Source organism: Dipodomys merriami, unplaced genomic scaffold, assembly GCF_024711535.1.
Source record: "Dipodomys merriami isolate MVZ:Mamm:240054 unplaced genomic scaffold, mDipMer1.0.p SCAF_70, whole genome shotgun sequence".
NCBI classification, from domain to species: domain Eukaryota; kingdom Metazoa; phylum Chordata; class Mammalia; order Rodentia; family Heteromyidae; genus Dipodomys; species Dipodomys merriami.
This window is the reverse complement of record NW_027206291.1, coordinates 4,781,169-4,919,972: the sequence shown is the minus strand read 5'-3', so window position 1 is coordinate 4,919,972 and position 138,804 is coordinate 4,781,169. Positions and strand designations below refer to the sequence as shown.

Genomic DNA, 138,804 nt, shown 5'->3' with positions numbered 1-138,804 from the left:
TCAGATTTCAGCCTCTTGAGTAGCTAGGATTACAGGTATGAGCCACTGGCCCTAGAGCTAGTGGTTAGGATGAGACCATTCTTGGATTCCAAGCCCAAAAAGGCAGTTTGGTTGTAAATGGGGTTTGGGCTAATTCAGGTCACTTTGGAGAAGCATGTCCCTGGAGGAGGGGATACAAATTTGGGCCCCAGGGGCCCTCAGTACACCTCTGAAAAGCTATATTATTATTTGCTTTTTTTGCTGTACCATAGAACAGGGTGTTATTATGAACCCTTTACAGTGGCATGGGGAACCCCGTATAAGGGAAATAGGTACCTAGCTCTCCCTGACAGACTGAAAAAAATTGTGCATCCCAGAAGCCTAGACTGTGCACCCCACCCCCATATTCTCAGGGGAGAAGGAAGTAAGCCTTGTCCACCCCCAAGACTCCACAGCCCTGGGCCTTGAGTTACCACCAGGCAGGCTAAAGGGTGGGGTGGGGGGCGCCATTCTTTTCAAGACCTAGGCTATTAGAGGGCCCTGCGCAGTTTCTGGAGACCAGAAAACCGGGGAGGGTAAGTCTCGCAGTCCTACAGGGGGGGTGGGAGGGGAGAGGGGCGGGGGCGGCTGTGCGCAAACCAGGGCCCCCCCCCAGCGCAGGCTCCGCCCCCCGCTCCCGCCCCCGCCGGAAGGGAAGGGGAGGCGGTGGCCAGAGCGCAGCCAGCCAGACGCGGCGGCGAGAGCGGCGGGGGCGGCTGGCTGAGGACCGGGAGGCACCGGGCTCACCGAGCGGGCCGGAGCGGGCTCGCCGCCAACGCGGTCACGTGCGCGTCCCCTCCTCTAGCGCTGGCTTCCCCCGCGCGCCGCGCTCTCCATTCATAAATTCTCCGTCTGCTCCGCGGCCACCGGGCGTCGGAGCCAGCCCGGAGCGCCGCGCCGCCGCCCTCCCGCCGCCCATGGGCCGCACGCTCCAGCGCTGAGGTAGGCGCGGCTGGCCCGGGCGCAGGGCCGGGTGGAGGCGGGCATGCGGGCGGGCCGCGAGCGGCCGGGGATGGCGGCGGGTTCCGGGGCCCGCCCTGGCCCCGCTGGACCAGCGGTCCTGCTGCTCTGCGCGCGGTTGCGCGTGCCCGCTGGGGAGGGCGCGGAGGAACCAGGCGGGCCTGGTGGGGGGGGAGGGAGGGAGGGAGGGAAGGCCTGCGCAGCTTTGCATCTTGTTCACGCTGTGGCAACCTCCGGATCCCCCCCTCCTGCCCCCCCCCACGTCGTTCCCTAGCCTCAGTTTACCCCGGTGAGAAGGGGCAAGGGCGATGGCGCGTCCATCGTCTTAGGGTTTGGATGAACCTGGTATTGGGATCTGGTTTTTCTCCCTATCTCCGGGCCAACTAGGGGGTCGTGATGGGCACCTAGGCTGGGAGCAGGTGTGTCTGCCCCACCCCCAGCAGCCCACCTGCCGCGTCCTGCATTTCCATCCTTCTTCGCAGTCTCCTCCCGTCACCATCCCTACGCCTCTGCCCCACTCCCTTCCTCCTGAACTCATTTCCCGACCTACATATGCGCCCCCCTCCCAGCCTCTCACCGCAATGCTGAGGTTATCGTCTCTCGAGACACACCTTCCCTTTCCGTAGGCCTTAATCCCCACCCCACCCCCTTGCTGTCCAGCCCCAAACCTTTGGGGCTAATGATGCTGAAGCCTGCGCGCTCCTCGGCGTTCAGGAAGGGGTTCTCGGGAGCGCGCACACGCATTGCCAATTCGAGGATGTAGGCTATAGCGCCCTAGCCTCAGCCCCTCTGAGACTCCAGGGTCCAAAATAGCCCCAGGATAGATCAGGTACAGCTTTCAGCAGCTCCCTTCCCTGAGTGCTTCTTCCCTCACCTTCCCTCAGTCCCTGCCTCAGTTTCCCCCCTACTTGGAGGCTGTCCGTCTGGGTCTGGCTGAGCACTAGCGGACAGGCGCAGCAGCCATCTTGCTGTCGTCTTGGGGCGCCCCTGCAGGCAGCCTCCCCCGCGCCCTCTCCTCCCCCACCTTGCTCTGCCTGGCAACCCGCCCCCCAACGCGGCCTGCGCACTGTTGCCATGGGAACCAGATTCTTCAGGGCAGGAACAGATGCGCCTCTTTTGTCCTTTCCACTCCCACCAGCGTGGGCAGAGGGAGACCTTTACCTCCTGAGTCGTGACTTGGGGCCTACTGGCACAGCCCCTCCCACTCGTTTGGCTATGCACTTCCTCTGTCTTAATAGGACAAGCCTTTTCTCTCCCTAATGGGTGAAAAAGAGGCATTTGGGGTACCTGGCTATCTCTTGATTGGCTACAAGTGGCCTCTCTGTTTCTCCAAGGGTTGCTTTCCCTTTCTTGGGCAGGGCTCCTGGCCCATGTTACCTTGCTAGGCCGGCCACACCGGCCGGGGAGGTGGTGGTGGTTATAACACTCATGCACACACACACATACACGCACAGGCACCTCCCTAGTGGTAAAGATGGCAAAATGGAAATCCCAGGAGAGAAGCTCTTCACCCCCTCCCCCCCATACTAGGTGCTCATGCTGCAGAGCAGGGTCCCACCTGTCCATGAGTCACCGCTGGTGTGGGCTGCAGTGCTTGACAGGGAAACTGGGGGGCTCATTTTTCAGAGGCTCCTGTGAGGGAGAGGACAGCCGGTGGCAGAGCAGAGCAGGCCCTGTCCTCTTCAGTGTCAAAATGCAGCCCACCGCCACCATGGCCACAGCCTCCACTACCACTGCCACCATTGCCCTGACGACGTGGGACAACGTAACCATTCGCCCAACGGTGGGTGATCTCTAGGATATGATGTGCCAGAGGGTGGGGTGAAAAGTTAGCAAGGTTAAGGATTTCCTGATGGCCCCCCATGTCTCCCCACAGGCTGAACCAGACCCCATCCTGGATAACTATGTGCTCCTGGTGGTGGTGATGTCACTGTTCATTGGGGGCACTCTGGTTGTTCTGTCTGGTGTCCTGCTGCTGTGTAAACGCTGTTGGGAGGTCCACCAGCGCTTCAACAGGTACCAGGGGTCCCAGGGACAGGGCTTCTTGAGCATGGGGTCAGAGATATTCTTAGGCTCCAGACATCTCTCTCAACTGCTGTCCTTGCTCAGGGCCATGGATGAAGCAGAGAAGACCACTACCACCTACCTGGACAATGGTACCCACACTACCCAAGGTGAGGAGCCCACCCAAGCCCCACCACCCCATATGTCCATTTGTCCGACCGCCCGCCCACCCCTTGGCCACCTGCCCGCCCCCTGGGGCCGCCTGACCGTCTGTGTCTGTCTGTCTCCCCCACCAGACTGGGCGCTGCTCGATTCCGACTCATCTCTGTTTCCTTAACGCCCAGGCGTAGGTGCGCACAGGCGCGTGCTGAGCGAGTGAGTGTGTGAGCAGATGAGCGAGTGCCCACCGCCCCTCCCCCCCGGCCCGCCCAGTCCTGCGGTCACTCGGCCCCGCGCCCCTCCCCTCTCCCTCCCTGCCCAGCGGCCTTCCCTGGATGAAGCGCGGCCCACCCGGGGCCCACCCTCTCTTGGCTCTCCTCGCAGACCCCGACTTCAGGGGGGAGGACCCCGAGGGCCAGGACGCAGAGACCGAGCGCTTCCTGTCCACCAGTTCCACCGGCCGTCGGGTCTCCTTCAACGAGGCCGCCCTCTTTGAACAGAGCCGGAAGGCGCAGGACAAGGGCCGCCGGTGAGGGGGTGGGGCATTGGGCTACAGTCCAGCAGAAGTTATGGCTACTCAGTGGCGGAGGCTGGGGTGACAGCAATGTCCCAAACAAGGACCTTGGCTCCTGCATCCAACGAGGTGGACAGCAGAGAGCAGGGTCAGAGCAGGAAGTTACACCAGTGGGCTGATGAGTGGGTATTCCCTTGTAGGTATACGCTGACAGAGGGGGACTTCCACCATCTCAAGAACGCCCGCCTCACCCACCTCCATCTGCCACCCTTGAAGATTGTCACCATCCACGAGTGTGATTCTGGTGAGGCCAGCTCAGCTGCTACGCCCCACCCGGCCATTACCCCTAAGGACAGCTTGGCCATTTTCCAGGTAAGGTCCAGGGGCTACCAGCCAGCCTTGGTATTTGGTGGCTTGGGATTGGTTGGGCTGGATCCATCTTGAGGACAGGTGAGAGTCCTGGCTGGGGGTGGCTGGGGGGGCCAAGCCCAGCATGCCCCCTCCCCCCATCACCCACCCATGCTCTTTGACCTGTCACTGCTTCCTCCCCCATCGGCTCTGTCCCACAGCCCCCGGGGAAGGCCCTCACCGGCCGCTCCGTGGGCCCTAGCTCCGCCCTGCCAGGTGACCCCTACAACTCGGCCGCAGGCTCTGCTGACTTCTCAGAGATCAGCCCCTCGGCATCCAGCGACTCTGGGGAAGGCACCTCGGTGAGGCCTCCCCTGAGTTTCCCAGGGTGTACAGAGAATGTGGGGGGCTCCTTCCTTTCCTTCCCCGTGATCCAAGAGGGAGGTCAGCTTTTGGCTTCTGCTTGCCCTCGCCCTCCTTTGACCTTTGGGTCCTTGAATATGGGATGTAGGATGGGCTTGAATCGTCGAAGGACACCCTGGGCTTCAGTGGGTATTCAGGCTCCTGCCCACCACTCCCAGCCCAGGGAAGACAGCTCCCTTAGCACTAGTTCTTAGACCCTTTTATCTAGGGTCCTTCCCAAGGCAGAGACAGGGCTAGGGAGACCAGAGTTAGCTTGAGGGGGGCAGAATGAGATATCAGTGAAAAGACACCAGCCCTAGAGATTAGCATAGCCCAGGGCCCACCAAGAGCCCCTGCTCCCCCTGTTCTCTCTGAGCAGCTCCTTCAGCTTTGGCCCAGTGGTGGGTCAAGGTGTTGTTGTGACTGTGACACCCTGGTTGGGGCTGGCTCACAGGGCCAAGGGAGGGGACTCTGCCTGAGACCCATCCCTGTTTCCTCCCAGTTGGATGTGGTTGCCAGGGGCACCAAGGCTGGCGGGCCTGGGGCTGCAGTGGCATCTGGGGAGGCGGGCGCAGGTTCCGGGGCTGGCACCGTACTGCAGTTCCTCACTCGACTGCGCCGCCATGCCAGCCTGGATGGGGCCAGCCCCTACTTCAAGGTCAAGAAATGGAAGCTGGAGCCCAGCCAGCGGGCATCCAGTCTGGACACAAGAGGTAAGTCCACAGCTCCTGATTGGGGGGGGGGGGATAGTGAGGCCCAAGGAGGTTTGGTGGGAGCCACCAGATGCTGCCCTGGGCAGTCATAGTCACAGGTGGGAGGCTGTGAACCAGACAGGGTCTGTGTTCCCTGGACCACAGCCTGCTTGAAGCAGCAGCAATGTTGGCCAGAGGCCTTGCAGCTGGTCAGGAAAACCCAGAGCCTTTCTCTAGATGAGCTGTCTAGGACCCCTATCCCGTGCATTCTGGTTGCATTTAAGCTATCTGGTCACTGGACTTCCTGGCTAGGACCCCACCTATTACCCCCAAGGGCTGTGTGCACAGGCAGTGGTTCTCATTCTCAGCCACAGCAGGGGCCTTCCTTTTCTCCCTGGATGACCTTGGCTAAAACCTTTAGTCTGTGTAAGCTTTGATTTCTCTGGTGGGAAGGAAGAAGGGGGACTGGACTAGGCCAGGGTAACTTCTTGGGACTGGGGGCAGGGGAGAGGGAGGTGTCTTGAACCTGGGGCTTTACTCTCTCCCTTAGCTTTTCCATTCAAGGCTGCTACTCTCTCACTTGGTCCACCTCTACTTCCAGCTTTTTGCTAGTTAGCTGGAGATAAGAAATCAGATTTTTCTGCCTTGGCTGACTTCGAACTGGGATAATCAGATCTCAGTCTCCCAAGTAGCTAATATTAAAAGCATGAACCATTGGCACCTTGCTTAGAACATTTTTTTGTTCTTATTTTGGCATTGGAGCTTGAACTCAGGGCCTGGGCACTGTCCCTGAGCTTTTCTAGCACTCTACCAATTTAGAACCATAGTGCCACTTTTGGTGGAGATAAGTCTCACAGACTTTTCTGTCTGGGCTGGCTTTGAACCATGATCCTCAGATCTCAGCCTCCCGAGTAGCTAGGATTACAGGTGTGAGCCACCTGTGCCCAGCTTTCCTTTAGCCTTTTCATTGAAGGGTGGCATTCTACTATTTGAACCACAGCTCCACTCCTGTTGTTTTTGTGTGTGCTGGTCCTGGGGCTTGAACTCAGGGCCTGGGCACTCTCCCTGACCTTCTTTTGCTCAAGGCTAGAACTCTAGCACTTGAGCCACAGCTCCACATCCAGCTTTTTTCCTGCCCAGGCTGCCTTTGAATTGTGATCTCCCAGTCTCAGTTTCCTGAGTAGTTAGGATTACAGGCATGAGCCATTGGTACAGGTGAACTGGGGCTTGAACTCAGGGCCTGGGCACTGTCCTTGGGATACTCTTGCTCAAAGCTAGCGCTCTACCACTTGAGCCACAATGTCACTTTTGGCTTTTTGTGTGTATGTGGTACTGAAGAATTGAACTCAGGGCTTCATGTATGCTAGGCAAACACTCTTACCACATTCCCAGCCCTGAACTTTTTTTTTTTTTTTAAGTAAGTTTCTAGATAGTAGTATTTTTGGTTTTTGTAATCAGTCATTAACTCAAACTGCTATTTTAAGTAGGAAGCACCTGTTCATATAGGTAAATAATGTGTAGCTTTATTTACAAAGACAGGATCCACTTGGCTTGTGAGTAGCACCCTTCTGACCCTTCAGGACAGGGCTTCCTTATCTCCAGCCCGAAGCAGGACCCTGTGGGGGTGAGGGAGAAGAAAAGGACCCCATCTATACGCAGGCAGCAATCATCATTCCTGCTTAGGGAACCTCACTCACCTGGCAGGCCTGGGTGTCTACTGCCCTATGAAAGGTGGTTGTGGTGGCAGGTCACATTAGGAAAGGCCTCCAGACTTGACCTAGGGAATGGGTAATAGGTGTCAGAGAATGACTAGCTGGTGACAGTTTTAAGTGCCCAATGAAGAGAAGGCAGGAAAACACTTGCTCTAGTCACTAGTGGCTCCTAGCTGGGTTTTGTTTTTTTTTGTTTTTGTTTTTTGTTTTTTTGGGGGGGTCCAGTCATGGGGCCTGAACTCTGGGCCTGGGCGCTGTCCCTCAGCTCTTCAGCTCAAGGCTAGCGCTCTACCACTTGAGCCACAGCGCCACTTCCGGCTTTTTTCTTTTTGCTTATGTGGTGCTGAGGAATGGAACCCAGGGCCTCAGGCATGCAAGGCAAGCACTCTACCACTGAGCCACCTTCCCAGCCCTCCTAGCTGGGTTTTGAAAGGAAGCCCACTGCTGCCCTGTTCAATCTGGGAGACAGGTTCTGAGACAGCCTTGATCCTGGCTGTAATAATAGTCACAGCAGCTACACAGGTCCAGAACCTGTTTGCTCTGAAGCCTACCTACACTGATGGCGTGGGGCCATGGGCAAGGGAAGGGCAGTCCCTTCCTCTGCGCATGCTCTTCCCCCCCTTCCCCCCCCCCCCCAGGCCAGGGTGCAGCCTGAACTAGGTACCTCCTTTCCCTACTAGTGTCCACCAGCCCTAGCTCTACTCTTCCACACTTGCCATCAGGTGTCTGTCTGGCCAGAACTACTCTAGGCACTACTTCACCTGGGGTCCCTCTGTGCCTTACTGTGCTCATCTGTACTTCAGCTTCCACGCTCCCCCAGTTCAAGTAGCAAGTCCAAGGCTTGGACTTGGATGTGTTAGAGAAGCACAGCAGGCTAATGACCTTCCCCTGCACAGGTTCCCCCAAGCGCCACCACTTCCAGCGGCAGCGGGCAGCCAGCGAAAGCATGGAGCAAGAGGGGGATGCCCCCCATGCCGACTTCATCCAGTACATTGCTGGAGCCGGAGATGCCATGGCCTTTCCACACCCCCGCCCCTTTCTGGCCAGCCCCACCAGCCCGCCCCCCGCTCTCGGCAGGTATTTTTCAGTAGATAGAGGTGCTAGGGGTGGGCCTGTGGGCCCCTTCCCTACTCCATTCCCCCTAGGTGGCCCAGGGAGCACCCTCCAGGCCCTGTGGACACGCCTCCCCCTGGCGGCCTGGGGGCCACCTCTCCAGCAAGGACCGGAGGAGGGAAGCAGGGAGACACTGGGTAAGGGTAGATGGGCAGGTGTGGTCCCAGACAAAGGCCCTAGGGCCCCTAGAATGAGACACCTGCCCAGGCCAGGCCACCATGGGCTAGCGCCCACCCTAGTGCTGCCACTTCAGCATAGATTCCACAGCCTTAAGGGCTCTTTGGTGGCCCCAGGCCCCCTCTCACCTGCCCACACTCCTGAAAGATGGGCAGTTCCTTCTCAGAAACTGCTATGACCCAAAGGCACTATCCTAAAGTCCCAAGCCTAAGCCGGTGGGATGAAGGCCTGGGAGGGGGAGAATAGCAAGGCGCCATTCAAGCTTGGGCAGCTCCAGCCTTATACATCCTTCAGTCTTGTCAGCCCGTAACAGATGGGTAGGGGGCAGCCAGGCTAGAGTCAAAGTATCCCAGTCCATCCATCCCCTGTGGGCATCCATGTCCAGGAAGCTAGAAAGAGGGGATGCTGTGGGTACAGCCAGCCATGACAGCCCCAGCACATACTGGGGACTTGCACCAGCTTGGCAGACCAGTATAATCCTGAGGGTCAGTGATCCAAAGGTGGGTGGCCAGTGGGGAGGGGACGAGGCCGGCAAGCTCTGACAGCCACGGGGTGGCTTACAGGCTAGAGGCGGCCCAGGCGGCGGGAGGATTGAGCCCCGAGTCCCCCCCAGAGCGCAGCATCGGTTCGGGGCCTGAGCAGCAGCAGCAACAGCAAGAGTCGGACACCGAGCAGACCCAGGCTAGCTATCGCGACCTATGGAGCCTGCGTGCCTCTCTTGAATTGCATGCAGCCACCGCCTCGGACCATAGCAGCAGTGGCAACGACCGTGACTCTGTGCGCAGCGGGGATAGCTCAGGCTCTGGAGGTGCGGCGCCCACCTTCCCACCGCCCTCGCCACCCACGTCACGGCCCAAAGAGGGTGAAGGGCGTCGCCTATTGCAGATGGACAGTGGCTACGCCAGCATCGAGGGCCGAGGCGTGGGAGATGATGTGGTTGAGCCGCCCACTTTCCCTGTCCCACCACGCAGTCCACCCCGCAGCCCACGAGCTTGGCCACGTCGGCCCCGCCGCGACTACAGCATTGATGAGAAGACAGATGCGCTTTTCCATGAGTTTCTGCGCCATGACCCGCACTTTGACGACACCCCAGCCGCTATGCGACACCGCGCACGCGCACACCCGCATGCGCGCAAGCAGTGGCAACGTGGTCGGCAGCACAGTGACCCTGGGGGTGCACGTGCAGCTCCGCCCACTGGAGCCCCAGTTCCATCTTCTGGCGTGCCTCGGCCAGCACGTGCACCCCTGCGCCGTGGTGACAGTGTCGACTGCCCACCAGATGGCCGAGCGCTGACCAGCACAGGGGACGACCCTGCCATCCCGGTCATCGAGGAGGAGCCGGGTGGGGGCTGCCCTGGAGCAGGCCTGTGTGTGGAGCCCTCAGGGGCACTGCTGGACAAGCTAGCAGCTGGTCTCGAGGAACGACTCTTTCCCACACACCTGGCAGCAGAGTCTGTGGCGGCAGCCCAGGCACTGGTCGTGGCTGCAGCCCCCACCTCCCCCGACCACAGTCCAGCCTAAGCCCTGTGCCCCCAACCCACCTCTCAGCAGCTTCTTCGGCCCCAGTGGAGCCGTGGCAGTGGCAGGGCAGGGCGGACCGGACCTCGGGGCGAGCCGGTGCACACGGGAGAACTGCAAGGACCCTTCACCAGGCGCATGCACACAGCCCAGGCGCTTGGGTGGCCTCGGGTGCAAGGGCACAGTCCTGTGCCAGCCTCTGCGGCCCAAGTGAGTCCGCATACAGCCTTCCTGCTGACCTTGCACCCTCCTGGTGAGCACATACACCACCAGGTCCTCTGGGTGCTTAGTGGGTCTCAGTGGCATCCTGAGGTGCGAAGCTCAAGACTCTGGCTTTGCTGGAGGGGGATTGATAAGTTATCAGGCTTCCAAGGACAGCATTTGATTGCCCTTGGTTCTAGGCAGCAAATGGCTGCCACACACACACACACGCACGCACACACGCACGCACACACACACCACAAAATCTCAGGCTGTTGAGGACCAGGAGTCCTGAGGCATACACACATATCCCTTTGGGGGGGGCTACTGAGCCTCAAAGAGGGGCACCAGTTGCCTGCTTGGTGCATGCATGGGCTTGCCAAGGCAGGGAACCCAAGAGGGAGGTTGACGCCAACCACTGAAAGCTGTTTACCTCACTAATCCACGGTGTGTGTTCATGGCAGCCTGAGCCCCCTCCCACTCCGAGCAATAACCGTGTCTGCCACCGCCAATGCTGCTGCTGCTGCTGCTGCCACTACGGCCCCTATCTGGCCCTACAAGGAACCTCTGGGCCCTGGACACGGCTCCTCCCTGTGTGTATCTTGTGCCCACCCAATGCATGTGGACAGTGCCCTGTCCTTGACTTATCCCATCCCTTCTGTGAAGCCGCTGGGGCTAAGTGTTTCAAAGTGGATAAAACACAGCCCAGGCGGCAAGGCTTCAAGTTTCCCAAACTTTATTTATTGCCAAAAGATGGGGCAGCCCTTGCCCATAGCCAAGTGCCCATCCTGCCCCTTGAAGCTTTCTGCCTAATATGTAACCATCCAGTGATGGAATTTGTTGTGTATTTGTTTTCTTGTTGATTATAAGTATTTACTGCATATTTGCTGGTCTGGTTTTTCTTGTGATCGAAGACCACAAGTGGCCTCGGAGGGACGAAAGGGTCAGGGTGGGCCACTGGGCCTCTAGGCCAGGTAAAGGTCGGGGTTCAACAAGGAGCTAGAGGCCCAGCTGAGCAGAGCAAGGAAGAATATCCATCTATAGAGGCACTGCATTTGGGGATCACTGATTCATTCACCCACCCACCTGACTCCCAAACAGTTTCCAAACACCCTCACAGCCATAGCTCAAATCCACCTGTTTTATTAAAAAAAAAAGGAAAAAAAAAAAAAAGGAACCAACCAAACAAAAACAAGGCAGCCAAGGCTCCCTCGAGCAGTTCTGCATGCAAGGCGGTTGACAGGAGGTCTGGTCTCCTCCAGCTGTCTGGCTGAGCATTCCCCACTTGTCAGCAGGTGTGAAGGCCCTAACACAGCAATGAAAACCACCATGGAGGTGGTGGAGAGCCAGTAGTCTAAACATAAAGTGCATCTCGGAGGCCAGGCTTCCCCCTCCCCTGCGTAGGAAGGCTCCTCACAGGACTGCAGGGTCAAGTCCTGTCCACTGTGGGGTGGTGCTGTGCGCCGGCAGCTGAGGGTTGGGCTGGGCCTGGGTCTCTGTTGCGCCCCTGCCTGACCCTTGTGCTCCTGAAGTCCTGAGCAGTCAGCACAGAGGCATGGTGGCCACCTTCGAAGGTGGGCGGTGGGCCAAGAGCCTGCAGGAAGACTGAGGAGGGCCTGGGTGGTGGCACCTGGTGGGGAGTCCTGGCGATAGGCTGCAGGTATGAGGACAGAGACAGGTCACTCTGGGACTCAACCTCTGTCCTGGAGGAGCTAAGACCTGGGTAATAGGAGCTGTCAAGCTCCTGGACCCCATTGGATGGGACATCAGGGAGGCCAGAGTCAAGTGACTGGCAGCCGCTGCCTGCCAGCCCGGCTCTTGATACAGGTGACCACCATAGGCCTGTGTGTGGGACAAGGATGTGGGCCCCACAACCAGGAAAAAGGATTTGGTTGGGCATGGTTTCAAACTACTTCCTGCGCTCTGGAGGGACAGGCACATAGGAAGGGCTAACAGGACAGGGATCCAGCATGACTCAGCCCCACCAGACCCCAGCGGACAGGCAGCTCTCCAAGAATAGCCAGGAAGAGCTGCTGCCATCTGCCACCCACACAACTCTCTCCTGGGGCATATGAGGCACTGGTGTGGCTGGATGAGGTAGATCCCATCAGCCACAATTGGGCTGTTAATGAAGGGCAAACCACAGCAGAGCCCTGCTATGGGTTTTGTATAGATTTAAATGACTATGGTCACTCCCTCTCAGGCCTGGGCTCAGGGCTGTGAGCTGGTGAGTCTAGGTGAGGTCAGGGTAGACAATACCTCTGCAAAAGGGATGCTCACCAACAACACAGGCCTGGAATCTGCGTGTGTACCCCAGGAGGCACTAGGGCCCAGTGTTGTTTTCCCCCCACCAGGCCCATGCCCACCTGCAGGCGGCACCCTCACTGTTGCTTGCAGGCTGACAGCCGTCGGATCTTGCTGCTGGCACAGGCCTTACGGGCAGAGTAGGTGGCACCAGTCCGGCACTCGGCCTTCGACTTGCTGCTCAGTTGTGTAGACTCTGTGCCATTCATGCACACAGCCTTGGGCAGACTGTGGCTCTGTCCATTCTGACTGGCCTCCTCCTCCAGGACCTGTCCTAGGAGGAAGAGGGCAAGGACAACCTGAGCCCAAGGAACAGTGCCACTCAGAGCCCCTGGCCTGGTTCTGCCCCCCTCCGGACCCCACTCCCGCCAAGCCCAAATATCCCAGATCCTCTCCATCCTCAGGTGCTGTCTCTTAGCAGCTCCAGGATGACCCTCTATCCAGCCAGGCCAGGTTCTTCCCACAACAGCCTGAGGAAACCCCTCTGCAGACCATGTGCAGCACCCGCCTGGGCCCCCAGGTGGTACTGTATGGGTCTTGTCTTCAGGCACTGCAATGCAGTAGAGGGAAAGCTGCAGGCACCACTGGCCTGTTCTGGTATGTGCCATGAGTATCTATGTCTGTGGTGGGCCTGGGCCACCTGCATGCCCTCCAACCTGGTACACAGGACACGGAATCTCACCTTAGATAGGGTACAGGAGAAGCTGGGCTCCACATGCCCAGCACAGGTCCCCTGGGGATGAAGTACTTGCTTGACCTGTGTATCAACAGGGCCTTCTACCCAGCCTCCACAGCCACCAACCCTGCCTAATATCCTGGGTCCCTGGCTCACCCTGCTTGGCTGGACCCTGTCTTCACATTGGTTGTAAGGAAATGGCAGGATATTCTCTAGGAAGTCTATCAGGCAGGGGGTGAGGGGTGGCTGGGAATGTGGCTCAGTGGTAAAATATTTGCCTCAAATGCATGAGGCCCTGGTTCAATTCCTCTGTACCACATAAACAGAAAAAGCTGGAAGTGGTGGTATGGCTCAAGTTGTATAGCACTAGCCTTGAGCTGAAGAGCTCAGGGACAGCACCCAGGCCCAGAGTTCAAGACCCACAACTGACAAAAAGAGAAAGAAAAAAGGAAAGAAAGAGGGGGGAGGAAGGGAAGGAAAGAAAAGAAAAGAAAGAGGAAAAGAAAAGAAAGTAAGTCTATCAGGCAGGAGACACGGTTGTGACATCCCATAACCCACTCTACCTCCAGCTCTTGGGCCCAATACACAGCCACGCCTGGGAGGGATCAATGCCTCCTAACTCAGCAGCTTCCAGAACTTGCCATGCACCCACCTTGTGCACAGACCATGTCTGTGTAGAAAGACAGCTTTGTAATGAGGCATCACCTCATCTTCGATTTGGGCTGAGCTAGTGTGCATGAAAGTCAAACACCAGGATAGGATAAACCCCACAGCTGGTCTCTTCAGGCCTGAGCCCTGTGGCCTGGGTGGAGTCCCTTGTCCTGCCTGAAAACCTTGACCCCACCTTATGGTTTGTCCTTGAGGACATAAGAAGCCAAAATGAACCTATCCCCAGTGAGGCAGTTGAGCTACCCCATATGAGCACCACCATAGCTATGAGGAGCACCTAAGAGGACCAACTGACCCAGTCAATAAGGCACCTGGTAGCTTCAATGTCTCTAGAGCCAATCAGGGTATCTGGCACCCCTGCAACCAAGTGGGGAGGAAGATTTCCATTTGCATAAGAGACCAGACCTGACCATCCCTGCATGGCTCACCTTCTTCAAGTTAAAGCAGGCTGGAGGAACCTGGGGACTGAAGGGTCCTAGGCAGAAACAGTGTCCTTGCAAACAAACGTCTATCAAGCCAGAGGCTTGTTGCTAGGTACCCTGTACCAGCTCCCATCTCAAGGGGCCTAGCTTACAAGAAATGAAGGGAAAGTGGGAGATACCTCAGAGGTATCATGTGTCTAACCTAGCACAGAATACCCAGGCCCCTGACAGGTATCCTCATGATCTGAGAGGCAGCCCTTCCCTCCCACTTTATGAAAAGACAGGTGTGGATCTCAGACCTAAGGCCTGCCTGTAACCAGGGCCTGTGCTACATGCCAGAGCAGACCTGTTCTAGCATAGCCCTATCATGCATGCCTGCCCCCATGACCCCAAGGAAATGGCTGGCAACCATCTGACAGGAGCCCAGGAAGGGCCTGGAATGTCCTCATAGTCTCAGGGGCCTGCCTCTGCCTGCTTTAGGGCTCAGTTCTGCCCTACACTGGGGCGCCTACCCAACTTGCCCTCCTAAGAAATGGTAGCTATCGGGCTGGGAAGGTGGCTCAGTGGTAAGAGTGCTTGCCTTGCATGCATGAGGCCCTGGGTTCGATTCCTCAGCACCACATAAGCAGAAAAAGCTGGAAGTGGCGTTGTGGTTCAAGTGGCAGAGTGCTAGCCTTGAGTTGAAAAGCTGAGGGACAGCACCCAGGCCCAGAGTTCAAGCCCCACGACCAACCAAAAAAAAAAAAAAAAAAAAAGAGATGGTAGCTATCAAGAGCACTACCACTCAAGGAGACTGAGGGGCCCAGACGCTGCTGAGCTGCCAAGCTGGCTTGAAGGACACAGAACACGGATCCCCAGGGCCTAGGATATTCTGGCACCCTTCTCTAGCCAATGACCACCTCCCACACCTTGGCTCACAGCTCCCACCCTTCCTGTTCAGCTCGCCTTCGCAGGCTCTTTCAGTCCTGCTCTGGGTAACAGCCCCATGTAGGACTTTGGGGAAGGTCCCAGGCTGTAGCAAACATCCACCTGGAGACACACAGCAGGGCAAAGCTTTATAGCAGAAGGAAAGCAGGAACACTGCGGGGAGGGGGAGAATGTGTGTGTGCCAATGGGTGGTGGCCCGATTACACTATACTAAGGCCTCGAACTCCTCCTCAGGCACCACTGCAGTGCCTGCCGCCTCAGCTTCCTCTCCAGAAAGGTCTGCACCCTGGCTCTTCTGCGCGAATCTCTCCTCGCTAAGCCCTGCCTCAGATGTCTCCTCGCCACCTGGGGAAGTAAGGGCAACACATGGTCAGGGCAAAGGGGCAGGATGGAGGGCCTCTGGACCCTCTCACATGTCTGGCTGAGGGGGCCCTGCACCTGTCACTATCCAGCAGGAGTGAGAAAGAAGCTGGATTCTGGGCAGTACCTGGAGCTGGATGCCTGGGAAGCCCTCCCAGCCAGACCAGCCCCTGATGGGCTGGAGCCTGCAAGGACAATCTACCACGAGGTTGGGGCCTGCTCCAAGGATATCGGGGCCCATGACTGCAGCTTCTGCTGGCTCACCAGGCACAGTGAAGTCCTGGGTATATATGATGCCATCCTCGATGTCAAAGAGGTCGTCGTCCTCATCCTCGGCACGGCCATGCAGGTCCTCTAGGTAAGGTACCACTGTCATGCTGCGCCACCGGTCCTTGGTGTCTGGGCTCGGTGGGATGGGCACAAGTGCCTCTGCCAGAGGGTGTTTCTTCCGGAACCAACTACAAAAGCCCAGATGTAGTGATGCATATCAGAAAGGCTCCTGGGTGACCGTTGTGGCCCACTGCTCATGTAGGAGCCAGGAACCATGCTACACACCAGGGTGGCTATGACTCGAATACTGGACCCCGTTTGGCTGCTGGTATCCTTCAGCCACACTCAAGTTCTATCTCTACTGCATTGGGGGTCTGGACAGACAAGACTGTCTCTGGCCTGGAAAACCCAAGGCTGGGCAGGGTGAGGGCCATCTTCAGGATCTGGACACCTAGGCTGTGAGCATGTGGCCTCTAACTCCTCACATCTATATAAATGCTAGAAACCTTAATTGTAACTACTTATATAAGCCAGAGCTCAACTCTTGCTGGCAGGTGCCAGGGTGAATGATCTGCTGGAAGCCCTTCCCTCAGGAGGGCGGGGGGCAGACTCCACCCAGGAAAAAGGCATGCCCTGGGCCTGAGTATGTACATCTTGAACCTGGCCCCCAAAGTGCCCAAGGGCTGTCTACAGGCACTGAAAACCTGCAAGCAGCTCCTGCACTACAACACACCAATTCCATCAGTTCAAAGCCCTGACCTCTTAGGGCACAGGGCTCCTGCCAGCTGAGGTTGGGAGTGTCAATGAAGGATGGGTACAACAGTGCTTACCCCAGCATTATCTGAGGAAGCTTGGGGAGTCCCACACACCTAACCCTCAATGAATGACTGTCCACTTACTTGGATTTTCCATTGGGAGCCATTCAGCTGTGCCCTAATGTTCACTCATAGCCCTCGGAGCTACAGCAAGGCCCTTGACCTGTACATAGTCATCCCAAATTCCCAAACACAGCCCTGCCCAGCTTTCCAGACCCCAAGATGCACACTGGTGCCATTCTTTTGTTGTTGGTGGTGTTGGTGGTGGTTGTGGGGCTTGAACTCTGGGCCTGGGTGCTTTCCCTGAGCTCTTCAGTTCAAGGCAAGTGCTCTACCACTTGAGCCACAGTGCCATTTTGGTTTTCTGGTGGTTAATTGGAGATGAGTCTCATGGACTTTCCTGCCCAGGCTGGCTTTGACCCACAATCCTCAGAGCTCAACCTCCTGAATAGCTAGGATTACAAATGTGAGCCACCGCATCTGGCATGCTGGTGCCATTCTTGCCTCTGGATTTGGGGTACATGAGCCCAGGATTGGGGAGGCAGCACCAGCAGGATCCTTTCATCCCTGCCTGCTCTCTACTCTTCCCACTTTGGGCCTGGATGTCCAGACATATGGCTGGCACTGTTAGAAGACATAGGGGGGAAGAAAGGAAGGCACACACTCTGCATGCACCCACCAAAATCCTAAGATATTTGGGGCTTACACAGGCAAGCAATGGACACTGCCTATATCCCCCACACAGGCACTATGGATCTGAACAAGATGTGGCCAGAGACCCACCTTCCATTAGTCCCCCTTAGTCAATGCTACCCAGCTGGACCATTGTTCCTGCAAACTGAGAGCTGAGGGCGAGGACACAGACCTGTGTTGCCTGATCTGCTGTATGGAGAACCTCTTGGCCGGCTCATACTCCAGCATCCCTGTGGAGAGCAGCAGGACTGGGTCAGCACCACATTCAGGCCCCCAGCTCCCATCCCTTTAGTGGTTATCCCACCTCTGTTCATGCTCTTCAACATGCCACCCTTCAAAAGGACAACCCTGCCCACAGGACTGGACAGCTAGGGACAGCAAACCATCTGTCCATATCCCATATTCCTAAAGCACCAGTACACTTCCAGCCTGGCCTCTATTGGAGCAGGGTGGCTGGTGCAGAAGAGGCCAAGGAATGCAGCAATGAGAAGCCCTTCAGACCCTGCAGGAACACCAAGGAAACTGAGTGTGAAAGACCTAACGTAGCAGGCAGAGCAGCCAATGCCTCCAGAGGCTCTGCCCTGAGATCGAGGCCTCAGAGTAGGCAGCAGAGCTGGAACAACCAGCTACTGTCCATGCCCAACTGGGAGCCAAGACCGTCACTCTGCAGCAAGGCCACAGGGGATGCTGTATGACAGCAGAGCGGCAAAAAGGGCAATGGTGGGAAACATCAGGATCCTAGCCACTTGCTGGGATTATCGCGAGGCCTTTGCTTCTAACTGCTGTCACCAGCAGCACACCATACTCCTGATGCATACAACTGAGACCCATGCTGGGCCATAGGCCAGGAAGAATCTTACCTTTGAGTAGGTCGGAGAGTGGGGGGCCACAGTCGCCCGGGATTGTGAAGTCCCCTTTCCCAATGTTTTCAAATAGCTTGTAGATGTTATCTCCCTCGAAGGGGTACAGGCCCGTTGTGATGTTGTAACTTCATGCCCAAGGGGAAAGAGGAGGGGGTCAGAAGTTAGCAGCACGCTTGAGTTCCCTAGTGTAGCTGTCAGCGGGGTCCTTGTGGACTCTGAGACAGGCCAGTTTCCCAGAAGCAGGAAATCGCTCAGGAGGAAAGTGTCCCCTAGATCCACTGGAACAATACCCTAAAGCCACCCTCCCTGGATGACTCTTTTTTTTTTTTTGGGGGGGGGGGGAGATAGTAGGAATTGGTAGGATGTGGTGTTACATGTCCTTGAATATAGCAAATCACGTGGGGCCACACACCCACAAGTGGCATGGCTCAGCAAAATGACTGGACACCCACCCCGTGGCTTTAGGCTCTGAACTCCTGGCCATACCAGAGAAACATGGTACTCCCTTGGGCCACATTCACTGCATGTTGGGACCGGGGTCCAGGGCACTTACAGCGTGACCCCGGCTGACCAGATGTCCACCTTGAACCCAGAGAAGGTGTCCAGACCATTGGCGATCTCAGGAGGCTGGAACGCCGGGGAGCCTTGGCTTGTCCGGCAGGTGTCATCAGCGGCAAATGGGTGCAGGGCCTGCGGCAGTGCCATGCGGCCCTCAGGGAGCGCCCAGGAGGGCCCACACCCTGAGACCCCCGAGGGACAGGCGCCTACCTCGGCAACGCCCAGGTCGGAGATCTTGAGCGTGCCGCTGGTGGTGAGCAGCAGGTTACCAGGCTTGATGTCCTTGTGCACTATACCTTGGCTATGCAGGTATTCCAGGCCATCAATGAGCTGACAGAAGTACCTACAAGTGAGGCACACCTGTGTCCGGGCCCTGCTCTGACTTCCCAGCCTCCCAGGGCCCCTCTGTGCAAAAGCTGCTCAAGACAAGTTCTTCTAAATGAGCCTCACAAGCAGCCATGGGGGGGCAGTCATTTGAGGTCCAGACAAACAGGTCAAGGCTGGGCCCCACTTGGGAACCACAAAGGGTCACTGGCCAAGGTGGAGCCCCTACTTATGGCCAAGACTGAGATCACTGTTGCCAAACAGGAGCCCCTATAACCTCACTTCTCCCTTAAATGGACCACATGAACCTTATAGTCTCCCCTAGAACAGTGAGCCCATTCCCATCTCCCAGACAGTCAACCCCAGGTCCCAATTGCTGCACTTAAGAAGGCTGCTCAGGGCACTGCCAAGGAATTCCCAACAACCAGCAGGTCATAACAAACCACAGCAGCTTCTCTCAAGGCAGTACGCACACAGGGCCTGACAGGTGGGAAGGGCTCTGCATGGTTGAACTATGAGTACTATACACAGAGTACTGCTTTCAATTTGCTTTAAAGCCAGGTGCCAGTGGCTCACACATATAATCCAATTACTCAGGAGTCTGAGATCTGGAGGATCAAGGTTCAAGTCAGCCCAAGCTGAAAAATCTCCAGGACTCCATTTCCAAATAACCAGCAAAATATCAAGCTGGAGATAAGGCTCAAGTGGTAAAGAATGCCAGCCATGAATAAGAAAGCTGAGTGGGAGTGCAAGGCCCTGAGTTCAAGTCCAAGAACCAGCACACACACAAAAATTTTAAAAAAACACCTGGGCTTTACATAGATGACCATCAAAAACCAGTGTGAACGTGGGCTGGCTTACCCAAGGCCTGGTGGCCCTTGTGGGTAGCTTGGCCCTCGGGTCCAGCCCCACTCACCCGTGGGCCTGGCACACGGGGAACCGCTTCTCAGGCACGCTGTCCAGCATCTCCTGCATACCACACACACAGTACTCCATCACCATATACGTGGGGTGCTAAGGAAATATGGCTCCACGCACGGGCAATGCCACCCTGCTCCACAGACCAAATCCTGGGAGCTGTGGCAGTGCCACACAGGACAGACAGCCTGCCACCTGTGTCCTAGAGAGGCCTGGAGCAAGCCAGCATGCCTGGAGCAGAGCATAAAGCTCTGAGAGACCAAGGCCCCACACCCTACCTACTCAGAAGGGCCATCTCTGGGCAACGCTGAGCCTACACATGGACCACAACTGGACTTGCTAGTTCAGTCTTGCTTTGGCAAAAAAAACAAAAAAAAAAAACAAAAAAAAAACCCCAGTCCTGCAGGGAGGCTTCAGCAACTCCTACAAAGGAGAAAGTCTCCATTCCCTGGGACTCAAGGTCAGACTATGACACGCTTTGCTTGATACCCCACAAATAATCTCAACTTCACGGCCCAGGATACACCCAACAAATGGGTTCAGGGTTCCACAATTGCAACCAGGACAGGTCCCATGAGCCTAGAGTACCAGAGCGCCCCTTCCACAACTAGGGCCAGATGTGAAGACCATGAGGTGGGATTCTCCTTTGCAGGCCAGGCTCTGGTAACATGTGGTAGCCCCTCCCTGAGCTGTGAGATTCCACTAGGAATCCCTACATTGAGGGATTACATATATAGGGATAGCTAGAAACAATGTTAACAATGTGCCAGGCTTTGACTACAACCCAAAAGAGTGGACACCCAGGCTAAGGTTGCCACTCAGTGTCCTGGCCCTGCGTGGATGAGAAGATGGCCCACAGAGGAGGCCCCAATAGCTCATTGGCCCAAGACAGCTGAGGGATCTGACAAGGGCTGCACTCAAGATGCCTATAGGGCTGTATGGTGACTGACCGGGAAGGCGAGGCCTTCATCTGCTCTCTACTCCCTGGAGCCCACCTGCCGCCACCCACCCTGGGAAAGGATATATCTTTTGCTTCTCCTCATTGTACAGCACATCCACCAGCTGGATGACATTCCTGTGTCTCAGCCGCCTCAAGAGTTGGATCTCCCTAGAACAGAGAAGACAAGGTATCAGTAGACCCCAGTGCAGGTGCACCAAGTAGCACCAGGGGAACCCACTCTGCAAATGAATGAGAGCCCTACACCATAGGCACAGGAGGGGCTGCAGATGGCATGAATGGGAAGGAGGCTAAATGCCCTGCTCCTTTCCAAAGGAAAGATGGTTTCAAGTCGTATCCTGGTGGTCCTGGCCAGCTGAGGTGCCAGCAGCAGCCTAGGGGCCTAGGCAGTGGGGCTGGGTGTCACCACTGGGGACCACACACCACAACAGTGGCCCTGAGGCAGCCAGCAGTGCAGACAGATTAAGGAGGATCACAGCACCGCCTGTGCACGTAGACGAAGCACACTACAGTGCACAGAGCTGTGGCTACATTCTATGCAAGGCCAGGCTCTCCGATGTCTCCCCTAAAGACTGGCCTCCTACCTCACTATTTTTCCCAGTATTCTGTAAAACCTGGACATCCCAGGTGAACCCTACTGGGGCTGTGTCCAAAGACACAGTGTTGGGGAAAAGGAGCCACATGAGATATAGATACCATGATAGGCACTGACCACCCACAAAGGTCACTCACTGTAGGCCAGATGGACGCCGGCAGTCTAGTCAGGGAGGCTTCATTTCAAAGTCTGAACAGCAAGGAGTCCTCATACCCACACATTAGAATACAGTACCTGTGACCCAGAAATTCTACTCCCGGGGGAGGGGGGGGAGGTATGAGATGGGAAGGGATGGGAAGGGGAAACAAAGGAGGAGGCAACAATGCTTAAGAAATGTACTCATTACCTTGCTCATGTAACCCCTCTGTACAGTATTTTCACAATAAAAATTTTAAAAAAAGAAATTCTACTCCCAAGTACTTGCCCAAGAAACCCAACAAAACATCTATTCTTGAAGACAGGTGGGACAGATATGCTCCCAGAACCAGAGGTAGAAACAGCCCAAAGTCTATAAATGAACAAATGGACACACATAGCACAGTCTACCCACACTGGACTATCATACACAACCATGAAGAGGAGCAAGGCTCTGACCAATGCTACAACATGGAGGGACCTTGAAAACCTCATTCTCAGTGACAGAATCAGACACAAGGTCACAGTGTGTGGCTCCATTGGTAGTAAGAAAAGTCCAGAAAAGGAGAATCCAGAGACAGGGTGTCTGGAGTTAGGGAAGAGAGAGGGTAACTACTCATGGTAGTGAAGCTTCCTTTTTTTTTTTTTTTTTTTGGGGGGGGGAGGTTTGCCAGAATGTTTTGGAACCAGATTATGAATATAAAACTGCTTGTGCTGAATGTCATTAATCTATACAATGTAAATGGGAGAGATGTACAATGTGCATTTCATCTCAGTATTTTTTTTTAAATCCTTACCAGGAAGCCCAAGCTTGACACAAAATCAGAGTGTCTCCCTCTCAGCACTAAGTACTGCCTTGAGCCTGGCAGTCCTTTGTTATGGTCCCTGCAGGGCCTACCAAACTTGGGTAACCTCATGGCTTTGGACATGGTCCTGCCAAGTCCCAGGGTCCAAAAAGGGACAGGCAGCAGCTGTCAGTTTGGAGACAGGGCTGCACATGGTGCTGGCCTGCTTGCGGGAAGCCTGCACTTCAATCCCCTCTGAGCTGTGAGTACATCAGCAGTGCCAATTCCCGGCAGGGCATAGCAAGGCTATTTATAGAGCTGGCCGGACCTGCGCTCCCAGCCTGGCGGACACCCAGAGCTTAAAGGGGAACACTGGGACCAGGCTGGACACAGCAATGATCCTTTCTCAGGAGAACATAGGGTGGGCCCAAGAGGCCTTAAGGCCCAGCCTCAGTCTGCCCTCTCTCAGGGCCTAGTGTGTCCCTGAGTTTCCCCACCAACCAACACAGTCAAGAGACCCAAGAGGCAGCAGGTGCCTCTGCCTCACTGATGTGGAGACAAAGTGGCATGGGCAGGATGCATGTCCAAAAAGGATGACCTGGGGCTACCTCACGCCAAGGGTAAACACTGAACCAAGGGCAGCGGGAAGCTTGGGAAATAGTTGCCTGGTCTCAGGGATACCTAGGCCAGAAGGTGGCACCAGAGAGAGTGGTCACTGAGCTGCAGAGGCCAGGCATTCAGAACCATGCGGCTGAGTGGGTCCAACTGCACGATGCTGATTGTGCGTCCGGCTCTTGGTCACAAGGCTGGTGCCAAGCAGAGAGGGTGACCCAGCACCTCATCCTGCCCACCCTACTGCTAGCACATTTCTACCTTCCCACATTGGCACCTCCTGGGTAAGGTCCAGATAGCCAGGGATACTCCCAGCAACCCTCTGTCTGACTTCCCAGGGGCCGTCCCCTGGGAAAAGGACAGGCTGTCACACAAATCCCAGCCACAAGGAGGGAACAGCAAAACCAACCCATAGGTGTCACCCACAGCATCTGTGGAACCTACTGGGAGAGGAGCTGAAGCAGAGGTCTGTCCTCAACACTGTCTATCAAAAGTGGCCTAAAAATGAGGGCTCAGACAGGAGGGACTTCAGTCCTGAGCATTCCTGCACTAGCTACATATTCTTAGGGCTCAGCAGGTGCCACTTGTCAATGCCTCAAGCCCTCACTATAGGGATGGAGCCAGCAAAGCCCAAGTAACTGCTCAGACAGAGCATGTGAGGCAGAGGAGCCAACCCCTCACAGAGCAGGCCCCACCTCGCCTGTAACACCAGAAACTAAGCCCATCTTCAAACACACACTTAGCAAGATGCCAGTACCCCCAGGCACCATAGGTATCCCTCCCCCACAGTGTGCCAGGGATTCCAGGACCAATGGCTCAAATAGCCTCAGAAGGCAGCCTGGGAAGCAGTGTTTCAAAGTACCTGTTCCCCAGAGAATAAGTCAAGGACTCATAAAACATAATGTCTGCCTGCATGTGTCTCACACACCTACCAAAGATAGATGGTGCAGCCAATGCCCCAGTTCCATATATTGCTTGGTGCAGCCACACTGTGCATGGGGGAGAAGCTGGGGTCCCTTGGTTCACCCCAGTGTCTGGTGTGGACAAAACCTGAACTCAAACTTTTCCTACCTAATTACTAAGAAATCTCACTCTTAGCACAGTGGTCACTGCAAGGTACTGAGTAGCATCCCTGGCCCCTACTCCACCATGCCAGGAGCAAGGAGTGCTCAGATGTTAGTAATGTAGGTCTTCAGAAATCATCCGTCACTATCTGTGGGCAGAATTATAGATAAACCCTTACGCTCCTCCCTGGCGTGTCTTCCAGGGATGGTTCCTCCATATCTCAGCTATATCTCACTCACAAGATAGTGTTTTCAGTCACCCCTGTGGGCCACAACCTGACTCCCTGGCCTCTGTTCTGCCCATCAACTAGCCCTAAGACACGGAATCCCCCCAACAGACTAGCTTCCCCTGCAGCAGCCCCTTTCTCCACTCTTGCCCTCATCTACCTAGACTATCTCCTAGCAACCCTAACTCTGGGCTGTCACACACTGGCACTTGCTCTCAATCTTTTTTTTTTTTTTTTTTTGGGGGGGGGGTTGGTCCTGGGGGCCTGAACTCTGGGCCTAGGCGCTGTCCCTCAGCTCTTCAGCTCAAGGCTAGCACTCTACCACTTGAGCCACAGCGCCACTTCCTGCTTTTTCTGCTTATGTGGTGCTGAGGAATCGAACCCAGGGCTCATGCACGCAAGGCAAGCACTCTACCACTGAGTCACCTTCCCAGTCCTGCTCTGAATCTTGTCCCACAAATTCTTTTTTTCTTTTGATTGGTTGTGGGGCTTGAACTCTGGGCCTGGGTGCTGTCCCTCAGCTCTTCAGCTCAAGGCAAATGCTCTACCACTTGAGTATCACTTCCAGTTTTCTGGTGATTAATTGGAGATGAGTCTCACGGACTTTGCTACCTGGGCTGGCTTTAAATTGCAATCCCTCAGATCTCAGCCTCCTGAGTAGCTAGGATTACAGGCGTTAGGCACCCAGCTCCCATAAGGTTCTTTTTAGGAGCATTCCCACTTCTGGCCATGAGACCACAACCATTTGGATAGTCTAAGCACTGACTGCTTCACTCTTCACATAGACCAGGCACTGGCATTGGCACTGTTTGGCCAGTCAGGTTGGCTGCATCAGCAAGTGTCATCCTGTGCACCAGAAACACTAGAGAGCTGAAGGTTCTGATGACATCTGCCCACTAAGAGCCTGCTCAGCCTTTACTTAGGGACCCAAGATGGCAATTCCACATCCCCCTCTCCTAGCTCTAGAGCAGGTTTCACAGGTGTCCCAGAAACTTATGTCCCAGCAGTCAGCTCTTCCCAGGTGGTACAGCACAGTGCAAAGCTGGCTTTCCTCCCAGAGCATTCTCATGGAGCTACTCATGGAGCCAAACCAATACTTACCTCCTGCCTGAGTTTCCCAGGGTCCAGAGCTAATCAAGGACTCACACAGTGAGTGGCATCTGCACTGGAGGAGTGTGCTATCCATACCATGAGTGCTCTGTCAGGGAGCTGCCCTGAAAGTGGCCTCTATGAAGTGTCTAGCACAACAGCACATCAGGCAGAACCCAGCCCCAGCACTTGTGTCCTGGGCCATCAGAATAGATCACAGTACCTGCTGGAGCATATCCCAGGGCTGGAGACTAAAGTGGCAGAGCCCACTCCACGCAGGCCCCCATGACCATCAGTGAGACCACACAGCAGCTTCAAAACCAAGAGCACAGAAAGACACCTTCCACCCACTACCCTCAGCACTATGAGTCAGAAAGCCCTGAAAGCTCACTTCACAATTCCAACAGACCACAGCCCTGCACTGCTGAGACCTGAGAAAACACAGGGCCAATTCCATCCCAGAACCACCCTCTTCTGCCCTCAGGGAAATTATCTCCAAATGCTCTTCCTCCACCAGAAAAAATGGCCCAATGAGGAGCCCTAAGCGAACAGATCACAGTGCCCCCTCCTCTACATAAAAAGCTTCAGCCTCCTACTCTGACAGTGTTTTCCTTAAAGAGACACCGAAAAGGTACAGAGATACATTCTTGACATATCCCATGTTGCCACTGACATACCACTAAGAGACCCGTTTGCCCCAAGCAAACGTATTTGACCCATAGCCATCAAGCTATGCAAAACTATCACATCTTTTCTTTTTCTTTTCTTTCCTTTTTTCTGTTTTTGGCTAGTCCTGGGGCTTGAAGTCTGGGCCTGGGCACTGTCCCTGAGCTTCTTTTGCTCATGGCTAGCATTCTACCACTTGAGCAACAGTGCCACTTCTGGTTTTTTCTGTTTAGGTGGTACCCTATCACATCTTTTCAAGCAGGAAAACTACGGTGAACACTTGGTACTTGCAGTTCCATCCTCAGTACCAAAAGAAAAGAAAAGAAAAGAAAAAGAAAAGAAAAGGGAAAAGAAAAGAAGGAAGGAAGGAAGGGAGGGAGGGAGGGAGGGAGGGAGGGAGGGAGGGAGGGAGGGAGGGAGGGAGGGAGGGAGGAGAGGGAAGAGATGATGACAACAGGAAGCTGTTCAGATTCTTCAAACTTCTTAGGTTAATTCTCCCATGAAGGCATCTAGATAAAGGAAAAAGTAGCACAGAGGACTTTTCTAAAGATAAAGCCAGTATTTTTGAAGGAGATAAGGAAACTATCTCACAGAAGTCCAAATGGGCATACATTTCCCTCAGGAAACACAGGAAACTAAATCATGGGTCATCAAGATGAAGAGGGGCTGGGAAGGTGGCTCAGTGGTACAGTGTTTGCCTTGCATGCATGAGACCCTAGGTTCGATTCCTCAGCACCACATAGCAGAAAAAGCCGGAAGTGGCTCAAGTGGTAGAGCGCTAGCCTTGAGCTGAAGAGCTGAGGGACAGCGCCCAGGCCCAGAGTTCAGGTCCCAAGACCAACCAAAAAAAAAAATTAAATTAAAAAAGAAAGATGAAGACCTAGTTATTAGGAACATATAGACAGGATGATGCCAAGGAGAGTTCAGACACATTGTTCTGACAAAGCACAGGGAGACCAAAACATCACCAAGCACCGGAAATATTTAAGTAAGTTGACAACTGTACCAAAATATGCAAATACTCAAGGACATTAAGTCTCAAAGCTGAACACTGAGTTTGTCTAGAGCCTGAGTGTAGCTCAGGGATAAGAGTGATTGTCAAATGTACCAAGCCCTGGGTTAATCCTCAATAATAAAATGTATTAAATAAATCTAAACTTGTGTGTATGGGTTTTTATTTTATTTCGTTTTGTTTTATAGTCCTGGGGCTTGAGCTCAGGGCCTGGGCACTGTCCCTGAGGTTTTTTTTTTTTTTTTTTTTTTTCTTTTTTGGTTGGTCGTAGGGCTTGAACTCTGGGTCTAGGCACTGTCCCTCAGCTCTTCAGCTCAAGGCTATTACTCTACCACGTGAGCCACAGTGCCACTCCAGTTTTTTAGTGGTTAATTGGAGATAAGAATCTCATGGACTAGGAAGTGGCGCTGTAGCTCAAGTGGTAGAGCGCTTGCCTTGAGTTGAAGAGCTGAGGGACAACGCCCAGGCCCAGAGTTCAAGCCTCACAACCGACCAAAAAAAAAAAAAAAAAAAGAATCTCATGGACTGGACGGAGTTCACTGCCCTGGCTGGCTTTGAACCATGATCCTCAGGTCTCAGCCTCCTGAGTAGCTAGGATTACAGACATGAACCTGTGTCCAGCCTAAACACATTATTTATACCAAGAACTTAACACCAGAAAATTAATGCAAAGTCAAAACTCTAAAAGAAGTAAAAACTTACCAGGCATCAGTGGCTTATTTACTGTAATCCTAAGCTACTCAGGAGGCTAAGATTGGGAGAATGGAGGCTCAAAGGCAGCTGTGCAGAAAACTCAACAAGACTTTCTCCAAGTTAACCAGCCAAAAGCCAGAGGAGAGGCTCAAATGGTAGTGTGCCAGTGTAGCAAGCAAAGAGCGTTGAGTTCAAACCCTAGTCATGTCAAACAAAAACAAAACAGAGAAGTCCAACATGCCTGAGAATATGTCCAAGTGCACAAGAAAGGACAACTAGAAATGTAGGTTCTTGAGGGCTCAGGACCATATCAGCTGTGTAAGGGAGCCCACAGAAGGCAGAAAGCCCAACATGTGGTTACAGTGTCTGCTGTCAGTGCTGGGACTGCCATCAATGTTTCTTTTTCTTTTTCTTTTCTTTTCTTTTTTTTTTTTTTTTTGGGGGGGGGGGTCCAGTCGTGGGGCCTGAACTCTGGGCCTGGGCGCTGTCCCTCAGCTCTTCAACTCAAGGCTAGCGCTCTACCACTTGAGCCACAGTGCCACTTCCGGCTTTTTTCTTTTTGCTTATGTGGTGCTGAGGAATCGAACCCAGGGCCTCAGGCATGCAAGGCAAGCGCTCTACCACTGAGCCACCTTCCCAGCCCCGCATCAATGTTTCCTATAGGTACTACCCTGGCCAGCAATGTAAAAACAAAACAGAAAATAAAATGAAAAGGGAGGGCTCGGAAGGTGGCTCAGTGGTAGAGTGCTTGCCTTGCATGCATGAAGCCCTGGGTTCGATTCCTCAGCTCCACATAAGAAAAAGCCAGAAGTGGCGCTGTGGATCAAGTTTGATAGAGTGCTAGCCTTGAGCTGAAGAGCTGAGGGACAGCGCCCAGGCCCAGAGTTCAGGCCCCATGACCGGACCCCCCCCCCCAAAAAAAAAAAAAGTAAAGGGAAACAATAAAGGCAAGCCCTGGTGGGGCAGGCATATAGGAAGTGCTAGGAGCAGAGCTGAGCTCAGCAAGGGAGGAAACCTGCCTTCCGGCCTGGCCAGCCCCCTTTGAAGTCCAACCTGCTTTTCTCAAGAGCCTGCCTGCCCTGCTGCTGCCCAGGCAGAGCAGATGGCTCAGTTAACTTGCTGACTAACCAGGAGAGAAGCAGGAAGGAGGGTCATAAATGGCATCCAGGAAGAAGCTGCCTGAAGTCAGGCTATAAACAAAACACACAGGAAAAGATAACCAGGTGCACAGCTAAGGGAACAGCAAGTCCCAAACACCCACTCAGGCTCAAAAGGTAAAAGGCAGTTCCCTGGGGTCAGCAGTGGTACTTCCAAGGGACACTGAGGCAGGAACACTGACCTTGATGGCTTTTCATCATCTTTGTTAATGTCTCAAAAGTAAAGGCTTTCTTGCCAGGCACCACTGGCTCACCCCTATAATACTCACTACTCAGGAGGATGAGACCTGAGGATTGTGGTTTGAAGCCAACCCAGGCAAGGAAGTCTGTGAAACTCTTACCTCCAACTAAATACCAAGTAAGCCAGAAATGGAGCTGTGGCTCAAGTGGTAGAGTACTAGCTTGAGCAAAAAGGCTCAAGGACAGCACCCAGGCCCTGAAGTCAAGCCCCAGGACAGGCACACACACAAAAAATGTACAGGCTTTCAGAGCTGGGGTACAGCTTGCCGGTAGAGCACTCATCCCACATACGTGAGGCCCTGTGTGGGTCACCAGCACTGCAGAAAATGGATAAAAGCTCTCAGAGGTGTTTGAGGGCCACAGAGGAAGGTGGCTAACAAGGCAGTTCCACATGAACCACATACACAGGTACTCAGAAGCAGCAAGGTTCACCATAAGCACAAGGGTGAGAGACAGCCCAATTGTCCATCTGTACTAACAGACTAAATACAATTCCTACACTGGAGCATCACACAGCCATGAACAGGACAAGGTTCTGACACATACTGTTGTGAAGGAACCCTGAGGACATGGGCTCAGTGAGAGAACCAGACACAAAAGGCCTCACACTGTGTGGCTCCATTGATAGGAAACGTCCAGAATAAGAGAATTCATAGACAGGAAGTGGATTTGTGGGCACAAGGGGCTGGGGAATAAATAGGGTGACTGAACATGGAGACCAGTTTCCTTCTGGAAAGAAAGAATATTCTGGAATTCAACAGATGGGGTGATTTCCCAACTGAACTCTGTTACTGTACTAAATGCCATTGGCTGTGCACTTTTTTGTTATTGCTATTTTTGTTTGGTCATGGGGTTTGAACTCAGGGCCTGGGCATTGTCCCTGAGCTCTTTCCCTCAAGGCTAGCGCTCTGCCATTCTGAGCCAAAGCACCACTTCCAGTTTTCTGATGGTTCATTGGAGATAAGTCTCATGGACTTTCCTGCCTAGGCTGGCTTTGAACCATGGCCCTCTGATTCTCAGCCTCCTGAGTAGTTAGGATTACAAGTGTGAACCATTGGCACACAGCTGAGTTGTACCATTTAGAAAGATGAAATTAGCTGGGCACAGTGGCTCACACTTGTAATCCTACCTACTCAGGAGGCTGAGATCTGAGAATTGCAGTTCAAAGCCAGCCCGGGCAGGACAGTCCATGAGACTCTTATATCCAATTAACCACCAGAAAACCGCAAGTAGCATTGTGTCTTGAGCCCCTCGACCAAAAAAAAAAAAAAAAGATAAAATCTATGGTATGTGAATTATAGGCAAATAAAGTAATTAAAAATGTAAGTACAGGGGCTGGGAAGGTGGCTCAGTGGTACAGTGTTTGCCTTGCGTGCATGAGCCCTGGGTTCGATTCCTCAGCACCACATAAACAGAAAAGGCTGGAAGTGGCACTGTGGCTCAAGTGGTAGAGCGCTAGCCTTGAGCAGAAGAGCTGAGGGACAGCACCCAGGCCCAGGGTTCATGCCCCACAACTGACTGGGGGGTGGGGGTGGGGGCGCAGCTGCGTAAATACAGGTAGGCACTGTTGGCTCATACCTGAAATCCTACCTGCTCAGGAGGGTAAGATCTGAGAATCATGGTTCAAAGCCAGTCTGGGCAGGAAGGTCCATGAGACTTATATCCAATGAGCCCCCAGAAAACCTTATCTCCAATTAACCACCAAAAAGCTCAAAGTGGGGCTTTGGCTCAAGTGGTAGAATGCTAACCTTGAGCAAAAAAGCTCAGGGGCAGCACCCAGAGTTCAAGCCTCCAAACCAGCACACACATATACTATACATATAAACACACACATACATGTCAGGAGACATAGTAGGTATGGTATATTCAGCAGCTTGTCATCACCAGACATAGGAAGAAAGAAATCTAGGTGTTCTATACCTCAGCCTGTACAGGTGACCACTTGTGCCCATGGTACAATGGACTGCCTGACCCAGCCTGGAGCTCTCACCTCACTCAGAGATACTGCCAAGAAGGTGTCCAAATCCATCCAGGAGTCTGAGGGCACGTTAGGATGTACAGGCCTCTTGATGGCTCAGCCTGGACCTCACTATGACACCCTTCCCAATAGGGAGCAGAGGGAGAAAACTCTAGCAAATGCCAGAACCTTGTAAAGGCTTCTAGGGACATTCTGTTTGCCTGTTTGCTGAGGGAACGAAAGCCGACAAAGTCCAGGGCTCTGAATCCCAGCTCGCTAAAATCCTAACTATTTACCATCCTCATCCAAGTATCTGCCAGTCACCCCCAGGGTGGCATGGCCTCCCCCTCCACACATTTCCAGCCCCTCTCAGGGCCCCAGTGGCAATGACAGGTGGAGGAGGATCCACTACAGAGCAAGGCATTCTTGCCAGTCACTCACCACTCAAGGTTCTGGGGAAACCCAGACAGCTGAGCACAGAGCCTCCCGTCCCCTCCCTAAGCAGGCCAACATGATTCCAGCAGAAATAGTCAAAATGCTTCTGCTGAGTATTCTGTGGCCTAGAACCCTATTGTGCTAGTGTGGCCTTCAGCCCCCCTCAGTGGCCATGTCATGTGGGCAAACTGTAACTCACAGAAAGAACAAACACTGGAACAGCCAGGGACAGGACAAGTGCAGCTGTTATTAGCATCAAGAGTCAGCAGAAGCCCCCTCCTCACTATAGACACCTCAGGCTGAAGAAGTATAGCCCAAACCTGGACCATAGCCACCAGCAGCTATTTATATATCTAAGTTCGGCCAGGCTGGTGGCACACATTTGTAATCCCATCACTCAGAAGGATGAGGAGTGCTTGGGCCCAAGAGTATGAGACCAGTCTGGGTTTCAAAAACAGAACAGAGCCGGGAGCCGGTGGTTCACACCTGTAATCCTAGCTACTCAGGAGGCTGAGATTTGAGGATCGTGGTTCAAAGCCAGCCCAAGCAGGAAAGTCCATGAGACTCTTATCTACAGTTAACCATTAGAAAAGCGGTGAAGTGGCGCTGTGGCTCAAGTGGTAGAGCGCTTACCTTGAGCTGAAGAGCTCAGGGTCAGCGCCCAGGCCCAGAGTTCAAATCCTAGGACCACCACCACCAACAAAGTCAGAATAGAGGGGAAGCACGTAAGATCCCCTTTTATGAAGGTGAACATCACGCAAGTTGGGAATATCAGTGTCCCTCAGGGACATGTTATAGGTAGGGGCCACACTATCCCCTCCCCCCATAGTCTCTGGCTGCCCCAACTATCAGCAGGATTCAGAAGTTGTATTCACTCACAAAGCCGAATGTGCTTCATGCCCACCAGCCCGGATAAGAGCATTCTCACTAGCATACAGTCTGCTTGCTGTCTCTAATACCTACAAACTACACTAGCAAGATAGGCCTGGAGGCTCCCAGAGAACAGTACACAGGATGTCCTGTCTGGGGCCCTGTTCCCAGCTATGTTCCATTTGTGGGAATCCATTGGGCACTCCAAACCCAGGGACCACAGCTGAACTCACCAATGTGTACTTGGATAAGTCAGAAGAGATAACAGAATCAGCCAAGTAAAGACAGCCAGGTGTCACAGTAGTCAGGAGAAAAAAAGGAAGGGGTAGCAGGGAAGAGACAGAGAGAGACAGAGACTGAGAAACAGAAAGAATATGTCTTGGGGCTTAAATTAAGGGCCTGGAGTTCTTGCTTGGCTTTTTCACTCCAGGCTGGTGCTCTACTTCCTGCCCCCCCCCCACTCCCCTCAGTCTTAAGAGGTTGAACTCTTGGCCTGGGCACTATCCCTGAGCTCCTTTTGCTCAGGCTAGGACTCTACCACTTGAGCCACAGCTCAACTTCTGGCTCTTTCTGTGATTAATTGGAGATTAGTTTCATGGACTTTCCTGCCTGGGCAGGCTTTGAACCACGATCCTCAGATCTCAGAATCCTGAGTAGCTAGGATTACAGACATGAGCCACTGGCACCCAGCTCACTTCCTGCTTTTTTGCTGGTTAACTGGAGATAAAGGTTTTGAGGACTTGTCTGCCCAGGTTTGCTCCAAATCCCAATCCTCAGATCTCATCCTCCTAACTACCTAATATTACAGGTGTGAGCCATGAGCACCTGGCAAGCACATTTTTTTTCTTTTGGTCGGTTGTGGAGCTTGAACTCTGGGCCTGGGCACTGTCCCTCAGCTCTTCAGCTCAAGGCAAGTGCTCTACCACTTGAGCCACAGCACCACTTCCGGTTTTCAGGTGGTTTATTGGAGGTGAAGAGTCTCACAGGGGCTGGGAGGGTAGCTCAGTGGTAGAGTGCTTGCCTTGCATGCACGAGTCTCTGGGTTCAATTCCTCAGCACCACATAAATAGAAAATTATGGAAGTGGCATGGTGGCTCAAGTGGTAGAGCGCCAGCCTTGAGCTGAAGATCTGAGAGACAGTACTCAGACCCAGAGTTCAGGCCCCACAACCGACAAAAAAAAAAAAAAGAGTCTTATGGACTTTCCTGCCCAGGCTGGCTTTGAACCACGATCTTCAGATCTCAGCCTCCTCAGCAGTTAGGATTACAGGCGTGAGCCACCGGTGCCCAGCAATTTTTTTTTTTAAACTTTCTGATGCCTTATGAGCCTTTTCAATGTAGATGTAACACATTTCCCACAGTAAGAGGTGCAGGTCCCAAGGCAATCTTCCTGAGAAGGCAGGAAGGAAGGACAATGCCCAGCAGGCTTGACCTGTCTGTACACCCACCACCTTGGCAAAGGGCCACAACATTGCACTCTAAGAAAAAAAGCTTTCAATACACACTGGAAGACAGGGCTCCACAGGCTTGACTGGAAGGTTCTGAACACTTCACCACAAGAGAGTCAAGTTTATTAAGCTTTTTGCAAACAAAGAGGCCTTTCTCTTTTCAGCTAGCTGGCACTGAGGCTGTCCACAGAGCCCAGATCCTGGAGCTCGGCAGGAATACGCTTTTGCCTTGGCACATAGGAGGCCCTTCTCACATCACCGTGGCCTGTGAGACATCAGCCCAGAATGAGGCAGGCCACTCACTGCACAATGGGGGCTACAGAGAGGGGACACGGTGACTTCCATCTCATAGCTGCAACCGTGGACAGAACACTAGGCACACACACACCCCATCCTGGATCTTAGCCTGGGTGCTATCCCTAAGCTTGTTCTCATTTTCTCAAGGCCAGCACACTCTACCACTTGAGCCACAGCTCCACTTCTGGTTTTGTAGTGATTAATTGGAGATAAGAACCTGATGGTACCAGGTGCCAGTGACTCACATGTTATCCTAGCCATTCAGGAGGCTGAGATCTCAGGATCTCTGTCAAGGTTCAAACCAGCACGGGCAGGAAAGTCTGTGACACTCTTCTCTTCAATTAACCACCAGAAAACTGGAAGTGGCACTGTGATTCAAAGTGGTAAAGTGCTAGCTTTGAGGGAAAGCGCTCAGGGACAGTGCCCAGGCTCTGAGTTCAAGCACCAGGACAGACAAGGAAGGAAGGAAGGAAGGAAGGAGGGAGGGAGGGAGGGAGGGAAGGAAGGAAGGAAGGAAGGAAGGAAGGAAGAAAGGAAGGAAGGAAGGAAGGGGAGGAGAAGAAATCTCACTGACTTCCCTGCCTGGACTGGCTTTGAACTGTGATTCTCAGATCACAACCTCTTGAGTAGCTAGGATCACAGGTGTGAGCCAATGGCTCCTTTCTGACAGGCCCTCCCAAAGGTAAAGCCTCTGCATCCAGGCTGATGAGATGTGCACCACATGGTGCCTGCAAATATGAGGACATAGCACTGAGTTTGATGCCAGCTGGTCACAAGCCATGAATGGTAGACATGGGTACCAAGTCCCAATCCAGGTTCCACCATTGCTCTTATGTACTATTCTTCCAAGTAACAGCATAAGCCTGGGCTTCTTCGCAGTATTCCAACCCGTCTCCACAGATACGGGACTCAGTGCTGTACCTCTGGCCTCCACACAAGCTCAGTACAGGAAACCAGGAGTTTGAATGCTCACTTTCCCAATGTCCACACGTATGGCCACACTTCCTCTACCTCCTTTATATGACCTAGGGTACATATCACACAAAACTCAAATTGCATTATAGACAGGTATTCTGATCATGCCAGTGTCATTCCTGGGTCTGTTACAAGCCAAGCTTCCCTGCTAATGTTGTGGGCCTCCTTCAGTTGTATTGCTGAAAGGCCTATAAACAGTTGGAGCCCACTCAACTCTACTGATAGGAGCTTACCCTGTTTAGTTTGACCTGTAGAACCTGAAGATGGGTAGGTACTTCTCTCCCAGACACAGGCAGCAGGAAGGGTGACTGGGGCAGTCTTGGCCAGATGGGGAGATGGCCACAAACTCCTCCTGCCTCAAGAGTACTGCTCTGGAGAACCACACATGAGGCGGCAGGGGGAAGAGTTGGGGTCAAAGGTGCTGAGCAGGGCCCATTACAGGAGCCTGGTGGGAACAGAGGCAAGGGACAATTCCTAGTAAGTGTTTAGGGATGGGACTGAGACCCTGAATCAAAAGGGGATAAAGACCTGGGGGAGTGAAGAGGGACAATACTGTCACGAGTAGGGCATCTGGAATACAACAGCTCTTTCCATAGCCAGCCTTCCACAGCAAAAGCCAACCAACTCCATCCACAGAGGACACAGACTGGTTGCCTGTAGGCTATATCCACCTCCTGATCTTCAGGCTTAATGAAAAAGGGACTTAAAAGTGAGCAGTTAAAGTCTGGGAAGGTGGCTCAGTGGCAGAGTGCTTGCCTTGCATGCATGAGTCCCTGGGTTCGATTCCTCAGCACCATGTAAACAGAAAAAGCCAGAAGTGGCACTGTGGCTCAAGTGGTAGAGCGCTAGCCTTGAGCTGAAGGGCTAAGAGACAATGCCTAGACCCAGAGTTCAGGAACTATGACTGACAAAAAAATAAAATAGTGAGCAATTAAGCTCAAATCTGGCACCTAAAGGAGGAGGCACCCCAAGCCCCAGAGAAGCCTACCTACTGCGTCCCTGATGGGTTCTCCTCCAGGCCTGCTTCACTCTAGAGGATCCACAGAACCAGTCTTTGACCAATCAGCCTAATTTCCATCTCACAGATAAGTCACCAGGCAGGGACCTGACCCCCTGGTCCAAGAACACCCATCACTAATTTCTTTTTATTTTTTTGTTGGTTGTGGGGCTTGAACTCTGGGCCTGGACACTGTCCCTGCGCTCTTCAGCTCAAGGCTAGCACTCTACCACTTGAAGCACAGCGCCCCTTCTGGTTTTCTAGTGGTTTATTGGAGATAAGAGTCTCATAGACTTTCCTGCCCGGGCTGGCTTTGAACCTGATCCTCAGATCTCAGCCTCCTGATTAGCCAGGATTTCTGAATGTCCATATGCTGCACAATAAACACTTCACGGAAAACATCTCTCTTCCTGTTGGTTTTACTTCAACCTGAAGCTAGCCCATGTCACTTTGGCTCCAGCCAGATCAACATCACAGGGCTATGTCAGATCCCTGGTGCCAGTGAGGTGCCAGCTGGTCACTGTCAGCTAGGGATGAGACTGACAGAAGGAGAAAGGTGCAGCTGGCCCTTCCGGGAACCACTGTCCAAGGTCACCAGCCATCCAATCTGCAGTATAGCCCCACCAGTCCTGCAAGCCCAGCAGATAAGGTCCCTTCTTAGAAACCAGTCAGATGAAGTTCTAGAAGTTAAGAGGACAGGCAGGTGTCTGGTGGTGATATCAAGGCCCTGGTTGCCCTGCCCTCAGGAATAATAGCTTCTCCACCAGAAAGAAGGCCCCCTACAAACATACAGCCAGCCAGTAGGGCCTTAAGGTAGCAGGATGCTCAGAAATAAAATCTTCTTAAAAAGTAAGACTGCCCTGAGGCCTGCACAGAAAGCCAGTCGAAGCTCAGGGAGGCTTGCCAGTGTTCAAAGCCAGGGATGTTTCTAGCTTCACATCCCAGGCAAGTGACAAAGGGATCCGTTTCCCTCCTGCTGCCTGATAAGCTGGTGCAAACAATTATTTTTGGCAACCACAGGATTCCCTTCCAACAGGATAAACAAATCACATTTCGCCTGGCCCTGGTAACAGCCACACACTGCGCAGAAAACCTGCTGGCCACTACATACAAACTTGTCCGGTCCAAATAAACACAAGCTAGTTGGGGGGGGGGAGGGTGACCATGGGGACAGGGAGTGGACTGCACCCCCTTCCCAGGACATGTTAATAGAGTGCTGAGCTGCCACAACCCACCTTGACTTTGGGAAAGCACTTTTGTAGGTTCCCAGTCACACTGTCCTCTACCAGCTGGGCATGGGAACTGGCTGTAATCAGATTCAGGGTTTTTTTTTTGTTGTTGTTGTTGTTGTTTTTGGTGCTAGGGCTTGGGCTTTAACTCAGGCCTGAGTTTAGTTGAGAAAGAAGGGGCTAGAGGAGGAAGGAAGATAATGAAGAAGCAAGAAAACGAGGAAGGAAGGGAGAGAAAGAAGGAAAAGGAGGAAGGAAGGAAGGAAAAGGAAGGGATGTGAGAAAGGGAGTGTCAGGAAGGAAGGGAGGGGAGGAAAGGGAAGGGAAGGGAGAGAAAGGGCCAGAAAGGGCCGGGAGAGACAGAGAAGAGACAGAGAGGGAGGCAGAAGCCGAAGACAGCCACCCCCCCGACCCCGGGCCTCCTCCACTTACTTCTTTACATTGGCCTCCCCGTTGGGAATCCGCCGCAACTTCTTCTTCTTGAGGATCTTGACGGCCCTCCGGCACAGAGTCTCGGAATCCAGCACCTCCTTCACCTTGCCGTAGGAGCCCTCCCCCAGCAGGTCCCCCATCAGGTACTTGCCGATGAGCTTAGCCCGCTTACGCCGAGGTTGGTAGATAACTTCTGTGGAGTCGATGCGATGGATAAAGGTGTCCATGCCCACAGACATCAGCTCTCCCTCCGTGAACATGCCCAGCTGCTGTGGGTCCGCCACGTCCATCCTGAACCCAGTGCCGGGGAGCCCCGGTCCCCCTTGTCCCACTCGTGGGCAGCTGTTCCTCCGACCCCGACTTCCCCTCTCCAAATGTTCAGGAAGGAAAAAAAAAAAAAAGCCACGAAGCTCCCCACCCCCCCGCCCCCCACCAAAATCCACGGAAACTCTTCTTCCGACGACGGAAGCGATTGTCCCACCCGTCGATCGGCACCGCGCCCGCGGTCCTGAGAGCGCGGGGCGGAGGGTCCGCGGGCGCTGGCGAGGCCGGACGGGCTGCGGGGCGCTAGGTCATCGTCCAGGCGCTATGGCCCGCGGTCAGACGCCGAGGCGGTCGCACCGGGGCCGGTCCGCGCCGTCCATGCCTGGCCCGCGCGGACACCCTCGCGGCGCCCTTCCTCCGGCAGCAGCGGCGGCGGCGGCGGCACGACGCCCTCCCCGCCGCGAGCTCTAGGAGTTCTAGCCCTCGGGCGCCGGGCCACCAGGTCGGTGCAGGCCTCAAGCTCCGGGCCGGGGGCTTCCCAAGGCTGACGGGGCCCGGGCGGCGCGTCCCCCTCGCCGCGGCCGCCGCGCGAAAGCAGGAGGCGGGGCGGCGAGGGGGCCCCAGCCCATGCAAGGCTGCCCACGGGGCCGCCGGCGCCGCCCTCCCGGCCCGCACTTCACTTGCGGGCGACCCGGGCCGCCTCCCCCTTCCGCGCCCGACACGCCGCCGCCATCTTGTTTACCGCCCTACGCTGCGCCGCTGCCGCACGCCCCGCCGCGGGACACTCCCCCTCGCGGCGCCAACGTGCACGCCCGTTGGCTGCAGCGGCGGGCCTGGCTCCCCAAGGGCCCACCCCTGCAGCCGCTGCTGATTGGGCCGTTTGGATCTGGGCAGGCGCCGGAGCCGGGATTGGTCCGTGCTCGGTTCCGCCCAAAGGGACGAGACGGCTCTCCTGTTGGTTCGAGGAGTCGTCCGTCATAGGAAAAGGTGGGAGCAGGAAGCCGACTACAGAGCCAGGCGGTGGCGATGACCTCTGAGAGGTTTGGGCTGGGGTCGGGGGTCAGGAGCGCCCCAAGACTCAATGGAACTCTTGTGAAGGTGTGGGTTAGGAACTCGGCGCTGGGACCACCTTAGGGTTGGGTAGAGGTCGTTTGCTGGGCCCCGCCCCTGAATTTTCTTGTGAGGTCAAAGGTCAAAAAGTATAGCCGAGAGGCGAATTGTGGGCCAAAAGCTTTTATTTAGAATCTCCTGGGAATGGGGAGGGGGGCGGGGAGGAAGTAGGAGAAAAATGAGGGAAGGGGTAACAAGTTTGGCAAGAAATGTACTTATTACCTTATGTAACTGTAACCCCTGTAACATCACCTTGACAATAAAAAATAAAATTTTAAAAAGAAAAGAAATAGAATCTTCTGGATCCCACGGTAATCCTAGCCACTTAGGAGGCTGAGATCTGAGGATCAGGATCGCGGTTCGAAGCGAGTAGGAAAGTCCAAAGTGGAGCTGTGGAGCAAGTGGTATAGCACCAGCCTTGACCAAAAACGTTTAGGAATAACGCCCAAAACCCTGAGTTCAAGCCCCCCCCCCCCCGTCCCCACCCCCACATTTTCCCGGGGCCTGAAGGTTTATGCTTGTAATGCTGAGATATGAGGATTGGGTTCAAAGCCAACCTAGGCAACAGATCCAAGAGACTCATCTCCATTTAACCATCAAAAAGCCAGACACACACACACACACACACACATACGAGACTCATCTCCATTTAACCATCAAAAAGCCAGAGGTAGAGCAGTGGCTCAAGTGGTAGAATACCAATCTTGAGTGAAAAAGGTTAGGGACAGCATCCAGGCTCTCAGTTCAAGATTCAGGATCAGCGCGTGCGCACACGCACACACATACACGACTTCCCTGAGGAAGATAGGGGAGAAAAGTGCCCAGGAAGAGCTCTGCCCAGGAGAAACTTGTGGTGAAAAGTCAGAGTCAGAGCTTGGCAATGGCCCAGCAGCAAAGCGGTTTTGATGGAAAACAAGAAAGTCTGCCAAAATATCGGCTGATAAAGTTGAAATCGCCCCTTGGGAGTGCCAGGGCATGTTGTCACTGCCCTACCGGACACTGTTTTGCAGGAGCAAGTTGCCTGTCTTGTTGGAAGGCTCTCCCTTCAACTTTTCATTAGTAAAATGGGCCTGGGAAATTGTTTTGTTGTTGTTTCAAAACTTTTTTTAGCACATATTTCTTAAAATTTTAATTGAGATAAATTACTAAAATGGAAATTCTAGAACAAAGGACATACTCATTTTTTGGGGGGGAGGTCAGTCATGGGGCTTGGACTCTGGGACTGGGTACTGTCCCTCAGCTCTTCAGTTCAAGGCTAGCGCTCTACTACCTGAGCCACAGCACCACTCCCAGTTTTCTGAGTGGTTTATTGGAGATAGGAATCTCATGGACTTTCCTGGCCGAGCGGGCTTTGAACCTTGATCCTCAGATCTCAGCCTCCTGAGTAGTAGGATTACAGGTGTGAGTCACCGGCACTGGCTTAAAGTATTTTTTGTTACATATTTTTTTAAAAAAACATTTTATTGTATGGGTTGGGAAGGTGGCTCAGTGGTAGAGCCGCTTGCCTTGCATGTCTGAGGCCCTGGGTTTGATTCCTCAGCACCACATAAGCAAAAAGAAAAAAGCCAGAAGTGGCGCTGTGGCTCAAGTGGTAGAGCGCTAGCCTTGAGCTGAAGAGCTGAGGGACAGCACCCAGGCCCAGAGTTCAGGCCTCACAACCGGACCCAAAAAAAAAAAAATTTTTTTTATTGTAAAGTTGATGACAGAGAGGCTTCAGTTACATCTTTTCTTTTTTCTTTCTTTCTTTTTTTTTTGGTGATGGGGCTTGAACTCTAGGACCGGATTTTGTCCCTCAGCTCTTCAACTCAAGGCTAGTGCTCTACCACTTGAGCCACAGTGCCACTTCCGGCTTTTTCTGTTTATGTGGTGCTGAGCAATCAAACCCAGGGCTTCATGCACGAGGCAAGCACTGATGTTGAGCCACTTTCCCATAAGGCTTTTATTTATTTTTTATTATTTAATTTTTTGCTAGTCCTGGAGCTTGAACTCAGGCCTGGGCACTGTCCTTGAGCTAGCATTCTACCACTTGAGCCACAGCACCACTTCTAGCTTTTTCTGTTAATGTGTACTGAGGTATTGAACCCAGGGCTTCCTGCATGCGTGAGCCATGGGTGACGGCTTTGTTTTTTTTTTTTTTTTTAAGACATAGTTACAACAGTAGCTTAAGGCTGTCCTGGAATGTAGGATCCTCCTGTCAGTCTTTGCCAGCATGCTAAGATTTTTTTTTTCTTTTTGATGCTGAGGAATTGAGCCCAAAATCTGAATAGCTAAGGACTTTCTGTATCACTAAGCTACAATCCTAGCCCTTTTGAGTGCTTTTGAGACAAGCCACATGCAAGATTTTTTTTTTCCCTTGGAGCTAAGGAATATTTGAAAGGTCTTATGCTTGCTTAAAACTTGTTTAAGCCGGGCGACAGTGGCTCATGCCTATAATCCTACCTGCTCAGGAGGATGAGATCTGAGGATCACGTTTCAAAGCCAGCCCAGGCAGGAAAGTCCATGAGACTCTTTATCTGTAATTAACTACCAGAAAACTGGAAGTGGTGCTGTGGCTCAAGTGGTAGAGTGCTTGCCTTGAGCTGAAGAGCTGAGGGACAGTGCCCAGGCCTGGAGTTCAAGCCCTACTACCAAAAAAAAAAAAAAAAAAAAAAAAACTTGCTTAAAGCCAGATGCCCATGGGTTATGACTGTAATCCTAGCTATTCAGGAGACTGAGAGCTGAGGATCATGGTTCAAAGCTTAGGCAGGAGAGCCCCAATACTGTCACACACAAGAATAATGGTGGCAATTCTAAGATCTTTTTTTTTTTTTTGGATCCAGTCATGGGGGCTGAACTCTGGGCCTGGGTGCTGTCCCTCAGCTCTTCAGCTCAAGGCTAGCGCTTTACCACTTGAGCCACAGCGCCACTTCCGGGTTTTTTTTTCTGCTCATGTGGTGCTGAGGAATCGAACCCAGGGCCTCATGCATGCGAGGCAAGCACTCTCCCACTGAGCCAACTTCCCAGCCCCAATTCTAAGATCTTCAGGTGAACTGAGTGCTGATGCCTTATGCCTATAAATTCTAGGTACTCAGGCTGAGATCTGGAGGATGTTGATTCCAAGCCAGCCCAGGCAGAAAAGACTAAGAGACTTTCATTTCCAGTTAACCAGTAAAGCCAGGTCATGAACAAGCAAACATGAGTTCTTAATTTCAGATCCCAGTATTGCAAAAAGAAAAAAAAAATTAAAGAAGGAAAAGGCAGGCTGGGAATGTGGCTTAGTGGTAGAGTGCTTGACTAGCATGCCTGAAGCCCTGGGTTCAATTCTTCAGTACCACATAGAAAAACCTGGAACTGGTGCTGTGGTTCAAGTGGTAGAGTGCTAGCCTTGAGCAAAAGAATCTCAGGGAGGTGCTGGGAAGGTGGCTCAGTGGTAGAGCGCTTGCCTTGCATGCCTAAGACCCTGGGTTTGATTCCTCAGCACCACATAAGCAAAAAGAAAAAAGCCGGAAGTGGCACTGTGGCTCAAGTGGTAGAACGCTAGCCTTGAGCTGAAGAGCTGAGGGATAGCACCCAGGCCCAGAGTTCAGGCCCCACGACCGGACCCCAAAAAAAAGAATCTCAGGGACTGTCCAGGTCCTAAGTTCAAGCTCCAGAACTGGGAGAAGGGGGAGAGGAAGAAGAAGAAAAAGTTGCTGGGCATGGATGGCTCATCTCTGTAATGCTAGCTACTCAAAAGACTGAGATCTGAGGATCATAGCTTCAAAGCCAGCCTAGGCAGGAAAGTCTATGAGATTATTTTCTCCAATTACCAAAAAGCTGGAAGTGGAACTATAGAACTCAGTTCCCGAGTTCAAGCCCTGGACTAGCACATAAAAAAAAGTTTGTCCCCAGGGCTAGAGAAACACTCAAGCCGTTAAAAGCCCTTAGTATGAAACCTACTACCACAAAAAAGGGTTTTTGTTTGTTTTTCCCGTCCATTCTATGGTTTCTCTTGTCACCCCAATCCTCCAGTTAAAAAATACCACTAAACAAGGTGGTAGTGGCTCAGGCCTATAATCCTAGCTACTCAGGAGGCTGAGATCTGAGGATCATGTTTCAAAACCAGCCCATCAGGAAAGTCTCTTAAGATTTTTATCTCCAATAAACTACACAGAAAACATCAGAAGTGGTGCTGTGGCTCAAGTAGTAGACTGCTAGCCTTGAGCATATAAAGAAATTCAGGACAGCACCTAGACCCTGAGTTCAAGGCCCAGAACTGGGAGAAAAAAAAAAGTACTACTAATAATCCGGATAGGCACTGGTGTCACACAAGTAATTTGGCCACTCAGGAGTCTGAGATCTGAAGCTCAAGGTTCAAAGCCAGCTTAGGCAACAAAGTCCATGAGTCTCATCTCCAGTTAACTGACCAAAAGCTGAAAACAGAGTAGCTCAAGTGGTAGATCACTAACCTTGAGTGAAAAAGCTCAAGAATAAAAATGAGCCGGGCGCTGGTGGCTCATGCCTGTAATCCTAGCTACTCAGGAGGCTGAGATCTGAGGATCGCGGTTCAAAGCCAGCCGGGCAGGAGAGACCGTGAGACTCCTATCTCCAATAAACCACCAGAAAACCGGAAGTGGCGCTGTAGCTCAAGTGGTAGAGCACTTGCCTTGAGCTGAAGAGCTGAGGGACAGCGCCCAGGCCCAGAGTTCAAGCCCCACGGCCGACAAAAAAAAAAAAAAAAGAATAAAAATGAAGGAAGGAAGGAAGGAAGGAAGGAGGGGGGAGGATAAGGAAGAAAGGGAGGAAGGGAGGAAAGGAGGGAGAGAAAAATTCAATTTCTCATGAAAATCCAACACAAAAAATTAAGGCCCAGGGCTGGGAAGGTGGCTCAGTGGTAGAGTGCTTGCCTTGCATGCATGAGGCCTTGGGTTCCATTCCTTAGCACTACATAAGCAGAAAAAGCTGGAAGTGGCACTGTGGCTCAAGTGGTAGAGCACTAGCCTTGAGCTGAAGAGCTGAGGGACAGTGCCCAGGCCCAGAGTTCAGGCCCCACGACCAGCAAAAAAAAAAAAAAAAAAATTAAGGCCCAAATGGTTTCATTAGTTCTTACCACTTGAGTTACAAAGAAGTTACGTTAGAATAACATCAGTTCTAATCTCTCCCAGAAAACATCCCAATTCAAATTCTTTCTAGTATCTTCTAAGAGTTTTCTTGGCTGGTTGTCACTTGTACCCACCCTTTCTGAGATCTGGGATTATGTGACACTATTGGTATCTGTAGACCCCACTCTCCTTCACAGATTCTCCCTCCTCACTCCCAGTGTACAGAACAGGAGATGTTTGATGAGCCCTTGAAGGTAGAGCTTCAACACAAAGTTCTTCTCCTCCAAGAAGGCCTTCTGATTATTCTCCCCAATGCTTGAGTTGAGATGGGCTATGACTGGATTTCAATCACTGAGTATATCTATCTATCTATCTATCTATCTATCTATCTATCTATCTATCTATCTATCTATATCTATAAAATCTGGGGGAGGGCCTGGGTATGTGTCTTAGTGGTAGAGTGCTTGCCTCGCATGCATGAAGCCTTGGTTTCCTCAGTACCACATAAACAAAAAAGCTGGAGGTAGAGCTGTGGTTCAAGTGGTAGAGGGCTAGCCTTGAGCAGAAAATGGAGCTCAGGCCTGGCATACTCAGTTCAAGCCCCCAGGACTGACCAAAAAAAAAAAATCTGTGAGGTGGGGTTTGGTTCAATGTTAGAGCACTTACATAGCATATTGGAGGCCATGGGTTTTTTTTTGTTGTTGTTGTTTTTGGGTCTGGTCGTGGGGCCTGAACTCTTGGCCTGGGCGCTGTCCCTCAGCTCTTGAGCTCAAGGCTAGCACTCTACCACTTGAGCCACAGCACCACTTCCGGCTTTTTTTTTTCTGCTTATGTGGTGCTGAGGAATCGAACCCAGGGCGTTAAGCATGCAAGGTGAGCGCTCTACCACTGAGCCAATTTCCCAGCCCCTGGGTTTTTGTTGTTGTTGTTGTTGGGTTTTTTTGTCAGTCATGGGGCTTGAACTCTGGGCCTGGGCGCCGTCCCTCAGTTCTTCAGCTCAAGACTAGTGCTCTACCACTTGAGCTACAGCACCACCTCCGGTTTTCTAGTGGTTTATTGGAGATAGGAGTCTCACGGTCTTTCCTGCCCAGGCTGGCTTTGAAGCTCAATCCTCAGATCTCAGCCTCCTGAATAACTAGGATTACAGGCATGAGCCACTGGTGCCCGGCTTCCATGGGTTTTATTCTAAGAATAAATACTGGCCTATAGGTGGTTGAGGAGGGGAGAAGTCAAGTTATAGGTAGGATCCCCAAAAGATAATAAGTGGACACCCTAGTCACTATTAGGAGCCTCAGATTATTGTTGATGCTTCTGGTTACCTATGCGTACCTATAGTTACAGTTGTGGGACCTCAAATCTTAACCCTTGCCATCCTATCTCTCATCCCTCTATCTGTCATTACCCCCTCCCACCCTGAACTCCCAGTCTGGGAGACAGGAGCTCAGTACTATCTCTGCTCTAGCCATGTGCAGGTTCCTCCAGCTTCAATGCAGGGACGCTCCCACTCCATTCTGCCTTACTCCCACTTCTATGTGGAACAGTCCAGCATGAGTAAAGATGTACAGCTGGGCACCGGTGGCTCTGGGCTCTGGGCCTGGGCGCTGTCCCTCAGCTCTTCAGCTCAAGGCTAGCGCTCTACTACTTGAGCCCACAGTGCCACTTCTGGCTTTTTTCTTTTTGCTTATGTGGTGCTGAGGAATTGAACCCAGGGCCTCAGGCATGCAAGGCAAGAGCTCTACCACTGAGCCACCTTCCCAGCCTCTCCATGAGACTTTTATCTCCAATAAAACCACTAGAAAACCAGAAGTGGTGAAGAGCACAAGGACAAGGCCCAAGCTCAGAGTTCAAGCCCCACGACCGCCAAAAAAAGAAAAAGAAAAAGAAAATGTATGAGCAAGCTAGGTGCTGGTGGCCCGTGCCTGTAATCCTAACTACAGGGAGATGGACAGGAAAGTGTGTGGGATTCTTATCTACAATTAACCACCAGAAAACTGGAAGTGGTGCTGTGGATCAAGTGGTAGAGTGTTGCCTTGAGCTGAAGAGCTGAGGGACAGCACCCAGGCCCAGAGTTCAAGCCCCACAACTGAAACCCTCCCCCAAACTAAAAAATAAAAAAGAAAAGAAAGTATGAGGGGCTGGGAAGGTGGCTCAGTGGTAGAGCGCTTGCCTTGCATGCCTAAGGCCCTGGGATCGATTACTCAGCACCACATAAGAAAAAAGCCAGAGCCGGGCGCTGGTGGCTCATGCCTGTAATCCTAGTTATTCAGGAGGCTGAGATCTGAGGATTGAACTTCAAAGCCAGCCCGGGCAGGAGAGACCGTGAGACTCCTATCTCCAATAAACCACCAGAAAACCGGAAGTGGCGCTGTAGCTCAAGTGGTAGAGCGCTTGCCTTGAGCTGCAGAGCTGAGGGACAGTGCCCAGGCCCAGAGTTCAAGCCCACGGCCAACAACAAAAAAAAAAGAAAGCCGGGCGCTGGTGGCTCACGCCTGTAATCCTAGCTACTCAGGAGGCTGAGATCTGAGGATCGAGGTTCAAAGCCAGCCCGGGCAGGAGAGACCGTGAGACTCCTATCTCCAATAAACCACCAGAAAACCGGAAGTGGCGCTGTAGCTCAAGTGGTAGAGTGCTTGCCTTGAGCTGAAGAGCTGAGGGTCAGCGCCCAGGCCCAGAGTTCAAGCCCCACGGCCGACAAAAAAAAAAAAAAAGAAAAAGAAAAAGAAAAAGAAAAAAGCCAGAAGTGGCTCTGTGGCTCAAGTGGTAGAGTGCTAGCCTTGAGCTGAAGAGCTGAGGGAAAGCACCCAGGCCCAGAGTTCAGGCCCAGCCCCACAACCGGACCCAAAGGCATTGGTTGGGGAAGACGCCATAATTTTAAGTTAACCTGCATGCTATAAATGTGTTTTGTGTTTAAATAAAGAGAAAAAATTTTGAAATGTAAAAAAAAAAAGAAAAGAAAGTGTGAGCAGTCTGAGGTGGACCTCTGTCACCACTAGGGGGCGGGCATGGACTGCAAAGTAAATGCTGCGGGTCCCTGAGTGAGGATGTGCATGAGATGGACAGGCACAGAGGAATCACCAGGCTCCCAAACCCTACACAGCAGTAACATCAGCCTGGATCCCCCCATTATCCTGGCCTCTGCATAATGGAGCCAGGTTGTACTGAGGTAGATATCCTAAGTCTTGCAAAGGACTGTGGCCTCCAAGATTAAGAGAGAGAAATCTCAGTTGTTTGAAACTGATTTTTGGTCATTTGACAATAGTCTCATACAGTTAATGCATAAAAAATACTGAGATTTTTTTTTTTCTAGTGCCAAGATTTAAACTCCTCAAGGTCACATGCTAGCTTGCTTGGCTGGTCCTATTATCACTTGAGATATGTCTCCAGCCCAACTTTGTGCTGGTTATTTTGGAGATGAACTCTTGTGGACTTTTCTACCTACTGGGGCTTCAAACCTTCATCCTCTGGGTCTCAGCCTCCTGAGGAGCTAGAATTATGAAACATCAGCACCCAAATCTGGATGTACTTTTTTTGACTATTGAGTTTTTCTTCTTCTTCCTTTTTTTTTTTTTTTTTTTTTTTTTTTTGTCGGTCGTGTGCTTGAATTGAACTCTGGGCCTGGGCGCTGTCCCTCAGCTCTTCAGCTCAAGGCGAGTGCTCTACCACTTGAGCTACAGCGCCACTTCCGGTTTTCTGGTGGTTTATTGGAGATAGGAGTCTCACGGTCTCTCCTGCCCGGGCTGGCTTTGAACCTCGATCCTCAGATCTCAGCCTCCTGAGTAGCTAGGATTACAGGCGTGAGCCACCAGCGCCCAGCTTCTTCTTCTTTTTTTTTTTTTTTTAATGTATTCTCTTTCTTTTTTGGGGGTGGGATCCAGTGGTAGGGCCTGAACTCTGGGCCTGGGTGCTATCCCTCAGCTCTTCAGCTCAAGGCTAGCGCTCTACCACTTGAGCCACAGCACCACTTCCAGCTTTATTTTTTCTGCTTATGTGGTGCTGAGGAATCGAACCCAGGACCTCAGGCATGGAAGGCAAGCGCTCTACCACTGAGCCACCTTCCCAGCCCGACTACTGAGTTTTTCAACAAGGAAATAAATGTATTACTGCTTTGAAAACTTAAATTCTCACAGAGAATGCTGTGTACAGGTGACTCATGCCTGTAATCCTTACTACTCAGGAGGCTGAGATCTGAGGATGGCAGTTCAAAGCCATCCAGGAAGGAAAGTCTATGAGCCTTTTTTTTTTTTTTTTTGGTCAGTCCTGGGTCTTGAACTCTGGGCCTGGGCACTGTCCCTGAGCTCTTCAGCTCAAGGCAAGCGCTCTGCCACTTGAGCTACAGCGCCACTTCCAGTTTTCTAAGAGTTTCTCGGACGTTCCCAGGCTGGCTTTGAATCTCGATCCTCAGATCTCAGCTTCCTGAATAGCTAGGATTTCAGGCGTGAGCCACCCGTGCCTGTCTTCCATAAAACTCTTTTTTTTTTTTTTTTTTTTTTTGGTTGATCATGGGGCCTGCACTCTGAGCCTGGGCATTGTCCCTGAGCTCTTCAGCTCAAAGCTAGCACTCTACCACTTGAGCCACAGCGCCACTTCTGGCTTTTTCTGCTTATGTGGTACTGAGGAATCAAACCCAAGGCCTCAGGCATGCAAGGCAAGCCTCTACCACTGAGCCACATTCCCAACCCTTCCATAAGACTCTTACCTCCAATTAACTACCAGAAAACTGGAAGTGGCACTGTGGCTCAAGTGGTAGAGCACTAGCCTTGAGCTGAAGAGCACAGGGACGACATCCAAGACCAGAGTTCAAGCCCCACGACCAAAAAAAAAAAAAAAAAAAAAAAGCAAACAAAGAACTAGGCAAATTCTAGCTGTGGGAAACATAACAAGAAAAACAACTGCTTTTCATGGGAAAAAAAACACAGAGAAGAAAAATGAGGAGGGGGGCAGGAAGGGGGTTGACACATCAAAAGTGACACAAGGAACTTGACTACTTACAGGATATGAACCTTATCTGAACCCACATTTCAAAACTACATAATATGTAAGATAATTAGCAGCTAAGCCTGGTGGCCATGCCTCAGGAACTTGAGAAAAGAGGATGGTGGGTGAGAGTCCAGTTTGGGCTGCATAGTAAGACCCTGTCTCACACCTGTAATTAAGAGTCATTTAGAAAGCTAAGATCTGAGAATTCCAGTTCAAAGCCAGCCCAGGCAGGGAAGTCTGTGAAACTCTTATTTCTAATTAGCCACCCGAAAAAATATTTAGACCTGAGAACCAATGGCTTACCCCTGTAATCCTAGGTATTCAGGAGGCTGATATCTGAGATTGTACTTCAAAGCAAGCTCAGAGAGACAACCCTGAGAGACATTTTTGGTCACTCCTGGGCTTGAACTCATGGCCTGGGCACTGTCTCTGAGCTTTTTTGTTCCAGACTAGTAGTGTTCTACAACTTTGAGCTACAGCTCTACTTTTTTTTTGTCTTTTTGGTGGTTAATTGTAGGTAAGAGACTCATGGGCTTTCTTTCTTTCTTTCTTTCTTTTTTTTTTTGGGTCCGGTTGTGGGGCCTGAACTCTGGGCCTGGGCGCTGTCCCTCAGCTCTTCAACTCAAGGCTAGCACTCTACCACTTGAGCCACAACGCCACTTCCGGCTTTTTTCTTTTTGCTTATGTGGTGCTGAGGAATCGAACCTAGGGCCTCATGCATGCAAGGCAAGCGCTCTACCACTCAGCCAACTTCCCAGCCCCTCATGGGCTTTCTTGCCCACCTTAGCTTCAAACTGTGATCAGATCTCAGCCTCTGAGTAACTGCGATTACAAGCCCAGTAGGAGACTCATTTCCAGTTAACCAGTTAAAAACTGGAAGTGTGGCTCAAGTAGTATAGTGCCAGCCTTGAGAAAAAACAATGCCAAGCAAGAGTGAGAGGCCCTGAGTTCAAACCCTCATACTGGCACAATTTTAAAAAAATTGTGTGGGCACCAGTGGCTAATGCCTATAATCCTAGCTACTTAGGAGGCTGAGATCTGAGGATTGGAGTTCAAAGGCAGCCTGGGCAGGAATGTCCATGAAACTCTTATCTCCAGTTAGCCATCAGAAAAACTGGACCTGGAGCTCTGGCTCACAGAAGTAGAGCACCAGCCTTGAGCACAAAAGCTGAGGGACAGAGCCTTGGAACTGAGTTCAAGCCCCATGACCACCACCATCACCACCAACAACAAAGAATGAAGTAGATAGGTGTTGGTGACTCATACCTGCAATCCTAACTACTCAGGAGTCTGAGATCTAAGGATCTTGGTTCAAAACCAGCCTGGTCAGGAAAGCCTGTGACACTTATCTCTAATGAACCACCAGAAAACCAGAAATGGCCCTGTGGCTCAAAGGGTAGAGTGCTAGCCTTGAGCAAAAGAGCTCAGGGACAGCACACAGGCCCTGAGTTCGAGCCCCACAACTGCTTCAGAGTTGAGAGATGGTACCCTGCAAGTTGTGGGTGGCTAACCCGGGCTCCTAAACACAGGGCCCAGTTGCCCTACGCAGGAACCACAGCAAGTGAGAGCAACCATGGATCAGTCCCTAGAATTTATTTCCTTCCTTCTTCCTTCCTTTCTTTCCTTCCTTCCTTCCTTCCTTCCTTCCTTCCTTCCTTCCTTCCTTTCTCTCTCTCTCTCTTTCTCTCTCTCGCTCTCTCTCTTTCTTGTCCTTTTTTTTTGTCAGTCGTGGGGCTTGAACTCTGGGTCTGGGTACTCTCCCTAAGCTGCTTTTGCTCAAGACTAGCACTCTATCACTTGAGCCACACAGCTGCTTCCAGTTTTTTGGTGGTTAATTGTAGATAAGAGTCTCACAGACTTTCCTGACTGGGCTGGCTTTGAACTGCAATCCTCAGATCTCAGCCTCCTGAGTAGCTAGACTTACAGGCATGAGCCAATGGCACCTGGCTTTCTTTTCTTTTCTTTAGTGTTTTGTGATGCTGTGGATGGAATCCAGGACCTTATACATGGTAGGCAAATGCTCTACTCCCTAACTATGGCTCCATTCTCTTTATCTGTAATAATTTTACCCCCAGTACTTGGGCTTCAGCTCAGAGCCTGGGAACTCTCACCTGGCTTTTTCAGCACCAAGCTGGCACTCTACCACTTCTGGCTTTTTTAGTAGTTAATTGGGGATGAGAGACTCATACTTTTTTGCCCTGGCTGGCTTCAAATCACAATCCTCAGATCTCAGCCTCCGGGGTAGCTAAGATTACAAGATTACAGGCATGAGCCACAGACACCAAGCTTCCTTATTTTACTTATTATTATTATTTTTTTGTCGGTCATGGGGCTTGAACCCTGGGCCTGGGCTCTGTCCCTGAGCTGCTTTTGCTCAAGGCAAGTGTTCTACCACTTGAGCCACAGTGCTACTTCCAGTCCTCTGGTGGTTAATTGGGAGATAAGAGTCTCGAGGAAGCCAGGCATCAGTGGCTCACGCCTGTAATCCTAGCTAATCAGGAGGCTGACATCTGAGGATCGCGGTTCAAAGCCAGCCAGGTAGGAAAGTCCGTGAGACTCTTATCTCCAATAAAACCACTAGAAAACTGGAAGTGACGCTATGGCTCAAGTGGTAGAGTGCTCGCCTTGAGCTGAAGAGCACAAGGACAGTGCCCAAACCCAGAGTTCAAGCTCCACGACCGACAAAAAAAAAAAAAGAGTCTCATGGAGTTTCCTGCCCAGGCTGGCTTTGAACCACAATCCTCAAATCTTAGCCTCCTGAGTATTTAGGATTTCAGGCATGAGCCACCATTGCCCAGTTAGCTTCCTTATTTTTATAGCCTGCCAAACGGAGGCACAGAGAGGTATTATACTCTGCCTGAAGTTGTACAGCATTGTGTGGAAGAGCTGATTTTATTCTTTTTGGTTGGTCATGGGGCTTGAACTCTGGGCCCAGGCACTGTCCCTCACCTCTTTAGCACAAGGTGAGTGCTCTACCACTTGAGCCATAGTGCCACTTCTGTTTTTTCTGATGGTTAACTGTAGATAAGAATCTCATGGACTTTCCTACCCAAGCTGGCTTTGAACCGTGATCCTTAGATCTCAGCCTCCTGAGTAGCTAGGATTACAGGTATGAGCCACTGGTGCCCAGCTAAGAGCTGAGATTTGAACCCTGGATCTCTTTTGTGTTGCTTGGCTTGAGCTCAGCCAGCTGTGTTTGGAGCATTTGGGGTCATGAGATGATCAACTCTAGCCCCTGCCCCTTGTTGGAATTCAGAATGCAAGGCTGGTAGTTTAATGAGATACCTGCCATGGGGGTGCCCAGTTCTTCCCCAGTACTAAAGATGCAGCCAGATGCAGCCAAGAGCAAGTGTTTAGATTCCATAAAGTTCTCCCAATGCCCTGTGAGTGCCCTGCCCCTCTCTCATGCCATCAGGACCTAGACTGAGTCAGCCAGGCCAACTTCCTCCCCATTCCCTGGAATCCCCCTTGGGGTGCACTGCCACTCCCAGGTAAAGGTCCAGAAAGTCCCAGAGCATAGTGACATCACCTTTAGGGGCCAGTATCATGTCATTCAGGAGGCTGGAATGGGAAGATGGCCTACTAGTGAGCCCTAGGCAGCCTTGTGGCCTGCCTCTCCCAGGACTGGATGTCTCTGCCACACTGCAGCACTCCTTGTTTTTTGTTGTTGTTGTTGTTTGTTTTTTTGTGTGTGTTTGCTGGTCCTGGAGCTTGAACTCCAGGCCTGTCTTTGAGTCTCTCTATGTTCAAGGTTAGCACTCTACCACTTGAGCCACCGCACTACTTCTGGCTTTTTCTGTTTATGTGGTGCTGAGGAATTGAACCCAGGGCTTCATGCATGTAAGGCAAGCACTCTACCACTAAGCCACACTCCCAACCGCACTGCTTGTTTTTGCCAAGACTGTTGACTTGACCTTGGGGCCTTGTGTAATTTTTTTTTTTTCTGTTGGTCATGGGGCTTCAATTTAAGGCCTGGATGCTATCTCTCAGCTTTTCAGCTCAAGGATAGTGCTCTAAGCCACAGCACCACTTCTGGCTTTCTGGTGGTTAATCAGAGGTAAGAGTCTCATGGACTTTCCTGCCCAGGCTAGCTTTGCACCACGATCCTCAGATCTCAGCCTCCTGAGTAGCTAGAATTACAGGCATGTGCCAATGGTGCCTGGCTTAGGATCACAGTTTTAAGCCTGTCTAGGCAGGAAAGTCGGTGACAGACCTGTGGCTTGAACTCAGGGCCTGGGCGCTGTCCCTGAGCTTTTTTTTAAAAAGCTCAAAGCTATTGCTCTACCACTGGAGCCACAGATCCACTTCCAGCTTTTTTTGGTAGTTAATTGGAGATGAGTCTCACGGACTTTCCTGCCTGTGGGGCTTTGCACTGAGATCCTCAGATCTCAGCCTCTTGATTTGTTTGGATCACAGCGTGAGCTACTGGCACCTGGCCCATGAGATTCTATTCTCTAAGTAATCAGCAAAAAAGCATGAAGTGGAGCTGTGGCTCAAGTGGTAGAGTACTGGCTTGATTGAAAAAGCTCAAAGGTAGTGCCCAGCCCTGATTCAAGCCCCAATACACACACACACACACACACACACACACACACACACACACACACACACACACACACACACACACACACACACACACACACACACACACACACACACACACACACACACAGCCTTTTGATTCCCAAAAGGACATTTAGCACAGGCAGAACAAGTGATCTCCAGTTCTACAATGCCAGTATTACACCATTGCTCTGAAAACTTCAATAGCTCCCCTCTGCCCTAGACCTAAGCCTACTTTAGGTCTACCTTCTTCCGACATTCACTGTTCTACTTCCCTCCCTTTTCCCTGTCCGCAGACCTTCCTATACCCTGGCACCCTGAACGGTCCAATCTGTGGATCCCCAACCTCAGGAAGCAGTCCTGACTGAGAATCTACATCTGGCCTAGGGTATCTGGGAATACAAGAGGTCTGGTCTCTTGTTTAGCCCCTTCAGCCCAGGAGTCCCAGCCCCAGTGCAGAGGCGGGAAGGCCTGTCCTAAGTGAATCTCTCAAACCTGTTGGGCAGGTTTGCTGTTCCTTGGCACAGACAAGGCCTTGAGCAGGGGCCTGGCTGTATCTTGCTCCGGGTCCTAGGCTGGGCTGAGGAGGGGGCCATAGACCCTGGAACACAGCAACCAGTGCCTGTACCTAACTGAGGACACCTTTGAGCCCCTGGCAGGTGAGCCAAGGCTTACAAGGGAGGGCCAGTGGCTGGATAGGGTGGATGTCCAAGAGAAGGGTGGCTGTTGGTGAAAGAAAGGAGGGAGAATGACAGAGCTGGACAGAGAGGGAAGGATATGGGGATACAGGGAGATGGAGACACAGCACTGCCTCAATTTTTCCTTCTTTCCTTCCTTCTTCCCTCCCTCCCTCCCTTTCTTCTTTCCTTCCTTCCTTCCTTCCTTCCTTCCTTCCTTCCTTCCTTCCTTCCTTCCTTCCTTCCTTCCTTTTCTTCCTTCCTTCCTTCCTGTGTGTGTTGGTACTGGAGCTTAAACTCAGCTTTTTCTTTCAAGTCTGGTGCTCTACTACTTGAGCCACACTTTTACTTCTGGATTTTTGCTGGTTAACTGGAGAAGAGTGCCATGGACTTTCTGGCCTAAGTTCACTTTGAACCAGGATCCTCAGATCTCAGCTTCCTGAATAGCTAGGGATACATGTGTAAGCCATTGGTGTCTCTTCTGCATGCCTGGAAGGTCCAAAAGCAGTTTGAAAAGGAGAGAAAAAGAGGGTAGTAGAGGGGAGGAGGAAGAGGCAATGCCAGGTTGAGTAGAGAGAGGAAGTGGGTGTAGAAAGCAGAAGTGGGCAGGGGGCTGTGGGCAAGGAGGGGCTCCTACTGGGCCCGGGATCACTGGGACTTTCCATAATGTGGAGAAACAGGAAGTAGCTCCTTTTTCCCAGCCCTCTCCATGGGGCTGGGCCAGGCGGGCTCACCTGCCCCACCTCACCTGCTCAGGGCTGGGAACTGGTACCAGGAGCCACCACAGGGCTGGATCATCCTCCTCTCTTGCCTGCCAAAGTCTCTGGATAACAAGAGGGGAATCACTCAGAAGAGAAACTGAGGCTGGGGTCGTGCTCCAGGATGGACAAGTGAGGGCCCAACAATCTCCTTAGTAATGGCCTTCAGGAGTGTCTTGCTGTTTGAGATAATTTTACAAGGCTGGGTGCTATTTGGTGGACTTGAGCCATAGTGCACACGTGTAATCCCAGTACTGGAGAGGCTGAGGCAGAAGAATCATGAGTTCCAGGCAAGATACATAGTGAGAGCCTATTTAAAAACAAACAAACAAACAAAAAACAGCTGGGCGCCGTTGGCTCACACCTGTAATCCTAGCTGCTCAGGAGGCTGAGATGTGAGGGTCACAGTTCAAAGCCAGCCCAGGCAGGAAAAGTCCATGAAACTCTTATCTCCAATAAACTGCCAGAAAACCAGAAGTTGAAGTGGTAGAGCACTTACCTTGAGCTCAAGAGCTCAGGGACAGCACCAGGCCCAGAGTTCAAGGCCCATGACTGACAAAAAAAAAAAAAAAAAAACCCTACAAAGTTGGGCACTGGTGGCTCATGCCTATAATCCTAGTACTCAGGAGGTCGAGATAGGTGAATCACAGTTCAAAACCAGCCCAAACAGGACAGTCTGTGAGACTCTTATCTTAAAAAAAAATGCTAGGGCCACTGGCTCACACTTGTAATCCTAGCTAATCAGGAGGCTGAGATCTGAGAATCATAGTTCAAAGCCAGCCTGGGCAGGAAATTCTGTGAGACTCATATCTCCAATTAGGCATCAGAAAACCAGAAGTGGTGCTGTAAATGTGCTTGGTGGCAGAGTGCTTGCCTAGCATGCATGAAGCCCTGGGTTCCATTCCTCAGTACCACATAAACAGAAAAGACCAGAAGTGGTGTTGTGGCTCAAGTGGTAGAGTGCTAGCCTTGAGCAAAAGAAGCTCAGGGACAGTGCCCAGCCCCTGAGTTCAAGCCCCAGGACTGGCAAAAGAAAAAAAAAAGTACTCTTTAGCCAGGTGCTGGTGACTCATGCCTGTAATCCTAGCTATTCAGGAGGCTGAGATCTGAGGATCATGATTTGAAGCTAGTAGGAGCCCAGCCTCAGGGCATCTGAGTGATGCCCATCTTGCTATCCAGAGACTTTGGCAGGCAGGAGAGGAGCATGATCCAGCCCTGTGGTGGCTCCTGGCACGTTCCCAGCACTGAAGAAGCTAGTCTCCTTGAGACTGCAATTATCCAGTCAAAAACTAGAATTGGAACTGTGGCTCAAGTGGTAGAGTGCTAGCCTTGAACACAAAGAGGCTCAGGGACAGTGCCCAGATTCTGAGTTCAAGCCTCAGGACTGGCAAAAAAAAAAAAAAAAAAAAAATCCAACTCTTGTTCTACAGCCCAGTTTGTCCTGGCAGCAGGGACAATGCTCAGTGCTGGGTCCCTCCTGCTCTACGGCCACCTCTTGTGATTCCTTCTTGGAAATCCCCATATCTGACTAACTGTGTAGACATCCTCTGATTTGGCAGACTCCTGAAGAATCTGAGATGGTTAGACGTACCCTGACCCAGGCAAACTGCCCCCATTTCAGACAAAATTACCCACTGAGACCTCATGGTTTTCTGAAGTGGACATGACGTGGCAAGGATTACAATCACACTTTTCTTCATCTTATTAGTGACTTGGAGTCAGCTCCGGGACCCTTTTACACCTCAGTTTTCTTCCTTAGGAAATGAAGGCAACACTGGTTCCTAGCTGAGAGGGTCACCATAGGAGCAGGGCAGGCTTTGAGAGAGTGTGAGACTCCATCTGAACCACTTGTGGCACTGTGGTTAGAGGGGCCCAATGTGAGGGGACTGACTAGGGGCCAGTGTTTTCATTTCTCATGGAACCTTGAAAATTGTGAAGCTCTCTGTTTGGGAAGAAATGACAAATGTGACTGGACACTATCCATTTCCCAAATGGGTGTGTGTGTGTGTGTGCGCGTGTGTAACAAAGCTGGATGTTAACTGCTTTTCATTAACTTTCAAAAAGAGTTTCAACATAACATATACAAGACCTTGGGTTTGATTCCCTAGTACTGTGAAAGAAAGAAGAAAGAAAGGAAAAAGAAGGAAAGAAAGAAAGGCAGGCAGGCCAGGTGTTGGTGACTCATGTCTGTAAACCTAACTACTCAGGAGGCTGAGATCTGGGGATCACAGTTCAAAGCCAGTCCAAGCAGGAAATCTGTGAGACACTTTTATCTTCTATTATCCCCAAAAAACCAGAAGTAGAGCTGTGGCTCAAGTGGTAGAGCACTAGTCTCAAGAGCTTAGGAACAGTGTCCAAGCTCTGAGTTCAAGCCCTATGACCAACAAAAAAAAAAAGAAAGAAAGAAAGAAAGAAAGAAAGAGAGAGAGATGGGGAGAGAGGGAGGGAAGAAGGAAGGGAGGAAGGAAGGAAGGCAGGAAAGAAGGAAGGAAGGAATAGAAAAGGAGGGAAGAGAAAGGGAGACAGAAAGGGAGAGAAAAAGAAAAGGAGAAAGGGAGAAAGGGAGGGGCTAGGAATGTGGCTTAGTGGTAGAGTGCTTGACTAGCATGCATGAAGCCCTGGGTTTGATTCTTCAGTACTACCTAAACAGAAAAAGCCAGAAGTGGCACTGTGGCTCAAGTGGTAGAGTGCTAGCCTTGAGCAAAAGAAGCTAAGAGACAGTGCCCAGGCCCTGGTTTTGATTACTCAGTACCACATAAACAGAAAAAGCCAGAAGTGGCACTGTGGCTCAAGTGTTGAGTGCTAACCTTGAGCTCAAGGACAGTACCCAGGACCTGAGTTCAAACCCCAGGACTGGCAATACAAAATAAAAAACAAAGGAGAAAGGAAGGAATGAACGAATGAATGAACTGGTGGCTCATGCTTGTAATCCTAACTACTCAGGAGGCTGCCATTTTAGGTTTGAAGCCAGCCCAGATAGGAAAGTCCAATTAACTAGCAAAAGGCCAAAAATGGAACTGTGCTCAAGTACAGAGTGCCAGCATTGAGCAAAGCAGCTAAGAGACAGCATCCAGGCCCTAAATTCAAGCCTCAGAAAAGAGACTACTCACCCTTAGGTTTCAGGCTTGATCATGTCTGGTACTGGCTCTTTTTTTCTTTTAATTTACTTTTATTTATTTATTTTTTTTGGTTGGTCATGAGTCCTGAACTCTAGGCCTGCGCACTGTCCCTCAGCTCTTCAGCTCAAGACTAGCGCTCTACCACTTAAGCTACAGCGCCATTTCCAGGTTTTTCTGCTTATGTGGTGCTGAGGAATTGAACCCAGGGCCTCATGCATTCGAGGCAAGCACTCTACCACTGAGTTCCCCCCACCTTTTTTTTTTTTTTTTTTTTTTTGTTCTTGGTCATGGGGCCTGAACTCTGGGCCTGGGTGCTGTCCCTCAGCTCTTCAGCTTAAGGTAAGCACTCTGCCACTTGAGCCACCGTGCCACTTCCGACTTTTTCTGCTTATGTGGTGCTGAGGAATTGAACCTAGGGCCTCATACAGGCAAGGCAAACACGCTACCACTAAGCCACCTTCCCAGCCCCTACTTAATGTTATTATAGAAGTGATGTACAGAGGGATTACAATTATGTGAGTCAGGTAATGAGTACATTTCCTTTTGTACAGTGTCTTCTGTTCTCGTTTGACACTGGCTCTTTCATAACTTAGACAGCCGGCTTCCTGAGGGCAAGAGAAAGAACAGTATCTTCTTGGGGCACTGGCTTTTCTTAGCCCAAGGTTAGATAGAGAACAGCATCTAGAAGAGTACATTGAATAAACAAGGTTACAGATGTTAAAGTCCAATTCAGTCAGCACCAATGGCTCATGCTGTAATCCTAGCTACTCAGGAGGCTGAGATGTGAGGATTGCCTTTGGAAGCCAGGCCAGGCAAGAAACCTATGAGTCTCTCATATGTAATTGTTTAGAAAAAAGCTAGAAATGAGGCTGTGCTCAAGTGGTAGAACACCAGCCTTGAGTGAAAAAGCTAAGGGGCAGTGCCAGGCCTTGAGTTCAAGCCACCCCACCCTCACCCTCAGGGAAAAAAAAAAAAAGGTTCATTCAGGGATTGGAATAGGGACAGAAGAGCTGGGTCCATGTAATGTGGTCAGGCAACTCAGTTGGGAAGGGGTTGGTACCTCCTACACTGGATCTGCCTGAACTGGTCCTGCCCACCCCACTGGGTCTAATGGGCTAAAGCACAGAACATTGCCCTGAGGCACCTTCCTTGGCTTCCTTAACAGAATTCTACTCTCTATCTTGCAATAAGGCAAATCCTGACAGTGCATTGGGTGGTTGCAAGTGAAGGACCCAGAGATCCAACGGCCATGTCCCAAAGGACCCTTGGGTGAGGACCCCAGGGTATTATGGGACCTTCATGTGTGTCGTCATGTTGGGGAGCCTCAGGACTATATTCCGGGAGGGAAACATCGCAGTGCAGGGCCTTGAACTTTCAGGGGAGAGCAGGGAAGGATGCAAGGAGAGGCTAGGCTAGGGTAACTGGTTTGGGGTCAGAGTGAGTGTGCAAAGGCATGGAGGGAGACTGAGGAAGGGGAAACGGAATCACACTGCAAAGTAGGGCCAAGTTCATCTACGTGTCCCAAAGAAGGAAAATGAGGACTGAGGATGCTTGCCTAGCATGCATGAAGCCCTGGGTTCGAATTCTCAGTACCACATAAACAGAGAAAGCCGGAACTGGTGCTAGAGCTCCTAGCCTTGAGCAAAAGAAGCTCAGGGACAGTGCCCAGGCCCTGAGTTCAAGCTCCAGGACTGGCAAAAAAGAAAAAAAAAAAAAAAAAGAAACAGGCTGAGCGCGAAACCACGGCGTATGCAGTAGCGCGCGGAGTCCCGCCTCCGGGAGGCCACGCCCCCGCCCCGCCCCCTCACGGCATAAGCCGGAAGTGCGCGGGGCTCCCAAGATGGCGGCCCAAACCCGGAAGTGAGCGGCGGCTGCCGATCGGCTCCGAACGACTGAGGCGCCGCAGGTTTCGTCCCCAGCCGCACCCGGGCTCGAGGTGAGGCGTCCGGCGGCGACCCCCTCCCCGGCTCTGTCTGGACTTTCCCCCTGCCAGGCCTCGGTGCGCTTTGCTTCGCCTGGGCCTTGCGCTCCTCGCCGCCGGCCGCGTCCCGAGACAAGTTCCGGCTCCTCGGGATGGGGGTTCCGGGACCGCGCGGCGGGGGCGAGCGCGGCTACGACCCCCGCCCGCCCCGCCCTCCGCAGGCCTTGGCTCCGCCCCGCGCCGCGACCCCCGCCCTCCGCCCTCCGCCGCCAACCTTTACCCCTGCCTCCTGCCGCGACCTCCTCGGTGGTGAACTCTGATCCCGCCCTCCGCCGCGACCCCCTCCTGAGTGAACTCTGACCCTGCCTGGCATTGGACCCCCCCACCCCCCGCGCTGTCCTCCTCAAAAATTGATCCCTCGCTCCGCCGTTATCCCCGTTCCGATAGTGAACTTTGGCTTTCCCTCCGCCGTGCGCCCCGCAAACCTGCCTTCGCCCGGTTGACCCCAGCCTTCCCCCAGACCCCTCAACTTTTCATTCCTTCCAGCTCTGCTTTTTTTCAGTGACTCCTATGTCATGTTCCTTATTGATCCCCGGCCTTTATATTTTTTTTCTGATGACCAACCTTGGACCGTACCGAGACTCCCCTCCGCCTCCCCCCTTCCCCCCCATGACCCAGAGCTTGCTTTTCCCCGATAGTCTCTGGTCTCTCCTTGGGAAGGGAGTACATACTCCATCCATCTTTGCTCTCCTAACCTCTGATCTCTTGTTCAGTGATCTTTGACCCCAGGTTGCTTGGGGTCTCCTGTCTCCCTTCTGCCCTGTCCTGGAGTACTGCTCTCCTCTAGGGTCCCCTCTTCTGTGGGCTTCCACTTCCCCAGCCCTCCAGAAGGGACAGAAATGCCTCTTCGCTGAGTTTCTGGGGGCAGTGAGTCACCCAGGTTGGTGGGAACTCACTGGTGTTAGTCAGGCCTGTGCTGTCCTCACTGTATGGGATAGGAGTGTGGCTGGAGTCACATCGAAACTGGGATTCCAGTGATCACCCTGGGAGGGCAACGGACAGAGGCATAGAGTTGGGTGGATCAGACAGGGGAGGCCTGCCTGGTGGGTCTGGCCACCACCTCAATGCCTGGAAATGAGGCTCAGCTAAAATTGGGGAATGCTATGGAGAGTCAGCTAGAGTCTCCATGAGTCTAGAGGCAGCGGAGCTGGGGTGTCTACCTAGATGAAGTCATTAACATTTGGAAAATTAAAAACAAAGCAAAAAAAAAAACCAACCCAAAACAACTGCCACCAACAAAAACCAAACCAACCTGAGTCTGTAAACTGTGATGGGACATTCCCTCATTCTGCTTCCTGGAATGCCTGTGGGTCCGCCTGTTGTGGGATGGGAATGTCCTTCCTGCCTGGGGACATTTGGTGCCATCTGTTGTATCCTGTGAGTGGTGAGTGCCTGTGTTGGTGCTTGCTGACAGTTCAGAGGGCAGTGTTTTCCAATGTGGTAAAGGGGATCAATGTTGGGCTGACTGGAGCTGAGGGCCTGCTGTCAGGTGAGGTGTCAGGTCCTGGAGCCTGGTGAATAGATGGGGGTCAGATCACAGTGGGAGCTTAGCAAGGGTTGTGGAACAAACGGCCCTGCCTATGAGGGGTATGGAAATTCCAGAGAGGTCCCAAGGGACATTGCCTTTTGGCTTCAAAAAAGTGACAGCGAACTGTCCAAGCCAAGCCCTTCCTGCCAGCATATAGCCAGACCCTGCCCTGACTTTCCCTCCCTCTTTCTGCCCCCCGGGGATTGTACTGCCCACGCTTAGCTTCACTCTGTCAGGGGGCTAGATCCCTGGCTGACTCTCTCTTCCCAAGCACCATCTTGATCACCAGTTTCCTGGTTGTCCTCATGCTGTATTTTCCCAGGGGAGGGCCCCCAGAGGTGGGGCACCAGTACTGTTTGCCCTTGGTGCCTTCAAAGGCCTTTTGTGAGCTTTAGACCTGTGGTAGGTAGGACTGAGGAAAGCAGGGGGTGGTCTTGAGCCTCCTGGCAGGGTGGGTATAATTGAAGTTGGGGGAGGGTGCTTTGATTCATTGGTGATCCTTGAAGATTTCCTCTCACCTGCTCTCACCTGCCTAGAACAGCTGGGAGAAGGGCTGTGGCAGACAGGGGTGTGGCCAAGCCCTGGGGGCCCAGACAGCAGACCGTCAGCTTTGGAATCTGAGCAGGTCTGGATGGAGGTGGGGGTAGGCATACAGGAGAATGTCCTGTGTTCTTCCAGCCTTGTGGGGAAACTGAGGCCCAGAGAGCCTATGCCTGGCCAGTGTTAGCCATAGCCTAGAGGCTGGTCCCTGCACCCCCTAGGTGGGTGTGAACAGCTCAGCTTGGTTCTGGCTCCAGTTCCAGCTATGTCACAGACACCCCTCCAGCAAGTCTGGCAGGAAACACTGACCCAGGGAGAGAATAAAGAGGCAACTGTGTAGAAAAAGGGGCCCAGTCTTGGTTGCCTCCCCCAGAGGCCCCTCATCAAGGGTGGGATAGGCCACTTTTCCATGATTGGGGGTTGTGATATAATCTGAAAGTGTCAGCATATGGGGAGGCTATCCCAGTGGAGTATGTGGAGGAAGTCCCTCTCCCATCGCCCCAGGATTTGTGAGGCACGCATGCACACACGTTTGTGTGTGTGTGTGTATGGCTGCATGCACATTTTGTGTGTACAGACTTACACGAAGGAATCAGTGTCATGTATATATACACTGGGTGCATATGTGTGCACCCTTGCATGTGTGTATGTCATGTAGGCAAGTATGTTGCCCTTGTATGCGTGTGTACAAGGCTTGGAGAAGCTCCAGCAACTTTCCACAACTGAGTGCTTTGTGGTGAGACAGCACATGGGGAGAGCTGGGGTGTGGCCAACCACTGCGCAACCTGAGGGCAAGGTCACCCAGACCCTCTGGTCCTAGCTGCCCCTGCTCCCAGCTAGCTGTGTGGGTGGACCCATTTTGCCCCTTGGATCTGAATTACCCCTTCCAGAGTCCTGCTTCTGTGGCCTAATTGGCTTAGGTTGAAGAGTGGACTTTCTCAGGGTCACTGCCTATGATGACTGCTTTCTCTTTGGGTCACCTTGCTTCTCTACCTGGGAAGTATGGTCACCTGCTCCTGGGGCTGTAGCTCAGGTAAGGGCAGAGCCAGAACCCCAGAGGAGACTGGGATTTGGAGTGCCTATCACTTGTGTGCTTTGGGCTTGCTGGACCTTGTCACAGGGAAAAGATTAAATCACTTTATCTACAATGCCCTGGGTGCACTTGGAAAATATGATACCCAGTAGAACTAGACACAGAAGGCCCCACAATGTGGGACTTCATTGATAGGAAACATACAGAGCTATTAAATCTAGACACAGGGTGCTATGTTATAGTAGCTGGGGAAGGGATAGGATAGCTGCTCATGGGGCTTCCTTTTTGGGGGTGATGTGATATTCTAGAATTAGAGGGGATGTATAACTCACAACATACTGATACCAGTGAGTTGTATGCAGGTGAATTTTTTTTCCCCTCAAGGCTAGTGCTCTACTACGTGATTGACAATCTCACTTCTGGCTCTGTGTGTGTGTGTGTGTGTGTGTGTGTGCGTGCGTGCATGCGTGCACGTGTGTGTGCATGCGATTTGGAATAAGAGTCTCACAGACTTTTTTTCCTGCCTGGGCTGGCTTCAAATAGCAATCCTCAGATCTCAGCATCCTGAATAGCTAGGACTACAGGCATTAGCCGCCAGCACCTGGCTATAGGTGAATTTCTTTCTTTTTTTTTTTTTTGGGTGCGGTCGTGGGCCTGAACTCTGGGCCTGGGCGCTGTCCCTCAGCTCTTCAGCTCCTAGTGCTCTACCACTTGAGCCACAGTGCCACTTCCGGCTTTTTTTTTTTTTTTTTTTGCTTATGTGGTGCTGAGGAATCAAACCCAGGGCCTCATGCATGCAAGGCAAGCGCTCTACCACTGAGGCACCTTCCCAGCCCGTGAGTTTCTTAGTGTGTGGATTACGCCTTTGAAAACAAGGCCTATCCAAGGCCTTCCAAAGCCCACTTTTTTTTTTTTTTTTTTTTGCCAGTCCTGAGGCTTGAACTCAGGGCCTGGGCACTGTCCCTGAGATGCTTTTGCTCAAAGCTAGCACTCTACCACTTGAGTCACAGCGCCACTTCCAGCTTTTTCTGTGTATGTGGTAGTGACAAATCAAACCCAGGGCTTCATGCATGCTAGGCAAGCACTCTACCACTGAGCCACATTCCCAGCCCCCAAAGCCCATTTGTTGAAATGTTAAAATATACAGGGTTGAGAATGGACCATAAGCCTAAACCTATAGCCAGCTCCTACCAGGAGTGCATGTCCTGAGGTCCCAGCCAGAGAGCAGAAGTGGTGCTACCTCTAACCCCAGCCCTTAGCATAGCTCTGCCCAGGAAGATTCTTCCTAGTCAAAGGTCTGATAGGAAGTGCCCTGAGGGGAATTTGGACTTCTGCTGAAGGGGCATCCTTGGGCTGTGTGTGTGTGTGTGTGTGTGTGTGTGTGTAGATGCAGGTGTGGCTCAGAGGGTGCCTGGTGGCTCTTTTGAGATATCCATTTAGTGGCTTCTCCCTAAAAGTCCATCCTGGGTGAGGCAGTGGTGTGGGCTGCACATGCCCTGCCCTGGCTCTCCTGTGGACTTCCTGAGGTCTCTGTTTTCCTGATGACAGGTTCTCAGAGTCCTTAGAGGCCAAGCCTACATCTGTAGAGGAAGCCAGCAGGAAAATGTTCTGTATAGTGTACATGTTGCCCACTAGACCCCCAGTGCTGGTATTGCTGCTGAGGCTCTGGGAACAGCTAGGAGGCCCTATCTGTTGTATGACTTGGGGGGATGGTACAGTGGGGAGGCATTACTTGGCTCTTCTGTAGTGCATGGAGTGCAGGGGGAAAATTGGGGTAGACCCCATATTCCTGGACAACTTCAAGTCCATCCATGTGTTAGGTCACCTGTGTTGGGTACAACCTTTCACCAGATCTCATGAACCTACACACCTAGGATTGAAGAGCCACATCTTTCTGTGGAAGACCTGGAGACTTGCTATAAACCCTCCCATACCCTTATACTACTAGAGCAATGATCTCAGACTGGATGTGAGGGCCCTCCTTCAAGACTTGGCCTTGTCCCGTTCCTAACTGAAACTGAAAGAGGTGACATCAGCTTTCTACCCCAAACCTGGTGCATTTCAAAAGTGACATGGGGCAGTATAAGGCCAGTTGACATTTCCTGGGAGTCCCCCACCCCTGCCAGGTTAAAGGCCATGGACTAGGCTTAGCCCAGAGTGTGTAGCAGGCAGCAAAGTCTATGGAGCTGACTCACTACACCAGGGTGGGGCAGCCAGGTTGGGCTGTGCTGGGTGCTGCTGGGTCAGGGAGAAAGTCCATGTGCAGAGCCGTGGCTCAGGTACAGGGAGTACCCAGCCAGCTGCCTAGTGTCATCTTTCCAGCCTGGAGTCAGAGGCCTCCCTCTGCATGGCAGGTAAACTGAGGGATGGCTCGCTTCTCTGGCCAGCACTTGTCTTGGCCATGAGACTGACTGTAGCACCATAATCCATGGTCTAGGAGAAACAGTTGGGGCTCAGCACATATTCTCTGCTGGCCTCCATGGTTGTATAAGGACTGATAATGAGCATGGTTGGGGCAATCAGACCTGTTAGAGGTAAATGGAGTCAACCAGGGACTGGGGGGAAGGGAGGAGGGTGGAGAGGGAGCTATCAGTGCTGAATATTCTTAGCTAGGCTCAGAAGTTCTCTGTCACCCTGGCCTGGCCTGAGTAGGTCTTCACTTGACTTATAATCTGGGATGAGGAAAACTGTAGGCACAGGTGTGCTAGCCAGGAGTTTGGGGGCTCTCAAGGGATGGCACTGGATGTGTTTCAGATGGTTACTGGGGCTGGTGGTCCCAGTAGCCTTGCAGGAACTGGGAGGGCTGGATGTGGTAGCATTTATTTAGTTGTTTGTTTATTATACTGGTCCTGGGCCTTGAATCAGAGCCTACGTGCTATCCCTGAGCTTTCTTGTTCAAGGCTAGAGCTCTACCACTTGAGCTAGGACTCATTTCTGAGTTTTTAGTTAACTGTAGATAACAGTCTCACAGGTTTCCTGCCCAGGGTTGACTTTGAACCACAATCCTAAAATCTCAGCCTCCTGACTAGTATTACAGGCATGAACCACTGGTGCCTGACCCTTAGTTTCTCTTGAAAAACCAGTTAATCCGGAAATCTGATCCACAGTCTTGCCTATGGAGTCTTTGCTACCCCCTTACATTGCCCCCTCCTATATTCCCCAGGGCATCCCCACCGAGCAGCTACCCAGGTATGATACCTCTTCAGAGGGTGGGGTGGATTACCTCACAGGACAATGCTCTGGGGCCTTTAGTTGTCTTAAGGGATAGGACCTATCCCCTAAGACCCATCACTGTGCACCAGGAACTCTGTGACCCTACTGGGTATTAACAGGTCTCAGTTGAGATGCTTGTGGCCTGGCCCCAAACAGATTTCAGGACTTGGCACTATGTGGTGCTTAGGCTCTTAGGCACAGAGACTCTCATCTCCAACCCTCGGAGCTATGGATGTGGTGCCTTTGCAGGAGGGATCCAATTAAGGGTCCTGTGTGGGCCTTCCCATCCAGGTCCTGGAGTATCAGTAGCCCATGACATCCCACCTGTCCCTAGCAGAAACATCCACCTATAGGCAGAAGAAACTCTTTAAGTGAAAGGAATGACATATTCCTTGCCAGCTCCAAAAATGGAGGGTAGGGCTGGAATGTGACTTAGTGGTAGAGTGCTTCCCTTGCATGCATGAGGCCCTGGGTTCAATTCCTCAGCACCACATAAGAAGAAAAAAGCCGGAAGTAGTGCTGTGGCTCAAGTGGTAGAGCACTAGCCTTGAGCTGAAGAGCTGAGGGATAGCGCCCAGGCCCAGAGTTCAGGTAGTATGACTGACAAAAAAAAAAAAAAAAAGCCAGGAGGCTAGGAAGGTGGCTCAGTGGTAGAGCGCTTGCCTTGCATGCATGAGGCCCTGGGATCGATTCCCCAGCACCACATAAGCAAAAAAAAAAAAAAGCCAGAAGTGGTGCTATGGCTCAAGTGGTAGAATGTTAGCCTTGAGCAAAAGAAGCTCAGGGATAGTGCCCAGGCCCTGAGTTCAAGTCCCAGGACTGACCAGACCAAACAAACAACCAAATAAATGTGGAGGTTATATCCCCAGGACTTTGAGGCCTCCCTACACTCACAACAGCACAGAGGCTTGAGAGCCTTGAGCCTAGGTCACCCAATCTTGATTTTGCCCTGTGGGCTCCATGGAGGAGGAGATGCCAATCTACTGAGAGTACTGGAGGGGTTACAATTGTGGCTCAGGCTGCCACAATTGTGTCATTTATTACAGCAAAGAGAAAACAAGACCATGCTCCACTGGAGCATCTGGGGTTCCTCCTAGGGATGCTAATGCCAGCAGGAACCACAGGGGTCTAAGACAGATCCTAGGTACCTTGTTCTGGGCCTGGGTCTATGCCCCTATAGTCCAGCCCTGAGCCAGAACCAACCTTTCCCCTCCAGAAACTTGATGCTCTTCTGGCTGAGATGAAGGTCACTTGTCATGCTCTTGGCACAAACGCTGGTCTGAGGACAATGATGACTACCGGGTCATTTACCAAGACCAGCGCAATACAACTGTGTCAGCTCCAGTCACTGTCCTGTTGCAGTCCTCAAGTAGAGATGACAGTCAGTGTCCGGGATCCCCTGTTTCAAGGACCTTGAACAGACAAGGGCATTTTGCTTTTGAAGGATCAGGAAGTCAGTGGGGAGAGGAATTTGGCTTAACATTCACTCAGAAGAAGACCTGGGGGTGAGAGGAGACCCAAGCCTACTGAATCAGAAGTTTGTTTTCTTTCTTTTTTTTTTTTTTTTTTGGCAGATCCTGGGGCTTGAACTGAAGGCCTGAATGCTGTCCCTGAGCGTCTTTTGCTCAAGGATAACTCTCTACCACTTGAGCCATAGCTTCACTTCTGGCTTTTTTGGTAGTTTATTAGAGATAAGAGTCTTACAGACTTTCCTGCTCAGGCTGTCTTCAAACCACAATTCTCAGATCTCAGCCTCCTGAGTAGCTAGGACTACAGGTGTGAGCCACGGGTGCCCAGCTTATCAGAAGCATTTATTTTTTTATTATTATTATTTTTTGGGGTCCGGTCGTGGGGCCTGAACTCTAGGCCTGGGCACTGTCCCTCAGCTCTTCAGCTCAAGGCTAGCGCTCTACCATTTGAGCCACAGTGCCACTTCCGGCTTTTTTCATTTTGCTTATGTGGTGCTAAGGAATCAAACCCAGGGCCTCATGCCTGCAAGGCAAGCGCTCTACCACTGAGCCATCTTCCCAGCCCCTTATCAGAAGCTTTTAAAGACCACATATAAATACCAGATCTAAACAGGCACTTTCCAAAAGAAGATACCTGCTTGGAAGGTACCTGGACAGAGGCTAAAAGACCAACGAAAATGCCAGATGCTAATGACTCATGCCTGTAATCCTAGCTACTCAGGAGGCTGAGATCTGAGGATCACTTTTCAAAGCCAGCCTAGGCAGGAAAGTCCATGGGCCTCTTTTTTTTTTTTGGGGGGGGGGGTCCGGTCGTGGGGCCTGAACTCTGAACTCTAGGCCTGGGCGCTGTCCCTCAGCGCTTCAGCTCAAGGCCAACGCTCTACCACTTGAGCCACAGCGCAACTTCCGGCTTTTTTCTTTATGTGGTGCTGAGGAATCGAACCCAGGACCTCAGGCATGCAAGGCAAGCGCTCTACCACTGAGCCACCTTCCCAGCCCATGGGACTCTTATCTCCAGTTAATCACCAGAAAACCAGAAGTGGCGCTGTGGCTCAAGTGGTAGACACTAGCCTTGAGCTGAAGAGCTGAGGGACAGTGCCCAGGCTCAGAGTTCAAGCCCCGTGATCGACCAAAAAAAACCCAACGAAGGCAGCAGCCTCAGCTCCATGCCTAGCCAGAGACAGATAGATTTCCTATACTGTGAAGAAGCTTTCAGCTCTCCCTTGGGAGAAAACTTCACTTGGGAATGAATGGAACAGAAGCCAGCTCCTGAGACATAGACTCAGGGTCCTTAGGCAGGACTGAGCAGGCTCTGTGTTTCCCCCACAGGTAGAGGGCATGTTGAGACCTGGCCAGCCTCCTGAATCCCCATGAGTCCAGTGCATCTTTTTTTGTCAGTCATTGGGCTTGAACTCAGATCCTGGGCACTGTCCCTGAGCTTCGCTCAAGGCTAGCACTCTGAGCTAGCTATAGTGCCATAGTGAGCTATAGTGCCATTTCTGGCCTTTTCTGTCTTTGTGGTACTGAGGAATCAAACCCAGAGCTTCATGCTGCTAGGCAAGCACTCTACCACATTCCCAGCCCTTGAGGTACAGCACCACTTCGGTTTTCTGGTGGTTTATTGGAGATAGGAGTCTCACGGTCTCTCCTGCCCGGGCTGGCTTTGAACCTCGATCCTCAGATCTCAGCCTCCTGAGTAGCTAGGATTACAGGCGTGAGCCACCAGCGCCCGGCTCTCCTCCTATGTATCTTGTATGAAATCAATTGTAGGACTGGAGCTTTAACCATCTGGACACGTGGATGGACATATGTGTATGTGGCCATTGCATACAGTAAAGAGCTTTCTTTTCTTTTCTTTTTCTTTTTTTTTTTTTTTTGGTCCGGTCATGGGGCCTGAACTCTGGGCCTGGGTGCTGTCCCTCAGCTCTTCAGCTCAAGGCTAGCGCTCTACCACTTGAGCCACAGCGCCAATTCCAGCTTTTTTTCTTTTTGCTTATGTGGTGCTGAGGAATCGAACCCAGGACCTCATGCATGCAAGGCTCTACCACTGAGCCACCTTCCCAGCCCAGCTTTCTTTCTTTCTTGGCTTTCTTTATCTTCTTCCCACTCTCTTTGTATTACTGAGGTTGGAACTCAGAGGTTGCACTTTCTAGGCAGGTGCTCTGTCACTTGCTTGAGCCATACCCCCAACCCTTAGCTCCTTGGCACTTGTGCACTCATGGCTCTCCCTTCACCCCCAGCATGTACCTGGGCTTTAACTCAAGGCCTCATGTTTGCTGTCTTGTTGTTCATGGCTAGTGTTGTACTATTGAAGTCACACCTCCAGCCCTTTTTGTTTTGTTTTGAAGTCTGGTATTATATCTCCAGAGTTGCTCTTTTTGCTTAGATTGGTTGCCTTTGCCTATCAGATTTTGTTTCCATATGAATTTTAGGGATGATTTGTCTATTGCTTTTTTTTTTGGTGGTATTTTTTTTTTAATTGTGAAAATACCGTACAGAGGGTTACAATTACATGGGCAAGATAATGAGTACCTTTCTTATCAAGTATTGTTGCCTCCTCCTTTGTTTCCCCTTCCCATCCCTTCCCATCTCCCCTCCCTCCCCCCCCCATTCCTCCCCCTCCCCCGACCTCCTTTTGGTAGTATTGATGTTGGTACTGAAGTTTGAATTCAGGGCCTTTTGCTTCCTAGACTAGGCTGATGTTCTACTCCTGGAGCCACTCCTCCAGTCATAGATTTTGTGTGTGTGTATGTGTGTGTGTGTGTGCGTGCATGCGTGTGTGTGCCAATTCTGGGGCTTGAATTTAGGGCCTGGGTGCTGTCTTGATGTTTTTTTTTAGTTTTGTTTTTTTTTGCTAGAGGCTAGCACACTATCATTTGAGCCACAGTTCCAATCTGGCTTTTGGTAGTTAGAGTCTATAGAGTTTCCTGCCTGGGCTGTCTTTGAACCACAACCCTCAGATCTCAGACTCCTGAGTAGCTTGGATTACAGGTAAAAGCCACTAGCACCTAGCTTCAGCTCTCATTTTGGTGGTGGTAATATCCAGTTTTATATAATGCTGAGCATGGAAGCATTCTCCATTGGGCTTGGTCCTGGCAGGTGACCTGGGCCTCTGTTCTCTATTTCTCTTGGAGTAGTGGCCCCAGAGCCACTGTGATGCATGTAGGTACCCTATGTACTTCAGTCCCTCTTAATAGCTGCTCTTGTTCCTGAGGTCAGGTCTCGATGACAGACAGACCCTCTCTGGTACCTTCATTCAGCCTTGTGGTGATTGTGCCAGGCTAGGCCTTAGAGTAGCTAAGTAGCTCCAGCCTAATCCCTGTGCATGGACTCCCCAACAGCAGGGTCATTTAGGGGGTTACAGGCATGAGTTCCATATGACTTCTGTCACAGCTAGTTTCTGAGAGGCTGAGGTGTTGGAAGGTCTACTAGGCTCCTAGGTGCCCTGTTTGCTTCAGGGCAGTGTGTTTTCCCTGCCTCACGGCTGCAGAGTCAACCCCACCCCTCCTGGGACACCTGGATAGCACCCCATCCATGGATTGGATACCTCCTATTGGAGCAGGAGTAGAGGTTTTGCAAGAGAAGCCCAGTAGTTCAGACTCTTATTCTGGGTTCTTCCCTTCTGCTGGCCATCTTACACTTGGGTATAATCTGTGCTGCCCATTTGCACTCCTCTACCTCTTGGAAAGCATGGGTGGGGAATTCCATTAGAAATCAGGGTGCTGGGTGGAGACACCATGCTGTCTCTGCTCAGGTAACGCCAGGAAAGGGCTATGGTGACAGCTATTCCCCAAGGCTTTTCTGGGAATGAGTGCACTGGAGAAGATGGTTTCCTAGGTTGCTCACCACCCAAAACCAGCCCATGCAACTTTTTTTTTTTTTTTTTGTGAGGGCATAGTGGGGTTTGAATTCAGGTTTTTGTACTAGCTAAGCAGGCACTTTATCACTTAAGCCCTATATCTCCCCCCCCCCCCCCCCGCTTTTTTTGGCTTTGGTTGTTTTTTGGTGGTGGTGGTGGTGGTTGTGGGGCTTGAACTCTGGGCCTGGGCACCGTCCCTCAGCTCTTCAGCTCAAGGCAAACGCTCTACCACTTGAACCACTTTAAGTTTTCTGGTGGTTAATTGGAGATAAGAGCCTCATGGGGGCTGGGAAGGTGGCTCAGTGGTAGAGTGCTTTGCCTTGCATGCATGAGTCCCTGGGTTTGATTCCTCAGCACCATCTAAGCAGAAAAAGCTGGGAGTGGTGCTGTGGCTCAAGTGGTAGAGCACTAGCCGTGAGCTAAAGAGCTGAGGAACAGTGCCCAGGCCCAGAGTTTATGCCCTACGACTGACAAAGAAAAAAAAAGTCTCACAGACTTTCCTGCCCAGGCTGGCTTTGAACTGCAATCCTCAGATCTCAGCCTTCTGAATAGCTAGGATTACAAGCATGAGCCACCAGTGCCCGGAGGCAAGCATTATTATCCTCAGCTTATTTGTTGAGAGGAAGTCTTGATAACTTTTTGTTAAGGCTAGCCTTAAACTATAATCCTCTCAATCTTTGCCTCCTAAGTAGCTGGGATTACAGTCATGAGCCACTGCATCTAGCTGCTTCTGCCCCTTTCCTATGGAGACTCCCTTGGAACATATGGGCTGTAAGGTCCTGCAGGCCATGCCACCCTTTACCACAGAAGCAGAGCCAGGTCCAAGCTTCCCTATGAGACCAAGGACAGAACTGGAAACCCAAAAATCATACCCACACCCAGGACTCTTGGCTTCCTGTACCTCTCCATGGGCCACTATTTCCTCATTCGGAGTGGACAGACCCTCTTGCCTGTCCTGCTTGTGAAATTGAAGGCCCAAGGCACAATCCTGAGGCTCCCCAAGCCCATGTGTATATATGTGGGAAGTCATGGGGATCAGGCAAGGTGACCTCTTCCTGGTGTTGGCATCCAAGCCACTGTGGAGACATCTAAAGATGCCTCCAGGGGACTCTGGAAACCCAAGGTCATAGCTCTGGGCCATTCTCCTAGAGTATCATTGGAAACCCAAGGATTAGGGCTGCTCAAGTTGAAGCATCAACCCCCACAGGCTGCTGTCTCAGAGCACCCCACTCTTAGTAACTATAAACACCTTTTTCCAAGGTTTTAAACCCAGAATCTGAGCACAGGTGGACAGGGCCACAGGAAAGCAAAGACTGTTTTGGCTCTGCCAGCTTCTTGGGGCTCCAAATGTCCCTGGATCATAGCCATATTACCATCCCAGGCTCCGCTTCCATTCCCCAAAAGCAAAATTTCCAAGTGTTCTAAATTTCCCCTGTGTAAGAACCCAAGTTAGCCAGGCACTGGTGGCTCATGTCTGTAGTCCTAGCTACTTAGGAGGCTGAGATCTGAGGAGCCTGGTTCAAAGCCAGCCTGGACAGGAAAGTCCTTGAGACTCTTACTTCCAATTAAGCACCAAAAAAGCTGGAAGTGGAGCTGTGGCTCAAGTGGTAGAGTGCTAGCCTCGATCAAAAAAGCTTGGACAGTACCCAGGCTGTAAGTTCAAGCTCCAGGACCTGTACAAAAAAAAAAAACAACAAAACAACAACAACAACAAAAAAACCCCTAAGTCATTGGCTTAAGGGCCTACTTTTTCCCAATAAGATTTCATCTTAACAACTGCATGTGTGAAAGCTCCAGTGGTGAGTAAGATACCAAATGGACATGAACCTCAGAGAACATCCATCTCAGTGATCCTCTCTGCCTACTCTGAACCTCCCCTGGCCATGGAAACTGACATTTCAAATTTTTCCTTTCCTTCCTCAATCCCCTGCCTTGGCCTGGTGAGCCCTCGCTGCTGACCCTGGCAACTGGGTACCAGCAGCACTGTCTCTGTCCATGCAAGTGACTCTATCCCCAGGCAGGATGTAGTCAGTTTTTCCCACATCTCAGGTTCATCCAGGTGCTTTTGGGTTCTAGATATAGGTGGGCAGTGGCTAGTGTTTACACTGAGCGTGGCAGGGTAGTTGGCCCACTTGTGCACCAGGTGATTGATCTGTGGACCTTTCCAGGTCAGGAGATCAGCTCTTAGCTTCTCTGTGTGGCAGATAGGCTGAGTCAGCTCTGGAGAGCCCTGGGGTTGGTTGCATGTCAGAGTGACCATACCTTTTTTTTGTCTACCTAGTTTATTTGCCAGGTTCATTTCATGGATGGATGGGTTTTAGGGCTGAAGAAATTTGACCCCTTAAGACAGGCTGGGCAGGGATCTTCAGTGGGGCTTCAGGATTGGAGATGAGAATCTTGTTCCAATTTGACACTGGGGCATCAGAGAGTCCTCATCTACAAGATGGAGGAGAAAGCTGGGTGCTGATGCCAATAATCCTAGCTACTCAGGAGGCTGAAATCTGAGGATCATAGTTTGAATCCAACCTGGGCAGGAAAGTTGATGAGACTCTTATCTCCAATTAAACACCCAAAAGCTGGAAATGGAAGTGTGGCTCAAGTATTAGTGTGTTAGTCTTGAGCACAAAAGCTCAGGGATAGCACCTAGGACCTGAGGTCTAGCACCAGGACCAGCACACACAAAACGTGGAGGAAGGGTGGGAAGGTGGCTCAGTGGTAGAGTGCTTGCCTTGCATGCATGAGGCCCTGGGTTCGATTCCTCAGCACCACATAAGTAGAAAAACCTGGAAGTGCACTGTGGCTCAAGTGGTAGAGCACTAGCCTTGAGCTGAAGAGCTGAGGGACAGCACTCAGGCCCAGAGTTCAGGCCCCATGATGGGGAGGGGGGTGGGGAAAGTGGAGGAAGAACAAGCAAGGTTTTACCATATCCTCCTTGTGGGTATCCAGAAGGGATATGAGAAACGGGGTTCTCACTGCCAAGTGCCTGCTGTGGAGCCAGAGCTAACAGCCAGGCCACAGTGCCCTTTGCTGGTATGGACAGTAGGCAAAGATGAAGCCATAGGAGCACAAGAGGGATGGGGTAAGGAGACAGGTTCCAACAGCCATATTTGTGATGGGCAGCGACTGGAAGCAGAAGAGGCCTAGTGGGACCTGGGGAGGACGTGCCTATAGGCAGCAGTCCTGGGCTCTTGGCAGCAGTCCTGGGCAGCTGATCTATGTGTATCAAGCCTCCCTTGGGAGGCTTGGACCTGGGCCTGGTGATGTGGGGCCCAGCACAGGCCCAGGATCCCTGAATACTGCTTCTAAGCCAGGAGGTCTCCTTCCTTGAGAACATGGCCTTTTCCAGGATGGGCCTTTGGGGAGTCAGAGAGGTCAAGAAAGGAAGTTGGTGCTTGGGCCATGTATGCAGATCTGAGGCCTTACAGGGTCAGGGGTTTTCAGACCTCTCTGGGGATAGGGGTCAGCACAGGCTTGGCAGGCTGCAGACACACATGCCCATGGTTTGCAGCCTGGCCTCCTTTATGAGGTGAAAATTTACAGTCCTCAAGGACAGTAGTTTCTGCCTGACAACTTCTGTCAGCAAAAAGGCTGAAAGACACAAACACCTGTGGTTCATGGTGAGGCTGAAGTGCTGGCCCTAATTGGCACTGTCTAGGGAACAGGTAGAAATGGCTCAGGTGGCCAATGCCTGTACCGCATCTTTGCCCTAGGACCCCTCAAGGAGTGGTAGGGAGTTACATAGATAGGTCATGAAGCTTCTTAGTCAAAAAAGAAAGAAAAAGAAAAAGGAAAGTCAGGCACCAGTGGCTCATGCCTGTAATCCTAGCTACTTAGGAGGCTGAGATCTGAGGATCACAGTTCAAAGCCAGCCTGGGCAGAAAGGTCCGTAAGACTCTTATCTCCAATAAACCACCAGAAAGCTGAAGTGGCACTGTGGCTCAAGGGGTAGAGCACTAGCATTGAGCTGAAGAGCTGAGGGACAGCAGTGCCTAGGCCCAGAGTTCAAGCTCCACGACCCAGACACACACACACACGCACGCACGCACGCACGCACGCACAGAGGAAAAAGAAATAAAATTTATCGATGATCACTCTTTTCTTCCTTATATTTTGCAGTTTTGTTTAGGTCTGACTAAATAGATATTTTTGTCAGTTGTTGGGGCTTGAACTCAGTGCCTAGGTACTATTTCTAACCTCTTTTGCTCAAGGCTAGTGCTCTACCACTTGGAGCCACAGCTCCACTTCTGGTTTTTGAGTGGTTAAGTGGAGATAAGAGTCTCACAGGGGCTGGGCGCTGGTGGCTCACGCCTGTAATCCTAGCCACTCAGGAGGCTGAGATCTGAGGATCCAGGTTCAAAGCCAGCCCGGGCAGGACAGTCCATGAGACTCTTATATCCAATTAACCACCAGAAAACCGGAAGTGGCACTGTAGCTCAAGTGGTAGAGCGCTCGCCTTGAGCTGAAGGGCTGAGGGATAGTGCCCAGGCCCAAAGTTCAAGCCCCACGACCGACCAAAAAAAAAAAAAAAAAGAGTCTCACAGGGACTTCCCTGCTCGAGATGGCTTTGAACCTCAATCTCCAAATCTCAGTCTTGTGTTATTACTAGGATTACAGATGTGGCTCCTTTCACTTTTGTTTTCCTCTTTCCAGGCCCCTGGAGAGATCCTAAAACAGAGCAAAAACAAGGAGGGTCTTCAGACACTTGGAGGGTTCAGAAGAAGGATTACAGGAATGAGCTACCAATTCCTGGCTGAGTGTGGCTTTAGGCTCTGTGGTTAGGGCTTTGTTAAGGCACCTGGCCTTATTATAGTTGTTTTTGTTTTGTTTGCTTTTAAAGGAAAGCTGGCCATGGTGGTAACACCTGTAACCTCAACTACTTGGAAGGATGAGATAGGAGGTTCGCAGTTTGAAGCTAGACTGAATTAAAAAAATGTTAACAAACCTTACCCCCATCTCAAAGAGCAGAATTCTTTGTAGAATTATGTCTTTAATTTTTTTGGGGGGGGTTATTCATGGGGCCTGAACTCTAGGCCAGGGCGCTGTCCCTCAACTCCTCAGCTCAAGGCTAGTGCTCTACCACTTGAGCCACAGTGGCACTTCTGGCTTTTTCTGCTTATGTAGTACTGAGGAATTGAACCTAGGGCCTCATGCATGCAAGATGAGCACTCTACCACTAAGCCCCCTTCCCAGCCCTATGTCTGTAATTCTAGCTACTCAGTATGGGAAGGAAAGTCTGTGAGATTCTTAAAGAGCTCCAGTTTACCAGCAAGTAATAAAGTGGTAGCCTTCAGCAAAAATTTTTAGGGAGCTGGGTGCTGGTGGCTCACGCCTGTAATCCTAGCTATTCAGGAGGCTGAGATCTGAGGATCACAGTTCCAGCCTGGGCAGGAAAGTCCAATAAATCACCAGAAAATCTGAAGTGGTGATATAGCTCAAGTGGTAGAGCACTCGCCTTGAGTTGAAGAGCTGAGGGACAGCACCCAGGACCAGAGTTCAAGCCCCATGACCTACAAAAAAAAAAAAAAAAAGTTTAGGGACAGCACCTAGGCCCTGAATTCAAGCCCCAGGACTGGCACAAAAATAAATAAATAAAGGGCTGGGAAGGTGGCTCAGTGGTAGAGTGCTTGCCTTGCATGTATGAGTCTCTGGGTTCAATTCCTGAGCACCACATAAACAGAAAAAGCTGGAAGTGGTGCTGTGGCTCAAGTGGTAGAGCACTAGCCTTGAGTTGAAGAGCTCAGGGATAGCACACAGGCCCAGAGTTCACGCCCCATGACTGACCAAAAAAAAAAAAAGTAAAAATAAATGAAAAGCAGATGAGGCCCCTGTGGGCCAACTGTGGGAGCATGCAGTGAGGAATGTATGGGACAGGGCCTAGTATGTTGTGGTCAATGTCAGGAGGTTGGTGTTGGCATCAGTTCTGCAGGCTGTAGTCCCCTATCCTTGTTCATCTCTTAATTCTAAACTGTCTAGGTTGGGTCATCTCAGTGTAGAAACAGATATATTTCCTCACAGTTCTCCAGTTTGTATCCCTGCCTGATTAGTCCTTCAGTGGGGACAAACTCCCCAGATTAGCTGCAGCTCTTGAGGCTTCCCCAAAGCCCTTGGCTATGCAGAGGACCAGGCTCCCCAAGCCCAGACTCTGCATTCATGGGTCAAGTCCCTACGGCCTGAATGGGACAGAGATGGCCCTTCCCAATAGACAGTCCTGGCCAGTCAGTTGGGGCCCTGCCAGATGTCTGGATTCCACAGGGGCTCTCTGCCCTACATCGGCTGAGCCTTGTGAAATCGTCCAGTCCCTCCCTCTCTGCTGGGTACTGGCATCCCAGGGCTTCTTGCTAGTAGCTTTGGAAGCTGAAGAGCCTGGTGGTAGATGGCCATCCATCTTGAGCTCGGTGTGGAGGCCAATGGGTTGTGGTCATGACTAAAAGGTAAGCCCTTGGGGAATCACACCATGTCCTAGAATCTCCATTTCCAACCCCCCAGGATATCCCCTGCTGTGTTCCTGTGGGCAGCAGCTCCCAGGATATGAGACACAGTTACTCTCACTGGGGAGACCACAGTGATCACCGCCACAGGGGTGATCACTGTGCTCTAACGATACCTAAAGATCAGATGGTGCCTGTGCATATACCTTTCTACCTGTCATTGGGATTATAACTGCTCACTGGAAACTTAAGCATTTTTCTTTTTTTGTCAGTTGTGGAGCTTGAACTCAGAGTCTGGGCACTGTCCCAGAGCTTCTTTTGCTCAAAGCTAGCATTCTACCACTTGAGCCAGAGCTCCATTTCCAGCTTTTTCTGTTTATGTGGTACTGAGGAATTGAACCCAGGGCTTCATACATGGAGGGCAAGCACTCTACCACTTAGCCACCTTCCCAGCTCTTCTTTTCTTTTCTTTTGTTCTCTTTTCTTTCTGTTGTGGGCTTGAACTCAGGTCCTGGTCCCTGACTCTGAGCTCTTTTTCTCAAGGCTAGTGCTCTACCACTTTGAGCCACATTGCCACTTCCAATTTTCTGGTGGTTAATTGGAAATAAGAATCTCACAGATTTTCCTGCTCAGGCTGGCTTCAAACTTCAATCCTCAGGTTTCAGCCTCCCGAATACCTAGGAATACAGGCATGAACCACCACTCTGGCTCCCTTTTGGTTTTGTATTTCCTTTTTTTAGGCCCTTAGATCCTATAGCAGAGCGAAAGAAAGGAGGGGCTTTAGAAGCAGGATTACAAGCATGAGCCAGCAGTGCCTGGCTAAGACTTCTAAGCTTCTGAGTGTGGCTTTAGGCTCTGTGGGCAGGGCTTTGTCAAGGATATTCTGTGTCTTCATCAGATAGCATAATATCATCACTGTGCAGGGAGAGGATGGCGTGACAGTATGGGCACAGATGGCCCCCATTATCTCCATCTGTCAGCCACAGTCTTCACCTGCAGAAGGGGCCAGGCTTGCTCCAGGGAGGGAGGCATGCAGGGTCTTGCAATAGCAAGGTCCTACTGCTACCCTCTCTTAGCTTTTTTTTTTTTCTTTTTGCTGGTCCTGGGGCTTGAACTCAGGGCCTGAATGCTGTCCCTGAACTTCTTTTGCTTAAGGTTGCTCTACCACTTGAGCTAGAACTCTACTTTTGGTTTTTTGGTAGTTCATTGGTGATAAGAGTCTCACAGACTTTACTGACTAGGCTGGCTTTGAACCTTGATCCCTCAGATCTGTCTCCTGAGTAGCTACGATTATAGGCATAAGCTACTAGCACCCGGCTTTCTCTTAGCCTTCTTGGATGAGACTCTACTGATACCACTTGGGCCATATGGGCAGTGGCAAAGGTTTTTGGATAATAGCAGCTTTGCTCCAGTTCAGGGACAGTAATAGCTGTAGTCACTGTGGGCTTCTGCTTAATGAAATCTCCAAAGAGCCTCAGCCAGGTCTGGGCAGCCAGTTCATAAACTTTGACAGGCTGGGCTGATGGTGGTTTAAGTGGGTAAGACCCTGTGGCTTGCTGTGGGTACCCAGTCCCATGCTGAAATCGGTCCAAGGAGGGGGTAAGAGATACCAGCCACTGGTCCCTTCTGGCATTCTACTCCCCCAAGGACCCCCAGGCATTGTCCCCTTAGTCTACTTATCCTATTTTCCTTTCCCTTTTTTCCATGGCTTACTTGGAAAACTTGACTCCAGGAGGAGGGCACTCATTCCTCCAAAGTAGGCAAGATCCAGCATGTAGTGCCTCCTACATGGGAGCCTTGTAACCAGCCCCCACTCCTGGCATGACACACACCAGCTGTGAACAGGGCTGCATGTTCTCACCAGGCCATTCTGCCAGCAGAGCTACAAGGCCAAAGCAGGGGCTCCCTGACCAAGGCTGCCAGGCAGAGGCATCTGTGACATATTTGTTTGTACTCTAAGATTCTCACCTGTTGCACTTCCTGGGTTTGTTACTCATGGTACATATGGACAGGACTGAGCTGCCTTTTTTTTGGGGGGGGGTGTCTATCCTTTTTTTATTTTTATTTTTATTTTTTGTGAACACACTGTACAGAGGGGTTACAATTACATGGGCAGGTTAATGCGTACATTTCTTAGCAAGCATTGCAGCCTCCTCCTTTGTTTACCCTTCACATCCCTTCCCAGCCTCCCCCCCCACCCAATCCTCCCCATGAGCTGCCTTTTGATGGTGGAGGAGCTTGAGATTTGGGTCAGTGGCAGAGGAATGGAGCCCTTAGAGGAATAGAGGAGGCATGGGTCCTGAGGGAATGGAGGGAGGGGAACAGGGAGTCAAGGAAGCTGGGACACTGGACAAGGTGACTCTTATTGAGGTGGGACCTGAGGCAGGAGGAGATTTTCCTAGTAGTGGTCTCTGCCCTAGTAAGCGTAGTCCACAGAGGATTTGGATAATGGCAACAGGCAATGTCACCCCTTGTCCCTTCCCCAGCTCCTGGCATCTATGAGTCCATTCCATATTTCTGGGCTCTCCTATTCTAGATATCTCCTGCCAATGGAGGTACACACTTGGACCCTCATATGTCTAGTATTCTCACTAGCATGATATCCTCAAGATCCCTTCATGTTGTGATGTGTCAGAGCCTTGTCCTGTTCATGGCTGTGTGATGCTTCAGTGTATGCTCAAAGCATACTGTGTATCCGCTCATTTGTCTCTGGCACTTGGACTATTGCCACCTGTAAATGTTGTGAAATGTGCTGCTGTGGACACCATGGAGATGTTTTTGTATCAATGTGTGTTTTCATCTCTCTCGGGTGCCTGCCTAGGAGTAGAAATGCTGGGTCTCGTGGATATTTGGTTTAATTTTTGGATGAACTGTTGTTAGACTGACTTCCAAGCGCTGTGTCATTTTACCCCCCAACCTGCATTTTACGAGGGTCCTTGTTCCCATCTCCTTTGTGTGTGTGTCGTGGGGTGAGAGGGAAAGCTGGTACTGAGGCTTGAATTCAGGGCCTAGATGCTGTCCCTTAGCTTTTTCCCTTAATACTGGCACTTTACCGTTGGAGCCATACCTCCATTCCTGACTTTTTGATAGTTAATTAGAAATAAGAGGCTCTTGGATTAGTTTGCTTGGGCTAGCTTCAAATTGGGATCCTTATATCTCAGCCTTCTGAGTAGCTAAGATTACGAGCATGAGCCACCAGTACCCATCTCAAACATTTCTTAGTTGTTGTTGTTGTTCTTGGTGGTGGTGGTGTGTTGGTGTTGGTGGTGTGTGTTTGCGCATGCATGCGTGTGTGTGCATGTGCTGATCCTTGGGCTTGAACTTAGGGCCTGGCTGCTGTCCCCTAGCTTTTGTGTGCAAGGCTAGCATCCTACCACTTGAACCATAGCTCTATTTTCTGGCTTTTCTGTTGACTAATTGGAGATAAGAGTCTCGTGGACTTTCCTGTCTGGGCTGGCTTAGAACCACAATCTTCAAATCTCAGCCTCCTGAGTATCTAAGATTACAGGTGTGGCACCCAGCTTTATAAAAAATTTTTTTTCTCCCTCAAAGATCCAGTGGTTACTTATCTTATGGTCATGTTGCTTCCCTCCTTGTCCTCCTCCAGTCATGGGTCTGAATGAAGCTTGTTGGGTGTGCCAAGGCATGGACCTTGGTTTTGTCACATACTTTCCATCATAGCTTCTCTCCTGCTGTGTCGGAAGCCTTCCTACAGGTCAAGGGCTCTCTGAACCTGATGTTGGCTGACAGTGTAAGACCTAAACCTTCTGGAGCTGCTATTCAGGACATCCACAGGGGCCTTTTGACTGGGGGTAGGGCAGGCTCAGAGACCACAGGAAGGAAGATCTGCCTGGGCACACCTACAAGTGAGGCTCAGACTGCTACTGGAGGGTCCCGTGGTAATAGTATCCCTGAGGACCACCCTGGACTCTTTTCTTTTTTAATGTTTTTTTTTTTTTGTAAACATACTGTACAGAGGGGTTACAGTTACATGAGCAAGGTAATAAGTACATTTCCTATCAAGCATTGTTACCTCCTCTTTTGTTTTTCCCCTGCCATCTCTTTCCTCCCTACCTCCCCAACTCTTCCCTCCCCCCCAAGCTGTAAAGTTTGTTTTCAACATAGTGTCTTGTACATCTCATTGTTACAATGGGTCAACCTGTATCCTTATTTCAGCATTTTGTTATTTCCCTTCCCCTCCCCAAATTAGAAAAATGTATATACAAGATGTAGGGCACCAACATCAAATACAGTGACCACAGGGGTTATACCGTGGGGGAAGAACATACAAGAGAAACAAAAAAAAATTACATAGTACATATTAAATACATTAAAAATAATAGCAAGAAAGAAAAAACAACTTGTGTCCCTATCTTGGGGTTCATTTCACTTAACGTCATCTTATATAGTCATATGTACATAGCTTTTGACCTTTTCTGCTTGTCCCAAACATATACTAGTTATTGCAAATTAGGGAAACTATGGGACCTATGTTTCTTTGGGCCTGGCTTACTTCCATTTCCTAACAAATGGGGTGATGCCATTCTTTCTGATGGAGGCATAGAATTCCATTGTATAATATGCCACATTTTCTTGATTCATTCATCTACTGAGGGGCATCTGGGTTGGTTCCATATCTTAGCTATGGTAAATAATGCTGCGATAAACCTAGTTGTGCTGGTAGCTCTAGTATAGCCTTGTTTGTGATCATTTGGGTAAATGCCCAAAAGTGGGATTGCTGGATCATAGGGAAGCTCTATGTGTAGTCTTTTTTTTTTTTTTTTTTTTTTTTTGGGTCCAGTTGTGGGGCCTGAACTCTGGGCCTGGGCGCTGTCCCTCAGCTCTTCAGCTCAAGGCTAGCGCTCTACCACTTGAGCCACAGCGCCACTTCCGGCTTTTTTCTTTTTGCTTATGTAGTGCTGAGGCATCAAACCCAGGGCCTCAGGCATGCAAGGCACGCGCTCTACCACTGAGCCATCTTCCCAGCCCCTATGTGGAGTCTTTTGAGGAACCTCCATACTGCTTTCCAAAGTGGTTGAACAAGTTTACACTCCTACCAACAATGCAGTAAGGTTCCCTTTTGGCTACATCTCCTCCAGCATCTGTTATTAGATTTCTTGATTCTAACCCTGGGCTCTCTTGTAGACTACTATGTGCCCCTCTCCAGTGGAATTTATTTTCCAAGCCAGCAACCTAATATTGTGGCCTCAGGCCTAACATACAACCCAGGGTATAAGAATGGCTGGCAGGAAGTCTGTGGATGGGGTGGGGAGAGCACTGGTTTTGAGGCCAATTTCTTCTGAAGGGCTATCCCCTGAGTGAATGGGGATGGATCCTGCCCCTTACTAGCAGATACTGACTTGTCCAGGTGCCATGAGCTTCTTGGAGAGACCCAGTATGGGCCATGTGCTAGAGACTTAGAAGCAGGGTCACTTTTGGCAGCCACTGAGACTCTAGCATGCCCGGTCCATTCAGCCCCCAAACAGTCCCTTTCCAGATGAGTCAACTAAGGCCAGGGGAGCTCACGTGCCACTAAATTGGCTGAGGGTATCTGCCAGTATAGAAGCAGAGACCAGACCTGGCCTGCCTCACCCCAAGATCTTTATGAAAACCCATTAAGTCCCCATATTACAAACGATCTGTACATTCTTGGAGGGAAATGGTCTGCCACCCAGCTCTGGCCAGATTGTAGTTAGTCTTGGTCTCCAAGGGAAGAGGTAGCCAGGGCACAACAGCAGGAAGCAATAGCTGTACAACAGGGGCTAGCACAGGGCAGGACCACCTGGGGCAAGTAAGCCCCTGCTCTTCCTGATGGCCTGGTCTGTCTGTGGGGGTACCTCTGACCATTGCTGGCCCCTTTCCCTCCTGCCCACTGTCCCTGGAGGCTCAGGGACAAGGCAGCACCCTCCCCCACCCTTGGGATTGCACAAGCTGCTGCGTGTGTGCGTGCATGTGGCTAGCTGCCGATTACTGGAAGTCCCGAGGATTTCTGCACTCCAGGGCTTGGCCAGGAGCGGTGGCCACCTCCCCTTCCTGCCTCCCTTGATGATTAAAATTCTGGGCTGTCTGCCCAAGTTCTGAGCACTCCCACTGCCACCCCACAGGCTAGTTTGGGTTCTTGGGCAGTACCAGAGCCCCCCCAGGGCAGGTCAGAGTTGCCCTTGAACATCTGATAGTGGTGGGAACTCAGTGTCTGCTTGCCCTCCAAGCCAGGAAAATCCTGGGGGGAGGGTCATTAGTATGTCCCTAATCCCCCAAACCATCCTGAGATTCTTCCTGGTTCAAGTTGACCCTTGACCACTCCTGGGAGACACAAGCACTGACAGCTTTGTGAAGCTGCAGAGGGACAGGGCTAGGGCCTAGGCGACTGGTGGACACCCAACCCAAAAGGTGTTGGGGTGAACTGTGCAGCCTTAGACTAGTGGTTACAAGGGCCAGCCTGACTGCTGACTCCCATTATGAGCAGCTTCTCTAAGGGTGGTGGCTACAGCCCTGTTGCCCAAGTTAATTGTTAACAGGTGTGGTCAGGACCTGGGAAAGTGCTTCCACAGCTGGGATGGCCAGAGTGGGCTGGAGGCATGTGGGGAAGGAGGGAGCCCTCTGGGTTTTCCACCTCTGGCTGCTCTAGAAGGCAAAGGAGGCCAGGTGATGAATGTTAAGACAACCTCAGCATATCCACATCTCCGTTTCACAGGACATGATGCCGCCACCACTGACACACAAGGAGAAACCCAGATAGCTGTCCCTGTGGCCTCAGGTTGTGGAGCCCCCACCTGCCACCCGATGCTCGCAGTGGGACCTGCCATGGATGGGGAGTGTCCTCAGCATGAACTCCCGCCAGCGGGCAGCATCCCGCTGCAGGTGAGTGCAGGCCATCATCCCTGAGGCCACAAAGCAGGACTCAGAGACACTCTCAAGTGAATTCTGGCTATTGCCCTTCAGAATTTGACCTTGACCTTTTCAGTTCAGAGTTCTGCCTCTGCCAGCTTTCCTGGAGCCCTGGAGAAGGACTCATCTCTGAGTGAGATTCTTCCTACAGAGTGAATCCTCTGGGGATTCACCTTCAGCTTAGCAACCAGTGCCTTCATGGGCTTTCAGCCATAAAGATTTTGTTATTTTTGTTTTTGTTTTTTGTTTTTGCAGAAGTTGCTAGCCATCTGGGAAAGCCACTGCTGAAGCTCTGCCTAGGCCATCCCTTCCAGGTTTCACTGAAGAGAGGACCTCCTCTAAGAGCTTTCTTTTCTTTTTCCTTTTTTTTTTTTTTTTTAATCTTGGCCCTGGGGCTTGAACTGAGGGCCTGGGCACTGTCCCTGAGTTTCTTTTGCTCCAGGCTAGTGCTCTACCACTTGAGCCACAGTGCCACTTCTGGCTTCTTCTGTTTATGTGGTACTGAGGAATTGAACCCAGGGCTTCATGCATGCTAGGCAAGCAGTCTACCACTAAGCCACATTCCCAGTCCTAGCCTCTTTTTTTTTTTTTTTTAAGACAGTTGCAGTTCAGGCTGGCCTAGAATGTGTACCTTCTGCTTCAACCTCCTGAGTGCTAGGATTACAACTGTGCACTGACTATGTAATATACTATTTCATCAGCAGTTTTGGTTTATAGGAAACCACTAGGAGCTAATTTCCCATATTTTTATGCCCTCTCTGTCCCCTTACTAACAGCCTGCATTTGCATGGGAAGCTGTTACAATTAATGGGCCAAAGCAGATACAGATACATTATCCTTAGCTCAAGTCCAAAGTTAACTTGAAAGCTCACTCTCTATGCTGAACATTTTATGGATTTGATAAATATGTCCTCCATTAGAACACCCCACAGAATAGTGTCAGTGCTCCAAAAGTCCTCTGTGCTCCACTCATTGATTCTCCTCCCACAACAATCTCATTCAAATCTATAACTTTGCCTTTTTCAAAATATCATTGTTGGAATCATACAGCATTGTTGTTTTTTCACATTGCCTTCTTTTTTTTTTTTTTTTTGTCGGTCATAGGACTTGAACTCTGGGCTTGGGCGCTATCCCTCAGCTCTTCAACTCAAGACTAGCACTCTACCACTTAAGCCACAGAGCCACTTCCGGTTTTCTAGTGGTTTATTGGAGATAAGAGTCTCATAGAGTTTCCTGCCCAGGCTGGCTTTGAACCATGATCCTCAGATCTTAGCCTGCCTGAGTAGCTAGGATTACAGGCGTGAGCTACTGGTGCCCAGCTTAGCTTCTTAAACTTAGTAATGTAATGTGCTTTTGCTTTTTTCTTTTTGTGTGTGTGTGGTAGAGTTTGAACTCAGGGCTTCATGCCTGCTAGCATTGCTGAGCAATACCTCCAGCCTTGTTTCTTTTTTTTGGTCGGTCGTGGGGCTTGCACTCTGGGCCTGGGTACTGTCTCTCAGCTCTTCAGCTCAAGGCAAGCACTCTACCACTTGAGCCACAGCGCCACTTCCAGTTTTCTGGTGGTTTATTGGAGATAAAGAGTCTCATGGTGGAGCTGGAAGGTGGCTCAGTGGTAGAATGCTTGCCTTGCATGCATGAGGCCCTGGGTTCGATTCCTCAGCACCACATAAGCGCAGAAAAAACTGGAAGTGGCACTATAGCTCAAATGGTAGAGTGCTAGCCTTGAGCTAAAGAGCTGAGGGACAGTGCCCAGGCCCAGAGTTCAGGCCTCACGGACTTTCTTACCTGGGCTGGCTTTTTTTTTTTTTTTTTTTTTTTTTGGGTCCGGTCGTGGGGCCTGAACTCTCTGGGCCTGGGCGCTGTCCCTCAGCTCTTCAGCTCAGGGCTAGCACTCTACCATTTGAGCCACAGTGCCACTTCCGGCTTTTTTCTTTTTGCTTCTGTGGTGCTGAGAAATTGAACCCAGGGCCTCATGCATGCAAGGCAAGTGCACTACCACTGAGCCACCTTCCCAGCCCAAAAACATGTGATACTTTTTTTTTTCTTCTGCTTATGTGGTGCTGAGGAATCAAACCTAGGGCCTCATGCATACAAGACAAGCGCTCTAGCACTGAGCCACCTTCCCAGCCTGGGCTGGCTTTGAACTGCAATCCTCATATCTCAGCCTCCTGAGCAGCTAGGATTACAGGCGTGAGCCACCAGTGCCTGGCAATACTTTTATTTTTATTTTTTATTTATTTTTATTTTTACTTTTTGCCATTCCTGGGCCTTGAACTCGAGGCTCTTTTGCTCAAGGCTAGCGCTGTACCATTTGTGCCACAGCACTGCTTCTGGCTCTTTCTGATTATTTGGTGCTCAGGAATTGAACCCAGGGCTTCATGCATGTAAGGCAAGTACTCTACCACTAAGCCACATTCCCAGCCGAACTCCAGTACTTTTATATCTTATTGTTGCTGGAATGACAGATGTGTACCACTGCATCAAGCTTCTCTCTATCGAAATGAAATCTCTTACACACACTTCTCTGTCCAGGCTGACCTGGTACCACAATCCTCCCTATCTCAGCTTCCTACATAACATGGGATGACAGGAGTGTGCCACACACTCAGCTATGGGTTGGAACTTTTCTTCCCTGGGCTGGCATCAAACTGAGATCCTCCTAAGTAGCCAGGATGACAGGTGTTAGCTACTAGTACCAGTCCATTTATCAGTCACCTGCTGAAGGAGATCTTGTCCTTGTCATCTACTGAAGGATATCATTCCAATTTTGACTGTGAATAAAATGTCTTAAGTAGCTGGGCACTGGTAGCTTATGTCTGTAATCCTAGCTACTCAGGAGAGATCAAGATCCAGCCCAGGCAGGAAAGTCTGTGAGACTCTTATCTCAACTTAAGTTCTAAAAAGCCACAGGTGGCTCAAATGGTAGAGTCTTTAGCAAAAAAGTTTAAGGATAGCACCTAGGGCCTGAGTTCAAGCCCTAGGACCTGCACAAAGTGGGGAGGAGGTCAGAGGGGGGGGCACACACACACACACACACACATATGCACAAATCAGGCTCTTGCCATAGTGGGAAAGAAAGTAAACTATATGACTTGACAAAGAGACTTGCCAGAGATCATGAGGAGAGTAAGTAGGGCATGTGGCAATGGAGACTGTGAGACTGCTTGGAGGACAGCACCCCTGCAGTCCCTTCTGACTGGAGATGGTCAGGATTTGCTCCTAGGTGCATTACTGGCCACCCTTCCCCCTCTTTGTTTCTTCCTGCTGCAATGGGCCTTGATTGTTGTCTGTCCATCCAGAATGAGTAAGAAAAGGCTGGGTGGGAAGAAAAGCAAGAACAAGTCTAGGTTTCCACAGAGCTTGGAAATAGCTACTGGGATCCTATAGAACTCAGAGTGGCCGTAGTAGGGACATAGTAATCCCCTTGGAAAGGACGAACTCATGTTTTGCCCAGGTAGTAGCATATAGAATAGGAAGTTGCTTAAAGGGAATCCCACAATGGGCACCAGTGGTTCATATCTATAAACCTAGCTGCACAGGAGGCTGAGGATTATGGTTCTAAACCAGTCCAAGCTGGGAAGTTCCTGAGACACTTATATCCAGTTAACCAACAAAAAGCCAGAAGTGGAGCTGTGGCTTAGCCTTGAGTAAAAAAGCTGAGACAGGGGCTAGGAAGTTGGCTCAGTGGTAGAGTGCTTGCCTTGCATGCCTGAGGCCCTGGGTTCGATTCCCAGCACCACATAAGCAAAAAAGCTGGAAGTGGTGCTGTGGCTCAAGTGGTAGAGCACTAGCCTTGAACTGAAAAGCTGAGGGACAGTGCCCAGGCCCAGAGTTCAGGCCCCACGACCAGACACAAAAAAAAAAAAAAAAAAAGCTGAGACAATACTCAGACCCTAAGGACACACACACACACACACACACACACACACACACACACACACACACACACACACACACACACACACACACACACACACACACACACACACACACACACACACACACACACACACACACACACACACACACACACACACACACACACACACACACACACACACACACACACACAAAATGGAGAGCTGGGCACCAGTGTCCTAGCTACTCCGGATGCTGAGAGCTGAGGATTGTGGTTCAGAGCCAGCCCAGGTAAGAAAGCCTATGAAACTCTTATTTCCAATTAACCACCAAAACTAGCCTTGAGCAAAAATGTTCAGGAACAGCACCCAGGCCCTGAGTTCAAACCCTAGGACTGACACACAATAAACAAATAAACAAATAACAAAAGGGGCCCCATAATTTGCAAGTATTGGGAGCAAAAAACCTAGATATGATAGGAGTCACTTGCAACTTGGGAACCCTAACTGATGTTCAGTGCCCATAGCTGGGGTTGAGGCAAGGGACAAGGATCCAGTTCTCTGTCACTCCTTCTCCCACCATGTGCCCTGCCCATACTTTTCTATGTCTCCCCCATTCTTCCTCTGATCCCTCATCTGCACAGCTATAATCTGCCTAATTACTTCCCTGTTATTGGGCCTTTGGGGAGAGTCCAATTTCCGCTGCTATATATAGTGCGTAAGAGTGTGTTTCCAAAATAGGATTCATGGGTTGGGTCAGAACCAGGGCTGGAGAATGTACAGAGGATGGATACAGAATGATTGCAAATGTGCCACTGCTTGGGCTGGGAATGTGGCTTAGTGGTAGAGTGCTTGCCTAGCATGCATGAAGCCCTGGGTTCAATTCCTCAGTACCACATAAACAGAAGAAGCCAGAAGTGGCACTGTGGCACAAGTAGTAGAGTGCTAACCTTGAGCAAAAGAAGCTCAGTGACAGTGTCCAGGCCCTGAGTTGAAGCCCCAGGTCTGGCAAAAAAAAAAAAAAAAGTGCTACTTCCCTCTCCCCTTTATGGTGACATTTCAGGGAAGCCAAGCTTCTGCGGTTCCATCTAGGCAGGCATGAGGATCCTAACTGCCCTAAGGACTCAGAAACTGGAGTCTGGATTGGCATATGAATGTTGGTCTCTGGGGTAAAAAGTCCTGGTGGAACCCTAACTTGGTCCTGTGCCTCCACTGGGTACCCTGAGCTTCCTAGCACTGTCTTAGATTGAGCTGTGGCAGAGTCTGGGATGTTACCCCATAAGCCATATCATATAGCTCTTAAGCTGCCCTTTTTGTTTCACAAGAGAGAGCAGCCCCTCTGAATCCAATAGACATGTTACAGGTAGGATCTGATTGTCTGGCTGGGGATTAGGTGCCCATTTCTGTACTAATCACACGTGCCACCTCTCTGACTGCTAGTGAAAAATCCCAAGGGAAATGTTATTTATTTATCTATTTTTGTGCCAGTGTTGGGGCTTGAACTCGGTGCTTCCCACTCAGGCGTGGCTCTTTGCTCAAGGCTGGCATTCAGTCATGTGACCCATAGCTCCACTTCTGGCTTTATGTATGCTAATTGGAAATAAGTGTCTCATGGACTTTTCTGCCCAGGCTGGCTTTGAATCTCAGTCCTCAAATCTCAGTCACTAGAGTAGCTAGAATTATAGGCATGAGCCACCGGTACCTGGGTGTACCAACACTTCTTGAAGAGGGCATGGAAGATGTGGGTCTTGGAGCGTGGCCAGCTTCCTGGTAATACAAGTCAGAGAGGGTAGAAGTGGATGAGCCCTGGAGTTGTGTCCAGGGAGATCCTGGGGAGGACATTAAGCAGCCCCCTCACCTGGTAATCAGCCTGACTTCTCCTTGTGACCATGGGGGCTTCACTAGTGGTTAGTGCAGAGAAACTAGAGTCTTTTTTTTTTTCTTTTTTATTGTGAAGATGCTGTACAGAGGGGAAACTAGAGTCTTATTGGGACTGGCTCTGGAGCAGGAGCCTACTGAGGTCTGCCTTTTCTGCAGGGAAATGAATCCATGGCCCACCCCCCAGCAGGACACAGGAATCTCTTTTTTTTTTTGGGTCCGGTCGTGAGGCCTGAACTCTGGGCCTGGGTGCTGTCCCTCAGTTCTTCAGCTCAAGGCTAGCACTCTACCACTTGAGCCACAGTGCCACTTCCGGCTTTTATTCTTTTTGCTTATGTGGTGCTGAGGAATCGAACCTAGGGCCTCAGGCATGCAAGGCAAGCGCTCTACCACTGAGCCACCTTCCCAGCCCCACACAGGAATCTCTAACACAAAGTTCTTTGCAAATGGCTTCACTTCCTTTTTTTTTTTTTTTTTTTTTTTGAGGGGGAATGGAACCTCCTGCATGCTAGCAGGTGTTTGCCATAATGTTATACCCCAGCCCCTCCTCTACCATCTAGATTAGGGGAGCCTCCAAACAGGGTCCCTAGGCCCTGAGCCTGGCATGTGGGAAGCTCCAGGAATTTGAGTCCTCCTGGGGTTATATCTTGTAGAAAGCGAAACTTAGGCACCAGGTAGTTAAGTAACTCCCAAGTGGCCCAGAATGAAGCCCCAGTTGATTACAGAGCCATCACACGACATTATGAAGTCCTTTATACCCTCCTTACTGGCCTCCCACACACTTGTCCCTGACTCCTGCCCTTGCTGTGTTTCAGAATGCCCTGCTGCACTGTCCATGGTGGGGCAGTTTCTCCCAGGCTCCGTATCCAGCCTTCTCCAGTGAGAGCCCGTAAGTCTTAGCCCTCAGCCCCATGCTCCCAAAGTCTCAGTGCAGAAATCAGAGCTCCCAGTCCTGAGGGCCCAGTGTCCGTCCTTCTTTGTTGCCCCCAGGGCCAGCAGCACCCACCTAGACCTGCCTTCCTAGCTTGGGGACAGGTCTGAGGGGCCATATTGGGCCAGGGTTGGTCCCCATAGGGTTGATCTCCACTGATACCAGCTGGAGCCAGAACAAGGATGGGGGCTATGTGGATCCTCAGAGCCATGTCTTGCTAAGCTCTGTCTTGAGTAGAGTGCAGGAAGGGAACCTATGTTCCAGCAGCCTATGCTTACCTTCCTCTGTCTTTTCCCCCAGCCAGTTCATGAACTCCACGTTCCTTGGTGGCCATCCTTGTCCAGACACCAGCTATGCTTCTGTAGCCACTGCCTCCAGCTTCCTGCCAAAGAGTGGTGACTTTCCTCAGGTAAAAGCCACAGGCATGCTTGGGGCACCAAAGCTGTGATGACCTCTGAGTGACTACAAATTCATCAAGGGTGCCGTTGGTAACAAGGAAATGTGGCTGGTGTTTTGGGAACAACCAGTTCTCTGCTCAGCTGCTGTGGGCATAGAAAGCAATCCTGCCAGGCCTGAGAGTCCCTGCTGTCCCTGCCTGGACTGGCTTCAAATCACCATCCTAAGACCTCAGCCTGTCAACAGTCTGTCCTCCTGGCCTAGGGGGCCTTATCTTGTGATTGTGTTTGGAGATGTGTTTGGAGACCTATCTAACAAAAGCTGGGGCCACATGGGCAGATGGCCTGTAGACACATTGTCCTCACACTCTCCATGGCTGTCTTCTATCTGATTCATTCCTCACACTGGGCACCCTCTCCACAGGGCTGCACACCACAGTCTTCAGGCCCCACAGTAGTGGAGTAAGAAATTAGCCTATGCCAGGTACAGGTGGCTCACACCTGGTATCCTACCTACTCAGGAGGCTGAGACCTGAGAGTCACTATTCAAAGCAGGACTGAGCAAGAAAGTTTGTGAGACTCGTATCTCCAGTTAACCACCATAAAACCAGAAGTGGCACTGTGGCTCAAAGTGGTAGAGTGCTTGACTTGAGCTAAAGAGCTCAGGGACAGCACCTAGGCCTAGAGTTCAAGCCCTGCGCCCCACCACCCCCACAAGAAGAAGAAGAAGAGGAGGAGGAGGAGGAGGGGGAGGGGGAGGGGGAGGGGGGAGGGAGGGAGAGGAGGAGGGGAAAGGGGAGGGTAGCCTATAAATGCCTGTAATCCTAGCTACTCAGGAGGCTGAGATCTGAGGATCACGGTTCAAAGCCAGTCCAGGCAGGAAAGTCAGTAAGACATCTCCAATTAAGCACCAAAAAGCTGGAATTGGAACTGTGGCTACTCTCTCTCTCTTTCTCTCTCTTTCTCTTACAAAGCAGAAAGAAAAATATAGAGACAGGGATGGAGTCTTCCAGAGACAAAGAGGGAGCTAGAATCAAAGAAAGGAGGTAGAGAAATAAGACACAGACATGGAGACCAAGGGCTCCTGCATTCCCAAAGTGTGTAAGGCAGCATGGACTCTACAATTTCGGAGAGAGCAGGCATGCAGACACCTGCCAGCATCAGCCTTTGAGCACAGACAGAGACACATTTTTTTCCCCATGATCATGTCTGAGTTGCACTGGGGACTCCAGGGTTGTGGATATGGTGTGTTGGGTAGCCCCTGAATTGCTGGAGCACAAGAACTCTGAGTCTTCTTCCTTGCTTGTGTGTGTATGTACATGTGTGCATGCACATATACGCGCATGCGCGCACGCGCACACACACACACACACACACACTCACACACACACACACAGTCTTGAACTCAGGGCCTGAGCACTGTCCCTTAGATTTTTAACTCAAGGCTGGCACTCTATCACTTGAACCATACCACCCACCTCCAGGTTTTTTTGTGGGTCATGGGTCTTGAACTCAGGGCTTGGGCACTGTCTGTGAGCTTTTGTGCTTGAGGCTAGTGCTCTACCATTTTGAGCAACAGCTCTTCTTCCAGTTTTGGGGTGGTTAATTAGAGATAAGAGTCTCATGGACTTTCCTGCCTGGGCTGGCTTCAAATCACAATCCTTAGATCTCTGCCTCCCAAATACCTTGGAGTACAGGCACAAGCCACCCGCACCTGGCCCACTTCCAGCTTTTTGCTGGTTAATTTTTGCTGGTAAAAATCTCAGAATTTTCTGCCCTGAGCAGGCTTCGAACTAAGGTACTCAAATCTCAGCCTCTTGAGTTCACAGGTGTGAGCTAATAGTGCCTGGTTCTCTCTGCTTATTTCTGGTCTTCATTTTTTGAAGCTCTGTCTCTTTCTTTCGTTGTCTCTAACACCCTCTCCTTCTTTGTTTTCACATCTCTGTCTCTGTTTCTCCAGGTGTGTGTCTCTCTATGCACTCAGTTCTTACCCATCTTCCTTGTAGTCTTGCCAAGAATCCACACAGTTTCTCAGCTGAGTGCTGGGGTCCCTGTCACTTGTCACCCACTTGTCACTCTTCATCTGGTAACATGAAAGTTAACTGTTACTCCATGTTAAAGGATGATAGTGGGCTGGGAATATGGCTTAGGTGGTAGAGTGCTTCCCTAACATACATGAAGCCCTGGGTTCAATTCCTCAGTACCACATAAGCAGAAAAAGCCAGAAGTGGCACTGGGGTCACGGTGCTAGCCTTGAGCAAAGGAAGCTCAGAGACAATGCGTAGGCTTTGAGTTCAAGTCCCAGGACTGGCAAAAAACAAATAATAGCAACAATAAATACCTATTTATTGAATACTTCCTAAATATATGGCCTGCCAGCATGGCACAGATTACCCCAAGCAGCTGGCCCCCTCATTCCAGTGCCCTTGTTGGGGTAGGCTGGGACCAGCTGTCTTTCTCTCCCCCTGCCCTTCTCTCTTTATCTCTCTGGTAGTTCTTGAACTCAGGGCCTCACATTTGCTAGGCAGGCACACTACCACTTAAACTATACCCTTAGCTATTTTTGCTAAGAAAATGCAAGACATTTATGCTCAGGCTGGCCTAGATTGACATCCTCCTATTGATGCTTCCTATATAGCTGAACTTACAGGGATGTACCACCATATACAACTATTGGTTGACATGATGGTGGTGTCAGCATGACCTTGTACCACAGTCCTCTTGATTGATGCCTTCTAAGTAGCTGGGATTACAGAGAGAACCACCAAACTCAGCTCCTAGGTGTCTCTTTTATTTTTATTTTTTTTGCCGGTCATTGGGCTTGAACTCTGGGCCTGAAAGCTGTCCCTCAGCTCTTCAGCTCAAGGCTAGTGCTCTACCACTTGAGCCACTGTACCACTTCCAGTTTTCTAACTGGTTTATTGGAGATAAGAGTCTCATGGACTTTTCTGCCTGGGCTGGCTTTGAATCACGATCCTCAGAACTCAGCCTCCTGAGTAGCTAGGATTATAGGCACGAGCCACTGGTACCCGGCAGTGTCTCTTTTAAAGTAGTGGCTTCTTCAGATGATGCCTCATCCCTAGAGGACCTCTTCCACCTTCCCCATGACAGGCCCATGGGCAGGCTTCAGGTTTCTGTGGAGTAAGGAGCCAAAGCCTAAACCCAGCCCTCATATCTGGCCTTCAGCCAGCTGCCCCACTATGGAAGCCCCTCTAGACCTGATTCAGACTTGTGGTGAACAATACAATGATGGCTGTATCAACATCCTGGTCCCTGGAGCCTCTGGCTGTCACCTCATGTGGCAAGAGAGACTTTGCAGATGAGTTAAGCTTAAGAACCTTGAGCTTGATCATCCTGGGATGATCCAGGGTCACTTGAGGCTCAGCATCACCACAGGACAGTGACTGGGACATGCTATGCTGCTGCCCTAAAGAGGGAGGAGGGAACCATGAGCCAAGGGATGCGAAGCCTCTGGAAGCTGGGACAGGCAGGACAAAGATCCTCCCTGGAGCCCCAGGAGGGACCAGTCCTGCTACCTTCTGACTACACACTTGTTCTCCAGACCACAAGAGGTGCATCATTGTGGCTTTAAGCCATGAAGTTTTTGGTAGTTAGGGCAACAGGAGGAAAGAGACACAGACTGGCAGGGGCCTGTGTCTTGCTAGTGACACAGTTTTCATGCTCTTTCTTTCTTTCTTTCTTTCTTTCTTTCTTTCTTTCTTTCTTTCTTTCTTTCTTTCTTCCTTTTTTTTTGTCTGTCATGGGGCTTGAACTCTGGGCCTGGGTGCTGTCCCTGAGCTCTTTTTTTTTTTCTTTATTTTTGTCAGTTGTGGGCCTGAACTCTGGGCCTGGGCGCTGTCCCTCAGCTCTTCAGCTTAAGGCTAGTGCTCTACCACTTGAGCCACAGCGCCACTCCCGGCTTTTTCTGTGTATGTGGTGCTGAGGAATTGAACCCAGGGCCTCATGCATGCAAGGCAAGCACTCTACCACTGAGCCACCTTCCCAGCCCCCTGAGCTCTTCAGCTCAAGGCAAGTGCTCTATAACTTAAGCCACAGCAGAACTTCTGGTTTTCTGGTGGTTCATTGGAGATAAGAATCTCACTGATTTTCCTGACTGGTCTGGCTTTGAACAGTGATTCTCAGATCTCAGCCTTCTGAGTAGGTAGGATTACAGGCGTGAGCCACCAGTGCCCAGCTTAGAATTGTTTCTTTTAGCTGTGTAATTCAGAAGGTGCTGGGATAGAAAATCTAGAGCTGGGTTAGGAGTGAGGAGAAAATATAACCTGTAGGCTTTCACCTAACAGCTGGCAGTTCAAGTGAAACTTGAACTCTTTTTAAGTTTCCTGGTACAGGAAACAAAAAGAGAAAGGAGACGAGGTGTGTGACTAAACATCTGTAAGGAGAAAGCAGAGGTATTTTCATTTTTGCTGAGTCTTCCTGATCTCCCTTTGGGGTATGGAGCAGTCCTCTGGGGTCTGCTCCACTTCCCTCCTCCTCAGGGACTACAAGTGGCCACACAGCTCTCAGCCTGTGGTTAGCTTTGGCTTCCTTGTCTTGCAACCTGCGCTGAATCTAAACTGTCAGTTCTATAATATCCCTTTCCTTGATTCTGTATGTTAGCCCATCAAGATCTAGGCCCTAGAGAGGTTGGAACTGTGGAATGAGGGATGATACACCTCAGTCTGGGGGTCTTCACAGATCTATAGAGGTAGCCCCTTAGCCTTGCTGGCTCTACTTTCAGAAACATAATGGTAAAATTCTTACCCCAGCCCTGTGTGCCACTCTGGCCAGCCCCTTCTGGATGCCTTCCACAGATTATACCTGCCCCACTGGTGGTCAGAGTAGGTCTGGAGACTGGGGACCCAGGTCCAAATGCTGGGGGACAGGGTGCACCAAAAAAAAAAAAGGTTTGAAATGTGAACGTGTGATGCTTGAAGTTTCTGTGTTTGACTGTTTCACCATACTGGGCATACTTGTAACCTTAGTACTCATAAGGCCAAGTCAGAGGATTCAATGAGTTCAAGCCAAGCTTGGGCCACATGAGACCCAGTCTCAAAAACCAGTAACGACTGGGAGTGTGGATTCTAGTATTAGAATACCAGGCAAAGCCTAGAGGTTTGTTTTTTTTTTTTTTTTTAAAGGTGGAGGGTACTTGGGGGAAGGCCACCTGATATAGTGGTTCACACCTATACTTCTAGCTACCTAGGAGGCAGAAATATGGAGGATCATAGCTCAAGGTCACCCCAAGCAAAAAATTAGCAAGATCCCATCTTATCAAAAAACTGTGTATTGGGTTGGAGGTGTAGTCCATGAAACTTTTCTCCAATTAGCCTCTCTCTCTCTCTCTCTCTCTCTCTCTCTCTCTCTCTCTCTCTCTCACACACACACACACACACACACACACAAGAAAGTTGAAAGTATAGCTGTGGCTCAAGTGGTAGAGTGCTAGCCTTGAACAACAGCAAAAAAAAAAAACAAAAAAAACCCCCAGGGATCGTTAGTTCAAGCTCCAGGACTGCACAGAGAGAGAGAGAAAGAGAAACAGAGACAGACAGAGACAGAGAGAGACAGAGAGAGAAAAAGCTGGGTTTGGGGTGGTGCCATGCATTGTGGTCCTAGTCACATGGGAGGCATAGAGAGGAGAGTTAAAGTATGATGAAACTCACCACAGGCAAAAGCATAAGACCATAACCTGAAATGTATCTAAAGCAAAAAGAGGTTGGGAACATGAAGTGGTAGAATGCTTACCTAGCAAGCTCAAGTTTCTAAGTTCAAAGCCCAATACTGGCACCCCCCCCCCTAAAAAAAAAGTATTTTATAATTTAGATTTTTTTTTTAATGTGTCCTCACCGGTCGCTGGTGGCTCACACTAGTAATCTTAGCTACTCAAGAGGCTGAAATCTGAGGATCGCAGTTCAAAGCCAGCCTAGGCAGGAAAGTCCAGGCAGGAAAGTTTATTGGAGATAAGAGTGGTGACTGCCCACCTTAGTCTGTTCAGATGTAAAGGTACTAGATGTGTGGCTTTGTTTCTATTCTTTTTTTTTGGTGGGGGGCGGGGGGCGGCAGTCTTAGGATTTGAATTCAGGGCTTGGGTGCTGTTGCTTACCATTTTGCTCAAGGATTGCACTCTACTGTTTGATCCACAACTCCACTTTTGGCTTTTTGGTGGTTAACTGGAGATGAGTCTCACCAACTTCCCTGCCTGAGCTGGCTTCAAACCTGGCTTCAGTTCTCAGCCTCCTGAGTATATAGAATTACATGTGTGAGCCACCACTGTCCAGTTTGTGTTTTTGAGACAAGTTCTTGCCATGCAGCCCAGACGGGCCCCAAAATCACAATCCTTCTGTCTTTACCTTCAAGTGATAGGATTTGTTTCCTCTTTTTTTTTTTTTTTTTTTTTTTTTTTATTGAGGCGTGACAGCCTCCATTTCAGAGTACAACACTGTTTCTTAATAAAGTGACAAATCGGCAACCATTGCACTAATCCAACAACATTCTTATTATCCTACCCCAAACTCATCACCTTTGGGCAGTTTCTTCAGTCCTCCCCAGCCCAAGACCACTTCCTGTCTATTTCCTGTCTGTGCTGGTATTGAGGTTTGAACTCAGGGCCTTGTGCTTGGGAGAAAGGCACTCCACACTTGAGCTATTCTTCCCGTCTCTGGATTTTACTGTTCTGCATATTTCTTGTCAGTGAAGCCACCTACTCTGGGGCCTTTTGTGTCTGGTTCTCATTGGGTATTGTGCTCTCAGGGTCCTTCCATATTGCAGCCTTATCCTGTTCATGGCTGAGTGATACTCCAGTATGGATGGATCTCACTGTGTCTACTCTTCTGTGGCTGCATCTTTGGTTGGTTTAAGTCATGCTGCTGAGAGCCTCTGGACATAACTTTCCGTGTGTCAATGCTTGTGTCTCTCAGGCACAGCCAGGTAGAGAACTGCAGTCCTGCATAGAACTTGTCTGTGGTACTGTAGTGACAGGTTTCATGTGGCTATCTGTTCCAGACATGCCCAAATCTGATTGGGGGATACTATGGGATATGTGGGCCCAGATGAGGGTGAGGGGCTCCTGGGTCCCATGCTGGTGGCTCATCGGCCCTGGATTCTCAGAGCTGCCTTCCTGGTCCATAATAATTCTGGTTTTTTGTTTTGTGGTATGTGTGAGTGTGTATGCACCTGTGCATGTGTTCATTCGTGTGATTGTGTGCATATGTTGGTTCTGGGGCTTGAACTCAGGGTCTGCTTGCTGTCCCTGAGCTTTTCTGTTCATGTCTAGTGCTCTACTACCTGAGCCACAGTTCCACTTCTGGCTTTTTGTGGTTAATTAGACATGAGTCTCTTGGATTTTTCCTGCCCAGGCTGGACCTTGATCCTTAAATCTCAGCCTCCTGAGGTTTGTTTGCTGGTCGTGGGGCCTGAACTCTGGGCCTGGGTGCTGTCCCTCAGCTCTTTAGCTAAAGGCTAGCACTCTACCACTTGAGCCACAGTGACACTTCTGGCTTTTTCTGATTATGTGGTGCTAAGAAATCGAACCCAGGGCCTCATGCATGCAAGGCAAGCACTCTACCACTGAGCCACCTTCCTAGCCCCCCTCCTGAGTTTTTTGTTGTATGCTGAAAGAGCTCCTGCCAAGGCTGACCCAGTACCTTCCCCAGTTCTCCTCCCCCTCCACCTCTTGCCAGGCCCCTCCTCAGCTGTACCCTTGCGTAGGGTATCCCAATAGTCCTGACTACAGGGCAATGCCACCTGGCATGGATCTCACTTCCTCCAGTGCCCATTACCCCTGCAGCTCACTTGGATCCTTCTTACCAAAGTCACTCAGAAGCTACCTCCTGCACTGCTGTCTCCCCTTCCTCCATGCTGCTCCCCCCATCCCTGCACTGAGGACAGTTTACACCCCCACCCCCTGCTGTGCCCCTCGCCACAAACAGGCTGGTGGGCACTGCAGACTCACCGCCCAGCTACATGGCCGTTGGAGTCGTCTGTCCGGTAAGTGGGCTCTGCCTGTAGCCTAGGGGCTGCTGGGAAGTGGGGATGAGCTCACACTCAGGAAAGTGCTGCGCATACTGCCTGGCTCCCCACACAGGCCAGCATTGCATCGACTGCTCCACAAATGTGTTTCAGCGGGATCAGAGGTCTGCCTGCTGCTCCACAACCCCCCTTACCCCCCCAGTTACCGGCACTGGACAGTCAGGGAGAGATGGGAGGGGAGTTCTCTTACAGGAAGCCCTTTGGTTTCAAGCCGGACTCTTCTCCTTGGCTGGTGTTAAACGTGTACCTGGGAGGGGCCATCCACCACCTGCTACAGGCTTTTCTGAGGGCCTAGTCAGGCCCACATAGCACTTTACCAAGCAGGCAGGGAGAGCTGGTGTGGAACGAGGGGGGTGGGGAAGGTGTCCAAGGCAAGAGGTGAGAGATAGGGATTAGGGAGCCCAGGACCAGACACACAAGTGTGTCAAGGGCAAGGGCCTGGCTGAGGCTGTTCCTTTGGGCCCAGCTTCATTCTTGTGATATAAAGATTAGCCTTGAAGTCAGTGAGGGCCCTACATGGAAGAGGCACATCTAAATAGGTACATAGGTCACCCCATCCCCCTCACATTCCCTTCTAGGGTTGCAGTTACAGAACCCCGTCTACCTGGGCCTAAACTCAGACTCAGCTCCTCCACATACCATTACCTCCACATGTGACTCTTCCATCCAGAATCCTCAGGGCCCTTCCATGCTCACCCAAGACCCTCATCCCCCCTTCCAAGCTCATCTGTGACCCCTTCTTCCTGCCCCATGCCCAGTTATAGCCCCCCCGCCCCACTACCCGAGCCCATCATAGATCCATAGACTCTGCCTTTTTTCACCACATTCCCCTCCTCCACATCCAGACCACCTGCTCCTACCTTGCCACCCTCCCTCCAGTCTAGCTGTCACTTCAACCATTGTATATGTACCCCACCTATGTCCTATGTGCTCTTGATCCTTGGAACCTCTTTTCCTTGACAGCCAGGCCCTATTCCCAGCATCAGAAACCAGTGGGCCAGAGACAGCTGCAGCCCTGTCCTTAGTGCCAGTGCCAGGCCAAATCTAAGGGAGAAGCAGGAGGCCTGAGGCAGCTGGGGGGCTAAGGGTAGGCAAGTAGACTGAGGGGGAATGGTCCTCAGGCAGGGGGACCCCTTTTGGCAACTCCCCTAGTCAGAGACTGTAAGCCACATAAAGTGTTCCCATGTACTTGTGACCCCCCCTTACTCTGCCAGCCTGTGAGTCATCTAGCAACAGGATTGGGGGATCAAGGGTCAGAGCTCAGATGTGTAGCTGGCAATCCTCAGCAGTCTCATGCTGGTTGATCTACTTTTAAGGTTTGTTCTTATACTTTGTACTTTTCATTTCTTTCCTAGTAGTTTTAAAATGTAAACAAAAAATACAAACCAAAAATTTACCCTTTTAAAGTATATTCATAGGGATATACAACCAAAAGCATTTGACTAGCATTTTGCCAACTCCAAAACTCAAAATGAATCCTCATCCCTATGTATAGTAACTCTGTCTCTCCTCCAACCCAATTCACTTCTTTTTTTTTGGGGGGGGGGTCCAGTCGTGGGGCCTGAACTCTGGGCCTGGGCGCTGTCTCTCCGCTCTTCAGCTCAAGGCTAGCGGTCTACCACTTGAGCCACAGCTCCACTTCTGGCTTTTTTCTTTTTGTGGTGCTGAGGAATCGAACCCAGGGCCTCAGGCATGCACTACCACTGAGCCACCTTCCCAGCCCCCCCAATTCACTTCTTGTCCCTCAATTCTTCTGTTCTGGACTTCACATGCTATGACCTTTTGTGTCTGGTTCTCTTGCTGAGCATGGTGTCCTATACATCGTATGTTCAAGTCTGCTCCTGTTCTTGGCTGTGTAATGTTCCACAGCACATGGATGGGCATTTGCTGCCCACCTTTTGCATCTATTTGTCATAATGAGTATGAGATGGGATCACCATGGCTTTGATTTATTTTTTTATTTTTCTACTTTTTGGTCCCGGGGCTTGAATTCAGGGCCTGGTCTCTATCCCTCAGCTTTTATGTTCAAGCCTCCTAAGTAGCTGGATTATAGACATGAGCCACTGACACCTGGTGATGGCTTTGATTTTTGTCACTTTTTGCTTGTCACCCTTCCTGTCTTTACAATGCTTGGGGTTTCCCTCTGGCCAGATGGACATGGGACTGTGCTGTTTGTGCTGGGTACTGATCCTATTGGGCCCTGTGGTGGCACGGAGTGTCCAAATCTAGAACTAAGAGCCCTAGTGTGCAGGTGGTGTCCCTGTGGCCTTGACAAGATGGCTAGGGTCTCTGTCCCATTCCTTAGTCCTCCCTGGAAGAGATCCTGATGAACTCGGCATGATAGGTGTCTTTCTCCACCCCCACCCCACCCCCCCGACTTAGGGCTTGAACTCAGGGCCCTGCTTCTGTCCCTGAGCTTTTCTGCTCAAGGCTAGTACTCTGTCACTTTTTTTTTTTTTTTTTTGGTTGGTTGGTTGGTTGTGGGGCCTGAACTCTAGGCCTCGGTGCTGTCCCTCAGCTCTTCAGCTCAAGGCTAGCATTCTACCACTTGAGCCGCAGTGCCACTTCTGGCTTGCTTATGTGGTGCTGAGGAATCGAACCTAGGGCTTGCAAGGCAAGCACTCTACCACTAAGCCACCTTCCCAGCCTGCACTCTACGACTTTGAGCCACAGCTCCACTTCTGGTTTTCTGGTAGTTCATTGGAGGAAGAGTCACTGATCTTCCTGCCTGGGCTGGCTTTGAACCATTATCCTCAGTTCTCAGCCTTCTGTGTAGCTAGGATTACAGGTATGAACCTCCAATGCCCAGCTTCCTTAGCTTTTACTACTCAAACTGGCACTCTACTACTTGAGCCACGGCTCCACTTCCAGATTTTTGGTGTTTAATTAGAAATAAGTCTCACATAACAGATCTCAGCCTCCTGAGTAGCTAGGATTACAGGTCTGAACCACCTGGGCCTTGCACACTTGATCAGCTTTTTCTGCTCAAGGTTAGTACTCTATCACTTGAACCCTACCTTCTACTTCTGGCTTTTTTACTAATTGGAAGTAAGAGTCTCTCAGATTTGACTGCCCAGGCTGATTTCAAACTGGGATCCTCAGATCTCAGCCTCCTGAATAATTAGGATTAGGATTATAGGCATAAGCTACTGGCACCCCGCTCCCCTTACCCTTTTTTTTTTTTTTTTGAGTCAGTCTCATTGTGTAGCCCAGGCTGGCCTGAAACTGGAGATTCTCCTGCCTCAACATCTTAAGTGCTGAGATTATAGGTGTGGTCTCCACATGCCTAGCTCACTCTTTGCCATCTTACAGAGATGGGGCTGTGGTTTCCAGGTGCCCTCAAGACCACAGTCATATGGGAACCCCACTTCTGTGCTGCATCATAAATGATCCACAGGTAGGGGTGCTCTCCCATCCTCCTTCCCCAGTGGCTCTGGGGTCTCCAGACACCCTAGCTCCTTAGAGGCATCAGGAACGGACACCTGTGGCCCCAAGGTGAGGAGTTGGGGACACGGAACCCTTTGGTGCCTATGGACTTTGGGCCAAGGTCCCTGCTGAGTGGGCAGAGTGCATTTTCCTGGGGCCAGTTTTTGGCTAAGTGACAGAAGCCACGCTGTCTCCTTTCACATTCTGTCAATGCAGAAGCCTTTCCCACAGGTCCCAGGCTCCTGAGGGGCAAGAGCTGTGATTTGAAGGCCGCTCTAGGCTTTGCCCTGCCCTCTCTGAGCTCAACCTGGGAGCAGCAATGACCAGGCCTCCCAAAGGCTCTTGGAGCCATGTCCTGTGTCCTGGCTATCACCTGAGAGTGTTTCTAAGAAAGGGCTTGGGGTAAGATGCACTGAGCAGGACTGAAGAGACCCTCCTAGCTGGGTGGGACTTTGTTTTGTGGGTCCTGGGGCTTGAACTCAGGGCCTGAGCACTATCCCTTAGCTTCTCTCAAGGCTGGTGCTCTATCACTGAGCCACAGCCCCATTTCCAGCTTCTTTGGTACTTAAGTGGAAATAATAGCATTGGACTTTTTTGCCCAGACTGACTTCAGCCTGAAATCCTCTGATCTCAGCCTCCTGAGTAGCTAGGATTACAGGTGTGAACACCCAACCTGGGTGGGACTTGAAGGGTGGAGGCGCTAAATGCCTAGCCTAAGGAGTACTGGGGTGTGTAGAGGTATAGCCTAAGCCAAGCCTTTCCCAGTCAACTGCCGTGAGGGCACCAGGGCCACTCATTGCTGCCATGTCTGGTGGAACAGAGCCTAGTGTCTCAGCACTCCAGGGAAACCAAGGCTGTGCCCACTGTGGCTTCTGCCCTTGAATGCCCCAGAAGAGCTGAGCTGGGGCCAGCGGGGCCAGCAGGGTGCGCCGGGGCCGGGCTGCATTGTTGACAGCCATCTGTGGCTAGATTACGCCCCGTACAGTAATTCTCCTCGGCTCTGCCAGTAATTGCCCTGACTTACCAGGCAGGCATCATTTCCTGAAAGTCAGCCCGGCCTTAGAGGAAGTAGGCGCAGCGAGGCCAGGCCGGTGACTAACCCAACATGCAAATGCAGCTGGTCTGAGCCGTGCTGCCTCGGTCCCATCCCGTCCCCACCTACCCAATGCCGGGGCTGCTGGGGCTGCTGTAGCTGTGGTCATGAGGGAGGCGCTCCCGGGCAGCTCTTCCAGGGGGACAGGCGCCGGCACAGCCCCCTCACACCCCAACCATGTCCCAGCTGCGATTCTGGCTGCAGTTCGCCGCTCTCAACAAGGTAAGGCTCTGGCCCCGAGGGGAGTGAGGTAAGAGTCAGATAGCAACTTGGAGGCAAAAGACCCCCACCCACCCCCACCAGAGCCATGGGACCAGGACACAACAGGGCTGGCCACCTGTGGGAGTGAGCCGCTTAGCCCTGTAGGCTCCCAGAGGCCCCCAGCTGGGCTCTCTCCTTTTTTGGCAGTGATAGTGAATCTTGCCAGAATTTTCTGAGGCGGAGATTTGGTGTAAAGTCCCTGGATCCAGGAGGCAGTAGGGAAGAGAGAACAGAACGTGGAAGGGGACTTCCCAGTCACCACCAGGCTGGCAGGAGAAGCTTGTTTCTATCTCTACGGCTCAGGCTATGCCTTGACCCTCAGCCCCTGCCAGGCACCTGGTGACCCCCACCCCCACCAAGCCACTCGGGATTTTTATCAGAACCCATTTGTGGACTAGCTTGGGCATGATTTAAGGTTAGCTCTGCTTGAACAGGTAGAGCTGAGTCCCAGTCCTTCCTAGGGTACCCTGAGTTTGGCACAGGTAAAGTCTATGCTTAGTGTGTGTGGTGGGGGGGCGGGGGGGCATTATTTCTAAGCCGAGCTCTCTGGTCGGGGGAGTAAAGAGGGCTTGGTTTCTGCTGTGGGTATTCCTTCTGTGACCTAGGGGGCTCAGAGCTAGGTCTAGCCCCACCCCATCTGGGCTCCCTGCTGTCATTACAACTGGGATTTTTTTCTGGCACCACTGGGACTCCCCTCCCCAGATCCCGCCTTTCTGGAGAGCTGGGGGGAAGGGCCTCTGTACCCTGTTTCAGAGCAATGTGAGTGGAGGCCCAGGCTCCCTGGGGAAGTACTCCAGGGATTCCCAAGGTGAGCTGGGCTGGGCCGGCTCCTACTCTCTCCAGCATTTGGCAAAGGGGTAGTTGCTGAGGGATTAGGAGGGTGGGACGTGCCTGGCTGGTGTGGATCCTTGTGGAGGTTGGCTAGTAGCTGCCTGCAGTCTAATCTGGGTGGGGGTTGGGAGCCTGCTTTGGGAGGGTCTGCTTTCCTCCCTGCTTTGAGGCCAGGCATGGGGTGGGACCTGGTAGACCCCCTGAGAGCCCCATCCCAGGAGCGGGCAGTGTGTCCTGTTCTGGTTGGGGACAGGATGATAAGGGACTGCGGCTACAGAGGACAATTTAGGGGCTTCGATGAAGTCCTTCATACAACTTAATGTCTTGCACCCACCCCAGCTGCCCCTCATTTACAGCTTTCCCAGTGCTTTTGTGGTCTACATCGATAGCTGAACCAACTTTTTCAGGCAACTTTTCAGTTGCCTGCCCCACACTTCCCTTCTGCCATAATCACCCCTTCAGAACACCCCTTCAAGCTCCCCAGCTGGAACCAGTTCCAAGATATTCTTGCTTTTTCCCTAGGCAGTGGCAAGAGAATAAGTCAGGGGTCTACAGGGTGCCCCTTAGTTGGGCCTAGAGTTTTCCTTGTGGTCAGATGGGATGTGGGTTGGGGGCAACCTCAGGTAAGGCCCCTATCCTGTGTCCTATCATTAGGACACAGGAACCTCCACACCAGAGACCAGGAGGGTGATACTTCCTGTTTGGCCAATTACCCGCCCCCCACCCCCCCACTGCCCCATCCATCCTGCCTAGTATATGATTGGGGCATGGTAAGGGAGTTTTTGTTTTGTTTGTTTGTGTTTTGCCAATCATGGGGCTTGAACTCAGGGCCTGGTTGCTGTCCTTAAGCTTTTCTGCTCAAGGCTAGTGCCCTACCACTTTGAGCCACAGCTCTGCCTCTACTTTTCTGGTGGCTACTTAGAGATAAGTGTCTCAGACTTTCCTGCCTGGGCTGGCTTTGAACCACAATCCTCAGATCTCAGCCTCCTAAGTAGCTAGGATTACAGGTGTGTGTCACCAGCATCCAGCTTGAGAAGGGAGTCTTTATCCTGTGTCACCCCACCACATTGTCCTGGAACTGGGGACCATTCTGATACTGTGCCCCTTGCTTGGGCTGAAGCTACTGTGTGATTGGGAGTTTGGGGTAAGGTCTGTTACCCCTAGCCACACTCCAGCTGCCTAGGGATGGCGCTGGCTCAAAAAAAGTCTTGGGCAGTAGAACCTCAGTTTCTTCAAAACAAACTCATGGCTGCTGGGTTGCTGGGCTGAGTGGTCAGGTACTGGACACCCTGTGGAGCAGTGAGGCCTGGCCCCTTCTTTCTTCTTCCTTTTGCCCCGAAGCTTCTGGGCTTTTCTCTACCTTCCAGCCCCAGCCAGTGCCTCTGAGGGTGGGAAGGGGCCAGTGTCCTGTTAATGAGCCTCTTGGCTGTTCGCCTTCTCTCCAGGCCCTTCTCCAGAGTTGAGGACAAGGGTCTCAGACCTGGGAGGGTCCAAGCTGGGTGTGGCTAAGGGAGGCAGGGTAAGGAGAGCCTCCCTTCTCTGTTGGGGTGTAGCTACTAGATCCAGCTCCTTGTATGTGAAATGGCTTGTGCTTGGCCCCAGGAACAAAGCACTGTTTCCTGGGGTCACCTGAGCACTGGCAGCACCTCTGCAACTGGGGGCCCTTCAGTGTGCAAGAAGAATCTAATCGAGCCCCGAGCCTCATGCCAGCCAAGTTGGCTGGCAGCTGGGTTGCCCTGTACTTCAGGGCAGGACTTGGATCTGCACTACCTGTTAGCAGTCCTCAGGAGGATACAGGCTCAGCCCTGGCTTGATCCCTAATCCACCCCTCAGGGAGACTAGGTAGTCCTGACCTGCATCCAGGGGGTGGGGAGGGGGGTGAGGGTGGGGGGTAGGGGATGCTGATGCTGGGATTGACCTCCAGACCAGCACAGAGCCTTGGGGAAAATAGAAAATCTCTTGAGACCTCCCACTCCCTCTCAGGAATAGAAATTCCACTATAGCCAAGTCTCAGCAACTCAGCCTTAGCGTAGAGGGAGGGAGCAGGAGCACAAGGTAAGGGAGATCATGGAGAGCCTTTGATCCCAGTAACCTTGGAGTTGCAGGGACACTGCTCTCACTGGAGGAGCTGGCCCATCTGGCAATCTGAACCTCTAGAGTCTGTGTGCCCTGACCACTCTGTCCTCTCCTTCCTCCATGGGGAAAGCAGGACAGCTCAATCCAGGACCAACTTGGAGTGTTTGGTCCCCAGAGCACAGAACCAGTCTTTCCAGGTGACAGGGTTCCTGCAAGGGGTCAGGCAGTCTGCTCATAGACACTCCCAGTGCCCCCTGACCGTCTCTCCTGCCCACTGATAAAGCCAGATACTTCATTAGGGTCTGTAAGTCCAACATGGTGGGTCAGGTCCTTCCAACAGCAGCTTGCCCTCTCTCCTGAATGTGGCTTTGGTTAATTCATCTGTGCCAGGCACTGCCAAGGAAATACTTCCAGTGCATCAGAGGCAAAAGTCAGTGTGACTGGGCCCTCTGGCCACAGTGGGAGCAATACTGGACTGGGGGAGGGGGTGTTTGGCTAGGACTGCTCCCACTCTTGGCTGAGTTGTACACTGAGATTGGGAATGGCACTGGCCCACATCCTGGTCCTCAGGGACATTGCCCTCAACACAGATTCCTTTTCTGAAGAGAAAAAAAAGGGGGGGATGCAGGGCAGCATGGGTACCTCTTACCTATAGGACCCTGGCAGGCCTTCTGGGTGGGGGCACACTCCCCATGTGTCACACACATGGTAGATGCCTGAGCAAGAGAGAGTGTTGGGTAGGCTGAAGGGAGGATATAGGGGATACTAATTGTGGTCAGGCTCACATGAGAGGCTGCAGTGACCCCTTCCCCCACCATTGCTGCTCTAAAATACGTTTGGAGAGCACACCAGTAGGTTGTAATCCTAGCTACTCAAGAGGCTGAGATCCAGAGGATTGTAGTTCAAATCCTGCCAGGGCAGAAAAGATCCTAACAGGGCTGGGAAGGTGGCTTAGTGGTAGAGTGCTTGCCTAGCATTCATGAAGCCCTAAGTTCAATTCCTCAGTACCACATAAACATAGTAGACTGGAAGTGGTGCTGTGACTCTAGTGGTAGAGTGCTAGCCTTGAGCTGAAGAGCTGAGGGACAGCGCCCAGGCCCAGAGTTCAAGCCCAACAACCCACAAAAAATAAAAAAATAAAAAAATAAATAATACACCTGCTGGGTACTAAAGGCTCATGCCAATAACCTAGCTGCTCAGAAGGCTGAGATCTGAGAATTAGGTTTGAAGCCAGCCCAGGCAGGAAAGTTTGTAAGACTTATCTCCAGTTAACCACCAAAAAGCCAGAAATAGAGCCATAAATCAAGTGATAGAGCACCAGCCTTGAGCAAAAAAACCAACACACACACACATACACACACACACACACACACACGCGCGCGCGCGCGCGCACACACACACACACACACGACCTATCTGACAATGCAGACAATTGCAGAGCAATTTCAACTTTATAGTGTGATGGTTTTACTGTATTCATGGTTATACAACCATCATCTTTAGGACCTTCCATCACCAAAAGGATACTCACTCATAAGCAGTGATCCCTCTCCCTCCCTGCCTCCTTTCCCCCATGATTCCACTGCCTGTCTCTGGATTCACCTGTTCTGGAATTTTCCTGTCAATGAACTCACACACTATGGGGCCTTTTGTGTCTGTTTCTCTCACTGAGCATGATATTCTCAAACTCTGTTCACATTGTAACAAACCTCATCCTGTTCATGGCTGTGTGATGTTCCAGTGTGGATGGCACCGCATTGTTTGTTTGTTTGTTTGTTTGTTTGTTTTGTTCTAGTAGTTGGGCTTTCACTCGGGGCCTGAGAGCTGTCCTTTAGCTTACAGTTCCACTTCTGACTTTTGGGTGGTTAACTGGAAGTAAGTCTTAGAGTTGTTTGCCTGAACTGGCTTCAGTATGGGATCCCCATATCTCAGTAGCCAGGATTACAGGTATGAACCACCAGTGCCTGGCTATTGCTGTTCTCTTTATTCTAGTTAGCCTTGAGCTAACTAGAATAGTTAGCCCAGCTTGAACCTAGGCTCAAACAGCTGTGGTGTCACACAGCCTCACCTAGGCCCGTCTTGCAGGACTCCTCATACCTGGAGGACCTCTCCAATGCCTCCATCTTCTCCTCATCCGTGGACTCCCTCTCAGACATTGTGGACACACCCGACTTCCTGCCAGCAGACAGCCTCAGCCAGGTGCCCACCATCTGGGATGTCAGCACTGCCCCAGCCACCAATGAGAAGGTCAGTGTGTTCCACACATCCAGCTGGAGCTGTTTCTGTGAGAGGTGCTGGGGGAGGGCAGGTGGTGGTTATCCTCAGGCTCTTCAGAGTCATAGATGAGGCTGAAGGTCCAATGTCCTTATGGGTCCTTTACAACCCCAAGGTCAGGCCACACCCCTCTTAGTGCCCCCCTGACCATATATGGTGGCTCTTTCTCCTCACCCCGTTCTGTAGGGTCTCAGAGGCCACAGCCCTGCTGGGGAAGCAGGCTTACCCAGGAAAAACAAAAAGTGCTTGTAGATACTACTCTCCCTAGACAGTTCTGCCCACAGGAGACCCTGGGGCAGACACTGACATGCCCCCATGTCTGGGGACATATGTGTTCATCATGACTGGGGTACTCTTGGCAGGGAATGGGGTGGAGGCCAGGAGCACTACCCAGCACCTTTCAGGGTCCAGGATTCCCCTCCTAAAAGCAATCTAGCCCTAATGTCAGCAATGCCAAGGGGAACTCCCAGACACCCAGGCCTTTTCTGGGACCTCTGCAAGAGAAGCTTCTAGACTTTGGGGGTGTAAGTCAGTGCATACCATGGGTACAGTAACCCTCTTCCCCCTACAGATGCAGAAGGGCACATGCCCAGGGCAGCTCTGCTCCACTGCTCACAGGCAGGGTCCCATTCAGTCAGAAGAGCTTCTGGGCAGAGATTATTCTGTCACCAGTGGGTCTCAGCTGACCCCAGAGCACTGACACAGACCCTGCCTCCCCAGCTCTATGGGGCGGCTCAGACCTGTTCTCCCTCTTGGGGATTGGGTCCCAAAGGCACTGTCCATCCCTACTAGGAGCACAGCTGACTGCAGGAGATCATGTATGGGCCTCTGTAATCCAATGCCCTGGCACTGTCCCAGCCTGGCTGGGAACGTGACTCAGTCTTCCAGGAACCCTTGCCCCTTCTGTTTAGGTTTTTGCTAATTTAGAAAAAAAAAAAAAAAGCAGGAAGGCTGAGCTTGGACTTGTAATCTTTGTGACTTCACTCTGGTCTTTTTAAACCTAGCTGGCCATGTTTCTAACCTGAATTGGAAGTGTTAACTATATGCTGTTAACCCTATGCTGATTGCTGATCCTAACCACTGAATGGAACTAGGATTGGAAGTCCCTCTCCCCTTTAGACATACTTTTTTTTTGTCAGTCTTGGGGCTTGAACTCAGAGCCTGAGTACTGCCCCTGAGCTTCTTTTGCTCAAAGCTACACTCTACCACTTGAGGCACAGCACCACTTCTGGCTTTTTCTGTTTATATATGTTACTGGGGAAATGAACTTAGGACTTCATGCATGCTAAGTGAGGACTCTACCACTAAGCCACATTCCCAGCCTCACATACTGTTTTTGTTAAGGATAAACTGGTGCTGTTGAGATTTTTTTTTTTTGGTCAGTTGTGGGGCTTGAACTCTGGCTTGGGTGCTGTCCCTGCGCTCTTCAGCTCAAGGCGAGCGCTCTACCGCTTGAGCCACAGTGTTACTTCTGGTTTTATAGTGGTTTATTGGAGATGAGTCTCACAGACTTTCCTGCTTAGGTTGGCTTTGAACTGTGATCCTCAGATCTCAGCCTCCTGAGTACTAGGATTACAGGCGTGAGCTACTGGCACCCGGCTCTATTGAGAAGTTTTAAGAATTATACAAGCCAGTGGCTAATGCCTGTAATTCTAACTCCTCAGGAGGCTGAAATCTGAGGATCAAGTTTGAAGCTAGCCCAGGTAGCAAAAGTCTATGAGACTTTTACCTCTAATTAACCACCAAAAAGCCAGAAGTGGCACTGTGGCTTAAGTGATAGAGCACTAAACTTGAGCAAAAAAACTAAAGAACAGTGACCAGGCCCACGTTCAAGCCGTAGTACAGGCACACACACAGACACAGACACACACACACACAAACACACACACACACACACACACAATCACACAAACCCTGGTCTGGACCTCACTGTCTCCCAGCTATGTCCTAGGTCTGCCTAGCCTCAGTGTTGTGATTTAGACAATGGGAGCCATATGCTCCCTGGGGTAGCCAAGGAAAGTCACTTCCCAGTCCCGCTTACTGTGGACTCCTGTCAGGTCTCATATTCCATGGTGGACCATGTCCCCCTAAGTGGCACAGATTAGATCCCAGAGGTCAGGCTCCACCTGGCCACCCAGCCTAGAGTCGGCATGCATGGCCAGCACTTTATACCTTTCCAGCCACCAGCCTATTTTCTTACTGGGTTGCTGGTATGCTGGGCTTCTGATGGTTCCCCCCACAGTGGACCACCTGGGGAGAACACAAGGGCAGCAAGAAGCCCGTTTGTCCTAGACACTGGTGGCTCACGCCTGTAATCTTAGCTACTCAGGAGGCTGAGATCTGAGGATCATAGTTCAAAGCCAGCCCAAGCAGGAAAGTCTGTGAGACTCTTATCTCCAACTAACCACCAGAAAACCAGAAGTAGCACTGTGGCTCAAGTGGTAGAGCATTCACCTTGAGCTGAAGAGCTGAGAGACAATGCACAGGCCCAGAGTTCAAGCCCCATGACTGACCAAAAAAAAAAAAAAAAAAAAGCCCCTTTGCAACTTGTTTCTATCATCACTGGGGCTGCCAAGGGAGAGGTGAAGACCACCACCAGGCTGGGGCCACAGGTGAGAGTGGCCTGCCACCAATACAGTCTAGCTGGCTTCTCTTTTGTCTTCCCCTTAGACTGAAAACCTACGCGTTAGTGTTCTCAATGCTTCTATAGCCCCCTGCATAGCCTGTTCTCAAGCCTGACCTGCCAGCCCCTGCTGGGCTACAGTCCATCAGAGCTAGTGAGCCCCTCCCTTAGGGAGACAGGGTAATGGTTGGGAGCCCACTAAGCCTAGGGTGGTGGGCAATGTGCCAACTACTGTTCTCTCCTCCAGCTGTTCCTGCCCAATGTGCCATTTTCAAGCCTCAAGGAATCCGTGGCCTCCCTCCCTAGCACTCCGCTTCTTGTCAGCTACCAGGTGAGCCTGTCCAGCAGGTTCCCTTCCTGGCCAGCACTGATGGAAGGGTCTTCAGAGCTCAGGAGCTTCTAGTTTGTCAAGTCATGTGTGGCCTACAAGCAGGAATCACCCCATTTTGCAGATAGAGAAACTGAGGCCCTAAAGAAGTCTGGGGGTAATGGTAGGGCTGCCTCTATCCCTATCAGGGCAGGACTGACTCCTGTATTTCACCTATACCTGTAGTCAGGGAACCCACCTGAAGAGGAGGAAGAGGCCGAGGAGGAGGAAGAGGCTGAGGAACTGGGCCACGCAGAGACCTACGCCGACTATGTGCCATCCAAATGTAAGTACTCAAATGGGCAAAAGGAGCTCAGACCCCCACAGGCACCTCCTTCCTACCCAGGTCTCAGCACTGTTCTTTGAGTCCCTGAGATCTGGTTTTCCTGCCCTCAAAGCCAACATCTACAGATAGAGATAGGGAAGGCAACCCCAGCTTCTTGGGGTTCCCAACCCTCAGCTTCATGATGCCTGATCTCACCCTGTGTCCCTTCAGCCAAGATCGGTAAGCAGCACCCAGACCGTGTGGTGGAGACCAGCACACTGTCCAGCGTCCCACCACCAGATATCACCTATACTTTGGCACTGCCCACTCCTGACAGTGGAACCCTGTCTGCCTTGCAGCTGGAGGCTATAACCTACGCATGCCAGGTGACTTGCCCCTGCCCACACCCCATCCCACAAGACCCCTGAGAAAGGGTTTGCACAGGGCTTCCCAGCTCTGACCACCCCCTTCTGTCACAGCAACACGAGGTTGTGCTGCCTAATGGGCAGCGCGCTGGCTTCCTCATTGGGGACGGGGCTGGTGTGGGCAAGGGCCGCACGGTGGCTGGCATCATCATGGAGAACTACCTGCGTGGCAGGAAGAAGGCCTTGTGGTGAGTGTCTATATCATGTCCTGGGGACAGGGACAGAGGCATACAAGCTGCTCCTGACCAGGCCACACCCCTTCCCAGGTTCAGTGTCTCAAACGATCTCAAGTACGATGCAGAGCGTGACCTGCGAGATATAGAGGCCCCGGGCATCGCTGTGCATGCGCTGAGCAAGGTAGGTAGAGCCAAGCCAGGCTGGAAGGGGGGGATGGGTGACCAGGTTCCGCCCAGCCTAGAAGCTCCCACATATGTCCCTACATCTGTTCTCATCCACAGATCAAGTACGGTGACAACACTACCTCAGAGGGGGTCCTCTTTGCTACCTACTCTGCCCTGATCGGAGAGAGCCAGGCAGGTGGGCAGCACCGTACCCGCCTGCGGCAGATCCTCCAGTGGTGCGGAGAGGCCTTCGATGGCGTTGTATCCTGCATGGGCAGGGTGGAGGTGGGGAGAGAGCAGAGCACAGAGGGGCAGAGTAGACTACTGTGGAGATGCCCCTCCTGTGCTATTGTAGAAAGCTCCATGGTGACCACAGACATGGTGATAATTTGGGACCATGCCTGGGAGGTAGTGACCATGGTAGACCCTTAGGGCAGGAAGGTGCCAGTATGGGCAGAATTCCTTCATTCCCCTGGTTCTAGTGGCAGGCTGCTGCCCATCCTGGACACCCAGTACACAGTCTGTGCCCATGGAGGCTGCAGGCACAAGTTGTTAGGGACAAGGGCCCGCAGATCACCCTTGTGACAGAAAGCTGGGCCACAGGGCTTAGCCACCAATCCTCCCATATTTTTTCTTCCAGCTTTACAAATAAGCCTTATCTTCTCTGCACAATGAGAAAAACTAAATGCCACCCTTTCCTTCCTGGTGGCCAGCCCACTTCAGACCACTAACTAGACCTCCAGGCCAACTCTTATCCCATCTTATATCCAGGTGACAGAAGACTGGTCTCACAGCCAGCAGTAGGTCCCTCTAGTCCTCTTCATCTTCTTCCCCTGCTGATCCAAGGCTCAGTGTCCGTGGCAGGTGAAGGACAGGTTGCACAAGGCTCAGAAATCTCTGTCCCCTACTTGCCCTCCCCACCTGCAACAGAGCCCCAGCCAGGCAACGTAGCAGTAACATCAAGTGACATCCTTGGCAAGAAATGCATTCAGACTTTCACTGTATTTTCCCACTTCTCCTTGGCCAGCTGTGTGTGTGTGTGTGTATGTGTGTGTGTGTGTGTTTCTCTATCTTGTTTTCTTTTTAAAATATTAAGAATATCTTTGAAACTGGTGGCTCATACCTGAAATCCTACCTGTAACTACTCAGGAGGCTGAGATCTAAGATCACAATTTGAAACCAGCCCAGGCAGGAAAGCCTGTGAGACTTTTTTTGGGTTTTTTTTTTTCTTTTGGTCGGTCATGGGGCTTGAACTCTAGGCTTGGGCGCTGTCCCTGCGCTCTTCAGCTCAAGGCGAGTGCTGTACTGCTTGAGCCACAGCGCCACTTCTGTGAGACTCTTATTTCCAAAAAACTACCCCTAAAAGCCAGAAGTAGAGCTCTGGCTCAAGTGGTAGAGTGCTAGCCTTGAGCAAAAGATGCTCAGCAACAAAACCCAGGCCCTAAGTTCAAGCCCCTGAACCAGCACCAAAATTCAATATTATTTTTTTTTTCCCTCTAAGACAGGGTCTCACTCTGTAGCCCAGGCTGGCCTCGAACTCATGGTCCTCCTGCCTCAGCCTTCTGAGTGCTGGGATTACAAGTGTATGCTACACTACCACATCCAGCTCTGAGCATCCATTTTCTACCTCCCTGGTGATTCCACTCTGCAGGACTGTTGAGATGGGCACAGCCAGAGGCCCTCTGCTTTATGCTTCAGTGTGCGCGCGCGTGCGTGTGCGTGCGTGCGTGCGTGCATTTGTGTGTGTGTGTGTGTGTGTGTATGTACATTAACAAATTCTTTAGTATTTGAGTTTCTATAGCACTAGGGATAAAACCCTGGACCTCCACAGTTCCTAGGCAAGCCCCCAGCCTCAATGCCATCGTCTTAAACACTGGATGCAATACATGACACACAGCAGTTATAAAGTGGGCCTCATGCTACTAGGTATCCCTTCCAGAGTTGACAGGCATCCCTGGGCATAACTTGGGGAGTTCTAACTACTCTAGGACTTTGGACTCAGGTTGCCCACCATCCTTCTAGAATATTCCTTAACCCACACTTACCCCAGATCGTGTTTGACGAGTGCCACAAAGCCAAGAATGCCAGCTCCACCAAGATGGGCAAAGCTGTCTTGGACTTGCAGAACAAGCTGCCCCTGGCTAGGGTAGTCTACGCCAGTGCCACAGGTAGGGACAGCACGGTAGGGTGGGCTCACGGTACTATCAGTTACTGATGGTCTGCCTTGATTTGGGAGTAGGGACATCCTGAAAGCCATGTAAAAGCCCATGGTGCCTGGTGCCAGTGGCTCACACCTGTAATCCTAGCTACTCAGGAAGCTGAGATCTGAGGATTTCGGTTCAAAGCCCCAGCAGCAAACTCCATGAGACTCTTATCTCCAATAAACCACTAGAAAACCGGAAGTGGCAATGTGGCTCAAACGGTAGAGTGCTTGCCTTGAGCTGAAGAGCGCAGGGACAGCGCCCAAGCCCAGAGTTCAAGCACCACAACTGACCAAAAAAAAAAAAAAAGAAAAGCCCATGGATCTGCACCCCACTTCTTGAGGTCTGGGGGCAAAACAGCATCCTACGTAGCCTCACAGCTCCCTCCTCCTGACTGGGCTAGGTTGACAGCAGCTTCTCACTCTCACCACTAGGTGCCTCTGAGCCACGGAACATGATCTATATGAGCCGCCTGGGCATCTGGGGCGAGGGCACACCCTTCCGCACCTTTGAGGAGTTCCTGCATGCCATTGAGAAGAGGTGAGCCCTTTCCCTGCCTGACACCTCAGGTCATGTATATCAGTCTCCACTGGTGAATCACATCCTTTCTCTGCCAGTGTGTCCTATCAACAGGGAGATGAGCTCTCTACTACCAAGCCCTTGGGCTCTATGTGTCCTTTCTTGTACCCTGCTCTGGCCCAGGCAGAGGCTCATTCATTCTGTCCCCTGATATAGCCACAAAGCCTTTGCATGTGCTTCCTATTCTATGCATCAGGTTCTTTCTTGCCCAATTTGGAATAGCTTTCCCCATGAAGGGAGGAGCCAATGCTCAGGACGCCGGCACCTATTTGCAGGGGTGTGGGTGCCATGGAGATTGTAGCCATGGATATGAAGGTCAGCGGTATGTACATAGCACGCCAGCTCAGCTTCTCTGGAGTCACCTTCCGCATTGAGGAAATCCCACTGCCCCCCGCCTTTGAACATGTCTACAACCGGGCAGCCCTGCTGGTAAGCCAGGGGAATCTCTGGGCATAGTGATAGGGGTCTGGCCACAGAGACTTTTGTGCATTTTCCCTGGATCTCTGTGTCCCTCAGAATCAAGCCTGTCAACCCCTGGTATCTTGTCCTCTAGATGACACAGGTTTTTGTCAAATTCTCAAAGTAGGAAGCAGGTCCTATCCTGGTGGAGATTTTTATTTTGTTTTGTTTTGTTTTGTTTTGTGCTAGTATTGGGGCTTAAACTCAGGACCTGGTACTTTCCTTAGCTTTTTCACTCAAGGCTGATCTTCTACTACTTGAGCACTTGAGCCAAAGCTCTACTTACAACGTGTGTGTGTGTGTGTGTGTGTGTGTGTGTGTGTGTGTGTGTGTGTGTGTGTGTGTGTGTGTGTGTGTGTGTGTGTGTGTGTGTGTGTGTGTGTGTGTGTGTGTGTGTGTGTGTGTGTGTGTGTGTGTTGCTGGGCTTGAACTCAAGGCCTTGGTGCTATCTCTGACCTTCTTTTGCTCAGGGCTGGCATTCTACCACTTGAGCTACGGCTCTACTTCTGGCTTTTTTTTGATAGTTTATTGGAGATAAGAGTTTCATAACTTCCTGCCTGGGCTGGGTTTGAACTTAGATCTCAGCCTCCTGAATAGCTATGAATACAGGTATGAGCCACTGGTACCCAGCTCACTTCCAACTTTTAAGTGGTTAGTCAGAAATAAAATAAGAGTCTCAGACTTTCCTGTCCAAGCTGGCTTGGAATTGCGATACTCAGATCTCATCTAAGATTACAGGTATAAACCACCAGCCCCTGGCTCTGGTGAAGACTCTTGTGGGGGCCTAACATCCTTATTCTGCCCTGTGTCAGAAATATGGAAATGACTAGACCCCAGCCCCTACTTCCCAGGACTTTCTAGCATTTAGCCCTGAGGAATGATCCAAGCAGATGCATTCCTGTTTCTGTTTTTCTTTTTTGTGCAGCCTCGGGCACTCTCCCTGAGCTTTTGTGTTCAAGGCCACCACTCTATCATTTGAGCCTCAGAACCACTTCTGGCTTTTTCCGCTTATGTGGTACTGAGGAACCAAACCCAGGGCTTTGTGCATGATAGGCAAGCACTCTACCACGTTCCCAGCCCCCTATTTCTGTTCCTTCACTGTGAAACCCATGGTCTGACATATCTAGGAGTGGACTGAGGGCTGGGCATATAGCGTTGGTGAGGGCTTCCTTAGCATACACAAAGTCCACAAAGTCTTGGTTTCCATCCCCAACACTAAAAGAAAAAAAAAAATTCCAGGTACCAATGGCTCACACCTGTAATCAGCTACTCAGGAGGCTAAGATCTGAGAATCCTGGTTCAAAGCCATCCCAGGCAGGAAAGTTCATGACATTATTTTATTTATTTGTTTGTTTGTTTGTTTTTGTCGGTGGTGGGGCTTGAACTCTGGGCCTGGGTGCTGTCCCTTAGCTCTTTAGCTCAAGGCGAATGCTCTTCTACTTGAACCACAGCACCACTTTCGGTTTTCTGGTGGTTAATTGAATATAAGAGACTTTCCTGCTCAAGCTGGCTTTGAACTGTGATCCTCAAATCTCAGCCTCCTAAGTAGCTGGGATTACAGGCATGAGTCACCAGCACCCAGCTCCAAGACATTCTTTTCCCCAATTAACTACTAAAAGTAAGCCAAAGTGGAGCTGTGGCTCAGTTGGTAGAGTGCTAGCCTTGAACAAAAAAGCTCAAGGACAAAACCTAAGCCCTGAGTTCAAGCCAAGAGAGAGAGAGAGAGAGAAAGAGGGCGGGGAGGGAGAAAGAGAGGGAGGGAGAGGAGAGGGAGGAGGGAACAAGCCAGGCACCAGTGGTTTACGCCTGTAATCCTAGCTACTCAGGAGGCTGAGATCTAAAGATGGAGGTTTGAATCTAGGGTGGGCAGAAAAGTCTTTGAGACTCTTACCTCTGATTAACCACCAAAAATGTTATGATTCAAATGGTAAAGTGCTATCCTTGAGTAAAATGCTCAAGGAGCCGGGCGTGGTGGCTCACATCTGTAATCCTAGCTACTTGGTTGGCTGAGATTTTAGGATTGGGGTTCAAAACAAGCCTGGGCAGGAAAGGCTGTGAGACTCTTATCTCCAATAAACCACTCATAAAACCCGAAGTGGTGCTGTGGCTCAAGTGGTAGAGCACTAACCTTGAGCTGAAGAGCTCAGGGACAGCGCCCAGGCTCAGAGTTCAAGCCCCACAACCAAAAAAAAAAAAAAAAAAAAGCTCAAGGACAGGGCTTAGACCCAGAGTTCAAGCCCAGGCTGGCACACAAAAAAAAGGAAAGGGGGGGGGGGGACAAGAAGGAAAGGTGAAGGAAGGAGGGGGGAGGAAGGAAGGAATAAAGAAAATCTGAGCCAAGTGCTGGTGGCTCACGCCTGTAATCCTACCTACTCAGGAGGCTGAGATCTGAGGATCATGGTTCAAAGCCAGCCCGGGAAAGGAAAGTCTGTGAGACTCTTATTTCCAATAAACCACTAGAAAACCGGAAGTGGCGCTGTGGCTCAAACAGTAGAGCGCTCGCCTTGAGCTGAAGAGCTGAGGGACAGTGCCCAAGCCCAGAGTTCAAGCCCCATGACTGAACAAAAAAACAAAAAACAAAAGAAAATCTGTAAAATTCTGACCAAAAAGCCAGAGATGGAGCTGTGACTTAACTAGTAAAGCACCAGCATTGGGCAAAAACGCTAAGGGACAGTGACCAGGCCTAGTTCAAGCTCTAGTATTGCACAAAAACAAAAAGTAATAGATCCCACAAAAGCAGATTCTACAGACATCCCTGTCCCTTTCTGAAGAACTGAATCATTTCCACCTCAGCTTTGCTCCTACCCTGTGTTTGGTTTACTTCATTTTTCTGTACTGTCAAGGAGCCCAGGAACTGGTACATATTAAACAGTTGCTTTAACTAGCTGGATGTATGTGTGTGTGTGAGCCTGTATGTGAGCTCATGTGCACACCAGTTCTAAGGCTTGAACTCAAGGCCTGGGCACTGTCCCTGAGCTTTTTTTTTTTTTTTTTACTCAAGGATAGTGCTCTACCATTTGAGCTACAACTCCATTTGGGCTTTTTGGTGATTAAGTGGAGATAAGAGTCTCATGTCTTTCCTGCCTGGGCTGGCTTTGAACCATGATCCTCAAATCTCAGCCTTCTGAGTTGTTAGGTAGCTAGGATAACAGGTGTGTGGTATGTATGCCATTGCATACAGCTCTTCATCAAGAAGTCTCAAAGTTTTCCTGCCCCAGCTGGCCTCAAACCTTGATTTCAGTAATTAGCCTCCCAAGTAGCTAGGATTACAGGTGTCAGGTACATGGCTAGCTGTTTTGGTTTTCGTTGCACAGAAATAAACAGGGCCCTGGGCTGGGAAGGTGGCTCAGGGGTAGAGCGCTTGCCTTGCATGCATGAGGCCCTGGGTTTGATTCCTCAGCACCACAGAAGCAGAAAAAAAAAAGCTGGAAGTGGCGCTGTGGCTCAAGTGGTAGAGCACTAGCCTTGAGCTGAAGAGCTGAGGAACAGTGCCCAGGCCCAGAGTTCAGGCCCACGACCAGACCCAAAAAAAAAGAAATAAACAGGGCCCTGATTCCGTTCGCCCTGGGTGCCTCCTGCACAGGGCTTGCTGGGGGATAAGTAGGCCCTGTGAGAAGGGAGGCTTGGCAGTCCAGGCTGGCACTTGTTGTTGCAGTGGGCAGAGGCGCTGGGTGTGTTCCAGCAGGCTGCTGACTGGATTGGCCTGGAGTCACGCAAGTCCCTATGGGGCCAGTTCTGGTCAGCCCACCAGCGTTTCTTCAAGTACCTGTGCATCGCTGCCAAGGTGCGCCGGCTGGTGGAGCTAGCCCGAGAAGAACTGGCCAATGACAAGGTGAGCAGACATCTACTGGCAAGCAGTGGCTGGGCTGAAAGGAGAGAGAGGGTAGCCATTGTCCCAACGGGTCATGTATGCCCCCGAGGCCTAAGCTGGCCGTTTCCCTGGGGTGCTGCCTGGTGGTTACCCAGCACCCCAGATCCATCTTACTGCATGGGTTGGGACATCAAGATTGTGACCACAGGTGAGCAGGATAGCTGTCCACCCACAGGAAACTTGCAGTACCCTGCCTGTCACTGGGTAGTCTGGGACACCCTCCCTTCCCCATCTACACCTGGGGAGACTCAACAAGCACACTAGAGCATGGGTGTGACCTGTAGTCACATTGGAGCCCAGCTCAGAGCCATCCCATCTCCAGTGTGTAGTTATCGGGCTGCAGTCCACGGGTGAAGCACGGACCCGGGAGGTGTTGGATGAAAACGAGGGCCGGCTCAACTGCTTTGTCTCCGCTGCTGAGTGAGTAATGGGGGTTGGAAGGGTGGAGGACATCAGAGCAACTATCCCTTCAGAGTGAGACATTGACTGACCAGTTTCCTGTGGTCCCATCTGTGGCCTAGCCTTGACTACTAGCCCTCCCACCCCCACCCACCCAGCAGCTGAGAGTAAAGACCCAGAGGCTTTGTGCCAAATGCCACCCATAATCTTTAGAGGCCCTAAGCCCAGCTTGGCTTTTAAAGTCAAGGAAAGTAAACGGCTTCAGCAGGACATGGAGGTGCATCAGACAGGTTCCTAGGGTCTCAGAAGGAGGCTCTGGCCACCTAACCCTGCATTGAGTAGTGCCTCTTCAACAGGACTCCATGGGCTTCTGAAACTGGCCCTTGTGGGCCCCCAAATTCCCCCAACTCCACTGGCCTTCCCTACTGAAAGGCCCAGCCACCTTCCTGCTTTTCCTCACTACCCAGGGCCCCTCAACTCCTCTTCCATTACCCTACCCCAGGCCTGAATTCCCAGGCTGCCCTGTCGCCTGTATCCATGTTACACCTCTGTGGTGGCAGAGCCACCTGGGCCCTGCTCTCCCTCCCACTTCTCAGCCCAGCCCTAGCAAGGCCTAGGCCTCTACAGGCCCCAGTTCCAGCTCCCACAGCCCTGTACCCATGGCCTTTGGAGCGGAGCCCGAACTCTGCTTCTCCCTTGCAGAGGCGTCTTCCTGTCCCTGATCCAGAAGCACTTTCCTTCCACCAGAAGGAAGCGGGACCGAGGAGGGGGCAGTAAGAGGAAACGTAAGAGCCCTCCCCAGCTCAGGCCTCTGCTATCCGCCTGTGCCTGCTGCACTGCCTCTGCTTTCTGCACCTGTCCCCGGCTGCTGGTGGCACTTCATTCTCACCTTTGCTCCAGAGCCTGCTACGGCTGCATACTAGTTCAGGCCACCTTGCACCACATAACTGGGGTTCTGCCAACAGTAGTGGTGGTCTCCATGTGGACCCCCCCAGGGCAGCCCCCAGTGGTCAGCGATGGCCACTTCAGATAGCAGCACTCAGCGGAGTGAGATGTATGCTGCTGGGTACTGCCAGGATGGCACAGCTGGTCCCCAGCATCAGCTACATGCCCAGCCTCTAGCCTCACCCTTAAGCAAGCAGGCAAGAATCTCCAGGCTCCTGCACACAGCCTGAGCTGCTCAGATGAAAGTCAGTCCTGTATATACCTGCTGCACGGACTGAGCTGTGCCCCAGAAAACACCCACTGGGGTGTGTGACCTGCTGTCCTCTCAGTCCACCATAGGAAGCCAGGCTCCAATTAACTCAGAAGCAGAAGCCAAGTAACTCAGGCCACATAGCCAGGCATGAGGAGTTCTTCAGCTCCAGAGATTACCCCCCCCCACCATGATTCCTTGTATCCCTCCCATTTTCCACAAATTAGGCTTCCAGGGCAGTACCTCATGGGGTCCCCAGACTGCTGTCCCATGGAGGGACCCTGGATATATCCAATGACCAACCCTTGAGGCAGATGGAGCCCAGAGCTGCCTGGGCCAGGGAGGATAAGGGACATGAACATTCAGGTTGTCCTACTCACTCTTCCCAGGGCCAGAGAGAAGCCCTAGGGAAGCAGCCAAAAGCTGCTTGCACAGACACTCTCTGTCCACACCAGATGGAGCCTAGCACGGTCACAGCACGTGGCAGTCTCCCCAGAAGCTTTTTTCCAGCTAGGGAGCTGAGCCTTCTCCCCACTGCCCAGCTCAGCACCCATGGCTTCTCTCTGTCAGCTGCCTCAGCTCTGCCTGTTTCTCTGTTCCCGCCATCTTGTCTGGTACATGACCTTTGGCTTTCCTCACAGGGCGGCTGCGGGGCCGTGGTGCCAAGGTCCCCAAACTGGCAGTGGAGGCGGGCGTGATCCGCATCAGTGATGACAGCAGCACTGAGTCGGACCCTGGCCTGGACAGTGACTTCAACTCATCCCCAGAGTCCTTGGTGGACGATGATGTGGTCATTGTGGATGCCACTGGGCTCCCCGTGGATGACCGAGGTGAGTGAAACCAAGTCACCACGCTGACATCCTTTCCCCTGGCCGCCCATAGTTTCACCGCCCAACTTATTACTCAGACTCTGTCCACTGAGGGGTCAGTGAAAATGAAGGTCAGAGTCATACAGCCACTCACTCCGAGTTGGAGCTGCCTTCAGTCAGCCCAGCAGAGCAGTTCCCACAGTGCCCTTGGGCCCGCAACCCCCAGCTGGCCTTCAGGCCACCATAGCTCCCTGTAGTATGGCTTGTCCTGACCCTCAGGGGCTATGTGATATATATGCTTGAGTCCCCTGACCCTCTGCCCCACCCCTGCAGGTCCTCTCTACACTCCTCAGAGGGACCCTCATGGCCCCGGTGTTCTGGAACGTGTGGAGAGGCTAAAGCAGGACCTGCTGGCCAAGGTGCGCGCACTGGGCCGGGAGCTTCCAGTCAACACTCTGGACGAGCTCATCGACCAGCTTGGGGGCCCCGAGTGTGTGGCTGAGGTGAGCACCAGTGGCTATGCCTCACCGATTGGCTCTGGCAGCTCCTGCTGGTCACCCTGTGTCAGCCCCAGCCCCAGAACAGGAGCAGGGCCCTGACTACTGCATCCACACTGGCCAGCTAGACTCACGAGGCTGGGTTGCCATGGAGGCATTCCTGTCTCCTCACCCTGACCCTAGACCCTTGTCTATCTGGCCTGCCTTGGGCTTTGTCCCCTGCATCCTTGGGGCCCTATCCCCCCACCTTTGGCCTTCCATCTCACCTCGGTACCATGGGGCTGGTGATGAAGATTGGGCAGTTGAGAATCCTAAGACCACATTGGAGGCCTAGGGCCCAGCAGAGTTTCACAATCCCCACCACATCTGGGGCTCTGGTCCTCAGTGGGGAGACAAAGGAGCAGGCACCAGGGCCCAGGTGACCAACTTCTAAGATCCTGTCCCCGGATTCCTTCTTTGACCACAGATGACTGGCAGGAAAGGCCGTGTTGTGTCCAGACCTGATGGGACAGTGGCCTTCGAGTCACGGGCAGAGCAGGGCCTGTCCATCGACCATGTGAACCTCAGGGAAAAGCAGCGCTTCATGAGTGGCGAGAAGGTGGGGCCCAGGGTGAGGGACTGAGGTAGTGTAAGGGCTCAGGACACACAGGAGACTCAAGGCATGGGGGCCACGGACCACCCCAGCAGTGTGTGAACACACATGCTTCTGTACCATATGTTCATGCATTTGTGCACTTGTGTGTTCATACAGGAGTGTATGTGCATGCACCTGTGTGCTTATGCATGAGTATATATATGTGCGTGCACTTGCCCACACACACATGGGCATATGGCAATCCTCACAGGCCTTCCTGGCCTCTCATATCCCTGCATTTCCGGTGGCTGTTATATCCCCAGAACCCTGGGGCCCCAGAGCTGAATGGAGTGCGGAGTGGTCTGCTAGCCACACAGGGCTGGACAGGACGTGCACCCTTCTTTGCATGCTGACCCATCCCCACCTGCAGCTCGTGGCCATCATCTCCGAGGCTTCCAGCTCTGGTGTCTCCCTCCAAGCTGACCGACGAGTCAAGAACCAGCGGCGGCGTGTCCACATGACCCTTGAGTTGCCCTGGAGTGCCGACCGTGCCATCCAGCAATTTGGTGAGCCTGGCCCCCACTCAGGCTGGTTCTACCCTAGTGGACCCATGGTCCAGTTCCTGAGAACCCTTCTCTGCCTCCAGGCCGCACCCACCGGTCCAATCAGGTCTCGGCACCCGAGTATGTCTTCCTCATCTCGGAGCTGGCAGGGGAGCGGCGGTTCGCCTCCATTGTTGCCAAGCGGCTTGAGAGTCTGGTGAGCAGGGGCATTGGGGTCTGGGGCTGGGGTCCATGACCTGAGCCAAAAGAGGCTCCCTGGGATCAAAGAGGTCTCAGCCTAGACATACTGACAGTCTCCTCCATCCTGTCAGGGTGCCCTGACCCACGGAGACCGTCGTGCCACCGAGTCTCGAGACTTGAGCAAGTACAACTTTGAGAACAAGGTACCTTGGGGAGAAGGCAGGACTAGAAGAGGCCAGCCTCCACCATGGCTCCCCTCCCCCCACTCATTCCCTTCTTCTCTCCAGTATGGCGTGGCTCCCCTCCCCCCACTCATTCCCTTCTTCTCTCCAGTATGGCGCCCGGGCTCTCAGCAGCGTCCTCACCACCATTCTCAGCCAGACAGACAACAAGGTGCCTTTGCCCCAGGGCTATCCTGGAGGGGATGCTGCATTCTTCCGAGGTGAGCCTCTTGACCCAGCTAGGGCTCCTCATTTTTTTTGGGAAAAGCAGGGGAAGAGTAGCAGGTCTCCAGCATGGTTTGGGCACTCAGATTTGTAGATTAGTTTTGTGTCGAAAAATCTCATCCCTCACACAGTAGCTGTGCAGGGCACAGGGAGCCAGAGCAACCCAGCAGACCCTGGGTAGGGAGTTGTGGGGGCTGGGACAGGAATTTGAGCCTATTCCCAGAGCTCTAGTCTCATCCTGGAAGAATAGAAAAGGCAGACCTCCCCACCTACCGCCCACTTGTGGATGCCCCCTTCATGCCAGGCAAGGGGCAGGTGGGAGGGCTGGCACACCTCCCAGGAGTCCAAAGATCATTTTGCAAGACCTCTTCCCACAGATATGAAGCAAGGCCTGCTGTCAGTTGGCATTGGCGGGCGAGAGTCACGGTCCGGCTGCCTGGATGTGGAGAAGGGTGAGTCTCCCCAGCTGGGCAGAAGGGGGGGAATTGCCAACCAACAGACTCAGCCTGATGCAGCCCCTCCCACCCCCAGACTGCTCCATCGCCAAGTTCCTGAACCGCATCCTGGGGCTGGAGGTGCACAAGCAGAATGCGCTCTTTCAGTACTTCTCAGACACCTTTGATCACCTCATCGACGCAGACAAGAAGGAGGGCAGATACGACATGGGCATCCTGGGTGAGCTGTGGAGACCCAGGGGCTTTCATAGAGGACCACAGAGGGCACCTTTCCCTGCAGAACTGAGATTGGTAGGGCTCAAGTTTGCAGTGGAAAGCCTCTAGTTTGAAACTGATGTGCACTCATCCTTTATCCTAAAAGATCCTATGGCTGATGCGTCTCATCATAAAGTCCACTTAGGTGGTTGTAAACCAAGGACTAGACTGTAGTGGCCACTGGCTATTGTTGTAGATCATGAGTACAAATGGTGGGAGCCATGTGCCAAGAAAATTTTATGTGGGAGCATAATCCTATTTATTCAGGAGGCTGAAGTTGGAGGATCCCAATGTGAATCCAGCCTGGGCAGGGAAGTTTGTGAGACTCATATTAACCACCAAAAAAATCTGGAAGCGGAGCTGTAGCTCAAGTTGTAGAGTAGTCTTGAGCAAAAAAGTTGAGGGACAGTCGGGTGCTGGTTACTCACACCTGTAACTCTAGCTACTCAGGGGGCTGAGATCTGAGGATAGTGGTTTCCCGTCCAGGCAGGAAAGTCCATGAGACTCTTATCTCCAATAAACCACCAGAAAACTGGAAGTGGCGCTGTGGCTCAAGTGGTAGAGTGCTTGCGTTGAGCTGAAGAGCTCAGGGACAGTGTCCAGGCCCAGAGTTCAAGCCCCGTGACCAACAACAAAAAAGGCTCAGGGACATTGCCCAGACCCTGAGTTCAAACCTAAGTACTGGCACAAAAAAAAATCTTTGTGGTGAGGCACCACATGTTGGTGGCTCACACCTGTTAACCCTAGCTACTTAGGAGGCTGAAGATCTCAGTTTGAAGCCAACCTAGCAAACAAATCTAAAAGACTTATTTTGTTAATCAGCAAAATGTCAGATGTGGAGGTGTGGCTCAAGAGGTAGATCTCCAGCTTTGAATGAAAAAGCTAAGCAGCCAGGCGCTGGTGGCTCACGCCTGTAATCCTAGCTACTCAGGAGGCTGAGATCTGAGGATCGCGGTTCAAAGCCAGCCCGGGCAGGAGAGACCGTGAGACTCCTATCTCCAATAAACCACCAGAAAACTGGAAGTGGCGCTGTAGCTCAAGTGGTAGAGCGCTCGCCTTGAGCTGAAAAGCTGAGGGACAGTGCCCAGGCCCAGAGTTCAAGCCCCACGACCGACAAAAAAAAAAAAGAAAAGAAAAAGCTAAGCAAAGGGGCTGGGAAGGTAGCTTAGTGGTAGAGCGCTTGCCTTGCATGCATGAGGCCCTGGGTTCGATTCTTCAGCACCACATAAGCAAAAAGAAAAAAGCCAGAAGTGGCGCTGTGGCTCAAGTGGTAGAGCGCTAGCCTTGAGCTGAAGAGCTGAGGGACAGTGCCCAGGCCCAGAGTTCAGGCCCCACGACCGGACCCAAAAAAACAAACAAACAAACAAACAAAAAGCTAAGCAAAGGCACCTGGCCCTGAGTTCAAGCCCCAGAATCAGAGCACACATACACAAAAACCAACTTTATGTTGGGGGCATGACCCAGGTGGTGAAGCCCTGGCCTAGCATGTATGAGCCACTGGGTTCAATCCTCAATTGCATGTGCACACACACACTTTTTTTTTTTTTTTTTTTTTTTTTGTCGGTCGTGGGGCTTGAACTCTGGGCCTGGGAGCTGTCCCTCAGCTCTTCAGCTCAAGGCGAGCGCTCTACCACTTGAGCTACAGCGCCACTTCCAGTTTTCTGGTGGTTTATTGGAGATAGGAGTCTCACGGTCTCTCCTGCCCGGGCTGGCTTTGAACCGCAATCCTCAGATCTCAGCCTCCTGAGTAGCTAGGATTACAGGCGTGAGCCACCAGCGCCCGGCTTAGATAATGAGTACATTTCTTTTTTTTTAATTTTTTTTTTTTTTGAACTCTGGGCCTGGGCGCTGTCCCTCAGCTCTTCAGCTCAAGGCTAGCGCTCTACCACTTGAGCCACGGCGCCACTCCGGCTTTTTTCTTTTTGCTTATGTGGTGCTGAGGAATTGAACCCAGGGCCTCAGGCATGCAAGGCAAGCGCTCTACCACTGAGCCATCTTCCCAGCCCCACACTTTTTTTTTTTGGTCAGTCATGGGGCTTGAACTCTGGGCCTAGGCACTGTCTTGAGCTCTTTTGCTCAAGGCTAATGCTCTACCACTTGAGTCACAGCGCCACTTCCAGTTTTCTGGTGGTTAATTGGAGATGAGAGTCTCAGGGACTTTCCTGCCGGAGTTGGCTTTGAACTGCAATTCTCAGATCTCAGCCTCTTGAGTAGCTAGGACTGCAGGCATGAGCCACTGGTACCCAGCACACAAACTTATTTATAAAAACATGAGAGGCTGGGAAGGTAGCTCAGTGGTAGAGTGCTTGCCTTGCATGCATGAAGCCCTGGGTTTGATTCCTCAGCTCCACATAAGCAGAAAAAGCCAGAAGTGGCGCTGTGGCTCAAGTTTGATAGAGTGCTAGCCTTGAGCTGAAAAGCTGAGGGACAGTGTCCAGGCCCAGAGTTCAGACCCCACAACCGACCAAAAAAAAAAAAAAAAAAAATTGAGGGGCTGGGAATGTGGCTCAGTGGTAGAGTGCTTGCCTAGCACCATGAAGCTCTGGGTTAGATTCCTTAGTACCACATACACAGAAAAAGCTGGAAGCTGGGCATCGGTGGCTCAGGCCTCTAATCCTAGCTACTCAGGAGGCTGAGATCTGAGGATAAAAGCCAGCTTGAGCAAAGAAAGTCTGTGAGACTCTTATCTCCAATAAACCACTCAGAAAACCAGAAGTGGTAGTGTGGCTCAAGTGGTAGAGCGCTAGCTTTGAGCACAGAGAGGCTCAGAAACAGCCCAGGCCCTGAGTTCAAGCCTACACAATAGCTCCTCAAGCGGTTATACAGAAAAGAGCATTTAGATACATGTGACCTACTAGGCTTTCAGGTGACATGTGCAGCCCCCAAATGAGGAGGTTTATTTGACCTCTCCTAAGGTGTGTGTCTTGACCAGGCTGTGTCTGTTCCATTATGCCCCCTGGTTGTTGCTTCTGGGGTACCTTCCGGCCATGAGACCAACAGCTGCCAAAGTGCAGGCCAAGCAAGGCCCTAGTGTTAGACCCACAGGTGAGAATTAGTGAGCCCAGGCTCCTAGACCCAACTGTTTACCTCTCATCCTCTTGTAGACCTGGCTCCCGGCATCGATGAGATCTATGAGGAGAGCCAGCAGGTGTTCCTGGCCCCCGGGCACCCACAGGATGGGCAGGTGGTCTTCTACAAGGTGAGCAGGAAGCTGCCCAGCTCCTAACCCTCATCAGGCCCTGATGTACTAACGCCACCCCACCCCTGGCAGATCAGCGTGGACCGAGGCTTGAAGTGGGAGGAGGCGTTCACCAAGTCCCTGGAGCTCATGGGCCCCTACGATGGATTCTACCTCTCCTATAAGGTAGGCAGCTGTTGAGCAGCAGTGTGCCCACTCAACCTTCCTGAGGCAAGACTAAAGTGAGCAAAGGCCCTGAATGGGTCTTTCTGCAGAGCCCCACTCCTGAGAAGCAGTGGCCACCCCTGCCCAGGGTCACAGCTTCATCTACTTCTCCCCTCCCCAGGTCCGAGGCAACAAGCCCAGCTGCCTCCTTGCGGAGCAGAACCGAGGCAAGCACTTCACTGTGTACAAGCCCAACATAGGCCGGCAGAACCACCTAGAAACCCTGGACAGCCTGTGCCGCAGGTTCCACCGGGTAGGAAAGGGACAGGGCTGAGCTCCCCAGGCAGACTCCCCAGGTCTGTGCCATCAGCTTATGTCCTTGGCTCCTGGGGATTCCATTCCTTTGGCCCTCAAGCCAGTTCTTGGTGGCCTGGCAGCTGGGAGAACCACAGGTCCAGCTGGCTTCAGGGTGCTTGGGCTGCCTGGGGCCAAGGCTCACAACCATGTGTACCCCAGGTCACTGCGGAGGAGGCCAGAGAGCACTGGGAGAGCAACTACGCTTACTCGCTGACACACTGCAGCCACACTGCCTGGTAAGGGCCAGCCCCACGTCCTGTGAGGGAGAAGGAGCCCTGCAGAGTAGACAGCCATGAGGCATCCAGCGTCTAGGGGTTCATGAAGCTGCACCTGGCAGGGGGAGCATTGGGCCTGTGCACAAGGGGGCAGGGACACAGGCAGGACAGGACAGGCTTCTCATACTGACCCTCTGACCCATCAGGAACCAGCACTGCCGGCTGGTGCAGGAGGGCAAGGACTGCACCCAGGGCCTGCGCCTCCGGCACCACTACATGCTGTGTGGGGCGCTGCTGCGCGTGTGGGGCCGCATCGCCGCCGTGATGGCAGATGTCAGCAACAGCAGCTACCTACAGATCGTGCGACTCAAGACCAAAGACAAGAAGAAGCAAGTGGGTGAGTGGGTGGGTGGTTGGGGGCGGGCAGCAGGGCAGGGGGAGACCCTGACCCACACGCCTGCGCCCAACATTAGGCATCAAGATCCCAGAAAGCTGTGTGCGCCGCGTGCTGCAGGAGCTGCGGCTGATGGACGCCGACGTCAAGCGCAGAGGCATGCCCAACCCAGGCTTCCCGGCCAGGCCACCCACCCCGCGCCTGCTGCCGCTGCCCTGCGACCCCGGCGAGGTTCTGGATCTGACCTACAGCCCACCAGCGGTGGAGGCCTTCCCGCCCCCGCTGCCCCGCTTCGCCTTTCCGCCACTGCCGCCCCCAGATTCCGGTGCACTGCTGCAGCTGGGCGCGCGGGACGCCACTATGGCCGACCCCGCGGCCTTAGCGCACCAGAGCTGCGACATTAACTTCAGGGAGGTATTGGAGGACATGCTGCGCTCCCTCAACGCCGGGCCCTCTGAGCCCCCAGGCCCACTGGTGGGCGCAGGAGGCGCGGGGGTTGGCGGCGGTGGGGGCCCGGAGAGGCAGAGCGTCATCCAATTCAGCCCACCATTCCCCAACTCCTAGGCCGCCCGCCCGCTGGCCGGTGTCCCCTCTACCACGACGTCCTGCGCCCCCGTGGCGCAGCCTCTCCAGGTGCGGGAGCCCTGCGACTACTGAGGGCGCTGCCCGCCCACAGTGCCTTCCCCATCAGGCCGCGCACACAGCGGTCTTCAGGGCCCACTCAGGGCGATCTGGGGCGGGGCCTCCGTGCCTCCCATGTGTGGCTGAGGCCTGGAAGCCGTGAGGTTGGTGGTCCCGAGCTGCAAACTCAGGAAACCCGGTGCTCAGGCCCCACTGTCTCTGGGGGCTCCGCGGGGCAGACCCCATTAATATATGCAATCTCCTCCCTGTTCCCTAAATTATTGCCTGTCCACCCTTCCCTCGCCCCCCCCCCCAGTCCATAGTCCATGGGTGGGCAGCCTTCTGGTTTCTATGTATTTATAATGAGCGCTAATGTATATAATGTAAAAACATTTTTTAAATATATGTGTTTTTGGCCTACCTGCCCTATTGTCTGCTCCTCCACTCTGCTATAGCTCCTCTGGCAGCTACCTATTGAGGGCTGACAGATGAAACTGCCAGTCTGTCTACTGATAGGACAGCCTGGTTGTTGTAAGGGGACTTGGGGGGAGTGGCTTGCCTCTTTGCCTGTGTCCTCCAGATGATTCCCCAGGGGTGCCTGGACCCAAGGTTCAGACCTCCAGAACAAGTAGACACAGACCTTTTCTAGAAACCAAGGAACTAATGGCAGTCCCCTGGCTTCTGTCCCAGAAGCTAGGGACCACTGCAGCCTCTGGTCCTATAGCCAAAAGCTGAAAGCAACTAGAGTGGGCTCTTAGGACCCCTGACCCCTACCCTGCTGACCCCAGAGGCCAGGGGCCTCAGTCTCTTCCTCCTGTCCAGCCTGAGACCTTCTTGGCCACATCTACTGCTGAACTTCACAGGAAACAATCAGGACAATAACCCCCATGGCACACTAAGGAACAGAGGCAGCCCAAAGGCAGTCAGGGTCAACAGGCTGCTGCTTTGGAGAACTGGACATAAGCACACACACATACACACACTCAAGCCTGGACTGGTGACCTGATGGGTGCCACCATGCCAGGAACAGCTACTTACGTGAGAATTATCTACTTTAGGAGCAAGCCCTGCCCAGCCAGGCTCTGCCCCTGAAGGGCTGGCCTGGGGGATCAGCCAGGGCCCTGGACCAGATGACCCAGATCTGTACCCCAGAGGGGCCCCACCCCAGGAAGGAGGACATAGGAGGCCAATTTCTACGTTTTATTTCCACAAGGCAGCCAGGGACACGAGTCCGAGCCCACGGTGCGGGACCTTCCTCTGGCGGATGCACGCCAGGTTTTCGGGTCTGCCCCACCAGAGGCTGGTTTGCAGGCAGACCTTCATGGTTGCCAGGGGAAGGCTCCGAGGGCGAGGGCAGGAAGCTCGACAGGGCACACACTTGTGGGGTTAAAGGTAACAGGGCAGGTCCTTCTCTATCACCTGTGGGAAGAAGGAGGTCAGGGGCGGCCTCTCCCAGCCCCCACCCAGCCTGTTCCCAGAGGGGCACCTTACCAGGGGCTCCTCCATGGGACCATACCGCTTTACCACGCAGCCATTCTTGTCAACGAGGAACTGCCGGAAAGGAGAGAAGTGACCTCGGGCACAAGGCGGTGGGGCCCAAGAGCGGTTCCAGCACACAGCCTGAGCCCCCATTTACAACCATTCGCAGGACTCTTACCTTGGTGAAGTTCCATTTGATAGCGCTACAACAGAACAACAGTGTGTTAGGGACGGATTTGGGCTGCCCAGACCCCCCCCCACTCCAGCCCCCCACCCCCACCGGGACCACTCACTTTCCCAACATGCCCCTCCCCTTGGGCTGGACTTTCATCCATTTCCACAGCGGGTGGGCGTCATCCCCGTTGACACAGATCTTGCTATACATATCGAATTTAACGTTGTAGGTAGCTGCAAATTCCTTTATCTCTTGATTATTCCCTGGCTCCTGTACAGCAGTATAGACATGAGGAGGGGGTGTACCACTGCACGCACCCAGACAATGTCCCCCCTTTTCCTTGCCTGTCCCCCTGAAGAAGCCACTCACCTGCCTCCCGAACTGGTTGCAAGGGAAGGCCAGGATCCGTAAACCACACTCAGCATATCTGGCGTGCAGGTCGACGAGCTGAGAGTAGTTTACGTCGGTTTTGCCTCATTTTGAGGCCACGTTGGTGACGATGCATACGCAGCCCCTAGATGGGGTGGGGTGGGCGGTGGTCAGGCAAGAGACCAGGGGATCCCCTCCCCCGGCAGCCCTGCACCCACCCACCCTGGGCGGGCACCTACTTGTATTTGTCCAGGCAAACCATATGCCCATCAATGTCCCTGGCTGAGAACTCATGCATGGAGCGAGCACAACGCCAGTCATCACGGGACGCGCACTGCAAGGCAAAGAGAGGGGCTGAGAGAAGGCGGGGCGGGCTGGCCAGTCCAGGCTTCCAAGGAAGAAGGGTGTCACGGAAACCAAAGTCCAAAGGCAAGGGGAAAGAGCGCGCCCTTCCCCACTGTAGGGCGCACAAGCCCCTCTACAGAAAAGCCTAACGTAGGAATGATTGGGACCCCTCTCCCCCAAAAAAAGATGCCACAGCGGCGGAGCTAAGGAGCAGGCCCCCTCCTCGGCACACACCGGGTCCAGAAGTTGGGTGCAGCTGCACGCATAGGACGCCTGAGCCGGCGCTTGAGGACTGGAGACCCTTTCCGGGGGCCGTGCCCGCCTGCGCGTCCCGGTGGTGCAGGGCCGGCGACGGCGGGGAGCCCGGCGCCTCCCTGCGCGGCGCCGAGACCTCCGTGTCCGCGGGCCGCGCGGGCTCCTGCCCCGCCGCCGGCCGCGCGGGCTCCTGCCCCGCCGCCGGCCGCGCGGGCTCCTGCCCCGCCGCCGGCCGCGGCTCGGAGAGCCCGCGGCGGGGCGGACCATGCCCGTGGGTTTGGGGCCCACCAAACGCAGTTTCTAGACAAAAGGCCGGTAGCCAGGGCGCCGCGCAGCCGATTGTGACGCACCGCCCCGGGCCGGGGGAGGGCGGGGAAGCCAGCGGGGTCCGGGGGGACCAGGCCGGGTTGCTCCAGCGGTTTCTGGGCCCAGGGGCGATCCCGATTCTCAACTCTGCTGGCCCAGCGTGTGTCCACCTAGCGATCACGCGCTACCCTTCCAGCTCGGCCTGAAAGGCGCCACTCCGGGCTGAACTGGTCCCAAACACCGTCCCCAGACCCTTTGCCCTGGTTGACCCGCAATTCCGAGCCAGTGCTTACCCAGCCCACGGTCTGAAACACTCATTCATCCTCTTCCCGGTTCAAGCCACACGCCCCAGCTGACCTTCCTCTCCAACCGGGGCCCTGACCCTTGCCCGGCCATCCTGGCCACAATCGCCTAGTCCCAGCCCGCCGTCCCAACCTCAGTGCCACAGAGAGCGAGCTTAATAGGGCAGGTCACCGCGTCCGCGCGGGGCCTGGCCTGGCCTGGCTATTGGGGGGGAGGGGGAGATATCGACCCCTTGACCTCGATCACCATGGACGAAGGACCCACGCGCTGTTGCGGCTGCGCAGGCGGAGAGCCTCGCGCCCTCCCCAACCGCCCCCCCAGCGGGACAGTGCTCACCATAGTACCAGCCAGACCGGGCGCAGCTAGAGCTCCGCACAGCAGCGCCGGCTTCAGCAGGCGGGTTAAGCGGCCTAAATTCATCGCGGCGGCTGGAGCCAGCGGCTCCTCCCCTCACCCAGCCGGCCAATGGACGCGCGCCCGTGCACCTCGCCTGCCCGCCTTCTGCCACGCCCACATACGTTGCCATTGGTCAGCAGTGCCGTAGCTGCGGCAGCGCGGCAGCGGCAGCCAATGGCAAGCCAGGGTGACAGGAGGAGGGGGCGGGGCCAGGCCTGCTGGTTTGTTGTTGTCAGCGATTGCGCATGCTCGCCAGCGGGGGGAGGGGCGGGGGAGGAACGGGAACGCAGTGTACGCCGCGGCGCGTTGGTGGCTGCGGACAGTTATCCTGGCAGTTGCCCGCAGCGTGGCCCAGTGCTACAGCCTCTTTTTTTTTTTTCTTTTTTCTTTTTTTTTTTTAATTCGGGGGCGGGAAACCAGGGCCAGGGCTGGAAATCGCAGCAAAAATCGCGCTCCAAAAAAAAAAAAAAAAAAAAAGACCTTTGGGAAAACAGGAGTTTGAACTGGCCGCGGGTGGTGGCTGACACCTAGCTGCTCTCAGGAGGCTGAGGTGGGAAGAGCGAGGTTCGAGGCCAGCCCGAGCAGGAAAGCCCATGAGACTCTTCTTTCCAGTTCACCCCCGAAAGCCAGACGTGGCACTGTGGCTCAAGTGGGAGAGCGCTAGCCTTGAGCTCAAAAGCCCAAGGACAGGCGGGCCCAAGTCCTTCTGATCGAGGCCCACCCCCGCCAAAAAAAAAGCCCAAGGACAGCGCCCAGGCCCTGAGTTGAAGCACAAAAACAAAAACAAAAAAACACAAGTTTGGCTGGGGGGTGGGAGGGCTGGAGACTGAGATCGCTCTCAGATGGCTTGGTGTAGACCTAGGGGGCGGTTACAGACCCCCAACCCTATTTATAGAACCCCTTCCTCCACGGCCTCTGCCTTCAGACCAGGGTCCCTAAGAGTTTCGTTTGTCCCTTATGTTACTTTATATAGAGAACAGTGACCTTGGGGACCTCAGGACAGTTATAGATTAATTCACATCCCACCCTAGAGACAGCGGGACCACAGACTTAACTGGCACACATGGAGAAAATAAAGGTCTAGAGTTTTTTTGCCCTCCTCCCCTTCCCCAAGGCTGGCCTTTCTTTGTTTCTCTCTACTGGGTGTTTGGCCTCTGCTGTGTAGAAGACCTGCCTCATTCTTGGGAAGTGAGTCATAGGAACTCTATAGCCTGTCCACCCCCATGACAGGACATAGACCTGGGGACTCACTGGTGGCCTGACTACATGCTACTCACAAGTCTCACTGATTCTCTTGACTTTCCTGGGGACCCAACCTGGTGCTGGTGGCTCACGCCTGTAATCCTAGCTACTCAGAAGGCTGAGATCTGAGGATCCACGGTTCAAAGCCAGACCAAAGTAGAAAAGTCCTTGAGATTCTTATCTCCAATTAGCCAGAAGTGGAGGTGTGACTCAAGTGTCACCCTTGCGCAGAAAAAGGTAAGGGACAGCGCCCAAACTCTGAGTTCAAGGCCCAGTTCTGGCACAACAAATAAATAGACTTGTGGCTGGCTGGCTGGCTGGGTTGATTTTGGAGAGCCTGAAAGCCCTCACTTGTTCTAGAAGTATGGTAGGAATCTCTGTGGCGTCTTATCTAGGAGCCCCTCTTGTCCCAGAGGCGGCTCCTCCTTGGGCCCCTGTATGGGATGACAAGGCAAGGCAACAGCTGGTGCTGTTCCAGCCCTCTGGGAAGGCTCTGCCCCTGCCCTGTCACTTCCGTTGTTTATCAGCAGAAGAGTTGTAAACATGCCTCCAGAGGGTTATTTATTTCAGTACTGCCAGAAAATCAGCTCAGGGTCAGACGGCAAGCAGGGAGACTTTACCCCCACCCCTTTGACTTGGTGCCAACTGTGATCTGGGCAGAAATGTGAAGAAGGAGGGGAAAGTTAGACCTGCTCTTGTTGGTCTGAGGAAGAACACTTGACTTGAGGGGGGTGGCGGGAAGACTTGCACCTGGAGAGTCTCAGCTTTCCCTAGTGACTCCATTTACCAATAGGAAAATGAGGTCCTGAGAGGCCTCCAGGAGGCTGTTCTGCAGTGACTGACTAATTCCTGGTGGTCCAAAGCAGCCATCAACTCCAAAACCACTGGGACTGTGGCCTGAACTTGTTAAAATTTATTTTGTGGGCTAGGAAGGTGGCTCAGTGGTAGCATGCTTGCCTTGCACACATGAGGCTCTGGGTTTGATTTCTCAGCACCACATAAGCCAAAAAAAGCCAGAAGTGGAGCTGTGGCTCAAGTGGTAGAGCGCTGGTCTTGAGCTGAAGAGCTCAGGGACAGTGCCCAGGCCCTGAGTTCAGGCCCATGACTGACCCCAAAAAAAATAAATATATATATACATACATATATATGTATGTATGTACATATATATATAATGCCAGTATTGGGGCTCTAAGTCAGGCCTGAGCACTCTCCCTTAGTTTTTTTTACTTAAGACTAACTACCACTTGAACCAGAGCTCCACTTTTAGCTTTTTTGGGTAGTTTATTAGAAGTAAGAGTCAGCCAGGCATCAGTGGCACACACCTGTAATACTAGCTACTCAGAAGGCTGGGATCTGAGGATTGCAGTGCGAAGCCAGCCTGGGCAGGAAAATCTGACCAATTAACCCCCCCCCCCATACGCACACACACACACACAAAGCCAGAAGTAGAGCTGTGGCTCAAGTGGTAGACTACTAGCCTTGAGCAAAAAAAATCTCAGGGACAGTGCCCAGGCCCTGAATTCAAGACCTAGGAACAAGAAAAAGAAAAGAACATAAAAAGAAAAAGAAAACCAGGTTTCAAGTCCTTGGTATGAAATGTCTAGGCCATTGCAGCTGTAAAGTTCAGCCTTCCTCAGACAGTGGCTCTTTTATAAGCTGTTGAATGGCCTGAGGCCAGTGCAAAGAGGCCCTGCCATCAAACATAAGGGCATTCATTTAGAGGAAAGCTATACTGCTGACCTGCAGTTTGTGTTTTCTCCAAGAAAGCCTTACTGATACTCTATTTCTGGCTAATCCATGATTATGTAATTAAGTAATTATGTTTGGTTGTACAAAGTGTACAATCATGACATCTTACCTTCGTGTTGGATTTTTGTGTGTGTGTTTGCCAATTTGGGGATTTGAACTTGGGACCTCCCATTCTACCACTTGAGCCACAGCTTCACGTCTGGCTTTTTGGTAATTAATTGTAGATAAGAGTTTTACAGACTTTTTTGCTTGGTCTGGTTTCTAAGACAGTCAGATCTCAGCCTCCTGAGTAGCTAGGATTTACAAGTATGTGCCATTCAGCTTGATTCCACCCTTATGCTTTTCTTTTGTCAATTGTGGGGCTTGAACTCAGGGCCTGAGCACTGTCCTGAGCTCTTTTGCTCAAGGCTAGTGCTCTACCACTTTAAGCCACAGCACCATTTCTAGTTTTCTGGTGCTTAAATGGAGATCAGAGTCTCACAGATTTTCCTGCCCAAGGCTGGCTTTGAACTGCGATTCTCAGATCTCAGCCTCCTGAGTAGCTGGGATTATAGGCATGAGCTACTGGTGCCAGCTCCCTTGAAACTCTTTTTTTTTTTTTTTTGGGTCCGGTCGTGGGGCCTAAACTCTGGGCCTGGGCACTGTCCCTCAGCTCTTCAGCTCAAGGTTAGTGCTCTACCACTTGAGCCACAGCGCCACTTCCGGCTTTTTTCGTTTTGCTTCTGTGGTGCTGAGGAATCGA

At 51.8% G+C, this 138,804-nt stretch overlaps 4 protein-coding genes across 10 annotated transcripts; 2 read left to right on the top strand and 2 right to left on the bottom strand.

Moving 5' to 3' along the window:
• The first annotated feature begins 740 nt into the window (after positions 1 to 740).
• On the top strand, positions 741 to 10,699 carry Cbarp (CACN subunit beta associated regulatory protein). Of its 2 annotated transcripts, XM_070008490.1 has the most exons (10): positions 741 to 960; positions 2,605 to 2,761; positions 2,855 to 2,994; positions 3,088 to 3,152; positions 3,526 to 3,670; positions 3,856 to 4,027; positions 4,225 to 4,365; positions 4,908 to 5,118; positions 7,706 to 7,886; positions 8,663 to 10,699. In XM_070008490.1, the coding sequence occupies exons 2-10, from the start codon at positions 2,672 to 2,674 to the stop codon at positions 9,618 to 9,620; spliced, it is 2,103 nt and encodes a 700-aa protein (XP_069864591.1). In that variant the 5' UTR covers positions 741 to 960; positions 2,605 to 2,671; the 3' UTR covers positions 9,621 to 10,699. The 2 variants fall into 2 exon arrangements, with proteins under 2 accessions (XP_069864591.1, XP_069864592.1); XM_070008491.1 differs by lacking the exon at positions 4,225 to 4,365.
• A 246-nt stretch (positions 10,700 to 10,945) lies between these two features.
• Stk11 (serine/threonine kinase 11) lies at positions 10,946 to 38,512 on the bottom strand. 3 transcript variants are annotated; one of them, XM_070008492.1, is made up of 10 exons: positions 37,490 to 38,511; positions 20,642 to 20,725; positions 19,616 to 19,705; positions 18,586 to 18,718; positions 18,371 to 18,507; positions 17,815 to 17,942; positions 17,127 to 17,184; positions 15,441 to 15,634; positions 12,191 to 12,396; positions 10,946 to 11,478 (listed from the first exon to the last, which is right to left on the bottom strand). In XM_070008492.1, exons 1-9 carry the CDS (start codon positions 37,777 to 37,779, stop codon positions 12,200 to 12,202), a joined length of 1,311 nt encoding a protein of 436 aa, XP_069864593.1. In that variant the 5' UTR covers positions 37,780 to 38,511; the 3' UTR covers positions 10,946 to 11,478; positions 12,191 to 12,199. The 3 variants fall into 3 exon arrangements, with proteins under 3 accessions (XP_069864593.1, XP_069864595.1, XP_069864594.1); XM_070008494.1 differs by lacking the exon at positions 19,616 to 19,705 and having other exon boundaries at positions 20,627 to 20,725; XM_070008493.1 differs by lacking the exons at positions 10,946 to 11,478; positions 12,191 to 12,396 and adding an exon at positions 14,927 to 15,161 and having other exon boundaries at positions 37,490 to 38,512.
• A 21,346-nt stretch (positions 38,513 to 59,858) lies between these two features.
• On the top strand, positions 59,859 to 131,865 carry Sbno2 (strawberry notch homolog 2). Of its 3 annotated transcripts, none has more exons than XM_070008473.1 (32): positions 59,859 to 59,953; positions 84,763 to 84,929; positions 91,507 to 91,580; positions 91,923 to 92,031; positions 109,821 to 109,982; positions 112,880 to 112,963; positions 113,186 to 113,285; positions 113,496 to 113,650; positions 113,744 to 113,877; positions 113,956 to 114,046; positions 114,148 to 114,291; positions 116,081 to 116,198; positions 116,666 to 116,771; positions 117,086 to 117,239; positions 120,925 to 121,101; positions 121,463 to 121,560; positions 122,242 to 122,324; positions 123,376 to 123,564; positions 123,877 to 124,046; positions 124,507 to 124,638; positions 125,045 to 125,180; positions 125,261 to 125,373; positions 125,489 to 125,560; positions 125,691 to 125,799; positions 126,181 to 126,255; positions 126,335 to 126,478; positions 129,618 to 129,712; positions 129,785 to 129,877; positions 130,038 to 130,169; positions 130,373 to 130,449; positions 130,635 to 130,825; positions 130,902 to 131,865. In XM_070008473.1, exons 2-32 carry the CDS (start codon positions 84,852 to 84,854, stop codon positions 131,384 to 131,386), a joined length of 4,080 nt encoding a protein of 1,359 aa, XP_069864574.1. In that variant the 5' UTR covers positions 59,859 to 59,953; positions 84,763 to 84,851; the 3' UTR covers positions 131,387 to 131,865. The 3 variants fall into 3 exon arrangements, with proteins under 3 accessions (XP_069864574.1, XP_069864576.1, XP_069864575.1); XM_070008475.1 differs by having other exon boundaries at positions 130,635 to 130,821; positions 130,902 to 131,035; XM_070008474.1 differs by lacking the exons at positions 59,859 to 59,953; positions 84,763 to 84,929; positions 91,507 to 91,580; positions 91,923 to 92,031 and adding an exon at positions 104,545 to 104,789.
• Positions 131,866 to 132,740: 875 nt separating this feature from the next.
• Gpx4 (glutathione peroxidase 4) lies at positions 132,741 to 135,152 on the bottom strand. 2 transcript variants are annotated; one of them, XM_070008413.1, is made up of 7 exons: positions 135,012 to 135,152; positions 133,706 to 133,800; positions 133,467 to 133,611; positions 133,216 to 133,367; positions 133,101 to 133,125; positions 132,935 to 132,994; positions 132,741 to 132,862 (listed from the first exon to the last, which is right to left on the bottom strand). In XM_070008413.1, exons 1-7 carry the CDS (start codon positions 135,093 to 135,095, stop codon positions 132,830 to 132,832), a joined length of 594 nt encoding a protein of 197 aa, XP_069864514.1. In that variant the 5' UTR covers positions 135,096 to 135,152; the 3' UTR covers positions 132,741 to 132,829. The 2 variants fall into 2 exon arrangements, with proteins under 2 accessions (XP_069864514.1, XP_069864512.1); XM_070008411.1 differs by lacking the exon at positions 135,012 to 135,152 and adding an exon at positions 134,046 to 134,348.
• Between the last annotated feature and the right edge of the window lie 3,652 nt (positions 135,153 to 138,804).

Coding starts and splice junctions, on each gene's coding strand:
- Cbarp (XM_070008490.1), top strand. CDS start 2,672: ATGCAGCCCACCGCCACCATGGCCACAGCCTCCACTACCACTGCCACC. Junction 4,366..4,907: donor ACTCTGGGGAAGGCACCTCG/GTGAGGCCTCCC, acceptor GTTTCCTCCCAG/TTGGATGTGGTTGCCAGGGG. Junction 7,887..8,662: donor CCGCCCCCCGCTCTCGGCAG/GTATTTTTCAGT, acceptor GGTGGCTTACAG/GCTAGAGGCGGCCCAGGCGG.
- Stk11 (XM_070008492.1), bottom strand. CDS start 37,779: ATGGACGTGGCGGACCCACAGCAGCTGGGCATGTTCACGGAGGGAGAG. Junction 20,726..37,489: donor GGGGAGGCCAATGTAAAGAA/GTAAGTGGAGGA, acceptor TCTCTGTTCTAG/GGAGATCCAACTCTTGAGGC. Junction 12,397..15,440: donor CCAGGACTTCACTGTGCCTG/GTGAGCCAGCAG, acceptor TCTTCCTCCTAG/GACAGGTCCTGGAGGAGGAG.
- Sbno2 (XM_070008473.1), top strand. CDS start 84,852: ATGCTCGCAGTGGGACCTGCCATGGATGGGGAGTGTCCTCAGCATGAA. Junction 125,181..125,260: donor CCGTGCCATCCAGCAATTTG/GTGAGCCTGGCC, acceptor CTCTGCCTCCAG/GCCGCACCCACCGGTCCAAT. Junction 129,713..129,784: donor GGCAGGTGGTCTTCTACAAG/GTGAGCAGGAAG, acceptor CACCCCTGGCAG/ATCAGCGTGGACCGAGGCTT.